The sequence below is a fragment of the Mesoplodon bidens genome (assembly GCF_964165515.1).
Source record: "Mesoplodon bidens genome assembly, chromosome: 4".
NCBI lineage: Eukaryota > Metazoa > Chordata > Mammalia > Artiodactyla > Ziphiidae > Mesoplodon > Mesoplodon bidens.
In genome coordinates, this window is record NC_138160.1 from 90,689,354 (window position 1) to 90,804,524 (window position 115,171).

Here is a 115,171-nt window from a genome sequence, read left to right on the forward strand (position 1 = left end):
TATGTGTCATTTAAAGCTTGTGTTTCCTTATTTCATTTTGGATGATCTGTCCATTGGTGAAAGTGGGGTGTTAAAGTCCCCCACTATGATTGTGTCACTGTTGATTTCCCCTTTTATGGCTGTTAGCATTTGCCTTATGTATTGCGATGCTCCTATGTTGGGTGCATAAATATTTACAGTTGTTATATCTTATTCTTGGATCGATCCCTTGATCATTATGTAGTGTCCTTCTTTGTCTCTTCGAATAATCTTTATTTTAAAGTCCATTTTGTCTGATATGAGAATTGTTACTCCAGCTTTCTTTTGATTTCTATTTGCATGGAATATCTTTTTCCATCCCCTCACTTTCAGTCTGTATGTGTCCCTAGATGTGAAGTGGCTCTCTTGTAGACAGCATATATACGGGTCTTGTTTTCATATCCATTCAGCCAGTCTATGTCTTTTGGTTGGAGCATTTAATCCATTTACATTTCAGGTAATTATCAATATGTATGTTCCTATTACCATTTTCTTAATTGTTTTGGGTTTGTTATTGTAGGGGTTTTCCTTCTCTTGTGTTTCCTGCCTAGAGAAGTTCCTTTAGCATTTGTTGTAAAGCTGGTTTGGTGGTGCTGAATTCTCTTAGCTTTTACTTGTCTGTAAAGGTTTTAATTTCTCTGTCAAATCTGAATGAGATCCTTGCTGTTAGGGTAATCTTGTTTGTAGGTTCTTCCCTTTCATCACTTTAAATATGTCCTGTCATTCCCTTCTGGCTTGCAGAGTTTCTGCTGATAGATCAGCTGTTAACCCTACCGGGATTCCCTTGTATGTTATTTTTCCCTTGCTGCTTTTAAACTTTTTTCTTTGCATTTAATTTTTGACAGTTTGATTAGTATCTTTCTTGGCATGTTTCTCCTTGGATTTTTTCCTGTATGGGACTCTCTGTGCTTCCTGGACTTGATTAACTATTTCCTTTCCCATATTAGGGAATTTTTCATCTATAATCTCTTCAAATATTTTCTCAGTCCCTTTCTTTTTCTCTTCTCCTTCTGGGACCCCTATAATTTGAATGTTGGTACATTTAATGTTGTCCCAGAAGTCTCTGAGATTGTCCTCAATTCTTTTTATTCTTTTTTCTTTATTCTGCTCTGCAGTAATTATTTCCACTGTTTTATCTTCCAGGTCACTTATCCGTTCTTTGCCTCAGTTATTCTGCCGTTGATTCCTTCTAGAGAATTTTTAATTTCATTTATTGTGCTGTTCATCACGGCTTGTTTGCTCTTTAGTTCTTCTAGGTCCTTGTTAAACATTTCCTGTATTTTCTCCATTCTAGTTCCAAGATTTTGGATCATCTTTACTATCATTACTCTGAATTCTTTTTCAGGCAGACTGCCTATTCCTTCTTCATATTTTGGGCTGGTGGGTTTTTACCTTGCTCCTTCATCAGCTGTGTGTTTCTCTGTCTTCTCATTTTGCTTAACTTACTGTGTTTGGGGTCTCCTTTTCGCAGGCTGTAGGTTCGTAGTTCCCATTGTTTTTGTTGTCTGCCCCCAGTGGCTAATGTTGGTTCAGTAGGTTGTGTAGGCTTCTTGGTGGAGGGGACTGGTGCCTGTGTTCTGGAGGATGAGGCTGGATCTTGTCTTTCTGGTGGGCAGGACCGCATCCGGTTGTGTGTTTTGGGGTATCTGTGACCTTATTATGATTTTAGGCAGCCTCTCTGCTAATTGGTGGAGTTGTGTTCCTGTCTTGCTAGTTGTTTGGCATAGGGTGTCCAGCACTGTAACTTGCTGGTTGTTGAGGGGAGGTGGGTCTTAGCATTGAGATGGAGATCTCTGGGAGAGCTTTTGCCGTTTAATATTACATGGAGCTGGGAGGTCTCCAGTGGACCAATGTCCTGAACTCGGCTCTCCCACCTCAGAGCACAGGCCTGTCACCTGGCCAGAGCACCAAGACCCTGTTAGCCACACGGCTTGCTTCCCCCTCTTGCAATCCTATCTCCATCTCAATTTCTATTCCTGTGGCAGGCACCTGACATTTGAAAAAGCAGAAGGGTTTAAAGTCAGAAGAACTGGATGAAGTGATGCCTCACTCACTTGCTGGTTGTGGAGTCCAGGTACAGCCCAAATCTCCCCGAGTTTGTTTCTCACCAATATTAATGGATGTTTGGAAGAAGTTGATTCCAATCCTCCTGGATGACATTGAGGGGTTCAAGACTTCAGTGGAGGAAGTACATCCACTCAGCCCCAGGGCTGTTCCAATGTCGTCAGGTCTCTGCCTGTCCCTCGTGGCTGGTGCACCTCCTCCCCAGTGTCTGGTCCTCAGGTGACCTGGAAAGTTTATTTTCTTATAGAAGGTGAACCGCTGGTCTCAATTCCTCTTGAGAATAGTGCAAGACAAAACGAGTTTGGTTTAGACACGAAGACAAGCACCTTTTCATTGAAGGTCATCACACCTGGAATATGTTACTGATAGTACATGCATTTCTTGTAGGAATCTCTGGAAATTACATGGGCTCCTATGTGCCCAAGAGGACTGAGTTCTATCTACAGGTCAGAGGCTCTTGCAGCCCTAAATTCTGTATTAACTTTCAGCCCCCAAATGCATCTGCAATTTTGACTGCTTTCTCAGGTGTAGCTTCAGTGTCTCTTGGGGAGAAGGTATGTCTGCATCTGGTGGCAGGGGTTGTAGTAGTGGTGTGGCCCAGGGTCTGGTTTTAATTTTCACAAACTTTATTTTCATTGTTTCTCTTTGAAACCAGGGCACAAGAAGGTGATTGGACTTTTGTAGTTGTTTTGTTTATTCATTTATTATCTAACTCTCCTTTTCATAATGAGAGAATTAAATTTGTTTGATTGGCTCAAGGATGTTATCACCAATGCCTAGAACTCTGTTGAATGAATTAATCAGAAAAATAATTCGTTTGGAAGCTGGGAGATCAGTGGCCAACTTATAGGTGCTTCTTACTTTCTTTGCAGACTTTGCATGCACTTGGTCCACCTGACCAAACACAAGGTCCCCTCCCCTCTGCAGAGTGAAACCCTGGCCAGGGTACTCCCGGAGTGATGAGGGCCAAAGAGAGTTTGTGGTCTATGAGCTGTGCTTGCCTTGGGGAGAGGTCACTTGGTGGAGGTCATTAGCCACAGACCACTGAATACCATCCTGCAGGAAGCTGGGAAGGTGGTAGGGAAGCATGAGTGGTGTGCAAAGTGCAGAAGGGCTGTTCACTGTGCAGAATATCTAGGTGCTCCATGGGAGTGTCCAAGAAGCTCCATGGTGTGAAATCAAGGAACTGAGGATAGAAGTATCCTGAGCTGGTGTGAATGGAAAGCAATATCCCAGGTCAACCAATCAGAAATCTTTTCATCTCCTCATTTTGCTTTTTCATTTAACTTTATTGGTAAACATCCTCCTCTTTGGATACATCAATGTTGCAAATGAAAAATATTTTACTGCTTTTTTCTTATAGAAATTCCAATTTATTGAGCCTACTTTGGCCACTTCTAAGATTGTGTTTGATAGAGAACACCCTGTCTTCATGTGAATTAGTGCAAGAGTGATCAAGGTGGTGGCCTGAAAGCCAGGAGGGGGATGGTTTGGACATGCCATTCCACAGGTAACCTGTCCTCCACGGGAGCTGCCAACTAGCCTTGACTGTGCCAGCTCATATTATTTTTGGATCCAACATTCTACAATTCACACTTAAACAAGAGATAATGTAGTGGATGTCTTGTATTCTTTTTTAACCTAGAATTTCTTTTGCCACCCACCATCTAAACATGACAGACCAAATCTTCTGAAGAGTTTTCAACACCCACAGCCTGGCAACTCAGAATAGGAAAAAGTCACGCACAATATACACTTTAAAAGTATTTTTAGTTTTTTCCATGAAGTGACATTTTATCTTACTCTTCTTAAAAACATTTAACTGTCAGCAATGGCTCATGTCTGCTAAGTTCTGCAATTTCTCTGAACAACTTGCTTAGTTCCTCAAGACAATGGACAGCTTCATCATAACTTGTTTGCCCAAGTTACAGCAGGCTCAGAGCAATTTGGTGTGATTGTGAAACAACAGAAGTTTACCAAGGGAAGTAGTAGGGTCTGCTCTCCCAAAACCAAAAATGTCCAAGTCCTAATCCAGAATAGAATACATTTAGGTCTACCTGACATGATATATATGAGCTATATCAGAGTCCTTGGGGAAAAAATGGCTGATCCAAAGCAGATAATTTGAGGGGATTTTTTTTTTAATGGACTACTTGCAATGGTGTGGGCAGGGTGATGGGAAATGGTAAGGAAATTTGTAGGACTAGCAAGAGCAGGGAGTCACCACCTCTAGGCCTTAGATGGATGGAGCAGTTATAGGACCCCAGAAACAGTAGTTGTACAAAACGCACTTCCTAGTTCAGACCTCACTCTGCCTATCCTCCAGTCTCCTGCCAGTGGTCCCCATCAGCTAAACCTGTGGGAAGGCAGATGACAAGGGAGCCTGTTGATTTAGCCTCCTAGGCCACAGGGAGGATGGAGAAAGATGGACAATGGATCCCAGGGCAAGTGGAAGATATGCAGTAAATGGGGATTTCGAGAAGCAGAGGTGACTAACCAAATGCTCAAATTCAGCTCTTTGTTCATTCATTTACTCAACAAACATGTATTTGTTAGGCACTTTCTATATATTGTTAAGCACCTTGGAAAACACTGGTGAAGAATGATCAATAGTTCCTTCTCTCAAGGAGCTCTTAATTGAACAGGGGAAAGAAGGCATAACCACGTGGAATGTCATAAAACAAAAGCTCAGCTCAAAGTAGTAGCATGGTAGAGAGTCAGAGGAGGGGGTAGTCAGCATGACCCCTGAGGGAAGGGCATGGGTAGAAGAATAAGAGAATTTTAACAGGATTTACGGAGTGGGGTCAGGTTGGGGAGAGGAGTCCTGAAGGCTTCAGTCCCCACCTCAGCACCTCTGGAGTGACAAGCTAACCTAGTGATTTCTCAATGAATCCTAGGACCATACAAAAACTAAATATATATACTGCTTTTTATTGAGTACTTACAATGTATCAGGCATTTTACACACAATATCTCACTAAAGCCTTATGATGACATTACTGAGATGGATGTTATTTTCCACATTTTATGGATGAGGATAAATGAAACTCCAAGAGGTAGTGTGTCTTATCTAAGATAACCTATCTAGTGGTAGAAAAGATGTGATTCAAAGCCAAGTGTTTCTGACATCAAATTCTAAGCTATTAACTGTAAATAATAATGACAGTAAAGGACTTAGCAATGGTGCCTGACTTGGGTTTAAACATTTCTCTTGATAACACCTCCATGTGTTCTCCGATGACTAGTAGCTAGAACTAGCTATTCCCCTATTTTAAGAAGCTGCTTGATGTGTAAAATAGGTATTAGCTGCCTGCATTTAGTTGTAGCATTGGCATCTGAGGAAGTCTGAGGTACTGCTATCTTTGTATCACCCCTATTTAAAGCCCTCTAATGACATTTCATTGTGCTTGGAATTAATTCCATGAGCTGTATGGACAGATGATCTAGCCTCTCCTACCTCTGACTTGTTCTCTTACTAACCGCCATTTTCTCACTCTGCTCTAGCCACACTGGCTTTCTTTCTAGTTTTTGAATAAGTTATGCTCTTCCCACTATGGTTGTTGCTTTACATGTTCCCTCTGTCTAGAATCCTTGCCCACCAAGTCTTCACAAACAGGCTTCTTTTGTTATTCAGTCTCAACAGAAATGTAAGAGAGCCCTTTCTGACCATGTCCCATAATGGTGCCCCAATCAATCTCTAAAACATTACCTTTCTCCTAGAGTAATGGAAATAAAAACAAAAATAAACAAATGGGACCTAATTAAACTCAAAAGCTTTTGCACAGCAAAGGAAACCATAAACAAAATGAAAAGATAGCCCACAGAATGCGAGAAAATATTTGCAAATGATGAGACTGACAAGGGATTAATCTCCAAAATACACAAACAGCTCATGTGGCTCAATATAATAAAAACAACCCAATCAAAAAATGGGCAGAAGACATAAGTAGACATTTCTCCAAAGAAGACATACAGATGACCAAGAGGAACATGAAATAATTAGCACATGAATAATTAGCTCAACATTGCTAATTATTTAGAGAAATGCAAATCAAAACCACAATGAGATATCACCTCACACCAGTTAGAATGGCCATCATTAAAAAGTCTACAAGCAATAAACGCTGGAGAGGGTGTGGAGAGAAGAAAACCAGGGAACCCTCACATACTGTTTGGAGGAATGTAAATTGGTAGAGCCACTATGGAGAACAGTATGGAAGTTCCTTAAAAAACTAAAAATAGAGCTACCATACGATCCAGCAATCCCACTACTGGGCATATATCCAGAGAAAACCATAATTCAAAAAGATACATGTACCCTAATGTTCACTGCAGCACTATTTACAATAGCTAGGACATGGAAGCAAACTAAATGTCCATCGACAGAGGAATGGATACAGAAGATGTGGTCCATATACACAATGAAATATTAAGCATCCATAAAAAGAATGAAATATTGTCATTTGTAGCAACATGGATGGACGTAGAGATTATCATACTAAGCGAAGTATGTCAGACAGAGAAAGACAAATACCATACGATATTGCTTATATGCTGAATCTAAAAAAAATAATACAAATGAACTTATTTACAAAACAGACTCACAGACTTAGAAAACATACATATGGTTACCAAAGGGGAAAGGTGGGGAGGGGGAAGGATAAATTAGGAGTTTGGGATTAACATATACACACTACTATTTTAAAATAGATAACAATAAGGACCTACTGTATAACACAGGGAACTCTATTCAATACTCTGTAATAACCTAAATGGGAATAGAATTCAAAAAAGAATAGATATATGTATATGTATAACTGAATCACTTTACTGTACACCTGAAACTAACACAACATTGTAAATCAACTATACTCCAATACAAAATAAAATTGTTTTAAAAAAACAAGGAAAAAATAAACATCTGTATATTTAAAAAAATTTTTTAAATAAATAAAACATCACCTTGTCTTACGTAACACTCATCACTACATAATGTTTCCTGTTGGTCTATTTACTCTCCGTCCACAAGAAGACTACATACTTTCAGCATCTTATGCAATGCTAGATAACCCGTGTCTTGGATAGTGCTGAACTCCTTAACAGTTTGCCAAATGAATGAATGAATTCATGGAGATGAACCCTGGTTCAGAAAGAAAAGTTATCAGCATGTTGTGTTTATTTATTATTTAATAGTCACCTACCTTTGTATTATTTCTCCTTATATTTCATGATGAGAAAAGTAAAGTTTAGGGATGCTCAAGACATGCAAACAACAGAGCAGGACCACAACACACACTTTCTGACCCCAAGCCTATTGAGCTTTCAAACCCACTACTGCTGCTTAGTAAGTTATGGCTGTGATTATGAGGCCCCCACGTACAGTGGCTTAACTAAGATAAACTGATTTTTCTCCATGTAAGTGTAGAAGTCAGTGTCTCTGCCAGGTGGAAGGTATAGCCTCCCTCTATGGGTCTAGGCTGGCTGTTCCAGTTGTTGCCATTTCCTAGCCCGTGGAAAGGGGGAAAGAGGGAGAGGAGGGGAGAGGAGGGCCCGCAGTGCCTTGTGAAGACATGACGGGGAAGTTGCACACTTCACCTTCACCAGAGCTGCATGAGAACCTGGTAGATATAATGGCTGGTTTGGAGAATATGTGTCCAATTAGCGCTTGGTGAATTCTATTACTAAGAGGAAGAAGGGGAAACTAGACGTGGGGACAATAAGCAGACCTTTAGGCCTTATAACAATCACATTAGATAGAGATTAGTATCATTTCCATTTTACATATGGAGAAACTGGGGCTTAAAGAGGTCAGAGATCACACTGTTAGTCAGTAAAAAGGCAGGACTCATAACAAGATTACATTTTAGTTCGCTGTTTAACATTTTTGTCTGTCTGTCTCTCACACACACATACACACACACACACAAAACACACACACACAAAAAGAGCTCAGTGTTCTGTGCTTAGATGGGATTTATCCCATTTTCATGCTTGGAATGTCATTTATCCTTGACCTCTTAGAAAGAATTCAACCAACGAGGACAAGGAAGGAAGTAGAGGTGAGTGTCCGGAGGGCCAGGACCCTGACCCTCTGACAGCAAAGCTTGCCTTCTGGGGAAGCTGCCTCTGGGGGCAGCATGTACTGATGCGTCAGGACCTGGGTCTCAGGTGGAGGGGACTGAATGAGCACTGGGAGCTTTGTAAATAATGAAAGGCTGGGGTCCCTGACTCTTAAGCAACAATAGCAAACAGGCCATCAGTAGGTATGGTGGCCATATGTCCTTGTGAACTGAGATAATCCTTGTGCACAGCTGTTGTCCCAGTGCATTTATTAAAAGTACCCCTCTAAAAAGTGCCCCAGTTTGGATAAATTATATGGTTACCCTACCAACAGCCCTATGTTACCACTGGTACTCAGCCTTGAAAATGTCAGGGTAAAAACTATGGAGATCTTAACAGCTTGGAGAGATGCCTAAATATGAGTCCTAAATTTAATTGCCATTGTTAAGTCCCAATAAGAAATTGATCAGCTGTTCAAATTAACAGTAATTCCGCCCTGCTGGATAAACCTGAACAATCTAATTATAAAGGTTAATTTTATAATTCATACTTAGATTACTGAACAGAGTAAAAATGTCTTGGAGGATGTTTTATGCTGCAGAATCATTAATGATTAAAATGTCTGGGAACAGAAGCATGAATAGTTACAAATTATTCAAACCACATAGGACTTCATAAAATTCTATCTAGGAAAGGCATTCAATAAATAACCCAGAATTCATCTATTTCATGTCCATGCCCTTTGGTTTCAATGACATTCTCATTTTTCAAAACAATATTGAGTTACGCTGCACATGGAGTTTCAGAAAAGCTCTTCCCAGTTAATCAAAATTTACTCAACTTGCAGCACAACAATTTTATTCCCCAGAGGTCATCATTGACACTCCGTATCTATGAACCTGACCAAAAAATCCTGGAAGAAGAATTGCAAAATGACAGTCCTCAAGGAACTTTGTGATTTGGAATCAGAAAAATGTAAAGATCAAGGCATAAGAGAAGTTTCTCCTTCTTGAAACATGTCCTTGAACTATAGGACATGTTCATTATCTAAGGATAATGGACAAGAGAAAGAAAACAGCAATTTAAATTGAACTCACATAAAATAGGGACCAACATTTCACAGTAAATAATGAAAACAAAACAAGTTTCCATAGAAGTCAATGAAATTAAGAACTGTGCAGATTTTGCTGTAACTTTCCAACAAAATTGTACTTCCGCATATGCCATATTTCATTTGATGCTTGATTTTCACAACATGACCACAAAGAGGATCATTTAACAAAAACATGTGAGGGCTTCCTTGGTCTCCCCAGGGGATTCCTTTAACCCTTTCATATCCAAATATTTACTTGGGTGCTTAGCTAGTTGGCCTCCTTGTCCTCTTCTCCTCTCAGCTGTCAATTAGTCTGACTCTAACAGGACTTCATTTATCAAAGTCTTAGCGCATGTGCCTTTGAGCAGTTTTCACTTCCATCAACCTCAAGAAACCCTGCATCTTTCACAAGATGTGCATTTTCACTTTGCAATCAACGTGCATTGTACAATATTAACAATGCATTGTTGGATATTCCAAACAACCAATAATCCTGGAGTCTGAAAAACGAAGACATTGATGTGATCGGTGGGAATCAACCCTAAATGGAGCAGAATGTTTGAATGGGGAATAACTTTATGACTGTTTGGCCCATTAGATAATATTTTTCTTTTAAGCCCCCCTTGCCAACTGTGTGAACTCTGGGGTAGTCAGGACTCCCTAGTATTTCAGGCTCAAGTCCCAACTCCATCAACTTGTTCTATGGTCTTGAGCAAGTCACTTTATTTCAATGACAGTCCAAGCCCAAGAAACCCAGATTCATCTTCTGGGATCCAAGGAGTTCTGCATATATGTTTTAATGTGCATGTTCTCAGGGAGTTTGCTCATGTGTTTCCTCAAATTCTCAAAAAAAGTCAAACCATCAATCGTGAACTTTCTCACATGATCTCTAAAGTTGCTTCTGGCATTCACATTCTCGATTTCTGACTTTCCCTGGGTCAAACTATCTATAGGGAATACAAGTGGAAGATTGGATTAGGCCAGGGAAAAAATATTTGTGAACCTGTAATCAGTGTTGAAACATAGGTAGGTAACCCATCTGTTCTAACCAACAATCTGCTTCCCAGCAACGTCTTGAAACTTGTTTTGAGAAACTAAAGATTTTCAAGTTGTTTCAGGAGAGGCAGAACGCTATATAGAGGATTTAATAATGCTTGCACAAATTGTTAGAGAAATACTGGGCATTCAGCTGAGTCTATTTCTTTTTTTTTTTTTTTTTTTTGCGGTACGCGGGCCTCTCACTTCTGTGGCCTCTCCCGTTGTGGAGCACAGGCTCCGGACGCGCAGGCTCAGCGGCCATGGCTCACGGGCCCCGCCGCTCCGTGGCATGTGGGATCTTCCCGGACCGGAGCACGAACCCATGTCCCCTGCATCGGCAGGCAGACTCTCAACCACTGCGCCACCAGGGAAGCCCCAGCTGAGTCTATTTCTAAGGATCTGAAATATCACTAATAACTACCATCCTGTATCAGTAATTAATTATGACTAAAATCATTGCAAATATCAGAACCAGAAAGATAGAAAATGATACATAATATCTGATGTGGGCAGAGCAAGTAGGTTTTCTGAACTGGACTTTAATACAGTTATTCCAAACCTTGACATCATCATAGCTATAAGTTTATTAAATACTCAATACTAAATTTATATTTAAACCTCTAACGATGATCTCAATATGATATTCTTGTAACAGCAAATACAAGGGGAAAACAAGGAAACTGCTTTGATGACATCAGTTTCACTTTTAAAGTTCTTTAGAATCTCCTTTGTTGGACTCAAAGGATCTGAGTCTCATTTACTTATCTATTCATCAGAAATCGAAGGGACTCAAGATGGGGAAGTCTGGTATGACACTATCGCACTATTACACTATAACTCATGAAATCTTAAACGACAATATTCAATAGTGGAAGGGCTAAGGCCCAAGACTTTAGGAAAATAGCCTATATATTTCTGTTTAGCATTCATAGGCAAATAGAGCCTATCCCTTTGTAAGTGTGGGGTTGAGAAACTTATGGAGAAACAGGTTATAGAGACTGACTTAATTCAAATATAATGAGAAGGTAGGACACAGAAATTGTTAAAGTGATTTACTATCTACTTTCTCAACCACAGAAAATTTTTGATTTTTAAAGGGCTCTGAGAGAACAAATATGTTGGACTCCTGATCAGACCATGCTTCCTTACAGATATGGAAAGACATATGAAGAAAATGATCGAAACTGTATGGAGAAACAGAGAGCATAGCTTACTAATTCAAGTATATGCCAGGATTTATATTGAAATTAGATAGAAGTTTTGGGTAACTGACAATAAGAAGGAATTATTTTCTATTGCCAAACTGCCAAGCACTTATTTAAATCACAGATTCTCAAAACTTGCACAATGATGAAAGTCAATTAACAGTTTCAGAAGAGATTTGTAGGTTTTTATGACCACATAGTGGGTGACATTTTGGACATCTGTGGACATTTGCCTTCCCAGCATTCATCACCCCTTCTTTCTTGCAGTTGCCCCTGTTTTCCATTGGCATCAACCCCTTCCCCACTATCAGTCTATAGGTCTGTGCAACTCCATCCAAAGCTCCAGCGGTGGTCATGTGCTGAAACACATGACTCAGGCCTGACCAATTACAGCACCACTTCCTTCTGGTCACAGTGATTTGAAGAGTGATGGGTATGACCAACGTGGCTGCAATCATATTGCACTTCTGGGCTGTTGGGGAGGCTACTGAAAAGACCTCTCTTGATTTAGACTCAAACGTAGGAGGATGTGAGGCTGTAGATGCCATAGCGACTTTGTCAGGCACCATGCTGAGGAGCCTGAGAACGACGCACTGCTACCATCTAAGCCCCAGACCTCACTCTGGTTTATGCAAAAAGGTCCAGTTCTGTACCACGCATTGCCTTTAATGATCATGTCTCTGAGGTCCTTTTTAGTCTGGAACAGTTTCTCAGCTTTTCTGACTTTCCTGACCTTGAATCTTTTGAAAATGACAGGCCAGTTGTCTTTGGAGTGTTTCTCAACTTGGGTTTTTCTGATGTTCCTTCATAGTTAGATTCCGGTTATGCATCTTTAGCAGGAATATCACAGAACTTCTTCTGAAGGCCACCTATCAGGTGACACAGGATCTCAATTTGTCTCATTACTGATGATGTTTCTTCACTTTGACAACTTGGATAACATGGTGTCTGCCAGATGTTTCCACTGCAAAGTTATCTTTTTGCAAAGTGTTTTATGGAAAAGTACTTTGAAATTATGTAATTATACTATTTTTAAATCAAACTTTCACTTATTTGTTTATTACCTGAACGGATTCATAGTTTCCTATTTTGGTTAATGGGTTATAGTCTTTCATGATCATTATTTAATTCGATGCACAAATTGTCCCCTATTTGGCCAGTGGGAGCTACTTCTAGCACCTTTTGAGACTTTGTGAACTGTCTCCATTCTCTGATCACTTCCTTTTCTGACTCGAGGTGTTTTAGGCTCACCTTGTACTTCTCCTAGCCCAGCCCTAGAATTAGCCATTTCTCCAATAAGCCATGGTCCCTTTTAGTGGAAGATGGTTTTTAGAGACCAAGATCTGGGTATTAGGATTATCACTACTCCTGGCATCTCAGTGGACAGAGGTAAGCAATGCATATTTGTATGCACACACACATACAAGCATTTACATCTCTATTTCTATATCTGTGTATACTGAAAACCATGAATTCACACTGACATATCCAATTCCAATCAATACCAGAGGGTTCATTTTCTCCCTCTCCACATTTGTAACTCCCTTCACTGACAGTAAAAAATCTGGATTCCGTATCATTAGTATATTTATTTATTTTATCAATCTCCCTGGATGTAACCAATCTCCTGTCTCTGCCACCACCATGTACAGCCTGCACTCACCTCACGGGCTCTGGCTCTCTACACAGGGCTACCTCTGCATGGATGCCCACCTCACCCAGCTTGGCCTTGACTCTCTCTGGCAGCCACCCCACTACTGCTTGGGATCTGATTACCCTGCTGGGCCCTTCTCTGCGGGGACGCTCTCCACACCTGTTGGACTCCAATACCCCACCCTGTGGCACTTGGACACACCACGATGAGCTGCTATGGAGGCGTCTCCTCCCCCTTCTCAGACTTGGGCACCTACTCTGGGCCACATGGCTCCCCTCACCCCTGTGCCTATACCTCCCTCACTCTGCTCTACCTAATGGCTTTAGGACTGCAATTGTGCAGGAAGGAAAGAGGAAGAGGTAAGCTTTGGATTTTTTTAAGGAAATTTTTTGTGCTTTAAAGAATAGCTTTGGTACTGAAAAGTGAACCATTCTTTTTGATTGGAAAGAAAGAAAGAGAAGGAAGTTTTAAGGGTTTCCAGTGGTAGTCTGGTCCTCGCTTAAGCTTTTTGCTGAGAGTAATGGATGAAGGGATTATGAATGTCTTTATAGAAGCCGGTCCCAGCACAGAGAAAGTGCTTTTCCCCTTAATGGCTAAGAGAGACAACAGGCCTAGGGAACCACTACCACTGGCCCAGCCTTGGGGCCACCTCAGCTGGGTTCTTCAACACTAATTGTACCCTATAGAGGATAACTGCATGCATACTTCAGAGGGCCTCCTGGCCCATGGGTCTGGCCTCCTGAGCTGCCCTAGCAACTTGACCCTCAAATATATTTTTCTTTTGCTATAGAAAAGCTCATGTCCTGGGAGGCTTCATAATTTATCTTCAAAGTTTTGAAAATAAATTTGGGCCTTTTATTCAGCACACTACTTAATGGAACCCTTGCTATTTAGGAGAGTGGGTTATTAGTGGATTTGATTATTATTCATGAATTCTGTGAAAATCTGGATGATCATTTTACCCTGGACAGAAATTACGAATGATTATAAAGGAAAGCATGAGTTTTTTAATAACTCAGTAGGCTTATTTACACACACAGGAGGTGAGGGAAGTTTGAATTTGCGTGTTGGGAGCTCTATTGTAGCAGAACTCGGCAAGATGAGCACAGGGACCTCCTGACAATGCCACGTGGCACCAAATGGCTGGACCCCAGCCTGTGCGCCTGGCCTTTCTCCATGAGCAGAGCCCTTGAGGCCTATGGAGCCCACCCAAGAAACAGCAGTGAGGAAGGAGTTCATGCTAGAGCCATAAATCGCCAGGAAAAAGCCTTAGAAAACATGCTTGCTTACTTTTTATGTTTCTGAAAAAGATTAGGGAAATTCTTGCCCCTACAGAAGGTGTCTTATTACCCTTCTTAAAAAGATAAAATACAATTTTGATTGGGTGAAACATTGGGCTCTCAATTTCTGCCTTGAGTGAAATTCACTGTCTGAGTGAAGTCTCTAAAGTGTGAGAACATGCCCCACTTCAGCAGGGTTTCCTCTCTGTAGTGCAGCGGAGGCTCTGTGGTGACAGGGGACAGGCCCTCTCTTCTTGGCACCTCACTGCCTGGAGGCCCAGGACTGTTGGGACAGTGGAGGATCCCACCCTTAGTTTGAGGGCTGGAAGCAGTGGGATCATGACTGGGTATTTCATGGCACTCTAATAATAGAGAATTAAGGAAAACTGAAACACTTTGGCCAGTCTTAGGACTCCAGAGTCCCATGCTTTCTGTTTTGTTGTGATCAAGAACCAAGTGAAGTGTGTCCTGAATAGTCAATCAGTCCTAACTATGGCAGGCAGGCCTCAAAGTGGAGGGAAAGCAAATAACAATCCTATGACAGGACAGCTTGCTTAAAAAATAATATTCTAAGCAGAAATTATTAAATTATAAATAAAAATTTCTAAAGAAAAGTCTTTGAGGATAAATAACACTCTGTTCACTGAGTTTTTAACTATACACACACACGGCTTAATTTCACAGGATTCAGTTTGCTTTAAGAAATAATATAGATCACAGAAATCCCTGTGTGCTTTTCCTTGAGGGCTTTTGCCTAAAAAAAAGAAATTTTGCTCTAAACTTTAGTGAGCATGAGGATCACCCAGGAATCCGTTTACAAGGCAGATTCCTAAGTTCCATCCCCAAAGACTGTTTTAAATGATACAAAGAGCATACTTTGAGAAACAACAAATTAGAGAGAAAAGAGCAAGTCTTGCCATAGGAGACAAGACTGCTTAGTGTGACTCAGGCATGGGGACCCTGGGGCTACAGATTGCTGGGAGAAAGGCAATGGCTGACCCTCCCTTAGAAAGAAGGCATTTATTAAATTATATTAAAGTAATATAACTATATTACACTTTTTTCAAGCAGTAAGAAATAGAATCCAATTACTCTAACATATTCTCTATTATCACTTTATTCCCATACTTTTTTCAGATGTTAAATTTTCCTTAGTTATAATCACAAGATATACATTTATAAAATTGCACTGCCTCCTTTCCTCTTTATTTTATTTCACAGAAGTCTTATTCCCTGTCTCTTCCTGGCCTCCCTAACATAATGGCAAAGCACTCCATATTGGCTTATTGATTGGTTTAGCAATGACTTACTTTATCATGTCCTTCCTACATTTAGTGAACATTTAGTTTGCTTCCAATTTTGCTATGTTGAATACCTTCATTCCTATAACCCTTGACCTTTTGAATTAAATGCTAAGGTAGATACACTTCTTTCCGGGCATCTAGTTTTTTAACCCATGAATACACCTCTCTTGTCATCTTTCCCTCAAGTCAGGGCCCAGGTACAGTCTATGGGCCTCAAGAGCACTGCAGTTGAGCGCTAGGAAGCAAAGAATTTTCATTCAGTCCAAACTACTGAAGGATATTAAGAAAGAAGGGGATTTCTTTCTGTGCTATCGTCCAGGTCTCTGGAATAATCATAAAAACAAACAACATCAACAAAAAATCCAGGGATCTTGCAGAGCTCAGAGAAGAGTTTATAAGTTTTTGAGAATGGAAGGGAAGGAGAAAAATGAAACATAAAATGCAAACTGAGGAAGTGTATCAAGACAGCAATGTAGGAAGATCCTGAACTCACCTCCTCTCACAGACATACTGTATCTACAGCTGCACATGGAACAATTTCCTCAGATAAAGGTCTGAAAACTAGCTGAGCAACTCCTACGCATGTGGCAAATGAGATAAAGGTCACATTGAAGTGGGTCAGAGAGGCTGAGACACAATCTCACCGTGAACCACACTCCCAGTGTAGGGACCCAAAATCAGGAGGGAACTCACAAACCCTGAGCTTCTCCTTGAGAAGTGAAAGGTTCATACCTCACACCAGACACCTCAATTTTTAAGACATGTACCTGACCGACAAGCCCCTAAAACAGCTGACCAATGGGGTTCATTTCCATGAGAACCAAAGGGCTGTAATGAACTGAGAAACACCTCCTAAAGGGCTCATGCATGATGTCACCCACCCCAGGTCCCAGGGCAGAAGCAGCCATTTGAAATGTGCCCAGACTTCATGTGAAAGAGATTCATTTGCTAATCTTAAAGTGTTAGCCAGAGGAGCAGAGGCTTGTTGGGATATTCTCTGGGAATGGAGGAGTTGGCAGGTGCCATTTCTATACTCTCCCTCTGCCTTGTTAAAGCCAGCAGACATTACTATTTTTATTTTACTCTAGATCTTTGTTTTGTTCTCAGCAAGTGCCTTCTTTATCCTCCAACTGACAGGCGTCATCTTTGCACTCTCTGTCTGCATCTCCCAAAGGGGAGATTTCACACATGTCTGATGCCCCAGTTCTTACATCTGGTGCCTCAGTTTTTACAGCTGCAGCCCAGGGGATGCCCTTTCATCACCAGGCTCTGGAGGTCAGGGGATCTTGCATTCCTGTGTCCAAGGGGACCGTAACAATCAGAAAGACAGTTCTTGGCAGTCTACCACCTCCAAGGTACTACACAGATAGCTGACTGAAATACACCCCCAGCCTCTCTAGGAAAGAGACCTATTTGCTTACACTGGAGCGTCAGTCTGAAGGGCAGGCTTCAGGTTTGGCACACATCTAGGGGCCTAGGGAAGTGCTCTCAGGGAACATAGGCCAGAGGACACCATCTTTGTGCTTTCCCTCTGCCTCACTATACCTTGCTGGTACCTCCCAGAAAGGAGCCCATAGATCACGTAAAGCCCTGATTTCTGTGATTATCATCCAGGGGACACTCCAGATTGCCTGCTCTGGTGGCTGGTAGGGCTTACAGTTGCAATTACAGAGGACTGTATATAATTGTATACTTTAAATTTTCCACCTGAAGCTGTGGCTTCCAATCAGCCTGAATCTAGGTGCTGAGATTCCACCCCTCTGGGACACTGACAGGTCTTGGAACACCCTCAGAAATTGAGAACTATTAAAAATAAAACAGACTACTTGGACAACCCCACAGGTTCAAGGGACAACAAAGAGCTAGGACAAGGTTGAACAAGGTTCATCTCCTGCATGAGGTTACTCCTTCATGACTGGGAAAGGTGGCTGTTTTATCTACTACATAGAAACAAACACAGAGAGTCAAGCATAATGATAAAACAGAGGAATATGTTCCAACGAAAGAACAAGATAAAACCTCAGAAAAAAACGTTGGTGAAAAGGAGATAAGTAATCTACCTGATAAGGGGTTCTAAGTAATGGTCATAAAGTTGTTTCCTGAACTTGAAAGAAGAATGGATGAACACAGTGAGAATTTCAACTAAGAGACAGAAAATATATGAAAGTACTAAATAGAAGTCACAGACCTGAAGAATACAATAACTGAGCTGAAAAACACACTAGAGGGGTTTAGTGGAAGACTAGATAAAGCAGAATAAAGGATCAGTCAGCTTGAAGACAGGGCAATGGAACTCATCCAATCAGAGCAGCAAAAAATAAAAAGAATTTTAAAAAGTGAAGATAGCTTAAGGGACTTATGGAACAACATCAAGCAGATTAATATCTGCTTTATAGGGCTCCCAGCAGAAGAGAGAAAGGGGCAGAAAACTTATCTGAAGAAACAATGGCTGAAAAATTCCCTAACCTGGGGAAGGAAACATATCCAGATCCAGAAAGCCCATAGAGGTCCAAATAAGATGAATCCAAAGAGACCCAAGACAAATTATAATTAAAATTTCAAATAAAGACAAGAAGAGAATCTTAAAAGCTGTAAGAGGAAAGCAACTTGTTATGTGCAAGGGGACCCCCATAAGACTATTAACAGATTTTTCAGCAGAAACTTTGCAGACCAGAAAGCATGATATATTTAAAGTGCTGAAAGAAAAACACTTCCAACCAAGAATACTCTAGCTGGCAAAATTATTATTCAGAATTGAAGGACAGATAAAGAGTTTTCAGACCATCAAAAGCTAAAAGAGTTCATCACCACTAAACCTACCTGAAAAGAAATGTTAAAGTACTTCTCTAAGATGAAAAGAAAGGGCACTAATTAATAACAAGAAAACATATGAAAGTATAAATCTGACTGGTAAAAATAAATATATAGTGACCGTAGTGGATTAATCACTTATAAAACTAGTATGAAAATTAAAAGACAAAGTAGTAAAAATAACTATAATAATTAAGGGATACACAAGATAAAAAGATGTAAAATCTGACATCAAAAACATCAAATGTGGTAGGGGAGAGAAAAATGTAGAGATTTGGAATGTGTTCAGACTTATCAATTTAAAATATACTGTTATAAATATACGTTGTTATATGTAAGCCTCATGGTAACCACAAAGCAAAAATTTATACTAGATGCACAAAAGATAATGAGAAAGGAATCTAAGCATACCACCAAAGAAAGTCATCAAACCACAGGGAAGAGAGCAAGAGAAGAATAAAAAAACAGAAAACAATTTTAAACATGGATAAGTACATAGCTATCAATAATTACATTTTAAAAATGGATTAAATTCTTCAATCAAAAGACATAGAGTGGCTGAATGGATTAAAAAAATAAGACCCATCCATATGCTGCCTATAAGAGTCTTATATCAGATGTAAGGACACACACAGACTAAAAGCAAAGAGATGGAAAAGGATATTCCATGAAAATGGAAGCCAGAAGAGTGGGTGGCTATACTTACATCTAACAAAACAGACTTTAAAACAAAGACTGTAATCACAGACAAAGGAGGGCATTACATATGATAAAGGGGTCAATCCAACAAGAGGATATAACATTTGCAAATATTTATGCACTCAATATATGAGTGCTTAAGTATATAAAGCAAATATTAATAGACCTAAAGGAAGAAATGGACAGCAATACAATAATAGTAAGGGACTTTAATACCCCACTTACATCAATGAATAGATATCAGCCTTAAACGACACATTAAACTTAATAGATATACACAGAACATTTCAACCAAAAGAAGCAGATTACATATTCTCAAGTGCACATGGAATATTCTCCAGGATAGATCATATGTTTGGCCACAAAACAAGTCTTAATATATTTAAGAAGACTGAAATTATATCAAGCATCTTTTCTGATCACAGTGATATGAAACAAGAAATCAATTACAAGAAAAAACTGGAAATTTCACAAATATGTGGCGATTAAACAACATGCTACTGAGCAACTAATGGGTCAATGGAGAAATAAAAAAATACCTCTAGACAAATGAAAATGGAAATACAACATACCAAAATTTGTGGGATGCAGCAAAAGTAGTTCTAAGAGAGTTCACAGTGCTAAGTACCTACCTTAAGAAATAAAAATAACCTCAAATAAATGAAGTTTACATCTCAGGTAACTAGAAAAAAAAGAACAAAGACCTAAATTAGTAGAAGGAAGGATATAACAGAGTGAAAATAAATGAAATAGGGACTAAAAAGACAAGAGAAAAGATCAATGAAACTAAGAACTGGTTCTTTTAACGATAAACAAAATTGATAAACCTTTAGCTAGACTCATCAAGAGAAAAAGGCAGAGGACTCAAATAAGTAAAAATCACATGAGAAACAGGAGATGTTACAACTGATACACAGAAATACAAGGAATCATAAGAGACTTCTATAAATAATTATATGCCAACAAATTGGACAACCTGGAAGAAATGGATAAATTCCTAGAAACATACAACTTTCCAAGACTGAATTATAAGGAAATGGAAAAGCTAAATAGAATGATCACTAGAAAGGGAACTGAATTGATAAACAAAAATCTCTCAACAAACAAAAGTCCAGAACCTGATGGCTTCACTGGGGGATTCTACCAAACATTCAAAGTAGAATTAATACCAAACCTTCTCAAACTCTTCCAAGAAAAAAAAAAAAGAGAGAAAAGAAAACACTTCCAAACTCGTTTAAGGAAGCCAGCATTATCCTGATACCAAAACCAGAAAAAAATACAAGAAAAGACAATTATAGGCCAATATCCCAAATGAATATAGACACCAAAATTCTCAACGAAATATTAGCAAACCAAATTTAACAGTACATTAAAAGAATCATACACCATGATCAAATGAGATTGATTCCAGGGATACAAGGATGGTTCAACATTCATAAATCAATCAACATGACACACCACATTAACAAAATGAAGGCTTAAAACCCATATAATCATCTCAATTGATGCAGAAAAAGCATTTGACAAAATTCAATATTCACTTATGATAAAAACTTTCAGTAAGGTAGTTATAGAGGGAACGTATCTCAACATAATAAAGGCCATTTTTGACAAGCCCACAGCTAACACCTTACTCAATGGTAAAAAGCTGCAAGCTTTTCTGCTAAAATCAGAAATAAGACAAGGATGCCCACTGTTGCTACATTTACTCAACATAGTACTGAAAGTCCTAGCCAGAGCAATTAGGCAAAAAAAGATATAAAAGGCATCCAAATCAGAAAGGAAAAAGTAAAACTGTCATTATTTACAGATTACATAATAATACATATAGAAAACCTTATAGACTTCACCAAAAACTGTTAGAACTAATCAACGATACATAAAGTTGCAAGATACAAAAATCTGTTGTGTTTCTATACTCTAATAACAAACTATCAGGAGGAAAAATTAGGAAAATAATCCCATCTAGAATTGCATTGAAAAGAATAAAATAGCTGGGCATAAATTTAACCAAGGAGGTGTACACCAAAAACTATAAACATTGACGAAAAAAGTTGAAGAACACACAAATAAATGAAAAGACATCCATGATCATGAATTGTAAGAATTAATAGTGTTATATATATGGAATCTAAAAAAAATGGTTCTGAAGAACATAGGGGCAGGACAGGAATAAAGACGCAGACGTATAGAATGGACTTAAGGACACGGGGAGGGGAAGGGTAAACTGTGACGAAGTGAGAGAGTGGCACTGACATATATACACTATCAAATGTAAAACAGATAGCTAGTGGAAAGCAGCCACACAGCACAGGGAGATCAGTTCAGTGCTTTGTAACCACCTGGGGGGGGGATAGGGACGGTGGGAGGGAGATGCAAGAGGGAGGGGATATGGGGATATAAGTATATGTATAGCTGATTCACTTTGTTATACAGCAGAAACTAACACAACGATGTAAAGCAATTATACTCCAATAAAGATGTTAAAAAAAAGAATTAATAGTGTTAAAATGTCCACACTACTCAAAGAAATCTAGAGATTCAATGCAACCCCTATCAAAATTCCAATGGCATTTTTCATAGAAATAGAACAAACAATCCTAAGATTTTTATGGAACCACAAAAGACCCTGAATAGCTAAAGCAATCTTGAGAAAGAAGAGCAAAGGAGGCAGCATAATGCTCCCTAACTTCAAACAATATTACAAAGCTAAAGTAATCAAAACTGTATTTTATTGGCACAAAAACACATGAATAGATCAATGGAACAGAATAGACAGCCCAGAAATAAACTCACGCGTACATGGTCAATTAATTTATGATAAAAGAGCCAAAAATATACAAATGGGAAAGGACAGTCTCTTCAATAAATGGTGTTGGGAACACTGGATAGCCACATGCAAAAGAATGAAACTAGACCATTATCTTACACTGTACACAAAAATTAACTCAAAACGGATTAAAGACTTGAGTGTAACAACTGGAACCATAAAACTCCTAGAAGAAACATAAGCGGTAAGCTCCTTGACTCAGTTTTAGCAATGATTTTTTAGATCTGACTCCAAAAGCAAAAGCAACAAAGCAAAAATAAACAAGTGGGACTACATCAAATCAAAAAGCCGCTGCAAAAAAAAAAAAAAAAAGCCTTTGCATCAACAAAATGAAAAGATAATGTACTGAATAGGAGAAAATATTTGCAAACATTAAGAGTCCTCATCACAAGGAAAAAAATTTGTAACTATGTGTGATGATGGATGTTAACTAGATTTATAGTGGTGATCATTTTGTAATACATATATATACTGAATCATTATGTTGTATACCTGAAACTAACATAATGTTATATGTCAGTTTTACCTCAATATTAAAAAAATGTAACCTGAATGCTTAAAAAATGATAATAACTAACTTGGAGTGCTTACTATTGAGGACTTTGAGAGGTCTTGAATAAGTAGCACCCCTCTTTCCTGACCAAATTCTAAACAAACTGAGGAACAAGACAGAAGGGTTGCAGTTAGTGGCCAAAACAGCACCTCTGTTACCGATAAAGGTAAGACGGGGGAATAGTTTTTTTCTATGAGCAAATGCTTTTCTCCAGGACAACCCCTAAGGTGGGCAAGGCTCCAAAAATATTTCTGTTGGGCCCTTGTCTAGATAAATAATTTGATTAAAAATATATTATAAAACTCATGGACCCATGTGAGGTACTGTGATTCATCAATCAAGATTTAGAACCAGGGGCTTCCCTGGTGGCTCAGTGGTTGGGAGTCTGCCTGCTAATGCAGGGGACACGGGTTCGAGCCCTGCTCTGGGAGGATCCCACATGTCGCGGAGCAACTAGGCTCGTGAGCCACAACTACTGAGCCTGCGCATCTGGAGCCTGTGCTCTGCAACAAGAGAGGCTGCAACAGTGAGAGGCCTGCGCACCGCGATGAAGAGTGGCCCCCGCTCGCCACAACTAGAGAAAGCCCTCGCACAGAAACAAAGACCCAACACAGCCAAAATTAAATAAATTAATAAACTCCTACCCCAAACATCTTCTTAAAAAAAACACACAAAAACTGATTTAGAAGCAATAATGAGAAAAGAAGATGTACTTACATATTTGTTTATTATCCATCAGTGCATGTGAATATTTTTCATACTATGCAGGCACCATCTCTTCCCGTCCAGGTTCAGGAACCATTTATTCATGTTCTTTCTTATCATATGCAACGTTCCTGGCTAATTTCATATCGCCCATAAGGAGGAAATGACAGCAATAGCATTATTACTCATGAGGCCATGGCTTTCAGAACCTGTTTGTATTGAAACATGGGTCTTCTTGCCTCTGCAGGTTCCTCCTTCCATTATTTAATGCTGGTTATATCATTACTCCTGATGCCACTGTATTGCTCAAAGTGTGGCCTGTGGATACCAGCTTCCAAAGACTCCATCAAAGGTTGTTATTGTGCTTCATTGATGATGACCACATATGCAGGTCTTATCCAGAGTAGGCAGGAAAGTGGGAACAATAATTCATCTTCTAGATACGTTAAATGTACTGTTCTGAATCTTATGGCATCAACAGAACAGCGTATCTTCCAACTACATCCTCTCTTGAACTCCTTAGGCTGCAATCACTTCACTCCTCGAATGTGATCTCGTTCCATGTAGACCTCTTCCACACCATCAACAGGGAGAAGGGGTGTCAGATGGCGGGAGAGGGCAGTTCGTTCCGCACAAGAAATGCCGATCCCTCCCTCATCCAGCACAGTTTAAGACCAACCTGTGAGAGCACCACGATGTCACCATGACTGGAGGCAGGAGACACGGGTGGAAAGGGTCCCACTGGTGTGGTGGGGCAATGGTCTCCAGTGTCCTCAGAGGAGATGGCACTGCCACCCCAGAGACGACCTGCTGGGGGTGGGTGACTTCCCTGGGTGCCAGCGGTGGGACTGGAACAGGGTGGAGGACACCTGCTGGCCCCCACCTTAAGTGCCATAGAACAGGCGGCTTCAGTGACACAGGCCCACACATGCAGCTCAAGCCAAGACTTGAACTTGCTCCCTTTCTGACGTGAGTGAGAGGCACTGAGGATCAGCATGATTCTGGCGGCCTAATCTTGTCCACTTTTCAAAAGAAATATTGTCAGTCAGCGGGAGAAAGTTGCTGGCCAGGTCATCCTCCTGGGGCCAGAGCCGGGCCACGGGTCATTGTGCCCACTTGCATGGTAGAGGGTGGGGGAGCAAATGCCGGGTCTGGGGCCCACAGGGATACCTGCCCAGACATCACGGCCTGTCCAGCCAGCCCCAGGCCCTGGAGGGGGACCAGGAACGCCTCGAGGAAGCAACGCCAAGGCGCAGGACCCTCACTTGCGGCAAAGCGCAGCGCTGCTCGTCTCAATAGGGAATCTGGGATTAGCCTGATGGCGCCGCCGTTACAGCGCTGGGCCAGAGCCAGTCTCGTATGAGGACTGCCCTCGGAAGGGCAGAGGGGACTACTCACTTCCAAGAGATGAAGAGAAGCTGAGACAAGCACGCCAGTTTACTCGCCCTAATTCTAACCGGATTAAGCCACTGCCCAGCAAGTGAGAGCGAGAGAGGTCGGGAGTGTCCCAGCAGCAGAGTTCCTGCCCCGTGGAGGGAAACATGGGGAGTGAGGAAGAAGTGTTCCCCCCTACAAGTTATTAGGGGCCTGACCAGACTCAAGTATCACTGTACTGACTCAGTCGACTCTCATGACCACCCTACAAGAGAAATACTATCCCTGATGTATAGATGAGGCAACACACATGGAGGTCAAGTAAACTGCCCAAGATTTCACAGCTGGTAAATGGTTGGATTTAGGATTTCAACGGAACCAATCTGGCTGATGTAGGAAAGAAGTAAAAGAAGGAAGGGGAGGAGGGAGGGAGGGAGAGAAAAGAGTAGAAAAGGCTAGTGCCTCTCACCTCTGGAGTAACAAGCAGGATTGAGGTGTTTTTCTCTTCCCTTGTAACTTGGATTGTGCAAATATTGCCTCATCTTCCCTCTTCTCAGGCTCAAGAAAGTCTGCACAGAACAACCTGAAATTTGTATTTCCATTTGAAAAGAAAAAAATATTCTCCTTGGGTGCAATGAAGCTTATCCTCACTTGTGTACATCATCTCTTACTTTTAACACCAGAGAATGCTATTACTCAATTTACAAGACAGAGTGTTCCCTTCAATGTGATTTTTTTTTTTTTTTTTTTACCCAGCAGGTTTCCTACTTCAGGACCACGAAGCAATTACCAGCTCCTAGGGATGATTAATCAGTGTTATCCTTAAAAAGCTCAAAATTTCACCCTGTACTTTCATTGTAATAAAAGGCCTCCTGCAAAGCAAGCTGTCAGAAACGCAAAGGCAGGCTAGGCTGCAGTCTAGAAGAGATGAAATGCACCTCACCTCCTGCCTGGAGCTGAAGAAACACCACTGCTTCCCATGAGGCCTTCCATAGACTTTCCAGGGAGGAACTACGGTGGAAAACAGGCCAGAGGTTAGAGGTAGAATTTCCTGCAGAGGGAGTCCAACCAGAGAAGGATGAGTTAATTCCTTTAAGACATGTCTTCCTGAATGCAGTGCAGTTCAGCTTTTACAGTGATTTGGGAGCAGAGCATTACAACGGTGTCGTCTCTTAAAGCTCACAGGGTAGGGAGCTTATCTAGCTGTTGGGCTGAACAGCTGTGGCACATCCCACAGTGAACAGAGAGGTCTGGGCGGTGGGGGCGGGGGGCGCAGGGGGTAGTGAGGTAGAGCTGGGAGCAAGCACGGCTCTCAGCCCCCACGCCACCCCTCCCACACTGGAGCTGGACATACCGTCCCAATCGTGGCACTCTCTCTCTCTGAGCCTGGATTCAGCTGTACTCCCTCCAGCAAACTGAGCAGAGTTGACAAGTTAGGCAAAGCCTATTTATGATCCTTGATGGTGGGAGACATATGTGGTTTTAGAAGGGCCTCTGAGAATGAATCAGGTAGTGGAGGTTGAGGTCAAAACAACTTTCCCAGGGACACGGCCCTTTTTTGAGGAAAAGGAACGACTATTATACATAAATATACATATGAGCATTTTTTTTGTCAATGTGGTAAAATGTTAATAGTTCTTAAGTTGTCAAATCCACTGCAGACAGATGATGGGTATATAGGGATTTGCTGTATGTTCTTTTAATTTCTCGGGTATTTTTGCAATGTTATTAAAACTTATTTTTTAAACTCGTGACATTTGTATTTTAAAACCCCTTAGAAGTTTAACATTTGTGCTCTGCAAGAGCGCGGAACACCTGTTGAGAAATTCCCTCAGGTGCTGGAAGCCAGAGAACCTCTGACATTGCTTTTATTTTTTGTCTCATGCTAGTTCCCTGCTCTGCCACTGTTTTTTCTCTCTCTATCTCCCCCTACCTCCTCACCCCAAGTCTTTCCTAACTTAAAAAGGTCCAAAAATGGAAGAATAAAAACAGGAATTCACAAGCAAAAGTCTTCATCTGCTTATTTGTCATAATTTTCTCACTTTGTCTGCTGGCAGGTGAGGACCTACTCACGGAGCAGGTTTGGAGGTAAATACAACCTATTTCTGATCTAATCTTGCTGCTGCCCTGACTCACCAGAGGATGACACTGGGCCAGAAAGCAAGAGAAGTTTGGGGCATGGTCAGGAGACGTGCCTTCAAGTCCTAGCTCCAGCATTTTCTGGATGTACGATCATGGGCAAGCTGCTGCTTCCTCCTTAGGCGAGGTAATATGTTGGTGATTTACTTGTTAAGTTTTCATTGATTCTAAGCACAGCAGTCTATGAATAGTAAAGCACCTTCTGCCAAGTTGCTTGGGCAATGCTCTCCCAGCTTCCCTTGGTATCTGTAACTGGAGATGATGAGGCCATGGGTACTCATTAACCAAAAGGATTAGCTCTCTGGGGCAGAGACTAATTAGGACAGAACAAGAGCATGTGGAGTGCATTTAGGGTAAAGAATAGTAGGGACTTGACACTTATCTCCATTCAATCACAACCTGCTTTCTACCCAGGCCTTACCAGTGTGACAAATAACAGGCTTCCTTGACCACATTATTGTTCTTGCTTACTTAGAGCTGTGGGTAATGGTCACTGGTACTGTGGGTACCACAGGGACTTACAAGAGAAGAATGATTGAGGCAGAATTCTCTCTGCAGTGGGCTGGAAAGTAACATAAACTTCTGCAGCTGCTGAGATCTTTTGCTTTCTTCAGGTAGGAGACTAAAGCAATTTAATATGTTTAGGCTCCTCTCAGCCTCTTTGGGCTGATTGATAAAGGTAATTACCAACTTCAGAGTAGTTTTTGGTCCAAATGTTAGGTTAGGCTATTGAACTTGCAGGTCAGTCTGTGAGAACTATCAGTACTGAAGCTGAAATTTACTTCATTTATTCTTACCTTGAGTGTTAACTCACTTGCCTATGCAGGATGCAATAGAACAAAGCAGTGAAGAGCACTGGATTGGAATCCTGACTCCCCTGCTTACTAGCTGTGTGACCCTTGGCAGCTACTTAACCCTTCGATGCCCTTTGGAGATTAGAAGTCTACATCTAAAAATTTTTGTTAGGATTAACTAAGGTAATGCATGTAAAACTACCTCCAAACGTTCCTGGCATATAGTATGCACTCAATAAATGTTAGCCAATTTACTGACCTACGACATCTTTCTGTGCCTCTTCTGTTCCTTATAACCTGAGTTCTTTTTCAACTAAAGACTCACTCAAATTCTCTGCAGTAATGGCTTGTGTATGTTACTGTAACGGATGCCCATTTTGGTGTGGGGAGCAGATGGGGATGAAAAGTAAGGAGCTATGACTGCTTCTCTGTTCTAGTGTCCACAGTAACGAGGCTCCGCTTCCTGCCCTCCACTGCAGTTGCCTGCCTTCCCCATCCACTCTCGCCTATCTTCTCCCACTCGTAGTTTCTAGTTGCTCTTACTTTCTGCTGCCTCATCGCTTCAGCATGATCGTGGCTACTCACAACTTTAATACCTCCTTGTACAACCCTTTTGCTGAATTCATCTCCCATTTCCTACTGGGAATTGCCTATTTCCCAACCAAAATGGGCAAATTAGTGAGAGGACCTGCTGGCCTGCCTAACCTTTAGCCCCTGGCCACTGGCCAACCTCTGAATGGATGGGCCTTGAGTCTGATGCCCCCATCAGTCAAATCAGCTGTGGCTGGGGTGAGTGGGATTTCTTGACCTGCAGTATCCCATCCCTTTAGCAGGGTCTACAGGTATTGGGAGACAATTCATGGGTTTCTTGTGTTTCTCATGTCTTCTGAGCAAGAGGCATTGACAGCTTTGTTCTGTACTGGAGTCTGTATAGAAAAATCCTAGAAAACAGATATATTATTCCTCCCTCATCCCCCCAGGTCAGAGGACAGATTTGTTTCCTGACCAAGATAACATATAATGTCTTTCTCCAGGGCAAGGTTAGGCAGGCTTACCAGCAGTCCCTTTATAAGACTAGGGTTTCCTAAGCTCGAGTTTTCTCATCTGTACAGACTCACTGTGTGTGCAGCGTCCACCTGGGCCAAGCTCTGCATCGTCCGTGAGGGACATGGGGGCAACAGGAACTGCTTAGGCGATTATGCAGCTCATGCTGCCCACTGTACCATGAGAAATAAAACCCTTTGTCTCTGATCCAGGGGTCCCATAGATTCAGCCAGAATCTATGAAATGTGTTAGCTTACAAGCAGGGTAAACTCTCAGACCCTCTGCAGCTCTGGACAATGAGAAGGGATGCTTCAAGTAGGGTGGCCATGGCAGGCACCATCTAATGCAGCCTTCTACTCTGCTTCCTCTTTATAAAGTGTCACCTACAGAAGGATTAAATAAGCTCTAGGGGCTTCTCCAGGACCTGATTTGGGGGAGAAAAATGCATTATACAGCAGTGGGGGTGGCGAGGGGACAAGAACCCAAAGGATTGTGCAGCATTTCTGCCCTCCCTGAGTGAGCCTTGGCATGCATAGGTGTGGGAACTCTGTGTACCATGGTGCTGCTGCTGAGTCAGGCAGGGGGTGCCCTAACACAACTGTGCATCTGCATAGCATTTAGTGCCCTTGCTGCCCAGTTCATTCAGCTTCTATGGTAATCACAGTGTAGCAAACTTGACAGTGGAGCTTACTCCTTGTCCAGCCCTTAGTAAGAGTTTTCAGGGTATGTTAGCCCTGGTTCTCCAGCATGGTTACAAAAGCCAGCAGAAAGGCAATGTCTCAGAATTGCCTGCTTTATGTTCCATCTTCTGGGGAAAAACACACTGGATGCTTATGTGTAAATGCCTTAGAGCACAGGGAGTAGGAAGCAAAGGTAATAATACAACACAAATAAGGTGAAACACTTTTAAGTTTTCTCTCCATTATGGCCAGCCCCATCTCTGAGAAAAAAAAAAAAATCTCTCCAAATTGTCTGGTTGTGAGATATCATTACCTGCTGGGGGCCATAGGGCATATAACCTCCTAAGAGATCTTCAACCTATAAATACAGTAACACAGCTATAGATCATTGGGGAATGAGGGTAGCTGCCGGTAGCTAGTTACCTTGGGGGGCTCCGGACGTGTTATTCTTTCTTCCTGCTTTGGTTGTTTCTTGTTTGGATAATCACAGGCATCCTCCAGGCCAACATGAACTCCTTCCCATACAGTGAATCCAGCTGCTTTGGGAAAAAACGTGTAATAGAGTCTCCTCAATACAGGGAACACTCCAGGAAGCCAGGGGGTTTGATGACCTTGTTAACAGTTGTGCTAGATTAGGCACTTGATAAACATTTGTTAAACAGATAGCAGCTCAGCATATGGAGTTAATTTGTTGGATTTGATGAAAGTGTTGTTTCCACAGATTCAAGGAGGACGCCAGCCTGGTATGTTTAATATATTATTTTATAAGCCAACTAATTTTTCTTAAAAAATTTAAACATCTTCTTTCAGGTGCTATTTACTCAGTTAGATTGGGCTATAACTGCGGTTCACCTGTGAGTCATCACCATCCAATCTAGGCTAGAGCTTGCTTTCCAGACAAGGTTGATTTTGTAAGCTCCCCAATTCCTATCCTCATCTGCCTTAAAAGTGAATTTAAACTAAAAACTCTGACATTCTTTAGTGGCACCAAACCTAGGGTACTGCAATACCAGGGTTGAAGGATCCTTGCTCCAGGTCAGGAGGAGGAATTGTTTGTGGAGGCCAAAGGCCTATCAAAATAGTGGTACATAGTGAAGCCCCTTATAATATTTGTAACACTTGAGGTCTTTTAACAAGAAAATGGAAATAGAATAGACAAGAGAACTAGGGCATAGCTTAAATGCCTGGAAAGAATTTAAAATACCATTTAAGGACTGAAATCAAAAGGAAACCCTGTGTCAAATGTTTGTTCCTAATGATGAAGCAGTCAGGGGGTAAGTTCTCCACTCTGAGTGATTGCAACTGTGAGGGCAAATGTCCATGGCTTCTGAAGAAAGAAATCCAGAGACTTTTGGAAAGGGTAGGGCTAGTTGCTTATAGACAGACATCTGTATTAGTAAGGTCTCATTGGTTGAAGAGACAAGAGGATGCCACACAGCTCTCAGGCCAGAGAGAGTTTCTGCAGAATAATTTAAGGTTCCCAAATAGTACTGCAAAGGTAGGAAGTTCTCATCACATCTTAATGGTGACTAAGAAACTTCACTAAGTAGGACATTATAACTTTGGTCAGCAGTATATTACTTAAGGCAAAAATGTCTCTCTATAACAATTTAGCAAAATAATACAAAAAGGAAAAACTAACAAAATATTTTTCAGAATTTTAAAGACCCCCCCCACTTTTCCCATTTTTAAAACTCAGACTACATTTCAAACAACTTAGTAAATATTAACATTGATCATATAGGTTGTTCCTACCCAGGAAGGTGGCATGAACTACCCAGAACCCTCAGGCTCTTGTTTAAGAACCAGGACTCAATTTTTTCATTTGTAAAAGCTGGGACAATATAAACTACGCTGCAGATTCATTATGAAGATTAGCTAAAACAGAAAGCCTAACACAATGTCTAATATTTAGCACTTCATAAATGGCAACTATTCTTATAATGTAAAAATGCATTTTTCTCAGTGAATCTTATTAAGAACTCCTGTTTTATAATCAAAGGAAAAGAAATAATGGTGGCTTGCATAATTTTTCTTACTGACAGTGAATGGCTAAGAGGTATTATCTTTCAAAAAAAATAAGATAAAGACCTCCCCTCTCTAATATTTACTAAAAAACTGCACATTGATTATAAACTAAGAATACAAAATGGAATAAACTGCCAGATCCAGGCATGTAGCCTTTTAGTAAAACTGACATTAATTAAATTTTCTTTTGATTTAATAAAGTTTCCATTTCAAATTCTTTCCACTCCTGAGAGGTGATTAAGATGCTTCGTTATTCCCCATGACTTTGCACATCAACAAAGAACATTTTTTTCAAACCTTTACCCATGCACAAACAGGAGTACTGAACCTTTAATTCACAGTCTTTATAGAGAAAACAGAAGCAGAGTAATTAAGTGACTTGTCAAGGTCATGTTACTTCAAACATTAATTTTTGAGAGGAAAAAAAGTAGATTCCAAAAATTAGAAAAATGAGGTTGACATTGATCACTTATCAAATTCTAGAGAAGACTAACAGATGGCATGTGAGCAGTTAGAGAAGGAGGTTGTATGGTTTCACTAAGAGTGAAGCATTTCCAGCTAACTTCATTTGTTTTCTTGATTTAATATATTAGCAGATTAGGCTACTTCCATAGTGCCTGTCGACCAAACAGGACAAAATTTCTTACGGTGTCCTTTTAGGAACCATGAAGAAACAAAAGCACTTAAGTGACTGGTAGTTGCTTCAACAACTGTACCCAGAGTACTGACTGGTGGATCAAAGTCATCTAGAGGGCAGTCTACAGTGGCATTCTGAAGAGGGTCTGTATTTCATCCTGTTCTATTCAGTATTTATCAGTAACTTGGACAAAGCCACTAAACACCAAAGGCATGCTTCATCAAAATTGGGACTGATACAGGTTAAGAATCAGAATTCATATGGACCTTTACAAGTTAAATTTAGTAAGGATGAATGTAGTCCAATTAGGTTAAGAAGAAATTGTGTAAGTAATTATTAGGAACAGACTTGGCTTACCAGCAATATCTTGAAGTTTAGCAAGAGACAACAATGTGATACGCTTGCCTAATAATGATGGTAATGATAATAATATCAACATATACGAGTCATAACAGTCATATGAGAATCACTTTGATGTTGGCAATAATGCTTCTGGACCTTGCTCTAGTCAGACAACAGAGGAACTGTGTTTAGTTCTGAGCAACACATTTTAAGTGAGGGATGGAAATAGCCAATGCCAGGCTGGTCTAGAATAGATATCATGCAAGATCTGAGAAAAGTGTGAAGCCTGAGGGAAGACAGGAAGAGGTGGCCACACAGAAGAGACAGGACCTTTCTGCCTAGCTTCACATATGTGCTCTTTATAGGAACATTTGGGTGATACTTTTCTAACGAAATCCAACCCTTGTAGGGGTGCTGAGTGGCTCCAACTCTGGAAGTCCATCAACCACTTTTGTACAGCTGAGGTCTCTTTTAGGGTTTTCCTTCTTAGATCACAGTTAAAGGAGTATAAAATCATGTGCTCAGGAGCCTATTCCAGACTTCCTTAGTAGCTGTGTACTTTGCTATAAACACTAAATCCTCCAGGGGGTTACATTATAGAAGTGATAAGACTACACAATTAAATATTAGAAATGACCACTGAGTATATCCTGTTTATTGTTTATGATTTACACGAAAAATGATGGATTGGAGTTGTAGAACAATAAACCAAATCATTACGTTTAGACCTGGGCTTTTGAAAAACTTGCATTCCATTTTAACAGTTCACATATATTTAACAGTTTATATATAAATGCAGATCACAAATAAGAGTTAGTTAGCTTAGAGAAAACAATTAAGAAACACGAAAGAAAACCACATAGATCTACCTTTAAATATCAGCATTCAAATTACAAGAAAGAAGAAGACGTTTAAAAAAATAAAATTATTAGGTCAAGTCACTTAACATATAATAGAGAAATAAGAGAAACAATACTTTTATTACTATTTATATTTCTAATTTACCTTCATATATTCTTTACTTTTTCAAAAGGAGCCAAGACGTGATCAAACAATATTTAGGTGTCCTAACTTGTCAGCCTCAGCTTATATCAACTTGTTACAATGAAAATTCTAAAACCTCAATTTTCTTTTTAAAAGAATTTTTAAGCCAACTCTTATTCAACTTTTCTCCTTCATAGCAGCTGTTTACAGATAGTAGGGAGCCAAGAATGAAGGGCAGAAACAGATGGAAAGCAAAAAGTACAACAGCTCTCTTACGTTCAGCTCTCAACACTGCTGGTTGAATTTGGAACCAAAACCTCTTAACAACTGGCAGATAATAGCTAAATCTTAACAGCCAAAGAAGAAATATTTTCTTTGGGACAGCTGCTATCTCGGAGAAGAAAACCAAGGTCCCTTTACACTGCCTAAATATAATGTGTGGCTTATTACAGAGGAATCTGTAACAATGTCAGTTTAACCACTAAGTGTCACAACTGATCATTATTATTTAAAGGAAACAAACAACAACAATAAAAATCACACTAGCCACAATTTCCACAATATACACATGAGAATTAATTTTAACTTGATTTGACTCCTTGACACTAACTGATCATCAATGAAATATGGTATGGAAAGATCACAGAGTAGAAAACAAGCAAAGATTAGTTTATACAACAGTGACTATATACATCAGAAGGAAAACATGCTACCTAATGCAACATTAAGGCTTAAATGTAAGCATTTCCAAAGTCACAGAAGCCCCAAAGAACCCCTAAATTACAAAGTCACCACATTACATGCATGCAATGTTCAGTTTTGTTTTACCCATAAAAGGATACACAGTATTTTGCTGTAAGTACCAGACACATTTACAATATATGCAAAAATTAGAATGCAAGTGTTATGTTCCTTATATTTAAGCCTCAAATGTGCCAACAGTGAAAATTCATTTATTTTTAAGAATGAAGAAAAGAGATGGAATATAAATATGCAGAGAAATTATACAAATAAAATGTAATTTTGCATTTGAGAAGCCATATAAACATTCTTTTTATGTGTCTAAACTAAATTATCATTGTACTACTTGGATGGATGTATACTCACTATGTGTTTTACTATTTTACTTGCTCAAATGTGGCATTCTAACACCCATCATTCTCTGGTGTTGATACCTAACACATCTGTAAGTTAAATATTATGTCCATATTGATACATACTTGCCTACTGGGTGAGATCACCTAAACAGAAAGCTGCCCACTCTTAGTTTGGTTACATAATTACAAAGATGACCCTGTGGGTCAAATTTCCCATTAAAAAAAAGTAAAGTAAGGAAAGCTGATTTCCTCACTTTTGTAAAAGCTTGTGAACAGATCTCTTTCAGAGGATAAATGTGAGGTCAGCATCTTTTCTCTTTTAGAGAAAGGAAATTAAGAACGGAACTGTGTTACCTGTTCAGTTCTGTTCATACAGTCACTAGGCAATCATACAATCTATTCCTTTTTCACCCATGGCTTAATTTGAAACTACTTGTTTTTATTTTAGTTCCAGGTGAATAATTTTCCCAAAATAAATTAGTGTAAAGAAACAAAGGCTGATAATGTAATATGACTAATCCTTGTTCAACAATATTTTAAAATAATAAATTATAACATAGTAAGGTTTAGATATGTTGTAAAAAGGTATGGCCAAATCTGTCCTGGACCCCATCAGTTTTATGCTTTATACAAGACAGCACAATTAATCTTCCAGTTTTTTAAGGATTCAGATTTTCCTTCGGGATACAACAGAATGAGTGTTTTAAAACACTTTATGTTTGTTTTCAGACTTTCCAAAATATTTCAGAGCCAAAATTGCCTTTAACTATATCCAGAATTTATTACACAAATGTGCCATGAGTGTTCTGGACCTTCAAGTATAATTTTAACCAAATAGAAAGGACTTCATAAGGCCATCTAATTCATCTCACTGTACCAAGCACTGAGCACATGAGATTGTTTATATGCTTTACTAACCTTACTTTAAGCACATCCAACATTTCAAATATAATAACTTATTTTACTACCTAACCATTTCAAGGAGATTACCTTTAAGATTTTAAAATTTTGTGATGCTCTAGCCAGAAGTTTTGTTTGGCATTCTAAAAAGTCCTAATTTTAAACAAAGATGAAAGAGTAGGTTATCTTCTTATAAAACCACTCAGTATTATGAACGAAGAGGTTTTGATGAAGCAAAAGCAAAGGGACCAATGAAAAAGCATGCTTTAGAATTCTTTTTTATTTCCAACGAAACCGAAATTTTACTACTGTTGTGATCACAATCTTCACATTTGATGCAAATAGGAAAGCTTAATTATAATCACTTAGTGACAGTACTTCAGACAAAACCAATAATGTGTGCCACACAGATGATTATTTCTTCTGGATAAAGTTAATCGATAAGCTTGACATTACAATTAATAACATACTAAACTAAAGAAAATGAATGCACTACTTCAACATTCAGCTTGAAAATGTTTAGTACTTTCTGCAAACCTAAATTTAGTTTAGAAAGGTTAATATTCTCTTTCTAAACTATGGCATAGACTATATATAGCATTTTAAATATATATATATATAATTATTTGCACATCATATTTTAGAAGGATCTGCAGATTTACTTCGATAGACCGATCTCATTCAAGTGTTCAGGCTTAGGGGGCTTCTGCAGTACTGTCGTTTGCAAGTGGGGCATCATGATCAGGCTCAGAGGAAGCAGCTGCAGGTGTTTCCATCACAGCAGGTGGGAAATGACGGCGGCACACAGGGCACGTCCCTGACTGGGGGGAGAAAAAAACAAGTTCACAGCCAATGGAAAGATCTTAACTGCTACAAAGTATCAAACAGTATCATCATCCTCAAAACAAGTCAAATAACTTAAAAACAAAACCAAATAAACTTCAAATCCACACAGTACAGAGCGGCGAAATTTTGATGCTATTTCCTCTTCATCCCAATCAGACTCAACTTCTCTGAGGGTAAACAGTGTCTCCTAATCATGGTTGTATCTTTTAGGTCACTCATCTTTCATGTAGTGAGTATTAATTAAGAGTCTACTACATGCTCCACTTGGCACTGGTGCTACAAGGGTGAGCAAGGAGTCACAGGGCATGTCTTCACCTGAACTGAATGCATATGTTAGAGAAACCAGAGACCTAATTAATTCACATATTTATTACACCAAATTATCCCCCTAGGATCTTCCTCATATATACTAAAGCCTCACTTTAGTGTAGCACAGATATGTCAAAGCAGATGGACCACAGACCTTCTTTATAAGCCATATACTTCCTTTTCAAAAAGATATGGAGAGTTAGGTGCCTTCTAAATGATAAAACAAATCAATGAGGGAAGGTGGAACAGGGAAAGCAGTTAGACTGGGAGTACATTATTTTAGGACCAATGGAAGGTTATAGAGATGTGTCATCTGGCGATATGTTATCCCCTCACAAATCTTGTCTTTTTCCCGGAGATCTCCCTGATAGAAAAAAGGTTGAAGAAATCAGGCTGCTGAAGGTGACAAAGATTTAGAACTTGGAAACCTTCTCCCTAGAGGAAAGGCTTCACAATAAGCTGCTTCCTGACAGGAGACAGACTAAAGAGATTATTACCTTGGGTTAAAGCAAAATCAATGACAATTCAAGATTGTACAACATACATAATATTTACAATTCAAGAATTTAATTCAGCAAACATTTATTGTGCACTTCCCTTACAGATGGGGCCAAAAGAGCAACATTTTAGAGTCAAGTATGTGAGTGCAGTCTCAATCAACCACACACTAGCTGTGTAACCTTGGATGAATAACAATGATTGGAAAATGAGAATAAGGATACCAGAGTTGTCCAGAGTTGTCCCAGAGTTACTGTTAGGATTAAATGGGAAAACACACATCAATCATCCAGCGATACCTGACACAGAGCAGGCATGGACAACACCAGATCCTTCTTAAGGCTCTGATACTATTGTGGGAGTTTATAAAAGAGGATATTAAGGATAGAAAAGGTCGAATTTAAGTGGACCTACCTAGATCATCTATTCTTACAGTAAGGGGAAGATCACACCAGGCTAAGCAAACATGAGTAAATGTACAGAGGAGTAAATCTGACGAGATAGACTAGATCACAGAAGGCCTGGAAAGCCTAGACAGAAACTTTAGATTTTTTACTTTTTTTTTTTTTTTCAGTACGCAGGCCTCTCACTGTTGGGGCCTCTCCCGTTGCGGAGCACAGGCTCCGGACACGCAGGCTCAGCGGCCATGGCTCACGGGCCTAGCCGCTCCGCGGCATGTGGGATCTTCCCAGACTGGGGCACGAACCCGTGTCCCCTGCATCGGCAGGCGGACTCTCAACCACTGAGCCACCAGGGAAGCCCGAAACTTTAGATTTTATAAAGGAATCATGAACACTTCTGCACTGGATTTCAGATATCAACTAGAGTTTTGACAAAGATGAAGTAGCAGTAGAGGGGAAGCAACAGCAAAGAAAGAGAAAGGAAAGAAAAGAAGGGAGAAAGGAGAGGGTAGGAAGTAAGAGAGGAGAGAAGGAAGGGAGTGGTTATAGAGAAGAAAGGGAGCCATATCCATAAGTAATTAAGCTGGGAATGTGATTTGGGAATTTCTACTGAACTGCATGTAAATATCCTTTATGCAAGAATAGAATTTACTGAGAAGATGTAAGTAAAACTTTTTTTTTCTTAAGTAATTCAAATATACTTAAAAATTATTGGGTAAACATTGAAAAACAGTATATAAAAATTTGAATAGGAGGTACTTGGTAGGTTATTAAATATTTATCATATACATTTTAATTTTTAAAATATTTTCTTGTAGTATAGTTGATTTACAATGTTGTGTTAATTTTTGCTATATAGCAAAGTGATTCAGTTATACATATATATATTCTTTTTCATATTCTTTGCCATTACGGTTTATCCCAGGATATTAAATATAGTTCCCTGTGCTATATGGTAGGATCTTGTTGCTTTTCCTCATATACATTTTTAAAGATACCATCTCATATTAGCAGAATATCTGTACACTGTTATAGTACTCTGAGTAGTCCTAAAGACTTCTTTGCTTAAGATATTCTTGAAAACATCAAATTTCAGGGATATAATCAAAGATCTAATTAGCTTTATCCTAAAATCATTTGCCTATATTGTTCTTAGACAATGTTAGTAAGGTAAAATAGTTTGATATATCATTAATCTGTAATCATTAAAAGGTAACCAATTTTAAACACTGAATTAAAAATTACTACAAGTATGTAGCTAAATAAAATAGGCTTAAAAGACACTACTATCATCATTAACTTGTAGGAGAAACTATTAACTTTAAAAAAGTAAATCTGCAACTCACCTTCTGCAGCCAAATTGAGACACAAGGTTTGTGAAAGAAATGATGACAGGGTAACTCTGTTGCTATATCATCCTTAATATACTCACTGCAACAGATTGGACAGCATTGCTCCTGACCAATAGCTGAAAACAAATAATTTGATTTATCAATCCCATGAAGTTCAATTTTAATAAAATTGAAAACCAACATATTAACTCATAGACAATACCTATGAAAGACAAAAGAACCAGACTTTGGTGAATTAACTGGCAAAAGTGTTTCAGCTTAATACATGACAATTTGGAATTTAATAAACATTGCTTTTGTAGAAAAGTTGTCCCAGCCTATCACTTGATAAATTAAAAAATTCCACTAGGTAAAAGTTTGTCTGAATTAGGTTTCATACAAAATCTAATGAAAGTTTCTGGCAGTCACTATTTTATCTTCTAGGTGCATTGGTAATATACTTGAATATGCAAAGTGTCGTTCAACATTAGAGATCAACTTTGCCCTTACCAGTGTGATCTTCAAGAACAAGGGTCTCTGGAAGACCATCAATGCTCTCCTTACTGGCTGGTGGATTGGCCACCTCAACATCCACTGCAAGAGACTCTAAATGTGCCAGGGCAGTCTGAAAATAAAGTCGCATTTCTTTGTTAGGAAACACTTTTTAAAACAGTAACGAAAGACTATTTCTAAAGGTATCTTCCAAAATTATATCCACCATTATCCTCTTCCTACTGGTTTCTTTCGCTTCAGTCCCTGCCCTTTTTGCCTCCTTCCAAAAGGAACCATCACCAAACCAAAAAATCAAAAAACACAGGAAAAAAAAAATCCCTACTTTTCACAAGTACAACAAAAATCTATCTTGTCTCAATAACCATTTACTTGCCCATCATACTTATATTTTCAAGAGTGGTTACCTCTTCCAACTTATGAGCTTATGTGTGAGATCAATAACATGAAAGAAAATAAATACTTTGGACAGGTTCAACTCATGAAAGATAAAATGTGGCCAAGATTACAAGATGTTCAAGATAAGATGTTCAAGGTAGGGAAGCAAATAATGCATTCCTGAACGGCTGTATCTACTACTAGCATAGAGTCAGCACACCCACATTACTGGTTCACTAGTACTGGCACAACTCATTTTATTGCACTTTGCAGATACTGCATGTTTTTACAAATTGAAGGTTTCTGGCAGCCATGGCTCAAACAAATCTATCAGTGCCACTTTTTCCAACAGCATTTCTCACTTCATGTCTCTGTGTCACATTCTGGTAATTCTCACAATATTTAAAACTTTTTCAATATTATTATAATTGTTATGGTGATCTGTGATCAGTGATCTTTGATGTTACTACTATGACTCACTGAAGGCTAAGATGATGGTTAGCATTTTTTAGCAATAAAGTGTTTTTTAATTCAGGTATGTACATTTTTTTGGACATACTGCTATTGCACACTTAATTGACTACAGTATAGTGTAAACGTAACTTTTATATGCACTGAGAAACCAAAAATTTGTGTGACTCGCTTTATTGTAGTGCTCTTGAACTGAACCTGCAGTATCTCTGAGGTATGCCTGTATTCCTAGGTTATCTGGATTGTGAACTTTATTTAGGAGTTCAAATGTCTGGAGAAAGTCACTAACAGGAATGGAAAGAACAGCAAATCATATGACCATCTAGTATGAGTCACCCTCATTCTTTTGTGGCTTGATTAGCCCTTATGGCTACAATTAGGTTAGAACTGCAGATAGGACCTATAATCACAGGATCTAAAAGGTAGAAACACACCGAGTATCCACAGATGAATGGATGAACAAAATGTAGTTGGTAAAGATAAATATTCAATATATAGTCAAATTCAGAATATTTTGATATCGTAATATGGTAGTATATTAACCACTTTACTAAGAATGAATGTTAAAGGACAAGAGTATTAAAAATAATTATACTACAATAACTTGTTAATGAATACTCAATATAAGAAAAGGTAAACTGTGACATCAAAAACATAAGAGTGGGGAAATAAAAGGGTAGAGTTTTTGTAGGCAATTGAAGTTATCAGCATAAAGTAGGCTGTTAAGATGTTTTATGTAAACCTCATGGTAACCACAAAGCAAAAGTCTACATTAGAGTCACAAAAGGTAAAAAAAATCACCAAGTCACAAAAGAAGACAATAAGAGAGGGAGAAAGTAACAAGGGAACTACAAAACAGCCAGACAACATAATAAGAAGGCATTAGTAAATTCTTATCTATCAATAATTACGCTAATATAAATGGACTAAATTCTCCAATCAAAAGGCATACAGTGGTGAATGGAAAAAAAAAACAAGACCCAACTACATGCTGCCTGTAAGAGACTCACTTCAGCTTTAAGGAAACACACAGGCTCAAAAGTGAAGGGATGGAAAAAGACGCTCCTTTCAAGTGGAAACCAAAGGAAGCAGGGGCAGCTATACTTACATCAGACAAAAGAGACTTTGAGCCAAAAATGGTAAAAAGAGGCAAAGAAGATTATTATACAATGATACAGAATCAACTCATCGAGAATACAACAATCATAAACGAATATGTACCACAAAAAAGAGCACCTAAATATATTAAGCAAATAAAAACAGATCTGAAGTGAGATTAGACAACAATATGATATTAGGGGAGTTCAATATTTCACTTTCAATAATGGAGATATCATCCGGACAGAAAACAAAAAGGAAATATTGGACTTGAACTATACTTTAGGTAAAATGGACCTAACAGATATTTACAGAACATTCCACACAACAGCAGCGGAAGACACATTCTTCTTGAATGCACATGAAACATTATCCAGGTTAGATCATATATGTCACAAAACAAGTCTTGGCAAATTTGAGAAGACTGAAATCACACCAATTATCTTTTCTGACCAAAATGGCAAGAAATGAAAAATCAACAATAGGAAGAAAACTGGAAAATTCACAAATATGTAGAAATTAAACAACACACTCCTGAACAACCAATGAGGCAAAGAAGAAATCAGAAGATATCTTGAAACAAACAATAATGGAAACACAATATGCCAAAACTTACAGGACAAAACAAAAGCAGTTCTAAGAGGGAAGTTTATAGCAAAAAAAAATGCCTACATTAAGAAAAAGGAAATATACCAAACAACCTAACTTTACAACTCAAGGAAGTAGAAAATAGTTTGAAATTTTTTTTCAAAATATCTGAAAAATAAACTAAGCTGAAAGTTATCAGGAGGAAGGAAGTAACAAAGATCAGAGCAGAAGTAAGTGTAGAGACCAGAAAAATAGAAAATACCAACTAACACCTGTTTTTTTTGAAAAAATAACATCGACAAGCCTTTAATTATACTAAGAAAAAAAGACAGAAGACCCAAATAAAATAATAAATGAAAGAGGAGACATTACAACTGATAACACAGAAATACAAAGTATCAGAGGAGACTATCATGAATAACTGTACACCAACAAATTGGATATATTAGAAGAGAAACATAAAACCTACCAAGAATGAATCATAAAGAAACAGAAATACTGAACAGACCAATACAAGTAGGGAGAATGAATCAGTAATCAAAAATCTCCCCCAAAAGAAAAGCCCAGGAGCAGATGGTTTCCCTGGGAAATTCTACCAAACATTTAAAGAATTAATGCCAAACCTTCTCAAACTCTATCAAGAGGAGGAGGGAACACTCCCAAACTCATTTTATGAGTCCAGCATTACTGTGATAGCAAAGCCAGTTCAGGACACAAGAGGCATACCTTGCTTCATTGAGTTCTGCTTCATTGCGCTTCACAGATATTGTGTTATTTACAAATTCAAGGTTTGTGGCAACCTTGCATTGTCAGATGATGGTTAGCTTTTTTAGCAATGAAGTATTTAAAAATTAAGGTATATACATTGTTTTTCTAGACATAATGCTATTGCCTACTTAATAGAGTAAGTATAGTGTAAACATAACTTTTTATATGCACTGGGAAATGAAAAAATTTGTTGACTTGCTTTATTGTGATATTCACTTTACTGCGGTGGTCTGGAGCCAAACCCGCAATATCTCCGAGGTATGCCTGTACAAGAAAAGAAAGTTACAGCCCAATAATCCTGATGAACATAGATGCAAAAATCCTCAACAAAATAGTAACAGACCATATTCAACAGCACATAAATGGATCACACACCATGATCAAGTGATATTTATCCCTGGGATGCAAGGATGGTTCAACACATATGAATCAATAAATATGATACAGCACATTTGTAAAATGAAAAAATAAAAAGCATATGATAATCCCAATAGATGCAAAAAAAAAAAAGAAAAGAAAAAGAAAAAAGAAAACACTCATTTGACAAAACACAGCATCCTTTCATGATAAAAACTTTTCACAGATGGGTATAGAAGGAACATACCTCAACATAATAAAGGCACACAAAGCCCACAGCTAACATCATAATCAACAGTGAAAGGTGGAAAGTTTTCCCCCTAAAATCAAGAACAAGACAAGGGTGCCCACTCTCACCACTCCTATTAAACATAGTACAGAAATCCTAGCCAAAGCAATCAGGCAAGAAAAATAAACAAAAGGCATCAAATTGGAAAGGAAGAAGTAAAAGTGTCTTTGTTTGCAGATAAGATCTTATATATATAGAAATTCCTAGACTCCACACACACACAAAAAAAGTTAGAACTAATCAACAAATTCAGTAAAGTTGCAGGATACAAGATCAACATATAGGAATCACTTGTGTTTCTATACATTAATAATAAAATATCTGAAAAAGAAATTTTAAAAAATCCCATTCGTGACAGCATAAAAAATTTAATAAAATACTTAGGAATAAACTCAAGCAAAGAGGTGAAAGATCTGTAAACTGAAAACTATACCACTTTACTGAAAGAAGACATGAATAATGCAAAGACATCCCATGTTCATGGATTGGAAGAATTAAAATATATGTTAAAATGTCCATACTACCTAAAGCAATATACAGGTTTAATGCAATCCCTATCAAAATTCCAATGGCATTTTTCACGGAAATAGAAAAAAATCTTAAAATTTGTACAGAACCACAAAAGATCCTGATCCTGAATAGCCAGAGCAAACAACACAAAGCTGAAGGCATCACATTTCCTGATTTCAAACTGTATACAAAACTATAGAAATTAAACAGTATGGTACTGTCATAAAAACAGACATATAGATCAAATAACAGAATCGAGAGACCAGAAATAAACCCTGGCAAATACGAACAACTGATAAGGGAGCCAGGAATACTCAATGGGGAAAGGATAATCTCTTCAATAAATGGTACTGGGAAAACTGGATAATCACATGCATAAAGCTGAACCCCTACCTTACACCACTCACAAAAATTAACTTGAAATGGAATAAAGACTTACACATAAGACCTGAAACTATAAAACTCCTAGAAGAAAATACTGAGAAAAAGTTCCTTGACATTGGTTTTGGCAATGATTTTCTGAATGTGACAACTAAAGCATAAGCAACAAAAGCAAAAATAAATAAGTGGACTACAATAAACTCAAAAGCTTCTGCATTGGAAAAAAAACCAATCAACAAAATGAAAAGCCTAGCTACAAAGTGGGACAAAATATTTACAAATCATGTATCTGATAAGGGATCAATATTCAAAACATGTAAGGAACTAAAAACAAAGGAGCTAAAAAACAAACAATAAAAAAATGAGCAGAGGAACTGAATAGACATTTTTCCAAGGAAGACATACAAAAGGCCAACAGGTACATTAACAGATGCTCAATATCACTAATCATCAGGGAAATGCAAATCAAAACCACAATGAGATACCACCTCACACCTGTTAGAATGGCTATCATGAAAAAGACAAGAAATCAAAGTGTTGGTAAAGCTGTGGAGATAAGGGAACCCTCATGCACTGTTGGTGGGAATGTTAATTGATGCAGCCACTATGGAAAACAGCAGAAAGTTCCCCCCCAAAAATTAAAAATAGAACTATCATATGATCCAACAACCCCACTTCTTGATAGTTATCTAAAGGAAATAAAATCAGGATCTTCACTGCAGTATTATTCACAATAGCTAAGATATAGAAACAACCTAAGCATCCACTTATGAATGAATGGATAAAGAAGGTGTGGTGTGTGTGTGTGTATAGATCTGTCTATCTATCTATCTATCTATAAAATGGAATATTATTTAGCCATGAGAAAAAAGGAAATCCTGCCATTTGTGACAACATGGATGAAACTTGAGGGCATTATGCTAAGTTAAATAAGTCAGAGAGAGAAACACAAATACTGTATAATATAACTTATACGTGGAATCTAAAAAAGGTGAACTCATAGAAACAGAGAGTAGAATGGTGGTTGCCAGAGACTGGGAGTTGGGGGAAATGGGCAGTTATGGGTCAAAGGGTACAAACTTCCAGTTATAAGATGAGTAAGTTCTGGGGATCCAAGGTAGCAAAGTGATTATAGATAACAAATTGTATTATATACTTGAAAGTTGGTAAGAGGGTAAATCTTAAATGTTCTCACCACAAGAAAAAAATGGTAATTATGTGAGGTGATGGAGGTTAACAACCCTACTGTGATAATAATTTCACAATAAATGTGTATCAAATCAACACACTGTACACCTTAAACTTACACAATGTTACATGTCAAATACATCCCAATAAAGCTGGAAAAATGTGGTATACACATGCAATGGAGTAGAATTCAGCCTTGAAAAAGAAGGGAATTCTGACACATGCTAAAACAAGGATGAACACTGAAGGCATTATGCTAAGTGAAATAGGCCAGCTACATTAGGATAAATATTGTATACCTGATATGAGGTACCTAAGGTAGTAAAATTCATAAGATAAACAGTAGAATGATGGTTGCCACAGGATCAGGAAAGGAGGGAATGTGGTTAATTGTTTATGTATAATGACATTTAACTATATACTTAAAAGTAGTTAGAATAGTAAATTTTACATTATGTGTCTGTTACCACAATAAAAAATAAACAAACTAGGCTTCCTAGGTAGGAATAGGATTCTGCCTGATGGCTAACATTGTGTTCTCTTGGATGGCAAACATAATCTTTTGTATACTCCTCAAGATCTAGCCAAGATATTTTAGCAACTGTCTTTCCAAAAAGGATTTGAGATGACTTACAATAAAGGATAGGGCCAAGGCCAAAGCAAAGTCAGGACTAAAAAAGAGCGAGCAAAAAAAAATCACTGTAATAAAAGTTAATAAACATAGTTAATAACATTGAACACCAAATTTGACTCTGGATTTGTAGATAGATATTGCAAAAAGAAAAACAGTGTGCCAGTAATAGAATTATTGCCTCTGACAAAGTCACCTTTCATTTCCGTCCCGTGAAAATAGATCTGGGCCCTTTAAATATTTTTCCTTTGTCAGCTACCATGATCTTAGGCTCTGCAGGAGAGGGTGCTGGGAGAGACATCACAGGAGGAATGGGCTGTTTAGTTCTAGTACGCTTGTTGGGAGCAGTATGTGAGGCTTCCCTGTTGTGGGCTTCTGGAGCACAGATGACTTCTGCACCAGGTTCCTTCAGCATGATGAAAGGTTTCTTCAGCACCTGGATCCGGTAGCACATGCAGTTTCCCCAGTGCCTGACAGCTGCAGTATAAGGTGGCCAGCAGCTTCCCCTGGCACGCATCTTGGGTGGTTTTGTAGCAGGAGCGCTTCCAGTTAGTCTCTTCCCTGTGAATAGTTTCTTTAGCACTCCAAAGGTAGGTTTTTGCCAAGATCCAGAGGGCAGATTTCCAGCAAGTTCTGCCAGCATAATAGCATAAACACTTCTCTAAGAGCCATGGTTGTGTCCCCTTCAACACAGCCTAGATCTCAGCCCTGGGGGGTGGGGAGGTAGAGTGCTTCATCCCAGCCCTAAGGCTATTCCTTAAATCTGCTATTCCTATATTCTTTAGAATTCACTTTACTTCCTAGTAGCCTAACTATAGTTAGTAATTCTTTATACTAAACTTACCCCGTTCAAATTAATTGTTTTCTCCCTGTGACTGAGCTCAGACTGATACAGAACTGGTATCAGGCATGATTCCATGAAGTAAGAATGGGATTGGTTTGGTTGAGCTTTTGGGCTTGAGCTCACTGCTGAGCTCTTTACCAACTGAAGAGGGATGCTATCAATCCATGGTCTTCAGTGGCATCAAAATTAAACTATCACTGTGGGTGAACACAATGAAGTGCCAACTAAAGCACATGTCTTGGGAACCCAGGTGGCTGCTGCACCTGATCTAATGGCAATAATGATGACTATAAAAACTGTGATGTGGGATGGATCCTTCTGAGCGCTCCCGCACACTTACAAAGAGAAAGTAACAGACTTGGGCCCTTAACTCTCAAAGTGAAGCACAGTATGAGAACCAGAGCATGTCCATGATAGCCCTTAAAAAAATCTCTTACTTCTGAAAATCAAACATACATGTTAAATTAAATTAATTCTCAATCAAGTTTCTCAAAAGTTATATCACTGATTGATTAAAAAAAAAGGATTCTGAGACTTAGAATGGGCACATCTGGTTGAACTCAGATGAAACTGACTATTTTGAATCCCCATGTCACTCTGAGCCTCCTTCTACCAGTAGGAGTAGCTTACCCTCCACAAACCAGCCTTCCTCTACTTGAAAATCCTGTGATAATTTCAAGTATAGAGTATACATCTCTTAGTACTTCTATGCCCAACAGTATAAAGTTACCAGAAAACTACAGCAGCCAAAAAAGGCAGGATGATTGAGGACACAGACTCTTGGGTCACACCACCAAGTAAAGAATCCCAACCAGGTGAGTTTCTTGCTGATGACAGAGAAAATAAGGACGAAAGACACTATAGCTATGAATTACAGCCGGTGACCAAATACAGAAACAAGGACTAGTAGCTTTGCATATTTTCTATTTGCTTGTTATATGTATATATTTATCTGTATCTACGAACAATTTTCTTTTTTTCTGTCCTTCCCATTTTATACAGCAGTCAACTTTACAATTTAATCTTTATATAAGAGTATATTCAGTATGACTGACAATTTATGAAGTAATTAATATAGCCAGCGATGAATACAATGACTCTTGGGACTGTTCATCTGTTCATTCTGGGGAAAAGGTGAAAACTTCTTCTTTTGTTAGAATAGCTGTATCTTGTTAGGTAGAAATATAGCTGTACTGTTGTTGGATGGCAGTTGAAATGTGTGTAGAAAGGTGTATACAGAATCCAAGTAGTCAAAAATACGGACTGTTCCAATAATCAATTATTGCTTCTCAGATCTAAATTCACTGTTTTTGTAAGCTCTGTGAAAATGGATTTGGGCCATTTAAATATATTCCCCTCTGACAGTTGTCATGATGTTAAGCTTTGTTCATGGAGGATGCTGAAGAGACAGTGAAGGAGGAAAAGGGCTTTGCTTCTGATCCTGGTGAGAAGCCTTGACAGGCTTCTGCGGCATGCATAGCTTTCTCCAGCACCAGACTCCTGCAATGTGCACAGCTTCTCCAGCATCTAGCTCTTGCAATGCACGTGGCCAGTAGCTTCCTCCAGCACCCACCTTGGACAGTTCTTTAGTAGAGGGTTTCAAGTTAGACATCACCCTACAGGGCTGATTTTTTAGCAAGTTCTGCCACCCCAGTATCACAGTGACTTCTCAGCTATTCGGTGAGCCACAGCTATGCCATCTCCATCAAGGTATGGATCCCAGCCCTGGAGTAGAGTGTGAACTCCTCCTTAGGTGATCCTGGGTGGTAGCTGTTCCTTATGTGTACTTTTTCTATATTCTTTAGAATGATCTTTATTTGTTATTAAATGATCACTTTTTACTCTAATCCCCTGGTACAGTTAATAACTCTTTATATTAAACTTTCCCATCAGGAGATAGGAAATGGAAAGTAAGAGCCTATTATTTGTCCCTTCTGTCTCATGAATAACTGTAGCTATAATCATGAATCTCCTCTAATTCCCTATGTACTTCTCAAGGCAGACTCTGCAAGAACTTATCTGGCTACACATAAACAAAAAGAAGGGATACTATTTACAGGAAGATCCACTTGGGTAGGTTATTCCAGGCTAACTATGCTTTAATACATGTTTGTGTCAATGGGTTCCTTATTCCTTTCTGAAGACTATCTGCATATTTGCAGTGCTAATAAATACCTGAAATTTCAATATATGTAAAAATAATTTATTGCCTTGGTACTGACATATATTTAAGGTGATCTGGGATCACTTATAAGCAACAAGAGCAAGAGAGACAATTTTATAGCCACTGCTATGAAAATCCATAAAAATCTGTCTATAACTTAGTACAATATTTATTCAAATGTTAGTCCAAGTGACAGGAAGACAACTAGATGGCCTAAACAGCCCAATTGGAATACATCTAGTTTTAAATACATCTAGTTTTAAAGATTTTGTCAGCACAAAATCTAGTTTCTAAAGAATAAAACATAATTTAGTTTTTAAAGAATGAACACTTACAACAAATGATTTAATACTGATTTTGAATGACCACTGAATCCAGATTTGCTAGATGATTACCACTTGGTTGACTGCTAACTTGAATGTATCTTTGAATATATCCATTTACTGAGAGCTTACCATGGCACCAAGTATTTTGCTAAGTGATTTAACACAATCTCACAATAACCCATGAGGTAAATTTTGTTATTCCCATTTCGTAGATGAGGACCTGACGCTTAAAGAGGTTGAGTGAACTATCCAAGGTCACATAGTCTAAAAGAATCAATCTAACTCAAAAGCCTATGCGCTTACCTCACGTACTATCTTCCTAAGGCCTACACCTTAGTGTAAATGAAATACTCTGTAAATACGTAAAGACTTTCCTAGGGGTCCACGGGGCATGGAAAGTCTTAAGAGACTCAATTTCAATTAACTTTCTTATGTAATCTTTCCTCAAAGGAATCTGCCTAACAATGCACCTGCAGTCACAGTATCCAGCTGGCTCTCCTGTTCCCACATTCATTTTTATACTCACCGTTTTTCCACTTTATAAATAAAAGCATACTTCTTCCCCATTCAAAGGGGCAATCTGAAATACTGGGGTCAAAATGAACTATAATGACTGATAACAAATCTTTGTAGATGGCTTCCAATTTTCTACTTTAAAAAAGAATAGAAGGAGTATCTAAACAACTTGCCAAGTTTTATGATTTTGGTAAATATATGAGAAGAATTCAGTGACAATGCTATGATAAACTCCTTCCATCCCTACCAATTTACTTATTTGAATAAGGTTTTTCAATCTACATTCATACAGATAAAAAACAGAAATAAAGTTCATGCTGAATTATGCCTCATTCTAGGAATAAAATTCACTCACAAAGTAATCAGCAAGGGAAAAAAGCTTCTATCTCATTAAGAGATGCATTTCTAGTAAAATTTTACTTTACGTTTAAGTAATTATTTATCAGATTTTATAACAGTTCGTTTTTGTTTTGTTTTTTTTTTTGGTACACATGGGCCTCTCACTGTTGTGGCCTCTCCCATTGCGGAGCACAGGCTCCGACGCACAGGCTCAGCGGCCATGGCTCACGGGCCCAGCCGCTCCGCGGTCCGTGGGATCTTCCCGGACTGGGGCACGAACCCGTGTCCCCTGCATCGGCAGGTGGACTCTCAACCACTGCGCCACCAGGGAAGCCCAACAGTTCGTTTTTGATCACCAGACACAACAAACAGTTTTATACTCAATCTAAACCAATTTTTTTTACATTTAAATTCCTGAACATATTTTTATTGCAAAAGTGATATAATAGGGTAAATAATATTACTTAGGATTTATGCCAAAAAATTTTAGATGTCAACATAAAGATGTGCAAAGGAGTACTTTTTTTTTTTTCCAAGATTTCTTTGGGAGTGAGTACAAAGCTTTAAAATCATTTTTTCAAACAGTTAAATATCTTAAATATTTTGCCCTCATATCTGAGACAGAGATATGAGGCAAATGTTTATTGTCAATATATTCACCAGTATCTACTACCTGAAAAGAAAGAACAGCCTAGTACTGGAAAAATAATAGAAATGAAAACAACCACTGACAGAAAGAGATAGGGCTGCTGAGAAAAAAAACAAATCAGAGCACTCAGTTTGTCTTATTACTTGTTTTTGCTTTATTTAAAGAATGTTAGTGTTAAATTTAAAAGGAAAAATCCTAAATTATAAATTATTTGTTTCATTTTTCAAAATGAATAAGTGAATGCTAGAAAAATAAAGATTTCTAGAGAGTGATAGGAAGAAGGAACTGTATTGATTCTCTAGGAGAGAAGCATGTCTCAATCAAATTCAAATAAAATAAAGCTGAGCACTAAATCTGAAGAAGCTGTTATGCTGCAGAGAAAGGGAGACATTTAATGCTATTAATCTGAAACAGAAGGATAGATGGCTAAGAACAACTGAAAGTGGCAGTGCCACTGGGTTCCTGAGAGCAGGAGGCAACAACGTGGAGACTCTATGTTCCCTGGATATACTACATTCTTTCCTTCCTCTTGTCTTTGTCTACTCTGCTAATGCCTTCATCTAGCATGACCTCTCATGACCAGTCTCTCTCACTCTTCTTTCAAGATGCCAATCAAATGTCACAGTTCCCATTAGTAATAAATGATAAAACTTCTAATTTTCAAAACTTCTTTATAAAGACATCTCCATATTGTAGGAATCATAAACCATGAGCATAATAATGGAAACAAACTATTTAACCACTGTGAAACCAGACTCTAATATTGATGTATATTCCATGTGGTCACTTAAAATGTCTTTAACTCAAGGAAGTTAGTGATCCTTAATCTTTATATATTCTATTCCTGATGCAGGTTATCATGCTGTGCCACTGTTTCCCATGTGTCCGAATTTGGCAAGGCAAGTTATATAATCTGGGAAAAGTCCTAAGTGTATTATCCTGTCTCATGATATTCTGACTTTTCGTCTAGTACATGGTATTTTTCTTTTTCTTCTCCCAGTTTTATTGAGATATAATTGACATACAGCACCATGTAAGTTTAACATATATAGCATAATGATGTGACTTACATACACCATGAAATGATTATCCCAGTAAGTTTAGTGAGCACCCATCATCTCAATATAGATGCAAAATTAAAGAAATAGAAAAAAAGTTATTTCATTGTGATGAGAACTCTTAGGATTTACTCTCTCAACAATTTTCATATATAATATACAGCAGTGTTAATTACATTTATCATGTTGCACATTACATCCCTAGTACTTATTTATCTTATAACTGAAAGTTTATGCCTTTTGACTACATTCATCCAATTCCCCCTCTCCCCAATCCCCCGCCTCTAGTAACCACAAATCTGATCTCTTTTCCTGAGTTTGTTTTTGAAGTATAACTGACTTACCCCACTGTATTAGTTTGTTATACTACATAGTGATTTGATATTTCTATACATTTCAAAATGATCACCATGACACATAGTATTTCTGCTATGGTCAGTTTGAGAAAAACATACACTATAATGCATAATTGACAGCAATGATCTCCATGGAAGATTACACACACTTAAAAAAGTGATGCCAATGCAGAGCTAACTTGTGTGTGTACCTGTGCATGCGTATGTGTGTGTAGATAAATAGGTCTGGATCTCTCTATCTACCTAATACCTAATTTATAAATCTAAACTAGGCTTTCTAATCTCATAACATTTCAAGATAAAATGGTATTACACTGTTCCTGAAAGTTCCCTCTTTCATTTTTGTTCTCTCACTTTTGACTCATTCACGTTATTACTGTTCCTCTACTTTGGAAATCACTGTGGAAATAGTGATTTAAAGGAAGACTTCTTACAACAAAATCCACTAGTGCAGTGGAAGTTCCCAAACATGAAAATGCTTGGGCTTTTGACCATAGGCAAATACAATTATGAACAAGTTTTTGTGTTTTGGTCAAATAAAGCAAAGAAGGCAAGACAAACAGGCACCAAATGCGCCACATTTATTAACCTGTGTATGTGTATGGGGATGAGAGGGAATAACTTTTCTAACTACAGTAAGCAGCTAGATAGATTTAGAAGCCTTAAGAACCAAAAAAGGGAAGTGATTTGTAATATATCTTTAGAGATCTTTAATTGCATTTAACAAATATACCTGTGTGTGTGTATAAAATATTCAGATTCACAGACCTGTATACAGTAATTCTATAGAGGAAGAACATTTTCTAAATGCAAGGAAAACAAACACTTTACATTCTGTAGTAAAAACTGGAAAATATTGTAATTTTAGGCAAATTGGCAGGATGTCAAGTACAATTTCTATACATATACTGAATCACTATTCAGTAATTGTTATTAAATTGATAAGAAAATTATTCACCTTTTCTTAAAAGCAGTTAAAGAAACCTTTAATTTTTATCACTTGGCATCCCACCAACCTATATATGGGTACCAGAGCACTAAAATAAGCACTAAAATACCTCCATAGCCTGGGCTAAGCGTTCTTCTAGTGCCATGTAAGTGAGGAACTGAGGGTCCACATAAGAAATAGCTTCAGCAACTCCTAGTCCATCTGCAAAGCCGTCAAACAGGCTGGAAAAAAAAGTACAACCATGATTTGGGAAACCTTTATAGTGAAGACATAATTATATTAGCATACTGAAAAGCCAATAAAGATGCTACAAGCAGAAAACCTTAAAATATTTTAATATAAATCTCATGGGGTGAGGGACAGGAAGAACCCAACAGAAGAGTTAAATGCTAAGCATAAGGAGGTAAGATACCATTCCCAGTCCCAATAGGCTGCCACACTCACTGCACAAAGTTTGTAAGAAAATTCTCTGTTTCTAGTTCTAGCTCTGGGAACTGTTTATGGCTGGGATAAAGGTAGTACTTTTTCCCTCCTAATTCTTTACCATATCTTTCCCCTTTATTTTAGTTTCCAATCTAAATTTAGGTGAGAACATGTTAAGAATACTGCATTTATTTTAATTCTATCATTGGTCAAAGCCACTTTTTCTTCTCTTACCTTGTACTGCTTAATTACTTCAGGCTTAAGAAAATTTTATTTTCTCAAGTTTATCTCATTAATCTCTCTTCTATTCTTCTAAAAACTAGGGCTCCTCCCTTATTATTCAGTTTGAAAAAGATTTAGCTCCTAACTGCTCATTTTTATTATTTTTTTTTCTGAAGGGTTGTAAGCCCCTTGAAGAAAAATATTATGTCTTAATCTGGTCCTTATCTGCTTCCTCCATGCCTACATATATATGGATTCCTCCTTTTTCTCTAGTCTTAGAAATACTAAGTATTTCAAGATTCAGAAAACATAAGTATTTCCTCAGTCCTCTTCTTTCTAAATCTTGATCCCTTGGCAATTACATTCAAGTCCACCCCTTCAATTATCCTTTCTACAGATAATTCCTAAACCTCTAATTCCAAAATCCCTCTTGAGTTCTTGACCTACATTTTTAGTTTTCTGTGGGGCACTTTACCTCAATGAACTCCTACCACCTCAAATCCAAGATCTCCAAAACTGAGCTTATTTTGTCTACCTAAAGGAAAACTTCTGTTGGCTTCCGCATTTCTATCAGAAACTGAATATCATAGTCAGAAAAATCCAGTTACACATGCTAGCTCAAAACAGTTATGATGTCAATCTTTCTGCCACCATTAAAATTACAAATCTATTGCCCAGAGATACAGAAGTACTCCTATGAAGAATATATTAAAGCTTAGTAGTATCTAGAAATCAGCAGACATCACATGGTACAAAGGAACAGACATTTTCATATAATCACAGATTTTAGAATTAGAATTAAAACTAAGGTTACTGAATAAACCTCCTCTGCAATACTAGAACTCATTCATCTATCAGTGAAATGTAGTGCAAAGAGGAAGAGTCTTGGAGTCAGATAAGAATTTAATGTCACATTTAACTGAGTCATGGTTAAACAGTATGAAAATATTATTTAACTGTTACTGTTTATCTGTAAAACAAATTAAATAAGTAGATGCACACAGGTGCCTTGCACAGAGATGGCACCAGAGCATTCAAGAAACAGTAGAACCATTTCCTCCATGTGGAAAACATACCGCTTTCTAAGCAGGTGCATGCTGTATGGGAGAGCCCTAATAGAAGTTTGAAGCTTATGTGAAGTAAGTGCTCTAGTTCTGCCTGCTGAAGCAACACAAACTATGCCCACTTTCCCTTTGCAGAAAACTCCTTCAAATTATTGGAGTCAACTATCCCACAATAATTCTTTTCTTCTCTAGGCTAAACAAATCTAGACACTCAGAGCATGGTTGTAATTTGGTAACTTAAGAATAATCAGCTAATATTAAAAATTCTAGTATCATTCATTTGGTAAACACCATGGTCATAACTGTCTCAGACAACAATCACCAAGGACACTAAAACTAGTATATGGAAGCTTGATAGTTTGAAAGGTTATCTTCCCACTAGATGCTTATATAAAGTTATAAATGGCAACTGTACAGTGATGAAATCTGAAAGATAAAACCTTTACCAAGTGATCAGAATTAACATCATCAGTAATGGGACAATTCGACACCATGTGCCTTCTGATATGAACTGAGAACAGAACATTGTTTCTATGGTATTCCTGCTAAAAATGTGTAACTCAAATCTAATTATGACATTGGACAAAACCAACCTGAAGGACATTCTACAAAATAACTGGCCTGTACTTTCAAAAATGTCAAAGTTATAAAAGACAAAGAAGACTGAGGAAATATTCCAGATTAAAAGAAACTAAAGAAACATGTTAACTAACATGGTGGTCTTGGATTGGACCAAAAATGGCATTACTGGGACAATTATAGACATTTGAATAGGTCTGTAGATTAGATAATGGTACTGTATCAATATTAATTTCCTCATTTTGACAATTTTATTATGCTATATAAGAAAATATCCTTGTTTTTATGAAATTCATTCTAGGCTATTTATGAGTGAAGAGGCATCATGTTTGCAACTTACACATAAATGCGTCAGAAAAAAATATGAATATAAAGAAAGGAAAGAAAGAATGGTAACATGAATGTGGTAAATGTTAACATTCAGGGAATCTTAGAGATATATGGGAATTTTCTGTACTACTTTTGCCATTTTTCAGTAAGTCTGAAATAATTTCAAAAAAGTTTAAAAATTCTATTATTAAAGCATGGTTATATCCACAAAGAATTAATTTCTCACAATCTTATTAGGTTAATTATTACAACCCTGATTTCTTATTAGGTTAGTAATTATTAAAAAGTAATAATTATAACTCCAATTTCTAACCAAGAGAAAGCTTAAGTTGTTATCAAAGAATAAATAAATGGTACATTTGGGATATGTCTAAATCCAAAATCTATGTTTTCTCCACATCAACTCCTACCACACTAATCTATGAAATATTCTCTGGTTATTCTACAATATTTCTGTGACTTAATCAAAACAAATAAACAAACAAACTTTTGATAGAGGACTTTTTCCGTTTTCCTTTAAGCTAAAATAAAAAAGCCAAAGGGCTTTAATTTTTTTCCTAAGCAGTGGCAAAACTGAAAAGAAAGTGTCTCAAATTTGGGCTTTAGATAAGAATTGCTGCTGTTTGTCATGGCTATTCCTTTTAGTTGTCAAAATGACATGCTATTTTATTTATTTATTTTTGCGGTACGCGGGCCTCTCACTGTTGTGGCCTCTCCCGTTGCGGAGCACAGGCTCTGGACGCGCAGGCCCAGCGGCCATGGCTCACAGGCCCAGCCGCTCCGTGGCATGTGGGATCTTCCCGGACCGGGGCACGAACTCGTGTCCCCTGCATTGGCAGGCGGACTCTCAACCACTGCACCACCAGGGAAGCCCCTGACATGCTATTTTAATATGAAAATCAAATCACATTTTCACCTTATCAACATTTAGCTACTACCATATAAATTGAATAGAGTACCACAAAAGCAAATAAGGAGGTGTTGCCATATCTAGACAAAATTCAGAACAGTAACCTTCAAAAATTTTGTCTTAAAATCAATGCTAAATTGTTTTCCATATTAAAAAAAAAGTACTTTGAAGCTCCCCAATTTTAGAACAATCAGCAATGTCTCTAAAATCTTAATACAACAGCCATATCCAGAAAGATCATCAATGAATTAGAAGTTTTCAAATTCAAGCTAAATTTTGTTCAATACAGACCTCGACTATACCTTCAAATTTTTATGTGAGGGCTTCCCTGGTGGCACAGTGGTTAAGAATCCGCCTGCCAATGCAGGGGACACGGGTTCGAGCCCTGGTCCGGGAAGATCCCACGTGCCGCGGAGCAACTAAGCCCGTGCGCCACAACTACTGAGCCTGCACTCTCTGCATGCCTAGAGCCTGTGCTCCGCAACTAGAGAAGCCACTGCAATGAGAAGCCTGCGCACCACAACGAAGTTTTCTCTAGTTGCGGTCCCCGCTCGCCGCAACTAGAGAAAAGCCTGTGTGCAGCAATGAAGACCCAATGCAGCCAAGAATAAATAAATAAAATAAATAAATTAAAAAGAAAAAAAAGCTGATGGGACCAATGGACTGCAAAAACAAGTGGAGAAAAAAAAATTTTTATGTGAAACCTGTTTTGAAAGTTATTTAGAAATACATCCAATGCATCGAGATCTTAAAAAATATCACACATCTCAGTAATGTCACCTCTTGTTAATCTGTCCTAAAGAAATAAACTGAAGTACAGATCAAGTTTTATGGGGGGGGGGGAGTTTACTGCACTATTTCAATGGGGAAATAATTAAATTTTAGTGCATCTATAGGATGGAGCACCTATATAATGGAGCTGTAAAAATTGTATTTATAAAATTTCAAAAATGTGCAAAAGAACAAAATTCCTCATATAAAACCATAACTGCCTCCCAACCCACATAGATGACACTAAATAGGCAATTCTGTCCCTGCCGAGCACTGTAATGACTTTGTATAATGTCATCAGAGAAGACATCAGAATTAACAAGGAGTTCAGTAATGGGAATGGGCAGACATAAAAGAGGCAAGAAATGAAGGGGGTGTCAAGATCACCAAGACTAGGACTAGGTGAAGCCACTGATTTTCCACAATGTTTGGGAAGACAGAAAATAGGCTTTGGAGGAGAATATTTAGGATGGAATGACAAATTGTTTGTGTGGCTGTGAGGAAACCCCACTTCTACTTCCACAACATGGTCAGTAAGAGTCTGCTCTGAACATATAATTTTTTTCTTCCCCTGGGGAGTGAGAAAAGGAAACAGTACGGAGGAATTCATGGAGATGTTGAGTTTCATGTCTGGAACAATTTGGAGAAGTACAAAGAAGTAACTAAACACTCAGAAAGAGAAACTGAAGACACAAAGCAGGCCTTAAAAACATAAGTTCTAGAAACCTGCAGGGTTACCTGGGGTATGAATGAGTTTTTCTTACCTTTGTTTTTCTAAATTTTCTGTAATGGAATTTTAACAGGAAAATCAAGACAAATTCTTAAAAATATATCTGTGCAGAGATGAAAACGAGGGTAGTACCAAGTCGTGATTTTTCCAGAAAAAGTAACAAAAAGGGATTAGTTGGAACATTCCCTCTACATCTCAATAATTAGCTGCTTCCAGAGGGTTACTGCACACTTGAAAAATAAGTTTATAAACCAAAACAGTTAAATTCTGATGATTGTATCATGAGCCATAACAATTCTATAATCCATTTAATTTATATGTTACTTTTATTTGAAGCTCACTGCTCTTTGTCAGCATAAAGTAAATTTAATACACTCAACATCTCTGAGAAGGTACAATTATATTTTCCATATTTTGCATATGGAGAAGGAAAACTATAGTCTTATGATTCAATCACAGGTTTTGAAATTCTTCAGGTAGTATTCGTCATGGACTTTTTATTTTTAAAGGATTATACTAAGTGTTATATTAAGGAGATGGGGATACATGACATGCATTTGTTGTAAAAAAAATTTTTTTTAAAAAGCCAAATTTAAAAGTCAGAAACCTCAAACCATTAAGTGTATAAATAACTAGTATATAAAGTGAGCTTCCATAGAGCTAACGGTCAAAGAAGGAAGAGGTCAATGACTGGAGTAAGAAAGAAGTTCACGTATGAAGTGACATCTGAAATGAGCTTTGAGGGAGAGGAAGACTGACAGATGAGAAAATTGAGATATTTCTTAGCTGATTATCAGAGATTCAGTTTTCATAATTCAGAATCAAAAACAAATTCTACTCAATGATCAATTAAGGATGGTAATCACACTGCGCTACATACCTCCAGTCCACATCCAAGTCTTCACTCACACTGGAGTCATCCTCAAGGTTATTGTTACCATCCAACATGAAAGCTTCTGGCTGTGCAAATTCGTTGGCAGGCTCATTTCCTTCATCACTGCTGCTTTCATTGACTTCATTGTACTGTAACCAAGGAATTTCTCCTTCTTCCAAGGATGTCTGTTCCCTAATACAAACATTTTAATGGAAGAAAAAATATTATTTTTGAAACACATCATAAATTTTTTCTTTAAAGAGTTCTATTTAGTGCAAGTAGATACTTTATTCTTTGAGTTCTAAATTCTTGGTACTTAGATGATTCTAAAAATCTGTTTTCTTTAAAATGTAAAATTATTTAAAAGGGAAGCAAATTTGTTAGAGTCATACGTATATAGAAATACCTCCTAATTACATAATAACCTATTTATTTGATATACATACTGTCTATGTTCCTATATTTCCTCTTTTGCAGGAGAAAAATAAGAAAAACTCATCCTAGACAATCTGAATCTTTAAGCCCTGATCTTGAGTAGTTTCCCTTCACAGTTAAAATAAAACCCAAGTGCTCAGCCCGGCCTATGAATCTCTACATAATACATGCTTTCCCCTCAGCCCTCTTTTCCAACTCTTCCTAGTTCCTCACCACTCTTCCCCCATTCCTCATTTACTATACTCCTATTATTCTCTCTTCTCTTGGAGCAATGAGGTCATTCACCTTGGGGCCATTTCCTCTACCTGAAATGTACTTTCACCAGAGTTTTGCACAGCCTCCTTCCTTGGTTTTCAGAGTAAATGTCACTTCTTTCAGGGAAGCCTGTCTTGACCACTCATTTTAAGTAGATCACCAGTCACTGACTATATGTCATTCTTCTCGTTTTCATTACAGAACTTACTTTTACTTATCATTTTCTTATTTGTTTACTGTTAGTCATTCTCCCACTAGAAAATAAGCTCACAGAAACAGGGACAGAGAAATTAATAAAGAAAATAAGAAAGATGAAAGAAGTATTTCAAAACTATAAGGAAAAGGATCACTCGATAAATGATATTGAGACAACTGGGTATCCACCTGGAGGGAGGGAGTTAAATCTCTATGTCATTATTTAGCCTTAAATAAATTCCAGATCTACTTTTAAAAAATGCATGTCCATCCTCAACACCACTAAACAAAAAAAGTACTAGAAGAATCAGGAGAGACATTTTTACAAAAATCTCAGTGTCATTTTAAACATTATGCAAAACCTTGAAGCCAAGGATAAACCGATTGTTAAATTTCACAACATACACATTAAAGAAAACACTTACAGAAAAGTCAAAACACCAAAAATCTGGACACAAAGACCAAATGGAGAAATATTAATAATTATAATATATAAGAAAAAAAAGGTATTTCAAGGCTGCAATGACCATTTATAAATAAATTATACTGGTAGGATTTTCTTTTTCATTTTATTTAACAAAAAATACCTTTTACTATATCAAAAGGAGGCTAAATATAGTCTTGGCAAAGTTTAATTTTAGTTTGGGTTTTAAGATGAGAAATAATGTTATACAACAATGTATGTATTTCAACTTGAAGAACAACTCTAATTAGAATTCTATTCATTCTAATGTGCAAATTTAACTTGAGGGATAAAAATATTTATGAAAGAGATGCAGATAATGCCCACATACAAGAATCAACACATTTTAAATACAAAGAAACAGTATCTCTTTGTATAGCTAAATTCATAAATGTTTCCTTAATTTCAGATCCTAAACTACACTTCAGAATAACACATTTATAAGATTGTCTCGTAAAATCAGAGAAATTAGCATAACAAAATGTGCTTATTTTGTTAAATTTTTAATGTTTAATACATAAGACAGTAGATGTTTTCGTTTCATGCATAATAATTAGGTCCAATGAAAAATTAAGCCTCAAATGGTTTTAAAATACAAAATCAAACTAAAAATTCCTAACCAGCACATCTCCCTTCACACCTTTATGAGAGTACTTGCCACATTGTACTGTAACTCTTCTGCTGACTCATTTGTCTTCTCCTAGACTGGGAACTTCTCAAGGGCATACAATGTTGTCTCTCATCATTGTAGCCTTACTTCCTGTAACAAGTGCTTGATACATCATAGGTACTCTCTCTCTCTCTGTGTTGCAAATGTAATAATAAATCCTTGAAAAATAATCTTTTAAAAGTCGAATAATTTAGAGATTAAGCCCAGAATAGTCCTTGGAAATGTCTGTTATTTCTAATGTTATTTCTAAATACATTTCTGTTTCCTATTATACAGCCATCAAAATGACTCTGTTACTCTGTACTTCAGATACATAACATAAAACTCAAATACATTGGTGAAAATGATTCAGTATAAGAAATAAACATTAATTTGTGAGTTTTTTTAAATTCAAAGGAAACTAAAATAAGAAATAATTCTGAATCAATAAACAAAAATGTCATTAATACTCTTTTACTATATAAACAATTCTTGGCTACATATTTTGCTTAAACATTTGATTGTCTTTCATGACTCATTATAACACAGTTACAGAAACAAAATAAGTGCTGTGTAGCATATGCTTTCAACATGTTACATAAAGTTCATTCACCATTTAACACAAAACTTATCAGGCTAGAAGAGGAGCCATGTGCTGGGCCAGAGTTGGCTTGACAGTATAACAAAAGGAATTTTGATCTCAAAAAAAAAAAAAAAAAGAGAGATTCGGAACAATAGGGTCAAAAGTATCTTTCACTTTGTGTAGCTAACAAGAGAAACAAATATCCCCATGGGAATGTAAGTATATAATGTAAGTTTAGATGCTTAAAAAAACTTGGGGCTTTCCTGGTGGCGCAGTGGTTGAGAGTCCGCCTGCCGATGCAGGGGACACAGGTTCGTGACCCGGTCTGGGAAGATCCCATGTGCCGCGGAGCGGCTGGGCCCGTGAGCCATGGCCGCTGAGCCTGCGCGTCCGGAGCCTGTGCTCCGCAATGGGAGAAGCCACAACAGTGAGAGGCCCGCGTACCGCAAAAACAAAAACAAAAAAAAAAACAAAAACAAAAAAAATCTTGAAAACATTTCAGCAATCTCTGTTTTCTTCCTCCCTATATATATACACATATGCCCATAACATACACACACCATATGTAACACATTCACAAAAATTTAGACCTCAAGGCCCTTTCTTCATTTTGGTAATTCAAAAATCAACAAAATGTCATTACAATGTTACATAGTAATTTATGAGACTTAAAAAGACATATTATCGGGGCCTCCCTGGTGGCGCAGTGGTTGAGAGTCCGCCTGCCGATGCAGGGGATACGGGTTCGTGCCCCGGTCTGGGAGGATCCCATATGCCGCGGAGCGGCTGGGCCCGTGAGCCATGGCCGCTGGGCCTGCGCATCCGGAGCCTGTGCTCCGCAACGGGAGAGGCCACAAGAGTGAGAGGCCCGCATACCGCAGAAAGAAAAAAAAAAAAAAAAAAAAAAAAAGACATATTATCTAACCATACCTCCAAATGGTCAAGTCTAAAAAAGTAACCCAGTAGATGGAAGATGCAGAAGCCCTACCGCCACTACTACCAATGTCACAAGTATTTCACCTGTGAAGGGAAATTGCCAAGCTGTTCTTTCCTTTTGAGCAATTTCAGCACAGTTTGGAGGAAATGAATGCTGCTGCCGTAACAGGAAGCCAAAAATGCCCCATCAGGTATCTGCACAACCTACCTCCAGTGAAAATCCTAGAAGACCACCCACATGATATTCTCTTAATTACAGGCTATACTGTTACTTCAAAGCTTCAGATAAATAGACTGTTGATCCCTTAATGATTTATGCTTCATGATTAAAGATCTCTATTCTTCAATAACAGAAACTAAATTTAATAATATTACTGGAATAGCAATATTAAAAGTATTAAGATATACCAATAAACTAATACTATTGGGTATCTTAAAGAAATTTTCATTAAAAAGTTTTAAAATATGCTATTATATAATCATGCATCATAGAATTTCCTGAGAAATGAAGAAAATGAAAGGTAGACAAATCAAATTAAATCCCGGAAAACACTAACTACTCTGATTTTACAAATCTGAGTGGCTTCCTTTAGCTAATAAAATCAGCAATTTGAGTATTCATTAAAAACAGCACAGACTATTAAATCTTCAGGTTAATACCAACATTTTAAAGGGCTAAGGCTTTCATAAAATAATATAGCTATATTATAAGAAATTTATTTTATAAAATTCTAGAGAGCATAATAAACATTCTTAGTTAAATGGTATTTAACTAACCGGTTTTCATTTTATAACTCAAAACACACATACATTTAAGTACTTGCTAAGCTTTAGATATAAGCTCATTTTTAATAATTCTAATTGTATAGCAAATGTTTAAGATTTCTAATCCCTATCGTGGAGGTAAAGTACAGAGGAAAGTAAATGAAATTTGACTTAAGAGTCAAAAAAGCCTAAAGGGAATTACAGCTTACAAAATCAAGGGTACCCTGTTGCAAATCCTTTGCATGGATTCCATGGCATCCAGTTGCAAAGATGGATTCCCAGCACTTAATTTGAAGAATTGTTTCTTTATTCTAATATATTTAGCATTGATTAATAGAAAAATTTTATTATTAAATTTTTACTAAAAAATGTTGAGTATTTACATTAAAAGTTTGTAAAGTCACCAGAACAGCTGGAAAAGCCTAAAGAAAAATACAAAAGTGTGATGTCTCTAATTTAACTTTAAATTCAAAAACATAAATCGCAAATGGACACTTAGTACTGTCCAGCAATTACTAAGTGTCTACCTAGCAAGTCTGTTGTCTAGTTCTCTGAAAGCCCATTTCCCACCTTTTTCTTCTTAAATTTCACCTTCCTATCCTCCCCATCTCTCAACATCTAGTAACAATGAGAATACTGAAGTCACTCGAGACTCATCTTTTCTTCCCAGCAGCAAATCTACAGACTCACCTACACTTGTACCTACCTGTTACCTTCCCACGAGTTACAATGGAGGAGTCTCTGCTCCTATAGACCCTCTCCCTGAGCTCTGGATCCCTTTCCATCTTCGTCTCATCTTCTCAAGAACTTCACCTTATCTTTGCTATAATTATCAGTTAATTACTTTCTTCTTGAACATTCTACAAGCAAACAATCATGCTTTTAGGTTTTTAGGGGTGAGAACAACACTTTTCTAGGCCCCAAATCCACCTGTAATCTCTTCCCTTTAGTAAAGAATTGGGTATCTCCATTTTCTCACCTTCAATTCCCTTTATTTTTTAATTTCTTTTTTTTAAATAAAAAATATATACAATCTATTTTAGTTATAAAGCATATTATACTGAACATTCATAAACCCACCACCTAAGCCAGGAACTAGAATATTACCACTGACTAGCATATACCTTGTTTTCTACACTTTTCCTATCCCCTTGGCCTGACCACAGAGCAAAGTACTATCTTGATGCTGTTATCATTCCACTGCATTTTTCTTTTTTTTAAATATTTATTTATTTATTCATTTTTTTTGGCTGTGTCGGGTCTTGGTTGCAGCACGCAGGATCTTTTGGGCTCTCTAGTTGTGGTGTGCAGGCTTAGCTGCCCTGTGGCATGTGGGATCCTAGTTCCCCGACCAGGGGTTGAACTGGCGTCCCCTGCATTGCAAGGAGGATTCTTAACCACTGGACCACCAGGGAAGTCCCTCTATTGCTTTTTTTTTTTTTAATTTTAAAAAATATTTATTATTATTTTTTAAATTTTTGCCTGCGTTCGGTCTTCGTTGCTATGCACGCGGGCTTTCTCTAGTTGCAGCGAGCAGGGGCCACTCTTCATTGCGGTGCACGGGCTTCTCATTATGGTGGCTTCTCTTGTTGCGGAGCAGGGGCTTCAGGCGTGTGGGCCTCAACAGTTGTGGCACGCGGGCTTAGTAGTTGTGGCTTGCTGGCTCTAGAGCGCAGGCTTAGCAGTTGCAGCACACGGGCCCAGCTGCTTCCACAGTTCGTGGGATCCTCCTGGACCAGGGATTGAACCCATGTCCCCTGCACTGGGAGGCGAATTCTTAACCACTGTGCCACCAGGGAAGCCCCACTTCCATCATTTTTTGAAAGATGTTTTCACTATTTTTGCATACTTAAACAAGATATTTACTACTGCTTGTTTTTAAGCTTTATGAAATAGGTATCATACACATTTTCCCAGGAATGGTTGTTCTCACTCAACATTCTATCTTTAAGGTTCATCCATGTTTTTGCACATAGCTGTGCCTCATTCATTACCATTGCTGTGTAATACTCCATGTACGAATATGCCACTAATTTTTCTCTTATTAATTAATATTTGGGTAATATCCACCTCAACAAGCAGTGTGTAAGAATTGATTTATATCCTCCAAAACACCTGACATTGTCATATTTCTTAATATTTGCTAATCCGATGGGTGGGTAAAAGATGATACCTCCTTGTAATCTTAATGTACACTCCCCTGATTACTAATGATCTAAGTAAGCATCTTTTGATATTTTTATTCACCATTAATATTTCTTCTTCATTGAATTATCTGCTCAATGTTTTGATGATTTTGCAATCAGACTGTCAGTTTTTCTTACTGATGTCTAGGAGTTCTTTCTTGGTTTTTGGTTTTTTTTTTGCGGTATGCGGGCCTCTCACTGTTGTGGCCTCTCCCGTTGAGGAGCACAGGCTCCAGACGTGCAGGCTCAGCAGCCATGGCTCACGGGCCCAGCTGCTCTGCGGCATGTGGGATCTTCCCAGACCGGGGCATGAACCCGCGTCCCCTGCATCGGCAGGCGGACTCTCAACCACTGCACCACCAGGGAAGCCCTAGGAGTTCTTTATACATTCTGCACATTAAGACTTTATACTGTAAATGTATTTTCCTAGTTTGGTTCTTTCCTTTTTGGTGTCTCTTCCTTTATATCTTCTTTTATTTTTCTGTCTTTTATTATTCTCCCATCCTGCCATGCTAATACTTTCCCCCACAATGGCTACAGAAATGGTGCAACTTGTCTTGCTCCTGATCTTAAGGGGAAATTTTTTTTAATGCTTCCTTATTGAAACGATTTCTATTTTTTTTAGATAGTTTTTATGAGGGCAAGGAAATTCTGTTCTGATTTTAGTTTCTGAATTTTTATCATAAGGAGGCACTGAACATTACTAAGTGATTTTTTCCCCTTGCATCTATAGAATTTATCATATGAATTTTCTCCTGTATTTTGCTAATAATTTGGTGATGACATTACAGGTATTCAATGTGAAACTACTTTTGTATATCTGGAATAAACTCAGATTGGTAACTGAGTTTTATCTGTTAAAAAGAACACACAAATTCAGATTTCCAATAATTCTGTTTAAGATTTTGATGAGTATTTTAATGAATGAAATTGGTTTATAATTTTCTTCACAAACTCTTTTGGTATTAGGGTTATTCTGGCCTTATTTGAATGACTTGGAGAAATAGTTCTTTTTCCATTCTCTCGAAGGGTAGTGTGATATGATCCTTGAAAGTTTAGTTTAAGAGAATTCAGCTCTAAAATCACCTGGATCAGTTGTTTTCTCCATGGGAAGATTTTAAACCACTGATTATGTATCTGTAATAGTTATCATATTATTTAGGTTTCCTATTTCTTCTTGAGTGAGTTTTGGTGAATTCTATTTTTCTAGGAATTTGTCAACTTCTAAGTTTTCAAATTTACTGGTATAAAGTTCATAGTACTCTTTTTTAAAAGTCTATACAAACTTTGTGTTTGCAGCTGTGTCCACTTTTGTATTTCAGTATTATTTATTTGTGTCATCTTTATTTTCCTGTTCACTAGCAAGTAGAATGTCTCTTTTTCTTAATCTTTTCAAAGTATCAGCTTCTGATTTCTTTGATTCTCTCTATCGTAACTGTTTTGATTTATTGATTTTTGTTCTTACCTTCCCTAATTCTAATTCTTATCTCCTTAGTTTCTTTGTTATTCTAATATTTCTTTTCTGTTTTTTAAGTTAAATGCATAGCTACTCCATTTTCAGCTTTTGTTCTTTTCTAACATAAGGATTTATAAAGATAAATTTCCCTTTAAATATCAATTTCATTGCAATTCCACAGATTTTGATTGGTGGTATTTCCATTATCATTGAGTTGGTGAGCATTTTAAACTTCTAGTATGATTTCTTCTTTGTCCTACTGCTTTTTAAAAAGGATGGATAATTTAAAATGCATGGAGGGTTTTATATACATATAAAGTATATTTATATATTAAGAATTTATATTTGTATTATTTCTAAATTAATTGCACTGTGGTCAGAGAAAATGGTCTCCAGGATATTGATTCTTTGAAATGTGTTAACCTGTACTTTGCAGTCTAGTACATGTTCAGTTTTGTGTGTTTGTGTATTCCACAGCATGCAGTGTTCATTAAAGCATGCTTAAGTAAGTTGTTCAAATTTGCAATTAATTTTTTATATCCATGAATTATTGAGAAAGGTATTTAAAAATTTTCTAATATGACAGAAAATCTGTCAATGTTCTCTAATTTGGTGAAATTTTGCTGTATATATTTTAAGTCTGTGCATTCAAGTTTAAAACTGCTACATTTTACTAGTAAATTGGACTTACTAGATAGTGACCTCCACTCTCCCCATTAATGCTTTTTCTGTCTTTAAGTCTAAATTGCTAATGTTAGTATAATTAGTCCATTTCTTTTAGTATTTCCCTGAAATATCATTTTCTGCCCTTTTACTTTCAATCTTTCTGTATATTAATGCTTTAAGTGTGTCTTTTGTAAACAGCATTTAACTTTAAAAAAATCCAACTGATTTGAAGCTTTTCTTTCACAAGCAGAGAGTAAGCAATTTATATTTATTACAGGACTTTTTCTTACATCTCTATTTTTCTTCCCTTTTTTATGCTTTTTCTTCCTTCCCTTTTTTTTTTTTTACTTATTTGGATTGACTTTAACTGTTATTTTTCCATGTCTTAAATTCCTTTTTCCTTCTTCTACTGGTTTCCAATACATATACTCTGTATTTATTCTTGTAGTTGTTACCCTTGAAATTTTACCGTACAAATTTAACTACGTCAACAGTTAACTTTCAGACCTCTCCCAAACTATACACTTCAACTCTGATCTTCCCCCATCAACTGAAATACTACTGCTGTCCAGCATTTTAGTTCTGTCCCCCCTCACCACTTGACTTCTATTTTTTTTTAAATCAAACTACCAGTTTTATTATTGTAGGATATCAATGCAATTAGCTGATGATTTTCAAATGTGTTTCTGTTTATACATATACCTGTACACCTACCTACAATTCAGGATACTTTCCTTAAACTTGTAAGTTAAATATCCAAGTGCCTCCTGCCATCTACAATGCATGCCTCACTGGCACTTAAAATTCCAAAAAGGAGTTCCTACTTCCCAGTCCTCTCCTCAGGCTTCCTCATCTCAGTCAACGACATTAACATCTACCCAATGCCCCAACCAAAAAACCTAGGCATAACTGACTATCATCCCTTATCTCACACCCAATCCTTCCTAATACTTATAACTCAAAAATATTCTCAAACCTGTTCACCTTTTTAAATTCTCACTACCATCCCCTCACAGCCTAATCCACTCTCATCCTCTTTTTTACTTTAGTCCCTTTCCAATTCGATCTCCACAAAGCTATTAGAGTGATCCTTTAAAAATGTGTGTCAGTTAATTCCCCACTTCAAATCTCACTGCTCTCTGAATAAATTCCAGATGCTACATGTCCTGCATAGTCTGGTTCCTGCCAACTTCATCTCATATTACTATTCTTTCCACTCATCTGCTTTAGCCCCAGTACCATCTTACGTGCCAACCCTTTCCTTTTCAGTACCTCTGCTCTCATCTTTCTTTTTGCCTAGAAAGCTCTCCTTCAACTAACTGCTAATTCTCATCTTTTAGAGCTCAGCTCAAAAGTCAATTCCTAAGAAGTCCTCCCTGATCACTCTAATTAATGTAAGCCCCTGTCAGTTACTTTACCACATTAGTGTTTTATTCCCTTCACAGTAATTATCAGTTTGTAATTTATCATATTTGTATCTTGTTTATTACCTGCCTCTCCCACCATAATGTAAACTTCATGGGAGAATCTTATTTATCTTCTTCACTGATATAATCCCAGGATCCAGTACCATGCTTGGCACATACTATATGCTCAATAAATATTTGTTGCATGAATAGTTACTATCACAAATTACATATGAAAAAATGAATAAAACTTAGTAAACTAACTAATAGTGATTAGAGATGATCAAACATAAAGTTAGGAAGAGGAAAAACATGCCACCTCAACCTACCACTATCAAAACCAATTATGTTCTTACATTTCTTTCTTTACAGATTTTCTAATATGCTTTATTTCCAGAGTTTCTCACAGAAGTAATCCCAAACTGGAAATTTATACTTTTTGAGAAGTAAAAATTTTAATGTCCAAGTTGAAATAGGTTTTTCCTAAGAAAACATATTTACCAAAATAGGTCCCTTGAGAGACTAAATTAGAACCAACCAATTATCATAGAAAAAAAATTTAATTATCAAAGAAATACTCCCTCACAACAAAACGCCAAGCTTAGAAGGTTTCACAAGCAAATACTAACAGTCTTTAAAGGAATAAATAGCTATTTAAACACCAAAAGATACACACACACACACATATAAATATAAATATATATATATGGCCTTTTAGCAAAGCGAGTATCAAACTTATCAAGAAAAAAATTAAAAAAAACACAAAACCCAACCAGAACACAGCTAGAGACAATGCATATTTACAGGTCTCAATATAAAAATCCTATGTAAAATATTAGCAAACAGAATCTAGCAGCTCATTAAAACAATAATAAGCCATGGCTATGTGATCATGTTGGGTTAATTAAATAGAAGTAAGGGTAGCTGAATGTTAGGAAATCTAGTAACAGAATAATTGCTCATGATCATTAGGCCAAAAGTAAAAAATCTTTATATCATTTCCATTGGCTAACAAGACTTTAATAAAAAATTCAAGAAGATGTGGCACATATATACAATGGAATATTACTCAGCCATAAAAAGAAATGAAACTGAGCTATTTGTAATGAGGTGGATAGACCTAGAGTCTGTCATACAGAGTGAAGTAACTCAGAAAGAGAAAGACAAATACCGTATGCTAACACATATATATGGAATTTAAGAAAAAAAAAATGTCATGAAGAACCTAGGGGTAAAACAGGAATAAAGACACAGACCTACTTGAGAATGGACTTGAGGATATGGGGACGGGGAAGGGTAAGCTGTGACAAAGCGAAAGAGAGGCATGGACATATATACAGTACCAAACGTAAGGTAGATAGATAGTGGGAAGCAGCCGCATAGCACAGGGAGATCAGCTTGGTGCTTTGTGACCGCCTGGAGGGGTGGGATAGGGAGGGTGGGAGGGAGGGAGACGCAAGAGGGAAGGGATGTGGGAACAGATGTATATGTATGACTGATTCACTTTGTTATAAAGCAGAAACTAATAAAAAAATAAAATAAATTAAAAAAAAATTGGATTCTGAGGCTGGTGAAGCTACTGTTGACAAAAAAAAAAAAAAAAAAAAATTCAATGAACATTCTTGCCAGAAACCTATAAAATACAAACAGGGTAAAATTTCCTTAGTGTGATTGGGATTGACATATATACACTAATATGTATAAAACAGATAACTAATGAGAACCTGCTGTATAGCATAGGGAACTCTACTCAATGCTCTGTGGTGACCTAAATGGGAAGAAAATCCAGAAAAAGAGGGGATATATGTGTACATATAGCTGATTCACTTTGCTGTACAGCAGAAACTAACACAACATTGCAAAGCAACGATACCCCAAATTAAAAAAAAATTTTTTTTTAATTTCCTTAATGTGATTTAAGAGAAAAGAAATTGTGTATGTGTGTGTGTATATGTATGAAATCAACCTAAAACCCAGAATCATTCTTACTAGGGAAATACTAGTGGAGCAAGGGCTGGTTAACTATGGCCCACAGGTTATTTCCAGCTTGCCACCTGGTTTTATAAATAAAATTTTGTTGGAAGACAGTTACACCCATTCATTTACATATTGTCTATGGCTACTTTTACACTGTAACAGTAGAACTGAGTACCTCCAACAGAGACTGACACACAAAGCTGGAAATATTTACTATTTGGCCCTTTGTAATATAAATTTGACAAGCCCTGCACTAGAGCATTCCCATTAAAGTTAGGAAAAGACAAAGATATATATCATCAACAACTAATTTCTGGAGATATAATCCAATGCAATTAGAGAGAAATATTAAAACTTCAACTTTTCTTACTGCCTGCATTTCCATGAAAAAATCACTGATTTCCCTCTGAGGGCTCCCATTCTCCCTTGCTATTATCTTCAATGAATAGCAATGGCAGCTCTGATTCACTCATACCTGACTTACCAAAATGATCTTTTAAATGTCCAAGGTTTCTTCAATAAATCAAAATGGAAACACATACTGTATCTAAGACAAGACACTGTAATTACCATTATTTTCAATTTAATTGTTCTTTGGAAAATACCGAAAGCATAACAAAATTCAGCAGGATCTACTGGTCCTACATAGGGCTTGTAAATGCAATTAATAGCATATCCAACATCTGAATGTGACGTACAACACTCTTGTGCAGTATGCATAAAAATAACAAATCTTACTGTTAACATACCCTTCCTGAAGAGATAATTCTTGGTTTTCCTCTTCGGGACCACTGCTATCACTTTGTAGTTCAGGTTCATTCTCATCTTTTCCTGGCAGCGTCTCCCAGCTTTCATCACTTGAGGACTGATCTTTTTCCGTACCAGAAAATCGATGAGGCAAAGAGGCAGACCATTCTCCATCACTGCATTCTGAGCTGCAAATTTAGAACAGAAATATACTGTCATTACAAGTGCATTTATCATTTGGAGTGTTAACCAGGCATCATGGTAGACAGTGGAGTACTGATGCTCTACATGTTTCATCAGGTGCCAATTAAATTTTAACATATTTAAAAAATAAATACAGGGCTTCCCTGGTGGCGCAGTGGTTGAGAGTCCGCCTGCCGATGCAGGGGACACGGGTTTGTGCCCCGGTCCAGGAAGATCCCACATGCCGTGGAGTGGCTGGGCCCGTGAGCCATGGCCGCTGAGCCTGCGCGTCTGGAGCCTGTGCTCCGCAACAGGAGAGGCCACAACAGTAAGAGGCCCGCGTACCGCAAAAAAATAAATAAATAAATAAATAAATAAATAAATAAATACAGAGATAAATATTCAGCAGAATGTAACTTTTTCAAATGAATATAGCATATGGCAAGTTATGAAATTATCAATTTATTATTTTCTTCATTAAAGTAACTAATTCCATGGTGCTTAGACACAGGTTCTTTATATTTTAGACATACTTCTACACAACATTTTCAGTAATTTATTCGGTAATGCCAGATTAAATGCTATCTAGAATAAATAATAGAGTTATTACTCACCTGACTTAAAACAACTTTCTAATTACATACTGACAACTGATATCATATCCTCTATGAATAAATTTTCATCATTACCATGTTTTAAAAGCTTACTTTTTTCTTCCTTTTACAAAAAACACTTTACAATGGAGAGAGATTCAATTCATAAAAAGCAGCACTGACAAATCTTTACTGAAGTCCTTTGGTAGGACTGTGAACACAAAATAAATTTCAACTCAAGAGAATATTTAGATAAGGAATGAAAAAGTGTGATAAAAGGGTTAATAAAAAAATCTCCAAAGAATTACTTTTAGATAGTATACGTATTTAACTTTGGTTAATTTGGTTACATTCAACAACTTGCAAAGCATCAGACATCTTATATTACCAGAAGCTAAAATATTACTTAACAGTGTTGAAAATAAATCTTAAATGCTTTTTCTAACCATATCAACCATTCTGGTCAAGAATTCTCTTAAAGATATTACCCTTTGTGCACTGACCTTTAAGAAACCCAGAAATAACAAAATTTAATTTACTTTTTTGAAAGGAAGTGATAATTGGTATTGTCTCCTTCTACAGGCAGATAAACCCAAGAGATCAAGATGCAATTAACAAAGAGCAGCATTAATCTGAGCTCCGAGAAGTTAGCAGAAGTAGAAAAAATAAAATCAACTTCCAATTTTCAGGGCCCAAACATCCTGGAGAAGAAACAGAACATAGCCCTGGCATAGCAAATAAAAGGTGTTCCTTCACTGGGTATGAGCCAAAACTGCTTATACTCTGTAAAATTTTCTGTGACCCAAAGAATAATCTAAGATCAAGTAAATCATTTCCAGACTTGTATCAGTGTCAAAATCTAACACAGAAAATAGTTTTAAAGGAGCTTACGGAGCTAACTTTCCTTGACTATGAAGCTTCTCAAATTCACAGCTAAATTACCAACTCCAGTTTTGAAATGTTTTTAAGAAGTAGGGTTGGATTTCTAGATTAATTTCTGGCAATTTTTAACATTTACTTAAAAGCAAATTTCATTTTTTAAACATTTCTCTCAGAGATTGATCCTGTCCAGAAAGATAACATAGAAACTTCTGAACTTTTCTGAATTAATGAAATAACTGATGGAATATCTCCAAATTTCAATAGAAAAGGAATGTCTATGATAAACAGTCAACATATTTAAGAAGGTTATGTCAAGGACTGGCAAACTATAGCCTTTTAGCCAAATCTGGCCCTGTTGCCTGTTTTGTTTGTTTGTTTTATGGTATGTGAGCTAAAAATGTTTTTTTTTCCCTATCTATATTAGATTTTGCCTCTTAGTTAGCAAAACCTAAAATATTTACTATCTGGCCCCTTAAGAAAGTTTGCAGACCCCTGGCCTACATCATTAGTACTCATTACACATAACACTCACCTCGAAGTAGATAACTTTTAAATATATATCCCCAGCCCTGATCACCATACTAAGCTTTCATAACCACTAACTGCCCACCAAACATTTTTAGATTTTCAGCCTCCTTTTAAAAATTATATTTTTATAACAAAATTCATCTGCCATTTAAGTCCCTTTCTTGATTTTCTATCTAATGGTATTATCCTGCCCTTAAGCTGGAAACCACATATCTTTGACTCTTCACAAACTTCCCACATTTAAGTCCTTTTTTACTTTCCATTCTTTCTGTTCAATGGCTCTTATGTCCTAGCTCCTTTTTCTCCATTTCCCCTAAAAACCCTTGGTTCAAGTGCTTTTCTCCAAACCTAGATTGAGACAATCAATTATTAACTGGTGTCCCTAAACTTAATCCCAAATCCCTCAACTCACTTAAAGAACGCATTCTGAATATCCCTATCACTTCCATTTATATCAAACAGTACATTTATAACATTACTCCAAAAATTTTCAACAGTTCCTCTCTACTAAAGCTGCATTTCATAAACTTAAGCCATTTGCCTACAGTCCTCACAATTTTTGGCTACAGTTGTACATTAACACTGTGTCTTAAGGTACAGCAGTTGAGGACACAGGTTCTGGAGTCAGCTGGCCTGGATTTGAATGCACTAGTTATTAGCAGTGAAAAAGTTACTTAACCAATCTGTACCTTTATTGCCTCACCTATCAGGTAAATATAATAGTATCCACTATCTCATTGAGTTCATTTGAGGAATAAATGAGTTAATATATAGAAAACATTCTAACAGTGCTTAGTAAATAATGTCATCAGCAACTATTATCAAATCTTTTTTTTAACAACAGTTTTTTTTTCACTCAAATACATTTTAGTTATCTCTTAAGCAATATCCATAAAGTTCCAAATTTGATGTGCTAGCTATATTTTTTTTGATTCACACTAATATAAATATATAATGATAAAAATTAAAAACACTTGTCTGTGTGCCACTTAATATATTTTACCCTCTTTAAAAAATACTGGCCTACCGAAAAAAAAAAGTTTGAACTTCGAATGGCACTTATGATTTACTACATCTGATCCCCGTTATGAGTACATCCTTACATCCAACTCTTTCCTTCCAATATGCTCTATTCCAAATGCTGTCCCCCATATACGAATTTTCATCACAACTATTCCTCCCACCACCAAGAATGTCTTCACAATCACTTCACCTTTTTTCCCATTTCAGGACCAGATCACTCTTTCAATACCTTCCTCTACAACACTGCTTCTTTTGTTTTTCAATTAATTCATGGACTAGCCTTCTTATTCGTTCAGTCTAAACCACTGAAGTGCAGCTGCTTCTTTAACACTGCATTTAAAGGTATTTTTCTAAGTGCAAAATCACAGTTCCTTTTCCCAGCAAAGCATCTAAGGAGATCTGTCTGAATTGTGAAGTACCTGTAAGCTCTTGGAAGTTAACTAAGACTGTGTTATCGAACGACTTTACATAGACAACTTTCAGTGATATCAGTTTATTTAAAAAGGGCCAACAATTAATCATCTTTAAAGTACATTCCCCAGAAATTAATACACATTTGTGATATAAGTGATAGAAAGTAATATATCAATAATTTCTTATTAATATTTCATTCTGCACGTTATTATCTATGACAAATTTCAAACTTAATGTCTATTAATAATTTGTAGCTCTAAAAGTCCAAACTGGCTCAGAGGGCTAGTCAGAGGAAACTATGAATCGATGGCTAAGATTTTTTACTATGAAAAACAAAAAACCTACCACAGGCAATTTCTTTACTGAAGAAACAAAATACTACATTTAACACCAGGTGAAAGTTCCATCTACAACATATGATCGCCTTTTTCACCATGGCAGTGGAACACCACAATGGCAAGAGCAAGCTTTGAAGTCTGATAGAGTTTAGGTTAGGATCTGCTCAATACTTACTAGTACAAGCCTGGGCAATGAATGAACTTCCCTGAGCTCACTTTTCCTCATCTGTAAAATGAGGATATTAATATTTACTTTTCAGGTCTACAGTACTGTTTAAATGAATACCACAGATAAAATATTTTGCACAATTTTTGGAAAATGGTAAACATTTAATAAAGGTAGTTACTTCTTTCATTATATAAGCTGTTTGCTTAGAAATTTCATTTGGATTTCCTACCAGCACACCACCATTTTCCTCTTTTCTCTACCAAAGAAAATCTACTTGACATCCTCTGGTCTGTCTTACTGAATAGCAGTATCAGCCTCCTGGTCACCCAGCAGCTTTATACAAGAGGTCAGCAAATTATGCCCTGGAGCAGAAGCCAAATCCGGCCACCTGTCTGTTATTTAGTGGACCGGAAGCTAAGGATGTTTTTCTCGTTTTAAAATGGTCATACAAGTATCCAAATAATATCCTCAATGTTGCCCTTTAGTCCACAAAGCCTAAAATATTTACTATCTGGTCAACCTTTTAAAAAAAGTTTGCAGACCCCAAAGAAGATGCAGCAAAGAAGCATCGAACATAGGTCAATGGAAGAGAAACCATGGAGCAGAAAAGGGTGAGCAAACAGCTCAATGGTAGCGCTGAAGTCAAAGAAAATGGGTAGAGAAAAAAATCAATTGGCTATGGAAATTGGGAGGTCACTGTTAACATGGGAGAATATAGAAATAATACAGGGAGTTAGATTTTGAGGCATTTAATAATAGTGGAACGTGAAGGAACAGAAGCAGTGGATGTGGAACATTTATTCTGAAAATTCAGCAGTGGAAGAGAAAATATAAACAGGCAAGTAGTTAAAAGAGGGAGCAAGATCAATGAAGGCTGCCCCCAGGATTTAGAAAATTTAGAGAAGGAACCCAGGAGTAAAGGTAACAGATATGTAAGGTGTCAGATATGACTGCAGGCACAGAATGAGAAAAGTCAGCTCTCTTCATTGAAGAAGAAATTTAAAACAGGAACCAATACCAACATATTCTAACATGTTAGTATGTTAATATGTATTCTGATAGAGGAGAGGAAAACAAGAAAGTTCACATTTGATTATTTCAGTATCTCCAGGAAAGCAGAGACAAAGTTATCCACTAAGAATGACAGGAATATAAGGAACTAAAAGCAAAAAGAGAAAAGATTTTAAAGTAACTTTTCAAGGAGAACAAGCAACAGAACAAACAGGACACAAAATGGTCATGGACTAGCGAGGACACATTTGTTCTTGATTATAAAAGCGTATGAGTTAAACATTTAAAATTTTTCAAAGTAAAAACTAAAATACCACTGTGACTTTTATATGGTTTTTCATTAGTACTGTCTCCCATTAACATTTAGAGCTATATGCAAGAGCAAAAAACTATAACTTACTCAAGTATTACACTCTTTACAGATCCAACTGTGAATTGAAAAACCTTTTTCACGTAAATAAGATTATATGTGGTTTCTAGACAAAACATTTTATGTACAAATCTAGGTAGAAATAAGATACAGAAGTAAAACCAACCGAAAGCAACCTCTTATTCCCTAAGTCCCCCAAGGAATTGGTTTGTCTTCTTTGATATTTATCACATCCACAAAAACTCAACTATATAGGAGCTAGGGAAGAGTGAAATTTTAGATAATTTTCTTATCTGACCAGCTGTGGATCAAAAACACTTTTTGAATTTTATTGAAAATACTCTGGAAGGAAATTATATTAAAACATATTATATAATTCTCTGCATTTTCCAAAATAGTATACTAAACATAATCTAACAGTTTGGGACTTTTTACTAGTACTAACACCTAACTATGTTGTAATAAAATAATACAAATGGAAGCTGTTCAAATCTATGTCTACTTAATTTTGTAAATAAGGCCCAAATGGTTTGTTTTTTTGGCTGTGCCACGCAGGTTGTGGGACCTTAGTTCCCTGACCAGGGATCGGACCTGAGCCCTTGGCAGTACCATGGGAGTTCCAGGGAAGTCCCTGGTTTTTCTTTTTCTTTTTTAATTTTTTTGCGGTACGCGGGCCTCTCACTGTTGTGGCCTCTCCCGTTGCGGAGCACAGGCTCCGGACGCGCAGGCTCAGCGGCCATGGCTCACGGGCCCAGCCGCTCCGCGGCATGTGGGATCTTCCCAGACTGGGGCACGAACCCATGTCCCCTGCATCGGCAGGCAGACTCTCAACCACTGCGCCACCGGGAAAGCCCCTGGTTTTTCTTTTTGAATTGTGCCTGCCTTTTACAACTTTCTGATCTTTTCCCCTAATATCAAAATATTGTAATCTATGACTCCCTAGCATGCCTGAGGAAAAGTTATTTATCCCCAATTTACTCCTTTTAAACTTCTATGAACTTGGAAACAGATATAAAGTTTTCCTAAAATATTAGAGCATGTGCTTAAAGATCTTTGTTTTGGCTGTTCATAGATGTTTTACTTGTTGGGAAATAGTGAGATCAGAAGAGCTTTCTTCATGGCTTTCTGCAAACATACAGGAGAGGAAAGGAGCTTAATTTAGCCTCATGATAATTATCTGTATATTCTGTCTTCCTCATAAGGCTGGTGAACACCAAGGCAACAGGAATCATTATTATTTGTATTTACGGAGTACCTGAAACAAAATGTGACCCCTGGGAGGATTTCAATAAATCCTTTTTAAGTATATCAAATCGTAATCAACTAAATAACCAATATTCCTTTTATTCTCCCAAACTCATCACCAACAACAAAAAAGTTGTCCTGACATTTTTATCTTTGGTAAGGTTTTTTACCTTTTAAGCAAGGTTAAGGCCTAGGGGACAAAAACTCTGCCAAAAAACCTCAAGTACTATAAGAAGTGGTCAGGAGATAGCACACCTCTCTTCAGAACAATTAGGCCTAAGGTTAAAATGTGCTGGCATGGCTGAAAGGTTCTTTTAAACTCAAGATCTTGTCCTCAAACAGTTATTAAAGTTCTCAGGGTATATTTCAAAAGAGCAGGGTATTAACCTAACTCGCCGGTCTAATTCCAAGTCTAGTAATTATATGCTGCCTGTTAAAATTCCCCTTGCAGTTGTAATTTAATAAGGTGGCGTTCAGTTCTCGTCAAACAGCTCAGAGCAATGCAACCAGCTACAATGCTTATCCCATAAAGTGCAATGTTTCAGATATGATTAAGTGATCATTTAAAATTTTTCAGGGAATCAGGCCATACATTCATTAAAATATTTTTCTACTTGTAAAAAATAAACTATATACTTTTTAAGTGGCCAAAAATTCCTATACCTTGAAATGTCACAGTAAATTTTTGTTTATGTTCTTTATAAGACAGTTCTATTTGTAGCTATTATAATACTAACATGACAAGAAAACTCTTCAAGTGTATCATTTACAAGTTTTACAAAGCAGAGAAAATGCAAAAATCCCTCACAGACTCAAAGCAGAAGCTATTTATACTTTCCTTCTCAAGGTACTGGTGGGAGAGTCACTGTGTTTCCCCATTTCTCCAATCTGCAAATACCAGAACTTAGCAGAACTACAGTAAAACGTTAGGAAGATGAACAAGTGGCAAAAATGAAACTAAACAGGAGTGTACAGCTACGAAATTTCAACATTTATATGGCGCCATATTAAAAGGCATTCTGGAACGGTGATCTTTTGCAGAGAGTAAGGGTAGAGGAACTGGAAACAGTAGCACAGAAATAGAATTACTCCCCAAGATTGTACAGACTATTGATGAGGTCCTAAAATATATCTTAAGGCTTACAGATGCATATATAAGCAGAATCCTAGGTAGAATCATTATCCTTGATGAGAGCCTTAAAAAACAAACAAACAAAAACAAAACAGTAAGTGTTTCTGGCATTTCAATGTGTCTTAAAGAATACTCTAAAATTAGTTCCATCATTTAAGTACACCCAACCACAGGTTCTATAAGTCAACATATTACTAAAAAGTCAAAAGAAAAAAAAGTTTCTATTAACTGTAAGTGTTTTTCTCATCTGTATATTCTGTTTATAAAAATCTGTCATTTTTCAGAGTACTGACATTATCACTCAAGGAAAAAACTTATAAAGAAATATACTAAAACAATACCCTATAACCCTTAAAAGTCCAGAATCATTCTAGGCAAACAAAACAACACTACTATTAACGACAACAACAACAAAAATCAATTTAAAAACCAAGAGCTGAAAACACTACCATTTACCACTGCAACAAAAAGAATAAAATATCTAGGAATAAACCTACCTAAGGAGACAAAAGACCTGTATGCAGAAAATTATAAGACACTGATGAAAGAAATTAAAGATGATACAAACAGATAGAGAGATATCCCATGCTCTTGGATTGGAAGAATCAACATTATGAAAATGAATCTACTACCCAAAGCAGTCTACCACTGGAATTTTTCACAGAACTAGAAAAAAAATTTCACAATTTGTACAGAAACACAAAAGACCCCGAATAGCCAAAGCAATCTTGAGAAAGAAAAACGGAGCTGGAGGAATCAGGCTCCCTGATTTCAGACTACACTACAAAGCTACAGTCATCAAGACAGTATGGTACTGGCACAAAAACAGAAATATAGATCAATGGAACAGGATAGAAAGCCGGGAGATAAACCCACGCACATATGGTCACCTTATCTTTGATAAAGGAGGCAAGAATATACAATGGAGAAAAGACAGCCTCTTCAATAAGTGGTGTTGGGAAAACTGGACAGCTATATGTAAAAGAATGAAATTAGAACACTCCCTAACACCATACACAAAAATAAACTCAAAATGGATTAAAGACCTAAATGTAAGGGCAAACCCTATCAAACTCTTAGAGGAAAACACAGGCAGAACACTCTGTGACATAAATCACAGCAAGATCCTTTTTGACCCATCTCCTAGAGAAATGGAAATAAAACCAAAAATAAACAAATGGGACCTAATGAAACTTAAAAGCTTTTGCACAGCAAAGGAAACCATAAACAAGATGAAAAGACAACCCTCAGAATGGGAGAAAATATTTGCAAATGAAGCAAATGACAGAGGATTAATCTCCAAAATTTACAAGCAGCTCATGCATCTCAATATTAAAAAAACAAACAACCCAATCCAAAAATGGGCAGAAGACCTAAATAGACATTTCTCCAAAGAAGATATACAGATTGCCAACAAACACATGAAAGAAAGCTCAACATCATTAATCATTAGAGAAATGCAAATCAAAACTATAATGAGATATCATCTCACACCAGTCAGAATGGCCATCATAAAAAAATCTACAAACAATATTATGCTGGAGAGGGTGTGGAGAAAAGGGAACCCTGTTGCACTGTTGATGGGAATGTAAATTGACACAACCACTATGGAGAACAGTATGGACGTTCCTTAAAAAACTAAAAATAGAACTACCATATGACCCAGCAATCCCACTACTGGGCATATACCCTGAGAAAACCATAATTCAAAAAGAGTCATGTACCACAATGTTCACTGCAGGTCTATTTACAATAGCCAGGACATGGAAGCAACCTAAGTGTCCATCGACAGATGAATGGATAAAGAAGATGTGGCACATACATACAATGGAATATTACTCAGCCATAAAAAGAAACGAAATTGAGTTATTTGTAGTGAGGTGGATGGACCTAGAGTCTGTCATACGGAGTGAAGTCAGAAAGAGAAAAACAAATACCGTATGCTAACACATATATATGGAATCTAAAAAACAAATAAAAAATGGTCATGAAGAACCTAGGGGCAAGACGGGAATAAAGACGCAGACCTACTAGAGAATGGACTTGAGGATACGGGGAGGGGGAAGGGTAAACTGGGACGAAGTGAGAGAGTGGCATGGACATATATACACTACCAAATGTAAAACAGATAACTAGTGGGAAGCAGCTGCAGAGCACAGGTAGATCAGCTCGGTGCTTTGTGACCACCTAGGGGGTGGGATAGGGAGGGTGGGAGGGAGACACAAGAGGGAAGAGATATGGGGATATGTATATATGTATAACTGATTCATTTTGTTATAAAGCAGAAACTAACATACCATTGTAAAGCAATTATACTCCAATAAAGATGTTAAAGAAAAATTAATTAATTAATTAATTAAAATTTAAAAAACCAAGAGCCAAGAAAACTACCCTTTTTCGTGAGGTTGGAAAACAGTGTAAGTATTTCATCAACTTCATTAGATGACATCAGGCCTAACTATAAAAAGCAAACAAAAGAAGCTTTTATTTTTGATTAGTGTCTATAATGGAGAAAGCACAGCCAAATTAAATGATTTTCTTCAAAAAAGCAAAATGTAGTAAAAAATGCTTAGAAATACTATTTAACAATTCTCACTAGGGTCTAAGCCAGCACCCAGAAATCAAACACTTTCATATTTCTGTAGCAAAAAGTATGAATACTTGAAAATAGTCCTCGTTTTAATTTAGATCTAGATCTACCATCAAGTAAGTTAATATTAGGTCAAGTTTTGTTGTCAATTTCTGTTTTTAGAACTTTGCTGATTTTGGATAAAAGACTGTGGACATAAACTGAAAAACAGAAATAAATCAGGCACAAGTTCTTTTTTTTTTCTTTTTTTAATTGGCCGCACCACATGGCATACAAAATCTTAGTTCCCCAGCCAGGGATAGAACCTGTGCCCCCTGCAGTAGAAGTGCAGCATCCTAATCACTGGATTGCCAGGGAAGTCCCAGGCAAAAGTTCTTAACTAACTTTATTCTTAGCTTAGAAAATAGTAGGTTACATAAATATTGTCTGCTAACCCTTGAAGTTTACAAACTTCAAGATAGCAGTAGAAGTATTTTAAATTGTTTCTACAAGTTACTTATACTATACTACGGAAGCTTAATTCATACATCCAATGAAAATCAAAGATTTTATTAACTTTATGATATGAAGTAAAATATATAAAATGCATTCATATTCAAAAGGATAAATTTCTTCCTTTATAGTACTTTCTAGTTAAAAAAAACTATTTCTGGGGCTTCCCTGGTGGCACAGTGGTTGAGGGTCCGCCTGCCGATGCAGGGGACATGGGTTCGTGCCCCGGTCCGGGAGGATCCCACGTGCCGCGGAGCAGCTGGGTCCGTGAGCCATGGCCACTGAGCCTGCGCGTCCGGAGCCTGTGCTCCGCAACGGGAGAGGCCACAACAGTGAGAGGCCCGGGTACCGCAAAAACAAACAAACAAACAAAAACAACTATTTATTTAAATTAATAAAATCTTGAAATTGAACTGTAATGGAGCATGGCAAGGGTTCCCACTAGCTTAAAAGGATAGGTGAAAGTGACTCTGAGGTAATGAAAAGTCAGCAGTTGGACAAAGAAATTCTCCATTTCTCTGTTCTTTCTGTTGTCCTACAGTTTGGAAAAAAAGGAATCTATGTAAGAGGAATCAGAATGCTTATTATAAGAAAAGTTATATGTTCTCTTGAAAATAGTAAATTATAGTGAAGAACACAGAGCCTGGAGTTAGTCAGTAAGTAGATAATCAAATTCCAGCTCCACCTTTTACTAGCTTTGTGACCTTAGGAAGTTAGTAAGTGCTCTTATGCCTCAGTTTCATCTACAAATGCAGAAAATAATAGAATGTACCACATAAAGTTGTTAATGAAAATTAAATGCTAAACAAAAATAAGTAAAAAATAAACAGTGACAGGAACAGCAACAGGAAGAATAAACAGGTGATATTAGTAAATACTGGCAAAGTTAATGCAATATTACCAATCAAAATTTTCTGTGGCTTTAATCACTTTTTAAACCCAGACTGGCTTAGAAATTTTTTAAAATACAATACAATGTTTACCTTGCATTTTATTAACTGAAATACCATGAACTGAAATAATTAGTAGCTCTATCTTTTTATAATAATGAATAACCATTACCTGAACTTATAATTTCTGTAAACTCCTGAAATCCCTCAAAGAGAGTTTCTGTGAAAAACTAACCAGTTTACATGTATGGTTACCACTCAGTAAATAAGAAGATTTGATAAGTCAAAATATCTAATTCCCTGACCATGTCAGACAGCCCATCCACCACATATCATGGTACTAGAAATAAACCTTTGCTCACTAAACCATCTCACAAAGCACAGCACGAAACCTTACCTATCTTCATCTTTGTCATACAGTTGGTAATAATCTCCACAGCCATTCCAAAACGTGTTATCCACAACTTCTTGCCTTCCTGTGGCTCCATTTTCTGGTGTTATTTGGTTATCTTCTGTTTCCCTCTGTGTAACTCTTGCGAAAGGCAGATCCAAGAACATACAATCATGTTCTCCATCATAGTCATCACATTTTATTAAGAGGTCATCTGAGCCATTTTCCTCAACTTCCAAAGCCTCTCTCCACCTCTGAACACTTCTTTGTTTAGCCTCATGCCTATTAAAACCTGTTTCTTGGTCCACCTGGCTTGAACTTATCAGTTTCCTAACTTTGGGCCTCACTACCTGTTCAGGAGAACTTCCCTGGTTTTTGCCCCTATCACTGGTATTTTGCTCACTGCAAATATGCCTGGGAGCATAGGCTGAATCTTCAACTGAATTTTCTCTCTGTCTCTCCTGGCTAGTATTATTTTGTTGTTTCTTTCTAACCACTTCATCCTCAGAAGAGGACCTCTGAAATTCCTGATTGTTCTGATTGACAAACTCAGTATCACCAGTTGAACTTTTCAATAAAGGTGCTGAATCTACCTCTTCAAACTCATCTCTTAATTCACAGTTAAAAGAGGGAACTGTTGGTGAAAGACCAGTGTATGCCTCTACCTCTCCATTTTCCAACTCAAACACTGTATTGCCCAATGCTTCCTGATATCTACCACCTTCCACAACGTATGCAGAGAGCTGATGACGGTCATTATCCTCTCCGTGTCTGCCATCTGGATCATAAGAGTCAGTATGAACCAATGTAATTCCATTTTGGACACTTGAAGCATTACAAACTCCTGAAGTATATTCTCCCTCAGAATGATTGTGAAGATCTGTACTGCTTCCTAAGGTCTCCCTGCCTTCCTTGCTATGATGTACTGCAGCAAAGGATGGACTGCTCTCAACGGTTTGATTCAATGCTGTATCACAAATGGGAATTTCTGCTTCAGTTTTTTCAAATAAAGGATAATTGGGTAAAGAAGAATGAACTTGATCCAATGGACAGGAACCTTCATAGGGAACAAAAGAAAACATATTTAGAGGGATTAATTTAGATAATGTTTTATTTAATAATGACTCTTTAACTAGAAATCATACCAATTATTACTTATTTGAGAATATGAGTGAATTTCTCTGACAGGTGCTTCTAGGCTCCCTAACTTAACTGGGAGGGCAGACTGGTTACCCTATGAGTTCATTTATGCCACTGTGCAGCCTCTTAATATCCTCTCCCTCAGATGTCTTCTGTAGGTTTTTCACCTAAATCCTAATACCTAAAACATTCTGTAAAAGACATTTAAAAGAGAGGCTAATGAGAGACTAACAATGAGAGGCATAAGTGAAGTCACAGGGTAACCAATCTGCCTTCCCAGTTGTTGGACTGTGCAATTCAGACTTAAATTACTTTATTACATGTAGATTTTTTAAAAGGTGGTTATAATAGATATAAGAACAGGCTATATATAGATCTAACAGAAATGAGACTCTACTGTGTTTTATGTCAGTGTAGAAGATTATATCTCAGTCCCTAGATACATAATATTAGATTTCTATCCCCAAAATGAATTGTTAAAATATATCTAGAATGAGTTAACTTTAACTATGTTACAGCTATCAGTGAAAAACAACAAAAGAGTCAATATGTTGATTCTCGTTGTCATAGTTTGTCAGAATTCTGAGACAAGAGTAAAATCCTATCTACTCTACAAATTACTTTAAACATGAGTATCTTTTACCACCACTAATGTAATAACAAAAAATGAAGATGCTAAGACCTGTTGGAACAAAAATTTATAAATAACTGAAGGGAAGTCTTGTCATATCACAAAAAGGCTGCTTTAACAGAATGACCTTAGCTAATAATTCAGATTCTTGTATATAAATGACAGTAAAAAAAATAACCTAGAATTATCAAGTTTGCTCAGGACAAGAGGAAGATGACATTCCAGTCCAAAAATGTGTAGTTATAGTACATGGATACCTGCAAAATACTTTTTCAAACTAATGAATAATTAGGAAATTTTAATTAAATAACTATATATTACTTGACATTTATATTTTATATGATTCTAAAAGAATCAACTTAACCAAGTTAAATTATTGAGATACAAATAAAACAACAAAAAGCTATTTAAATGTAATATGCAGGGAAAAATATACTCAGTTCACATTAAAAATTTTTTTGGATTGAAAGATGAAGATTTCCTCTGGCTGAAGGATGTGACAACACGTAACCACTGCCATGACAATGTAGTTATAGTTTAATGATTGGGCACATTCTATCTTTTTCTATGTTTAAATGTATACACTATTAAGTTAATAGAAAATTTGGAAATGAATTTCTTGATAGGAAATGTATAGCATTTACACTCAGAGACACACATAAAACCCACTCACTATTTCAAATATTACAAGATCAATTTTTACATGGTTATTAATAGCTTTTAAATAATCCCATGTTGCATACCTGAGGAATTTTCTTTTGGAACATCATCTAGTTCCAACACTTCATAGTCATCACCAGCCCTACCTAAGCTTCTTTCATGTCTGGTCATACACGGTTTGAAACTGACATATGCATGTCTTCTGCCATATCGCCTGCCTGTGATTGTCTGATATCCTCCTGCTGGTTTGGGCCAGGCCGCCTTGCTGGATTCTTGATCCATTGCTGAAAAACAGAGTTAAAAATAAAAGAGGCACAGCAATGACTCTTATTCTGACATTTGGGGTGATGTTTCAACATATATTGCCAAATCATATGCTACTGAACATCAAATGCCCCTTACTAGTAATATAAAACATACTTGAAAAGAAAACATGAAATACTACATTATGAGAGTTACGTGACCCCCTTATCCCCCAAAATATCTTTTAAAGTTTGGTTCCTTTAAGGTATTTCAGATTTTTATAAGGTTACTTACCCCAAATTTTTTCCACTTGCCGAATTACTAGACTGTAAAAGCTCCTTAAGGATTGGAGAATGATTCTCCAAGTTATCAAAGTACCTTATGTATAAGTGCTCAATACATATTTGTTGAGTGAATTATTCACATGTACATGATACGATGGTTTCAATTACATTAAAAGTGAATAAATTCCAGTCAAAGGTAACAAGTAATTTCTTTAAATGGTATCTGTACTATTATAAAGAACTAACGGGACCACAATAAAATATATCCCAAAGATCAGGGTCAGGTAAAATTCTCCAAAAGAAAATAGTGGTGAGCCAAGTCAAACTTTTCAAAACTACCAATGGTATACATATGGTATGTATGAAAAGAAAAAGCCATCAACATTTGAACAATTCGAATACTAAGTTCTGATGCCTGAGGGATATATAGTAGCAACAGTAGCATCTTTTACTGAGTAGGACATTATCTCATATATACATATTGCAAAAGTTTGCTTAGTCAATTGAGTTTTACATATATTATGCAGGAACTAAACAAAATATTTTCTCACAGTTTACGGAATAGTCAATAAATGAAAAAGTTACACATTTTTGTTTTATTGCATTAGAATAAGAAATATAATTGCTTTTAAGCACAAAAACAAACCTGTATTTATAACATTATAATATATGATACCAAGTGTTACATTGTTACTTCATCCCCTCACAAACCTGTTGAGGTGGATACTGTATTTTATTTTAAAGAATAAAAAACTAGGGTTAAAATGAATTATTTAAGAAACTTGTCCAATAACCCAATATTTTGACTCCAGACCAGTACCCTTAACAACACCTCCAAAAGAATAGTCTCCAAAGTGAAAAGCACAATAGATGCCAAGGGGGTATGGAAAGAAAATATGAGTCTCTATTTATACTCATTTTTGTATCAAAAATTAGAAATTAAGCTTTATAAATATTCAACACATGGATTGAAACTAGCCTTAAGTAAGACCATGATCACACATCACGTATGGTACTTAAGGAATCTGGAAGGAAAAATATGAAGTTCTCAATGTAGAGGAACTGACAGAGACATCTTGCTTACCTGCTGGCTCTTTTTCAGTATACTGTGACATATATGGCAGTTTTTGTGTGCCCAGTTCAGTGGAATTATGGATGTGATTTAGTTTTTACTCACACAATGGATAAGCTGCAGGAGATTCCTACAAAGAAACCATGGATTAAACAAAATATTAATAATACAGGCACAAAACAAAAATAGCAAAACTAATACTACTTCTCCTAGTGAAGTTCTTAGCTAGCCCATAATAACAGAGAAAAACACAATTGGATCTGTCAAGTCAATCAAAAAACCTCAAAACTATGAACATGGCTATTTGAAAGAGATTTAGACCTCCTCTTGAAAAACCTTGCCTTAAGTATATATCATCCTTAAGATTGACAATGATAATAACACACAAATAATTTATAAGTAAATAAGCAAATATACTGGGAGAAGTGTTGATTGGGGTATGTGACCAAACTGCTTGGGGGTCTACTACACACTATCTGCTTCTCCATCAAGCACTAAAGTTCCTTTAGCCCTGGCATTGTTAAAAGAAGTTAACCCTAAGAATACAAACTTCATTTTAAAAATGTATAGTGGTACATTTTAAAAATGTATAGTGGCTTATGACAATTAATAATTAATGTGTATAAAAATGATACACTTGTTCTTTACAATAAGTCAGTTGACCATTCAGATATTTTAATCCCAAAGAAAAACCCATTCTAAATTAGAAGAACTAAAATTTACTGTGCAAAGTATAAAATGACTTCATCTGTTTTGAAATTAATCCATTTATTTACTATTTTAAAAGTTGCAACCTGTGCTTTTTTTAAAGTTTGTCAAGAGCTTAGCTTTTTAATTAAATACTTTAATTACTTAAACACAAGCTATTGCTAAACTGCCTACCACCAACTTAAAGTTGTTACAAGATGATAGTTCTGAAAATTAGTTTAACTGTATATGTTATCTATCTAGCCATGTATAGCTATAAATTAACATACATAAAAGTACACACATTCTCCCATATAAATTATAAATTCAGCAAAAGGTTGTACAGTAATGTTCTAATATAGCTAAATCAAGTCAGATGGTTAACAATAGCTAAAGGGTAAAGGAATATCAAGAAAATAATTCTACCATACTGGCAAAAACACAAGCTCTGATTAATATTGTTTTAATAGTAAGAAAAATAATCCACAATTAACTTGAATCTTCACAGATTCACAGTATAATACATGGCAGACTCAAAGGTTGGCCATGGATTTAAGTTCATGAGTATTTTACCCAAAGTCTTTTCTTTGAAATAAGGCAATATTCCAGGCACTATTTTCAGTGCTGAGGATATAACAATGAACAAAATAGACAAATATTCCTGCCCTCCTAAAACTGCAGTATGGGGTATAGACATTAAACAAATAAGTAAAAAATAAAGATATGTTAGACAATAAATACTATGGAGCAAAATAGAGCAGAGAATAAAGAGCTGCTAGGGGTGTGCAGTTTAAAGTAGTGTGGTTAGGGAAGGCCTCACTGAGAAGGGATCATTTGAGCAAACACCTGTGAGGAGAGAGCCATGTGTAAACCTAGGGAAAGAACATTCTCAGCAGAATAAAAAGAAGATCCTGAAGTAAGAATTTCCAGAATTTACCTTAGCAAGAAGTCTGGGATGGAATGAGGAAGAGAGAAAGTAACAGATGAGGTTAGAAAGTTAATTAGGGAGAAGGGAGTAAGGTGGAACAGACTACATAGGTCTTTACAGGATAATAGAAGAAATGTAGGTTTTATTTTGAGTGAGAGGGAAAACCACCAAACAGTTCTGAGAAGAGAACTTCTGTTTTAAAAGGAACACTCTGGCTACTGTGTTTAGATGAAGGGGAACAAGGTCAAAGGCAGGGAGACTGGCTAGAAAGCTATGGAAATACTGACAAGAGATCACAGTGGTTTGGACCAGAGTAAAAACAGGTGGTGAGAAATGGTCAGATTCTGGCTATACTGTGAAAGTAGAGCCAACAAAGTTTTCTGATATAGGTTATGAAAGAAGGTAAGGATTTGAGGTTGACTCTAAGTTTTATAGCCTGGGCAACTAGAAAAACAGAGTTGCCATTAACTGACAGGAAAATTTGTGGAAGACATAGGTTTGGAGAAAGTATCTTGAGTTTAGTTCTGGATGTGTTAAATTTGAGATATCTATTAGACATTCAAGTAGAAATGTTAAATAGGATGCTGGAGTTCACTGGACAATTCTGAACTGCCAGTATAATTTGGGAGTTATCAGGATATAGACAATATTCAAAAGGGCTTGAACTTGGAAGAGATGTCTAAGTAGGCTTGGAGAAGGAAAGAAGTTCACGGGCTGAACCCTGAGATGATCCAAAATTAAGAGGCCAGGGAAAAAGAAGTATCAGGAAAACCGACCAATGAGAGGGGCTTGTGAGAGAAAAGAAAAAATCCAGGAGTGTGGATGTCAAATGAAGACAGTGCTTTAGACCAAAGAATTGATCCACTGTGCCAATGCTGCTAAAAGGTAAAGTACGACAAGGATCTATAATTGACCACTAGACTTAGCAACATGGAAGATTACTGGAGTTCTTGACACGGGGCACCTTTGGTAGAACAGTGGGTATAAATGCCTGATCAGAGTGTGCTGTTAAGAGAGAGTGCTGTTAAGAGTACAAAATCATGAAAATCGCTCTGTTTCTTAATCATACTTTTCTTCAACATGAATCCACTTCCTTCTAAAAGATTCTTTTTGGAGCCCTCCAACATCCTGATATAAATTTAGTCTACTTGTTTTCAAGATCCAACTACTTCTGTGCTAACTTTTGATGGTACTTCTGAGTTAGGTCCCCTGATTTGAAACCCATGTTTTCCTTTCTTTTGTTTGTTTGTTTTGGGAAGGGGTGTGCACTTGTTTGTTTTGTCTTTACTAGAAGATCTTCAAGTAATTATTTCAGGAATTTTATGTAAGGAGGCAAACACTGAGTCTTTGCATGTCAAAATGTTTTCATCTTTCCCTTACACTTTGGATATAGGTCAAAACAAAATCATTTTTTACAAACTCTAAAAGGCAATGTTTTCTAAGCATCCCATGTTGCTGTTAAGAAACTGTTCTGCCAGTTTATTTCTCATCCTTTCCTAGGTAAACCAATTTTTCTCTTCGGAATAATTAGGATGTTCTCTTAATAAACAGTATTCTATAATTTCACAAGGACTTTCTTAGGCCATTTAAAAAATTTCTATGGCATAGCCCTAGTAGGGCTGCTTTAATTTAAAGGCTTTCATTAGATTGTCTCAAAGATGTCCTTTTTTCTTTTCCTTCCTATTTTCACTGTATTTGGCCCACGTAACTTAATCCTTTGTCTCTAAACTTTTCTTTCTCATTTTCAATTTACGGAACGGTAGCTTTCATCTGCTTTAAATTCCAGCCTTCCAATATTCTCTACAATAATTTTTAAAATTTCTTGCACTTTCTTATTCCCTTCTTCTTCTATCATCATCATCATAATTTTCAATAGTGGCTCGTCTTACGAATAAAATGTAGACTAGAATCTCTCTGTAGACACTAATTATCTCTATTTTATCTGAGGCCAGCTATGTAGACAAATGTAACTCATTCCTATCTCTGAAGTATAAAAGAGAAAACAAAGCAAAACAGGGAGGAGAGGATAAATAATAAAGAATAAAGACCTTTAAGATTAAAGATTAAAGTGTCAAGATTAAAATGATTAATTCATCAGTGCCAAATTTGTATCTAAAGTTTATTGGGAACATTTGGATTCTGAGTTTTCTCTAAAGAAACGTTTCCTTTGTTAGTACTATTCACTTAATAAGTAACATATGATTCCTCTCTACTTGTGACGATTATTCATCTCAAATGCTTTGGAATCTTCACATACGTCTTTCTAATTGTAAAAACAAAAAAAAAACAAAAAAACAAAAAAACTCCATAAATATGCTGTCTAAGAATTAAAGGAGTTAATCAGGGAAGTATTAATTCTAGATCTTCTAGTTATTTACCTAGATATCATCATTTATCATTTTAACTAGTATAGTACACCAGCAGCTCTAGATAGGCAATGGAAACAACCTTCAAAAGAATACAAGGAAAGGCATGGGTATGGGGTGTACACCTCCCACAGCAGAATTGAAAGACTGTGGTGAATTTAAAGATAAAGACCTTGCTTTAAGTGCATTATGTCTATTAAATGCACTGTCTTTACATTCTCTAACAAGATACGAATTTAAACAGTTGTGAGAAAAGGGATGAATGAATGAATGGCAATTCTGTGCTCCTTTCTCTGATGGAAATATGAAAATATAATGAAAAGAGATGAAGAGTTGGGAATACTTATATTCTAACTCCAACTCTTATACTTACACACATTAAATGAAAGCTAGTGGTAGTAGAACTAACTCAGAAAACTAAAAATCTAAAATAGTAATAAAAGAAGACCTTCAAGATGATAGAGGAGTTAAGATGCGAGATCACCTTCCTCCCCACAAATACATCAAAAATACATCTACATGTGGAACAACTCCTACAGAACACCTACTAAACGCTGGCAGAAGATCTCAGACTTCCCAAAAGGCAAGAAACTCCCCACATACCTGGCCGTGTGGCTGCCAAGGTCTTGGTGTTCCAGCCGGGTGTCAGGCATCAGCCTCTGAGGTGGGAGAGCTGAGTTCAGGACACTGGACCACCAGAAACCTCCGGGCCCCACGTAATATCAATCCGCGAGAGCTCTCCCAGAGATCTCCGTCTCAATGCTAAGACCCAGCTTGACTCAACGACCAGCAAGCTCCAGTGCTAGACACCCCATGCCAAACAACCAGCAAGACAGGAACACAGCCCCACCCATTAGCAGAGAGGCTGCCTAAAATCATAAGTTAACGGACACCACAAAACACACCACCTGACAAAGTCCAGCCCACCAGAAAGAAAAGATCCAGCCTCATTCAGCAGAACACAGGCACCAGTCCCCTCCACTAGGAAGCCTACATAACGCACTGAACCAGCCTTACCCAATGGGGGCAGACAGCAAAAACAACGGGAACTATGAACCTGCAGCCTGCAAAAAGGAGACCCCAAACAAAGTAAGGTAAGCAAAAGAAGAAGAGAAATACACAGCAGATGAAGGAGCAAGGTAAAAACCAACCAGACCAAACAAATGAAGAGGAGATAAGCAATCTATGTGAAAGAGAATTCAGAATAATGATAGTAAAGATAATTCAAAATCTTGGAAATAGAAGAAAATACAAGAACCGTTTAACAAGGACGTGGAAAAATTAAAGAGCAAACAAACAATGATGAACAACACAATAAATGAAATTAAAAATTCTCTAAAAGGAATCAACAGCAGATTAACTGAGGCAGAAAAACGGATAAGTGACCTGGAAGATAAAATAGTGGAAATAACTACTGCAGAGCTGAATAAAGAAAAAATAATGAAAAAAATTGAGGACAGTCTCAGAGACTTCTGGGACAACATTAAACACATCAACATTCGAATTTTAGGGGTCCCAGAAGAAGAAGAGAAAAATAAAGGACTGAGAATATATTTGAAGAAATTATAGTTGAAAACTTCCCTAACATGGGAGAGGAAATAGTCAATCGAGTCCAGGAAATGCAGAGAGTCCAATAAAGGATAAATCCAAGAAGAAACACCCCAAGACACATATTAAGTAAACTATAAAAAATTAAATACAAAGAAAAAATATTGAAAGCAGCAAGGGAAAAGCAACAAATAACATACAAGGGAATCCCCATAAGGTTAACAGCTGATCTATCAGCAGAAACTTTGCAAGCCAGAAGGGAGTGCCAGGACATATTTAAAGTGATGAAAGTGAAAAACCTACAACAAAGATTACTCTACCCAGCAAAGATCTCATTCAGATTTGATGGAGAAATTAAAACCTTAACACACAAGCAAAAGCTAAGAGAATTCAGCACCAACAAAAAAGCTTTACAGCAAATACTAAAGGAACTTCTACAGGCAGGAAACACAAGAGAAGGAAAAGGTCTACAATAACAAACCCAAAACAATTAAGAAAATCGTAATAGGAACATACATATCGATAATTACCTGAAATGTAAATGGATTAAATGCTCCAATCAAAAGACATAGAGGGGCTGAATGGATACTAAAACAAGACCTGTATATATGCTGTCTACAAGAGACCCACTTCAGACCTAGGGACACATACAGACTGAAAATGAGAGGAAGGAAAAAAATATTCCATGCAAATGGAAATCAAAAGAAAGCTGGAGTAGCAATTCTCATATCAGAAAAATAGACTTTAAAATAAAGACTATTACAAGAGACAAAGAAGGACAGTACATAATGATCAAGGGATCAATCCAAGAAGAAGATATAACAATTTAAATATTTATGCAACCAACATAGGAGCACCTCAATACATAAGGCAAATGCTAAAAGCCATAAATGGGGAAATCAATGGTAACACAGTAATAGTAGGGGACTTTACCACCCACTTTCACCAATGGACAGATCATCCAAAATGAAAATAAGGAAACACAAGCTTTAAATGACACATTAAACAAGATGGAATTAATTGATATTTATAGGACATTCCATTCAGAAACAACAGAATACACTTTCTCCTCAAGTGTTCATGGAACATTCTCCAGGATAGATTACACCTTGGGTCACAAATCAAGCCTTGGTAAATTTAAGAAAACTGAAATCATATCAAGTATCCTTTCCAACCACACTATGAGACTAGATATCAATTACAGGGGAAAAAAACTGTAAAAAATACAAACACATGGAGGCTAAACAATATGCTACTAAATAACCAAGAGATCACCAAAGAAATCAAAGAGGAATTCAAAAACTACCTAGAAACACGATGACCCAAAACATATGGGATGCAGCAAAAGCAGTTCTAAAAGGGAAGTTTATAGCAATATGATCCTACCTCAAGAAACAAGAAACATCTCAAATAAACAACCTAACCTTGCACCTAAAGCAATTAGAGAAAGAAAAAAAAAAAAAACCCAACGTTAGCCAAAGGAAAGAAATCATAAAGATCAGATCAGAAATAAATGAAAAAGAAATGTAGGAAATGATAGCAAAGATCAATAAAACTAAAAGCTGGTTCTTTGAGAAGATAAACAATTGATAAAAGTTGATAAACCATTAGCCAGGCTCATCAAGAAAAAAAGGGAGAAGACTGAAATTAATAGAATTAGAAATGAAAAAGGAGAAGTAAAAGTGACACTGCAGAAATACAAAGGATCATGAGAGATTACTACAAGCAACTATGCCAATAAGATGGACAACATGGAAGAAATGGACAAATTCTTACAAAAGTACAGCCTTCCAAGACTGAACCAGGAAAAAATAGAAAATATAAACAGATCAATCACAAGCACTGAAATTGAAATGGTGATTAAAAATCTTCCAACAAACAAAAGCCCAGGGACCAAATGGTTTCACAGGCGAATTCTATCAAACATTTAGAGAAGAGCTAACACCTATCCTTCTCAAACTACAGGCCAATATCATTGATGAACACAGATGCAAAAATCCTCAACAAAATACTAGCAAACAGAATCCAACAGCACATTAAAAGGATCATACACCATGACCAAGTGGGGTTTATCCCAGGAATGCAAGGATTCTTCAATATTTGTAAATCAATGTGATACACCATATTAAGAAATTGAAGGATAAAAACCATATGATAATCTCAGTAGATGCAGAAAAAGCTTTCGACAAAATTCAACACCATTTATGATAAAAAAAACTCTCCAGAAACTGGGCATAGAGGGAACCTAACTCAACATTAACAAAGGTCATATATGACAAACTCACAGACAAAATAGTACTCAATGGTGAAAAAGTGAAATGATTTCCTCTAAGATCAGGAACAAGACAAGGATGCCCACTCTCACCACTATTATTCAACATAGTTTTGGAAGTTTCAGCCACAGCAATCAGAGAAGAAAAATAAATAAAAGGAATCCAAATCAGAAAAGAAGAAGTAAAGCTATCACTGTTTGCTGATGTCATGATACTATACATAGAGAATCCTAAAGATGCAACCAGAAAACTACTAGAGCTAATCAATGAATTTGGTAAAGTAGCAGGATACAAGATTAATGCACAGAAATCTCTTGCACTCCTATACACTAATGATGAAAAATCTGAAAGAGAAATTAAGGAAACACTCCCATTCACCACTGCAACAAAAAGAATAAAATACCTAGGAATAAACCTACCTAAGGAGACAAAAGACCTGTATGCAGAAAACTATAAGACACTGATGAAAAAAATTAAAGATGATACAAACAGATGGAGAGATATACCATGTTCTTGGATTGATAGAATCAACATTGTGACAATGACTCTACTACCCAAAGCAATCTACAGATTCAATGCAATCCCTATCAAAGTACCAATGACATTTTTCACAGAACTAGAACAAAAAATTTCACACTTTGTATGGAAACACAAAAGACCCTGGATAGCCAAAGCAATCCTGAGAAAGAAAAATGGAGCTGGAGGAATCTGGCTTCCTGACTTCAAACTATACTACAAAGCTACAGTAATAAATACAGTACAGTACTGGCACAAAAACAGAAATATAGATCAATGGAACAGGATGAAAAGCCCAGAGATAAACCCACACACATATGGTCACCTTATCTTTGATAAACGAGACAAGCATATACAATGGAGAAAAGACAGCCTCTTCAATTAGTGGTCCTGGGAAAACTGGACAGCTACATGTAAAAGAATGAAATTAGAACATTCACTAACACCATACACAAAAATAAACTCAAAATGGATTAAAGACCTAAATGTAAGGCTAGACACTATAAAACTCTTAGAGGAAACCACAGGCACAACACTCTATGACATAAATCACAGCAAGATCCTTTTTGACCCACCTCCTAGAGAGATGGAAATAAAAACAAAAATAAACAAATGGGACCTAATGAAACTTAAAAACTTTTGCACAGCAAAGGAAACCATAAACAAGATGAAAAGACAACCCTCAGAATGGGAGAAAATATTTGCAAATGAAGCAACTGACAAAGGATTAATCTCCAAAATACACAAGCAGCTCATGCAGCTCAGTATCAAAAAAAAAAAAAAAAACCCACCCAATCCAAAAATGGGTAGAAGACCTAAATAGACATTTCTCCAAAGATATACAGATTGCCAACAAACACATGAAAGGATGCTCAACATCACTAATGTTAGAGAAAGGCAAATTAAAACTACAATGAGGTATTACCTCACACCGGTCAGAATGGCCATCATTAAAAAGTCTACAAACAAGAAATGCTGGAAAGGGTGTGGAGAAAAGGGAACCCTCCTACACTTTTGGTGGGAATGTAAATTGATACAGCCACTATGGAGAACAGTATGGACGTTCCTTAAAATCTAAAAATAAAAAAACCTACCATATGACCCAGTAATCCCACTATTAGGCATATACCCTGAGAAGACCATAATGCAAAAAGAGTCATGTACCAGAATGTTCATTGCAGCACTATTTACAATAGCCAGGACATGGAAGCAACCTAAGTGTCCATCTACAGATGAATAGAGAAAGAAGATGTGGCACATTCATAAAATGGAATATTACTCAGCCATAAAAAGAAACAAAATTGAGTTATTTGTAGTGAGGTGGATGGACCTAGAGTCTGTCATACAGAGTGAAGCAAGTCAGAAAGAGAAAAACAAATATTGTATGCTAACACATGTATATGGAATCTAAAAAAAAAAAAAAACGGTTCTGAAGAACCTAGGGGCAGGACAGGAATAAAGATGCAGATGTAGAGAATGGACTTAAGGACACAGGGCAGGGAAGGGTAAGGCGGGACGAAGTGAGAGAGTGGCACTGACATATATACACTACCAAATGTAAAATAGATAGCTAGTGGGGAGCACCCGCATAGCACAGGGAGATCAGCTGGGTGCTTTGTGACCACCTAGAGGGATGGGATAGGGATGGTGGGAGGGAGACGCAAGAGGGAGGGGATATGGGGATATATGTATACATATAGCTGATTCACTTTGTTGTACAGCAGAAACTAACACAACAATGTAAAGCAATTATACTTTAATAAATATGTTAAAAATAAATAAAATAGTAATAAAGCAAAAGACTTAAGCAAACAGAATAATGAATGTTCATATATCTAAGTGAACACAATATACACTGAAGTTGATACATCCTAAGCCTACACCTTGAATTGCCTTCAGAATCATAGTTCTCCTACACCACTGAGTAGTCAACTAATAAACCAGCTTGTATAATACTTAAAACTTACACATTTATTGTTATTATTTTTGCGATGTAGCCCACTCACTTCAGTAACATCACCATACCTCTGTTAGAATAATGTGCTGGTTTTATAATAAGTCCACAAATTCTTTGATACTTCTCCCTTCAAAAAGCAGAACCTAATTTGTTCCCTTTAAGTGTAGGCTATAATTAGTGACTTTTTTCTAATGAAGATAAAATGATAGAAGTAACAGTGTGTGATGTACAAGATTCAGACACAGAAGACATTGTAGCTTCCTCCTTACTCTCTTGGCTCACTCTCTCTGGGAGAAGCCAGAGTGCTACACCATAAGATCACTCAAGTAGTCCTATGGAAAGGTCCACGTGATGAGGAACTGGCAGTTTCTGCCAAAAGCCAGAAGAAACTGAGGTCTTCTGGCAATAGCCATGTGAATGAACCACCTAGGACGCAGATCCTCCAGCCCCAGTCAAGGCTTCAGATGACTGCAGTTCCAGCCTACACCTTGACTGTAGCCTCATGAGACCTTGATCCAAAACCACCCAGCCAGGTTACTCCTAAATTTCTGACCCATAGAAACTATGAGATAATAAATGTTCTGAGCTGCTAGGTCTATTGCTGCATAACAAATTATACTGTATTAGATAAATACAAGCAATTTCAATTACGGGTACTTAGATTCTGAATTTTCTTATATTTCCACCTATCACCAGAACGAAGATTTTCTAATACCATCTCATGAAAGTACATTTTCTCCCTTTAAAATATCTACTTATTCTCAGCTTGGAAAATGCCATGTTAGGGATAACAGTACCAAAATGAATTATACTGGTCTTTTGCTTGTTGACAGTGTCAGAACTGCTGCTTAGCACTTACACTCCACCTATCACCTAGTAGATACTCACTGAAAAGCTACTGGATCAGGAACACTTACTTTTAGAATTTACATCTAAATAATTTAAATGAAGTTTTAGGCAGAAGGAGAGAGAAATCAGTTGAACTTCCAGAGGAAAAGTTTCAACTGAAAGCCTGTATCTATACCACTGTGATCCATTTGCTGGGAGCCAGAAAAAAACTCACTTGGAAAAAAAAAAAGAGGTGTTAATGACATATAACATTGTATTAGGTGTACAACATAATGATTCAATATTTATATATATTGTGAAATAATCACAAGTCTAGTTAATATATGTCACTATACAGAGTTATGAAATTTTTTTCTTGTGAAAAGAACTTTTGAAATCTACTCTCTTAGCAACTTGCAAATATGCCACATAGTACTATTAACTATTAACTATTAGTCAACATGCTGTACATTACATGTCCATAACTTACATATTTTATAACTGGAAATTTGCACTTTCTGACCCCCTTCATCCATTTTGCCTGCTCCTAACCCCACCTCTGGCAACTACCAATCTGTTCTCTGTATGTATGAGTTTGGGTTTTTTGGTTTTTTAAGATTCCACATGTGAGATCACATGGTATTCGTCTTTCTCTGTTTGATTTCTTAGCAAAATGCCCTCAAGGTCCACCCATATTGTCACAATACCAAGATTTCATTCTTTTTAATGGCTAATATCCCATTTATACACACACACACACACACACACACACACACACACACACACCCCCCACATCTTCTTTATCTATTTATCCACTGATGGGCACTTAGGCTGTTCCTGTATCTTGGCTGTTGTAAATGATGCTTCAGTGAACATGGGGTGCATATATCTTTTCAAGTTAGTGTTTTCATTTTCTTCAAATAAATACCCATAAGTGGAATTTCTGGATCAGATGATAGTTCTATTTTTAATTTTTTGAGGGACCTCCATATTGTTTTCCATAGTGGCTGCACCAATTTATATTCCCACCAACAATATATGGTAATGAATGGTAACCAGACTTTTGGTAATGATCACTTTGTAATGAACACAGATGTTGAATCATAATGTTGGACACCGAAAACTCAGATACTGTTATATAGAAAACAGAACAAAACAAAAAGTTAGTTCAGAAACAAATACAATTTGATCCAACTACTTGAAGAGGGAAGTCTTGATTACTCTTCCAAGCCCACTGGAATATTTATTTTATATTCTCCCATACTTAGCTTTACATATATGCTTCCAAAGTGCCCTAGAAACGCTTCTTAAAATTCCTCTTAAAACAAACTTTTATAATTATCTAGCCTGCATTTCCTTTTAGTAAGATAATTCTTTAGTCATACAAAATTTTGTAATTATTACCACACTTGAGCTATATATTCAGAAATAAACACTTCATGACAAAATGAGTTTATGACAAACTCTGACAAATGCCACTAGAAAGCTGTTTCATATATGTTGGAACCAATTACATTGAAACCTAGCTTCCTAACATTATCTCGTCGTTCCACTTTCAGCTGCTAAGGCAAAGTAAATATCCCAAGAGATTAATAAAGTATCTATTTTGAACAATGTAAGCTTGCACTTGATTCTATTTCACACTTACATATTATTTTTAATATATCTCTAGATTTTTCCTGTCTTCTATCCACAAGCACAAATGGTTGCTTATACATATATACAACTGCAAGATATTCAGTACATCTAACTAGTAAACAATAAATAAGGATTGAGGTGACATTACTCCCATATATCACTGTAAGCAACTGGACACATTACTAAAAGTAACTGCAGTAAATCAAGTAATCTATTATCAACCACAAGACTTGAAAGTTACAAGCTGCTACACAAGCAAACTTCCAGGCTATGACTGGCAAATTCTGCAAGGAACAGCTGTAGAAATGATAATACCTAAATCAGAGAGAAATTTTAAGGTACAACTGTTAAACTTCTAAGATGAAATGGGTTTGCTATCCCTAGTTACAAGAGGTAACCTGATAGAAGGCTATACTTGATTAACTACTACTCTTCTCTGAAAACTTTTTTGTAAACCACTGTAAAAGAGGAACAGTAAACTCAGCATTGGTACAGTGAAAATTACATTACAAAACATAACTCAAACGTAAAATATACATAATCAGAAACAAATAATCCAAAAATGTCATATTTAAGTAGGTAAAAAACTATATTTTCAAATTCTGTTCTGGTAAACCCTCTATCTCACCAGGTGTTTATAAACTTGTCATTCTGTTAAAAAAAAAAGTGTTAACAAAATACTGTTTTTTTTAAAGACTATCAACAGCAATCTTTGAAGAAAGACTTGAATGAGCATACACCCAATACCCAACACACTAGAACAATATTTTCTGTGTTTTACTGGAAGCGTAATTGGCTAAGGGGGAAAAGATTAACAAAAGAAAAGTAAGATGAAAAAATATAGTATCAATTCACTAAAAAACAAGATGAAGAACATTCCTCAAATTTACCTCTCATTTAGATAGGAAGATCTCTGATTCAAATGTGTCACAAATAAGGATGCTGCTCAACCTACTCTCTTTTGAGATGTGCAAGTCAATCAGCTCAGAGTAAAAAAGCTGCAGAGAACTAACACAACATTGTAAATCAACTATACTTCAATTTAAAAAAAAACAAAGCTGCAGAGATTTACTTTCATGTCAGTGAGCCACGAAAAGAAAAAACAAGGGAACAGGAAATAAGGAAAATAAAAAATAAAATGTTATGCATACGAAAAGGTAGCAAATTTCATCTGATGTTAAAAAATACAAAATATGCTCAGAACAAATTAATGTATCTGTGACAGACATTTAGATGTGAGCACTACCAAAAAACAACAAAAAAGGAACATATGTGAATGGGGGTGGGGAGATACAGAAACAAGCATGGCAAAATGTTGAAGCAAGATGATATGTACATGGGGGTTCCTCGTACTCTATTGAAATTTGTTTGGAAATTTTCAAGATAAAAACTTTTAAATTATTTTCCTTTTCTCTGCAATCATTTGTTGAAGAATTGTTTACATATAATAAAGTATAAAACTCAAGTATACATTACAATTCAATGAATTTTTACATAGGTATATATCTGAAAAACTACCACCTACGTCAAGATGTAAATCATAGACCATCACTTCAGAGGGTTCTCTCTCTCTCTCCTTCCAAGACACTGACTCCTCACAAACCAAAGGCAACCACTCTCCTGACCTCTATTACCCCAGTTTAGTTTTTCCTATTTTAAACTTCATACAAGTGGAATCATACATCATGAACTCTTCTGTGTCTGTCTACTTTTGCTTGACACAATGTTTCTGGGATTCATTGCCGTTATGAACATCCTTGTACATGTTTTGTTTTGTTTTGTTTACCTTTCTTGGGTACATCTAACCTGAAATTACTGGGTCACAGTACAGAGCTATGTTTAGCTATAACACATACTAACAGTTTTGTAAAGTGGATGAAACAACTTGACATTCCCACCAGCAATATATAAGAGTATCAGTTGTTTCATATCCTTGGCAACACTTGATATTGTTTCACATCCTTGGCAACACTTGATATTGTCAGTCTCTAATTTCAGCCATTCTGGCAGGGGAGTGATGGTGCCTCATTGTGATATTTCCCTGATGAGTAATAATGTAGAGGAGGGGTCCCCAAACCCTGGGCCGCGGACCACTACCAGTCCACAGCCTGTTAGGAACCAGGCCGCACAGAAGGAGATGAGCGGCGGGAGAGGGAAGCTTCATCTGCCACTCCCCATCTCTCCCCATTGCTCGCATTACCGCCTGAACCATCCCCTCTCGCCGGTCCATGGAAAAACTGTCTTCCACGAAACCAGTCCCTGGTGCCAAAAAGGTTGGGGACCGCTGATGTAGAGCACCTTTACCTATGCACATTGGCCTTTTGGATAACTTCTTTTGTGAAGATCTGCCTGTTTTGCATATTTTAAAAAGTGTGTTGTTTGCCTTTTTCTTTTTGATTTTTAAGAGTTACCTATATTTTTCTGGATACAAGTCTTTCACCAGATTTACTTAATGTGAGTATATTCTTGCAGTCTGTGGCTTGCCTCTTTTCTTTAATGATGTCTTCATGAATAGAAATTCATAACTGATTGTAGTCTAATTTATCAATTTTATGTTCTATTTAAGAAAGTTTTGCCTACCAAGGTGATGAAGATATACTTCTAGGTTTTCTCCTAGAACCCTGATAATTATAGCTTTTACATTTAGTTCCATGATCCAACTCAAATGAGCTTTTGAATATAGTATCAGGTAAAAATCAAGGTTCATTTTTTCCCAAATATCCAATATCCAATTTATCTAACACTATTAAAAGTAAATGTTTTCTTAACTTCAGTGGAGCTTTTGTCATAAACCAAGAAACGACATATGTGAAGGTCTATTTCTAGACACTCATATTCTTCCATTGGTCTTTTTGTCTACCTGGTTCTAATATAACACTGTCTTAATTACTGTAACTTTATAGCAAGTCTTGAGACATTTACATTTTGATATAAATTTTGGAATCCATTTGATGAAAAATTTTAAATTCTGGGATTTTAATTGAAATTTTATTGAACCTATAACTCAACCTGGGGGAAATTGACATTTTAACAATATTGAGTTCCTACCATATAAAGATGTAATATTTCTCCACTTATTTAAGTATTTTTAAATGTCTCAGCACTGTTTTATATTTTTCAGTGTAGAAGTTTTGCCCAAGTTTTTATTATATTTATTCTTAGGTATCTTACATATTTTGATGCTATTCTAAATGTACTTTTCTAATTTTATTTCATACTTTTTGGTTGCTAGCACACAACTTACAATTAATTTTTGCATGTTGTCCTTGTATCCAGTCACCTTGCTAAATTCATTTTTTCTAAAACTTTGCTGGTAAACACTTTCAAAATTTTTTTCCATTTTTTAAAATTAACTTTTTTTTATCCTGAGGGCACTGGTTAGAATTCCAGCATAATGTTAAATAGAAAAAAAGATATGGGACATGAAACAAGGTTTTTCATTGAGTATGATATTAGCTGTAGGGGTTTTTTTGTTGTTGTTGATACTCCAGAAAATTAACAATATTTTCTTCTATTCCTAATTTGATGAGAATTTTTTAACACGACAGATGGTGACTTTTGTCAAATGATTGCTCTATCTACAGAGATGATCGTATGAGTCTTCTACACTGTTAAAGAGATGGACTACATTGATTAATTGTAAAACAACAAACCAACCTTGTATTCCTGGAACAAATCTGTGATATCTTTTTTACATATCACTGGATTACCTCTGTATCTATGTTCTTGAGAAATATTGGTCTGTACTTATCTCTTCTTTCTCATGTTCTTGTTAGGTTTTTCCTACCAAGATTATGTGAAAATCATAAAATGTTCAGGGAAATGTTTTCTTTTTCAGTTCTCGAAAAAGTCTGTATAAAATTAGCATTATATCTTATTTAAATGTTTGAGAGGTTTACCAGTGAAGCCATCTGGGCCTGGGGTTTTCTTGATGGAAAAGTTTTTAATAAATTCAATTTGTTTTTCAAAGATTATGACCTTTCATTCAAGTTATCAAATGTACTAACATAAAATTGTTCATAATTTTCCTTAACAATTTAATATCTATACAATTTGTAGTGATGCTTCATTTTTTCATTCTTAGTATTGGTACTGTCTGTTGTCCCCCAATTTTTTCTTGATCAGTCACTACAGGTTTATTATTTTTTTAAAAGTCTTCTCAACAAACTGTAAATTTTTGTTTCATTGATTTCTACTTTTATATTTACGACTTCCTTCTTTCTGTTTTCTTTGGGTTTGATTTGTTGCTCCCTTCAGTTGTGAGCTTACACCACTGATTTTGAACTTTTCTTCCTTACTAATATATGCATACAGGCATACCTCAGAGATATTGTGGGTTCAGTTTCAAACCACCAAAATAAAGTGAACAGTGCAACAAAGGAAGAAAATTTTTTTTTGGTTTCACGGTGTGTATAAAAGTTACATTTTTGCTATACTGTAGTCTATTAAGCATGCAATAGCATTGTGGTTAAAAAAAACCCAATGGACACAACTTAATTAAAAAGTATTTTACTGCCAAAAAAGTGCTAACTATCAGTGAGAAAATGCTGTTGGACAAATGGCACCGATAAACTTGCTCATTGCAGGGTTGCCACAAACCTCAGTTTGTAGAGAAACAGAGTATCTGTGAAGTGCAATGAAACAAAGCACAATAAAAACGAAGCGTGCCTGTAAAAAGCAATAAAGTCCTCTCAAAGCACTGCTTCAGTTACACTCAACAAGCTCTGATGTAATACTTCTGTTGTTTTTCAGATCAAAATATTTTCTAATTTCCATCGTGACTTCATTTTGATTCATGGGCTATTTAGAAATGTCTTGATTAATTCTCAAACATTTGGAGCTTTGCTAGCTATTTTCTGTTACTGAGTTGTAATTAATTCCACAGTGATCAGAAAACATGTACTGTATAATTTCAATTCTGTGAAATTTGATCATACTTCAAGGACCAGAATATTTTGGCAAATGTCCCAAGTGCACTTGAAAAAAAAAGTAGTCTTCAGTCTTTAGATAAAATGTTCTATGAATGTCAATTATATCAAGTTGATTAATCATGTCATTCAAATTTTCTATTCCCATACTGGTATTTTTATATAATTGTTCTATCAGTTACATCAAATGTATATGTAAAATCTCCAGCTATGAAAGCATACCTATCTTTACTGCTAATTATATTAACTTCTATATTCAGAAGCTATGTTATTAGGTAAACACACACTTAGGATTATTATATCATCTTGATGAATTGACCTACTTATTATGATACTTTCCTGTTATCGCTTATACTTCTTCCTTTATGTCTATTTTGTACAATATTAATATAGGCACATCAGCTTTCTTTTGGTGAGTGTTTGCAAACAATATTTATCCAATCTTTTTACTTTCATATTATGTGTGCCTCTAAAGTGCTTTTTTTAAAAAAAATAAATACTTTTAAAGGTTTTTTTTTTAATCATGCAAACACAAGTCAAAAGAAAGATGGAGTGGCAGCATTAATATCAGATAAAGTAGACTGCAGAAGAAGAAATATTATCAGAGACAAAGAAGGATACTACATAATGATAAAGGGGTCAATTCACCAAGAAGACATAACAATCCTAAACATATATGCATCTGACAACAGAGGTTCAAAATTCATGAAGCAAAAAGTGTTAGAACAAAGAGGAGAAATAGACAAATCCACAACTATACTTGGAGACTTCAATTCTTCTCACTGACCAACTAAACAAGTAGACAAAACCTCAGTTAGGAAATAGAAAACCTAACAAGCACCACCAGTCAACTGACACTTACAGAATATTTCATATAAATATACAATTCAGTTTTTAATATGGAATGTAGAATTTATAGAATATTCCACCCCAAAGCAGCATAATATACATTATTTTGAATTGCACATGGAACATTTACCAAGACTTACCATATTCTGAGTAATAAAACTTCAAAGAATTCAAACAAAAGTATACAAAGTATGCTTCCCATCTAAAACAAAATTAAGCATAGAAATCAATTATAGAAAGAGATATGCAAAATCAACAAATAATTGGAAATTAAACAACATACTTCTAAACAACCCATGGGTCAATGTGAAAGTCACATAAGAACTCAGAAAATATCAACATAAAAATTTGTGGGACCACGGCTTTCCTGGTGGCACAGTGCTTAAGAATCCTGCCAATGCAGGGGACATGGGTTCGAGCCCTGGTCCCGGAAGATCCCACATGCCACGGAGCAACTAAGCCCATGCGCCACAACTACTGAGCCTGTGCTCTAGAGCCTGCAAGCCACAACTACTGAAGCCCACGTGCCTAGAGCCCGTGCTCCACAAGAGAAGCCACTGCAATGAGAGGCCTGCGCACCACAAAGAAGAGTAGCCCCCGCTCGCCACAACTAGAAAGAGCCCACGCGCAGCAACAAAGACCCAACACAGCCAAAAATAATAAATAAATAAATAATAATTTAAAAAAATATTGTGGGACCATCTAATGTGGTGCTTAGAAGGAAAAGAAGAAAGGTCTCAAATCAACAGCCTAAGCTTATACCTTAAAAAATTGTAACAGAGTGGATTTAAATCCAAAGCACACAAGAAGAAATAGTAAAGAGCAGAAATCAATGAAATTGAAAACATTTGATTTTTGAGTAATAAAATAAGAAGCTGGATCTTTGGAAAAATTAACAAAATTGATAAACGTGGAAACAAACTAATAAAGACAAAAGAGGGGACACATTGCCAATATCAGGAATGAAAGAAAAGACACCACTATAGATGCTATAGACATTAAAAGGACAATAAAGAAACAACTTCATGGCAATTAATAGATGAAAGAGACAAATTCATTGAAAGATACAAACTACTAAAGCTCATATAGTAGGTGACTCACATAGTCAAAGACCGAAAGATTTTAAGAAAAAATTAGATAACCCTAACCATCCTATACCTATTAAAGTAATTAAATTTATTCTTTAAAGCCTTTCAACAAAGAAAACTAGGCCCAGATGAGTTAGCTTGCAAACTCTGATAAACATTTATAAAATAATACTAATCTTATCCAAGATTTTTCGGGAAATATAAGAGGAATAAACACTTTAAACCTATGAGGCCGGCATTATTCTGATACAAAAATATTACACAAAAAGGTATTCTTCATGTACACAGATACCAAAAAATACCCAACAATTTATTAGCAAATCTAATCCACCAATTTATGAAAATGATAATACATCACAACTAAGTGAAGCATATCTAGAGAATGCAAGGTTGATTCAACATCTGAAAATAAATCAATGTAATCCATCTTATTAACACACCAAAGAAGATAAACCATAAGATTATCTCAATAAGTACAGTTAAAACATTTGAGCACAATGTACAACCATGATTAAAAAACTCTCATCAGTCTAGAAACAGAATGGGGACATCATTAACTTGATAAAAGGATTATTATACTTAATATAATAATATGTAGTATATAATAAAACCTGATAAAAGGCCCTAGTATACTTAATAATGAAAGACTGAAAGCTTTTCTCTTAATATCAGGAACAAGACAAAGATATCTGCTCTCACCACTCCTGTTCAACATCATACTGGAGGGCCTAGTCAGCACAATAAGGAAAAAGAAAGGGTGGTAGGGGAGGTGGTTACACATAAACTGAAAACAAAAGAAACAAAACTGTTCTATATCCACAAATGATACAACTATCTACATGAGAAAATCCGAAAGAATCTACAAAAAAAAAAAGTTACTAGAATAGGTGAGTTTAGCAAGGTTGCCAGGTTCAAAGTCAGTATACAAAACTGTATTTCTAAATACTGTCAGTGAACAACTGGACATGGAAATTTAGGAAAATTATATTTATAATACTATCAGAAGTGATGAAATACTTGGATATAAATCTGACAAAATATGAACATCTGTATGTTGAAACTATAAAATGCTAATGATGGAAAATGAAGATCTTTGATTAAAACAAAATAGATGGAGATATCCTGTGTTCATTGATTGAAAGACTCAATATTAAGATGTCAATTCTTCCCAAATGGATCCATGCATTCAATATAATCTAAATTAACATCCCCTCAGTACTTCTTGTAGAAACCAACAAGTCATTTCTAAAAAATTGTATGGAAAAGCAAAAGAACTAGAATATCCAGAATGATTTTGGAAAAAAATAAAGCTGAAGAACTTACATTACCTGATTTTAAAACTTACTATAAAGCAACAATAATCATGACAATGTGGCATTGGCAAAATGATAGATACAAAGATCATGCGGACAGTCCAGAAACAGACTCACATACACAGTCAACTGATTTTTGACTAAGTTATTAATTCAATGTTGGAAAGGAAAGTGTTCCCCAAAAATGGTGCTAGAATTGGGAAAATAAACTTGACCCTTATCTCACACCATATACAAAAATTAACTCAAAATAGATGATACACCTTGACATAAAAACCATAACATTTGTAGAAGAAAACATAAGAGGAAATATGCGTAACTTTGCACTGAGCAAACAGAACACAGAAACACAAATCATAAAAGGAAAAACTGAATTTAGTCAAAATTAAAAGCCCCTCTATTTTAAACAGTTAGGAAAATGAAAAGGTAAGCTTCAGACTGCACTCTCTGTATATGCACCTGTGTGGGTCAAAGGACTTGTATAGAAAAATGTTTAAAGAATTCCTCCAACTCAATAAGACAAACAACTCAATGTTTTAAAATGGGCAAAAGAGGGCTTCCCCGGTGGCACAGTGGTTGAGAGTCCGCCTGCCAATGCAGGGGACACGGGTTCGTGCCCTGGTCCAGGAAGATCCCACGTGCCGCGGAGCGGCTCGGCCCGTGAGCCATGGCTGCTGAGCCTGCGCATCCGGAGCCTGTGCTCCACAGCGGGAGAGGCCACAACAGTGAGAGGCCTGCGTACCGCAAAAAAACAAACAAACAAAAAAAAACCACACTGAGCTGTACATTTTATTGTACGTAAATTATCCTCAATAAAGTTGATTCTTTAAAAAAAAGCTCTCTTGGGAAAATATTAACCAGGGAATACTGGTGATGCCCCTATACGACCACTCAAAAGATATCAAAAACATCAATAAAATTCAATACCCACTTATGGTTTTTTAAAATGTCATCAGAAATGAAAAACAACAATAAAATCATCTTGGAAAGCTAAGAATACAAGAACACATTTTAACCTATTACACTCTCCATTTATCAGAAAGCTTCAGCAAACATCATAATTGATGGCTAAAACATCAGAAACAATCCCCTTAAAGTCTGAAACAACACCAAGTTGAACTATCACTGCTATTATTTAACATTGTATAAAACGTATAATAGCAAAAGCAATGAGGAAAACACACAAATTATAAAACTTAAAAGAAAGCCACAAAACTATTTTCAGATAATCAACTCAATAAAGTGATTAGATACATGATAAACAGAAAAAAATTCAAAAGCTTTCATGTAACTGGAGGGGGAAAAAAAGAGAAAAAATGTTACTAGAAAGTTTCCATCCACCAGAGCTGTCAAATCATAAAATAGCTAGGAATACTAAGAAGGAATGTCATACATATGGGAATAAAACTATAAAACTTTCCCTAAGCAAGGTGTGAATAAAATGTAGAGACATAGCATACATACACATATTTCTGAGGGGAGAGACTCAGTATCATGAAGGTCAGTTTGCCCCATATTAATCTAAAATTTCAATATAACCTCATTCAAAATACCTGAGGATTTTTTATTTAATTTACAAGTTAAGTCTAAACTTCACTTGGAGAAGAAATGCATAAGAGTCAAGAATAACTTCAAAAAGAGTAATACGGAGGGAGAAATGGTTATCAAAAATTTAAATACACATTCTCTTTTTAACCCAGCAATTCCATTTCTAGGAATCCATGCTCCAGAAATAATCACATAAAGAGGAAGTTTCCTGAACAGCTCTTAGGATGAAGGTAGAACTAGAAGGGGAAGTGGGAGGTATACGTTTCACCTTACAGTCTTCCATACTGTCTGAAGTTTTAAAATTTAAGATTTAAAGTTTGTAATTAAAAACAAATAAATGTAAAAGTTGGCTTCAAATAAAGCATTATTTGTGATAGGAAAAAGAAACTAATTAATTCAAATGTCTTTCAGTAAGGGAATGGTTAAGTAAATTACAGCCCATTGAAGCTACTGAAATATCATTTAGCTTTTAAGAAGTATCAGGGAGACAGGTTTAACAAGTAAAGATGGCCAAGATGTGTAACTTAGTGAAAAAAGCAAGTAATATAATGTGTTTGGTACACCCCACCAAACTACCCCAACTTTACATGTATGCATATGCGTTTAAAAGTGTACATGAGAAAGAAGTACAATACTGTTAACTCTAGACAGTGGAATGAGACTGGGGGATGAAAGGAAATGTTCACATTTTACTTAATAGTTCATTTTCTGTATTGCTGAATTTTACATCTAGTTCGTATGTCTGTAATTAATTTTTTAAAATTAAAGTTATTTCATATAAAAATGATAAATTCCAGAGGACATGGGAAAAAATAGTTTAAACGTTTATAAAAATCTTTAAAACGTTTATCTTCATGTTTATTTACATACTCTGCAAATGATCTATAGTCTTCACCAGAGGTGGCTACCAATGTAAAGAAATCTAACTTACCAGTTATGATAAAAACAACATATTAAGCCTTTAAAAAAATCATATTAAGCCTTTAAAAAAATCATAAACTTCCCCGAACCAAAGCAGACTCAAAGCAGTGCCTATGCGTATGTTAAAAAAGAAAAAGAAGAAAAAAAAAATGACTGGAGAGGTTAAGTCTCCTAAATAGATTCTTTTCCTCTCAGTAAAAAAGACTACCTCCTCCCCTCTTCTTCAACTTGGTCTGAGCGGCTTTAAACTCACCATTTTGAATGTGCGCAAAATGATTAACAAGCAGTAATCTCAGGGAGGCCGAAACTGAAGGTGCATCCGCCAGAGGCGTGCTCTGACCTGACAGCGCTAACTGGGAGAAGCATTGATGGAATGGTGCTAATATCGGGAGAAGAATGATTGTTATGGTCTGTACAGGGTGTCTGGGTGACAGAGCCTCGGTGACAATCGGGAAAAATGCAAATACAGTCAGCAGAGCGACGGCAACGGAAGGTTTTTCGGGGAAGGGGTGTTGATGCAGGCCTGTGGCGTAATATGGATCAGCTCTACACAGGGTGACTGGAATTGGGCAGAGAGGGCGGGTGAGAGGTGTTAGTAGGGGACACACTCTTCTAACACAGTCGCGATTGTAGGGAGAAAGGCAGCGGGGTCCTTGGCCAAGGCACCAAGGACAGCAGAAGAGGCAGCAAGAAAGAGCGGCCGGTGGAGACCCCAATACCAGTCTATGCCATCGCCGGAGGCAGCGGGCGCTGCGGCCACCGACAAGAGCGTGGCCCCAGGTTCGGGCTGGACAGGGCCCAGAAGGCGAAGAAGGCCTCTCTCAGCCATCAACCCCACCCACCATGGCCGGCGCGGCGGGCCAGGGACAGGCCCCACTCCTTCTCGAGGACAGAAATTAAGAAACGGAGGAGGTGAAGGCAGCAATTTCCTCGCCTTGTCCCTCACCTTCCCAACATGAGAACAAGCCAGATTAAAAAAAAAAAAAAACCCTCACCGAACTGTGCAGCGGCTCCGGAGCGAGAACAGCGCTCGATCCTCCACCCGCCACCACCGCCTTCTTCTCCGCCTCCGACTCCTCCCCCGCCGAACGCGCAACGGCTCGCGGCGGCGGCGGCGGCGGCGGCTGCGGCGGCAGCGGCGGCGGCGGTGCCGGCGGCGGAAGCAGAAGCGGCCGTGGCGCGTCCCGCCCCTTGCGCCGCGGCAGAGGAGAAGGAGGAGGGAACGCAAGCCACGCCCCCAAAACAGAGTCGACCAATAGGCTTAAAGGACCTCTGCGGGAAAAATCCACATACCCAATCGGAACCTGAGGAGTGGGCTCACGTCAATGGTTGGGACGTGGCAGAAAAAGGGAAATATACTTAGACTTTACACCCTGGTCCCCCTTTCTCGCCCAGGGGCAAGTTCACCGATTGGCCGTAGAGCGGAAGGACGAAACCCACCCCTGCCTGGCCCCGCCTCCTTTCCCTGCAGCACTGCGACGTTGGGGGGCGGGGGCGGGGCACCATGCTAGGGCTGGAACAGCAGGCCTTTTGTGGTTTGGGCTGGGAGAAAAGGGCGGGGTCTCAGGGAAAGGGAAGGGGGTGCGGAGAGCTAAAGGAAGAACTGGCGCAGCTAGACTTTCAGAAATTCCAACAGCAACAACCAACATGGAGGCGTTAAAATCAATCCTAATTTGACTGGAAACCTAACTAACAAGATTAGGGTCTCCTGGCATAAAGTTCAAACCTTTGCAGTTCAGATATGGGTGGGCCAAGAGAAAATAGCAGACGGAGGAAGGGCAGGTCTTCCTCCCTGCCCACCTTGCCTGCGCACTATATAGTGCCTTCTCCCCTCCCACTCCGCAGTTCCCCAGTCAGTCGCCTGCCCCTTCTTTTCTGATTCTTTTGGGGGTGGGGGCGGGTTATAGGGGATGCCTGCGTTTCCTCTGTATAGCCATGGCCTGACCAGAGCCTTCCAGTTGCACCTTGGGGCTGATGGGTTGTCAAGCCGGGAAGTAACATCACATGCAACCAAAATTAACAACAGCTGTAGTCCCTGGACACCTTGCTTAATTTAAACAAGGATAACAGTTTAGTCAGTCATGTCACTGGTGCTAAATTGTTTCTTCGTCCTGCATATGTCCTCTTTTTTCATCCTGAACGTGTCCGCTTCTCTGATTACAGTACCACTCTCCTCCCATCTTACCCCCAACTCTCTTCACCCCCTCCGCACACATGCCCAATGTCCAAGATATATTTATCGCATCCCCACCGCCAAGAGTTAAGAACCCCATTTCTTGTGCTGTCCCTGGCAACTGCGAAATCTCCTGCCAGTGAACCAAGACTCATTTTTTTGCTTTTGATGAAAACAAATTATCCCAGATTTCCTATAAAACTTGGACTATGAGAATTTGCTTGGCATTTTGTGAAGCCAAACTAACTCTCAGCCCACTCCTGTAGTACATTTCTTACCCAGAAACCATTTCCCACTTGATATTTCTCTGCTTTACACATGTTGCTCTAGAAGTTGTGGCTCTTTCTCCATCCAAGTCTCCCCTTCTTTGAAAGAGAATTGATACTTTAATCACATTTCCTTGATCTCCTTTTAGGTTGTTGCATATTGATTCAATTGGGTACACTAACCAGTTTGTTGGGGCAGGGTTTCCCCAAATTTCAATCTCTTTCATACCATATCTGTGTATACCACTCGCAGTAGTATTTATTATTTTCTTTAAATAAATGTCTTTCCTTCAATTTCTTTAAGAGTAAAACCTTTATAAATTACTGTTAATGGAAAACCTGTGTCACCTCTCCTAAGCTGAAAGTAACTGAAAGAAAAGTGAACATAAAACAATGTCTTTAAATTCTGGGAATAGAGAGTATTTTTTCTACTAAGGTCTCTCAGCCTAAAGACTACTCCCTGTAAAAAGGGAGTGTTACTAAGCACTAGAAACATTTAAAAAGCAGGTAGGCAAATGGCATTTTTATCATGACGTAATCAAAGGATAGAAAAATAGTCATTGTTTTTAATCCTGCATGCATGTCCCAACTAAAGTTATCCAAGGCACCAGAAGTGATCTATGTTATTCTTTGAGAAACACTCTTGTGGAGGCTTATTGCATGTATTCCATAATCAAAAGACTATACTCTCATACTAGCTCCCACATTTATTGCTGAGTGCCTCTGGACTCTTACATCTCTGGCCTCAATTTCCAGTTTAAATATGTGGAAAGTAATAAAGCCTACTCATGACCTGTTGTACTATAGACTAAATAACCTAATAAATGTGAAACATATCATACCTAGCATGTAGTAAGTACTAAATAAATATTTATATTGGCTTATGTATTATATTATTACATATATATAGAGAGATATATATTAATGACATATGTATTATTATTGATTTCAGAGGTGGGAAACACTCCCTAAGGCAATGAGTTGAAAGTACCACAGGATGTAATGCAGCAGTTCTTAAACAGTGATCCCCATACCAACAGCATCAGCATTACCTGGGAATTTTTTTAAAATGCAAATTCTCAGGTAGGTCCAAACTCAGACCTGAATTGGAAACTCTAGGTGTGGAGCCAAGCGACCTGTATCTTAGCAAGCCTTTGAGGTGATTCTGATGCACGCAAAGTTGGAGAACCACAGATGTAACGGAGGATTGGTAAAGGAGTGAGAGGACCTAAATTCAAATTATATCCTTAGAGTGACATCAGCAAAAATGGAGATGTAAGCACCTCTGAAAATTATTCTCTCTGTAAAAGCAATGAGAAAACTGGCAAAATTGTCAGAGTCAACTTTTTCAGA

General features: G+C 37.0%; 1 protein-coding gene across 1 annotated transcript; it reads right to left on the reverse strand.

The window, feature by feature from the left end:
• Positions 1–32,991: 32,991 nt before the first annotated feature.
• PJA2 (praja ring finger ubiquitin ligase 2) lies at positions 32,992–112,519 on the reverse strand. The gene is made up of 10 exons (XM_081230859.1): positions 112,375–112,519; positions 88,004–88,121; positions 86,476–86,676; positions 83,968–85,018; positions 71,713–71,898; positions 58,998–59,183; positions 53,198–53,309; positions 39,229–39,343; positions 38,734–38,855; positions 32,992–36,154 (listed from the first exon to the last, which is right to left on the reverse strand). Exons 2-10 carry the CDS (start codon positions 88,032–88,034, stop codon positions 36,029–36,031), a joined length of 2,130 nt encoding a protein of 709 aa, XP_081086985.1. The 5' UTR covers positions 88,035–88,121; positions 112,375–112,519; the 3' UTR covers positions 32,992–36,028.
• Between the last annotated feature and the right edge of the window lie 2,652 nt (positions 112,520–115,171).

What these genes read in the sequence shown, in the direction of transcription:
- PJA2 (XM_081230859.1), bottom strand. Translation starts at nt 88,034, where the DNA reads ATGTCACAGTATACTGAAAAAGAGCCAGCAG. An exon ending in GAATTATCTCTTCAGGAAGG is followed by an intron (nt 59,184 to 71,712) that starts GTATGTTAACAG and finishes TGTTTGTATTAG; the next exon opens with GGAACAGACATCCTTGGAAG. An exon ending in TCTCAATTTGGCTGCAGAAG is followed by an intron (nt 36,155 to 38,733) that starts GTGAGTTGCAGA and finishes TTCTCCCCCCAG; the next exon opens with TCAGGGACGTGCCCTGTGTG.